This window comes from Anastrepha ludens, chromosome 5 (genome assembly GCF_028408465.1).
Source record: "Anastrepha ludens isolate Willacy chromosome 5, idAnaLude1.1, whole genome shotgun sequence".
NCBI lineage: Eukaryota > Metazoa > Arthropoda > Insecta > Diptera > Tephritidae > Anastrepha > Anastrepha ludens.
This window is the reverse complement of record NC_071501.1, coordinates 88,759,582-88,881,211: the sequence shown is the minus strand read 5'-3', so window position 1 is coordinate 88,881,211 and position 121,630 is coordinate 88,759,582. Positions and strand designations below refer to the sequence as shown.

Sequence of the window (121,630 nt, the reverse complement as noted above, 5' to 3'; positions counted from 1 at the left end):
GTCCTCTCTCGACGAACAAAACTAACACTCTACAAGACTCTCATCATGCCCGTCCTAACGTATGGCGCAAAAGCTTGGACGATGACAATACCCGATGAGGCGTGCCTTGGAGTGTTTGAGAGAAAGATTCTGCGAAGATTTTTAGACCTTCGCGCGTTGGCGACGGTGAGGATCGCAGGCGATAGAACGATGAGCTGTATGAGCCTTACAGCGGCATAGACATAGCACAGCGTATAAAGTTCCAGCGGCTTCGTTGGTTGGGTTATGTCGTCCGAATAGATACGAACGCTCCGACTCTGAGGTTACTCGATGCGGTACCAGTTGGTGATAACAGAGGAAGAGAAATCCACTCACTTCTTTTATGTAACTCAGCACCATTCGGTCTATCGTAATGAAGAGATTCAAGCCACTTACTGCAACCTTGAATTCGTCTAAAATTCTTAAGAGACTTTTACCACACCAGCCACTTCGAGTTCCTGTTATTAGCCTTTGTAAAATCAAACAACTTTTTTGTGTATGAGAAATATTTTTTTTGTTTATATTTTTTGCTTTTCAATTTTCATTAAAGGAATAATATCATTTTTCAATAGTATACAATTTAGGTTAATGCTATGACTATTCGCAAGTATTAAATAATTTCGATATTTGCTTTCTTACCAGACGTAGTTGCTACGAATGAAAATAATACGAAGTTTTAGAGAAAAACTTAACAACAAGTGAACAACAATTAAAACATATAAATATTTATATCTAAGTTTAGTGTTCGGTATACATCTGTTTGCATGTATAGACAACTTACAATTTCAGAAAATTGTTAGAAAAAACTTAACAAATTCATTGCAAGACGCAGACGCCCTCGTAAAGCTTAAATTATTTTTACGCGTGTTTTGTATTTTTAATTATTTGTTCAGCATTTAAATTACAATAATTTAGATATTTTTTCTTTTTTTGTTAATTTTTTACATTATTTACCTTTTTTATTTTCTAAGCGCCGATTTCAATTTTTTGGTAGATCAATTTGCTAATTTATTATTGAAACGTTTTTATTTTTTTTTTTTTTGTTATTAAAATTTAATCTTTTTTCTTACCTATGCAGTTAGAAACTCCTTTTGAACTATTTACAATTCAAATTGGACTTGATATTAAAATGTTGAAAAATAGTTGAAGAGAAATTTTACTAAAATCAAAGCATTAAAGGGAATAAATGAGATGAAAGTGGCATGAAAAAATGAATTCCAAAATTTGTGAATTATGTTGCATGGAGATGTATTAAATTTATATTATGATAAAATATAATAAAAAAAATATATATCTAAAATTTAAAAATTAAACTAAATAAAAAAAAAATTATTAGAACATTTAGTTATGCTAAAATATGAAAATTAATTAATTGATAATTGGCGCGTACACTTCTGTTAGGTGTTTGGCCGAGCTCCTCCTCCTATTTGTGGTGTGCGTCTTGATGTTGATCCACAAATGGAGGGACCTACAGTTTCAAGCCGATTCCGAACGGCAGATATTTTTATGAGGAGCTTTTTCATGGCAGAAATACACTCGGAGGTTTGCCATTGCCTGGAAACTTGAATTAAAATTACTGAAAAGTACTTAAATTAAAATTTTAAAACTCATTTAAATATAAAAGGATTTAATTAAAACTTTAATTATGCTAAAATACAAAAATATCAGGTATATACCTATGAAATGGTATATACCTGATATAAAATTGAAGCGCTGCTCGGAAAGTGCGTGGCCCATCGATGCAAACAAATGATAAAGACTTTCTTTTGAACCGGGAGAGCAGCATTTCACAAGTGGTTTTTCGGTTCTCTTAATGCCTTTCAGTCAGTTCATGCGGCATCCATCTTCCGACCTTTAAAATCATACCCATGTCTTTCAAACGTTTGGAAATGGTTTTTTGGGTCACTCTCAACTGTTCTGCCATCATTTCTTGCGTTTGACCATCATCTTCATCCAACAGTGCTTGCAATTCGGTGTAATCAAACTTTATCCTCCTTTATTGTTAACAGATGAGAGACGAAAAAATAAGGCATTTGGGAAGGTTTAAAAATACTCCTAGTGATATCTATGGACTAATAGCTGAAAGTCTCATTTCATAGATATATGCCTGGTATTAATAATAATTATATTAAAATTACTTTAAAAAAAAATTAATTAAAATTTTTAAATTTATTTATATTTAAAAACAGGTTAAATAAAACAGTAAATTATGCTACAATACGACAGTTTTAACTATAGTTACTAAAAAACGAACTAAAATTAAAATAAAATTTAAAAATTCAGTCAAACATAAAACCGATTCACTAATATATGAAGGGGGTAATTCTGGTCTAGAAATTTGAAAAAATCGATTTTTTTTTGCATTTTTTCAAAGTTTAGACCTTCCCAAATATGCCCTTCACCGAATTTTTCAAAATTCAAATTATTTTCGGAGATACAGCGGATTTTGTGACGTGACGTCTAAGCCGGCCGAGTGGAGCGAATCGCCGAATGTTACCGGACGACTTGAGGACTCGTTCTTTCTAGAAAATCTTTTGTATCCCACACAACCTTTATTTATTCTATACATTTATATATATACTTTATGCTTCTGTAATATAGGTATAATTGGAAATATATCGCCGATTAATCCAGAGTGAGTAGTAAATATTATGATCTAAGTTATTCTATTGGAATTGTTGCTCAAACTACAAACGCGATTTTCTCAAAACTACTTTTTTGAGATGGTCGTCATGATATCTCAAATTCTACTTGACCGATCGCTTTGAAGTTTGATAAGAATTTCTTACTATACATCTGTCTATCGCGCCTGCGCGCGGATTTTGAAAAATTTAAGTTTAAGGTATTTTTAAAAAATTTGAAAAGGTAAAATAAAGGTGTAAAAAATTTTTTTTTTTTCAAGTTGACGCCATTTTTTGAATTTTTTTTCTTTGATTTGGCGTAATCCGATAGCGACATCCTAACTAATGAAGAATTTTTTTTAATTTGTTTGTTTTAGATCACTACAAGGGTTGGAATCAAGTCAACCATGGCGCACCGTTTTTTATGTAGCCCCCACTCTGCTGGCCTGTAATTCCACAATTTTTTTATTTATTGATTTTTTTTTTATATTTTTCCAATATTAATAAAAACCATAAAAAATGGATAGTAGAAATGTTTTTCATTTTTTTTTATCTTAGTTTTAAAAATACCTAAAATTAAGGCGTCTAGACCAGAATAAAAATAAATAATTGGCGCGTACACTTCTGTTAGGTGTTTGGCCGAGCTCCTCCTCCTATTTGTGGTGTGCGTCTTGATGTTGTTCCACAAATGGAGGGACCTACAGTTTCAAGCCGACTCCGAACGGCAGATATTTTTATGAGGAGCTTTTTCATGGCAGAAATACCCTCGGAGGTTTGTCATTGCCTGCCGAGGGGCGACCACTATTAGAAAAATGTTTTTATTAATTTTGCTTTCACCGAGATTCGAACCGACGTTCTCTCTGTGAATTCCGAATGGTAATCACGCACCAACCCATTCGGCTACGGCGGCCGCAAGTCCATCACTCCGTTAGACCAGAATACCGCCTTAAATTATGCTAAAATACGAAAAGTTTTATAGGAATAATATTCAAATTACTTGAAAAAAAAAAATTAAATTGAAATTCAAAAATTCAATCAAATATAAAAATATTTAGGATTGCGCGACAGCATTGTCAATTAACCAAGTCTCCAAAATATAATTTATAAATTAGTTTATAAAAAATATATTTAATAAAAATAAAAAAATAATATTAATGAAGTTTAATTAATAATATATATAAAATCATATTAAATTAAAAAAAATTCTTAATTGCGATAATAAAAAAAATTAGTAGAAATTATTTATTTATATAATAATTGGCGTGTACACCCTCTTTGGGTGTTTGGGCGAGCTCCTCCTGCTATTTGTAGTGTGCGTCTTGATGTTGTTCCACAAATGGAGGGACCTACAGTTTCAAGCCGACTCCGAACGCCAGATATTTTTATGAGGAGCTTTTTCATGGCAGAAATACACTCGGAGGTTTGCGACCACTATTAGAAAAATGTTTTTTTTTATTAATTTTGCTTTCACCGAGATTCGAACCGACGTTCTCTCTGTGAATTCCGAATGGTAATCACGCACCAACCCATTCGGCTACGGCGGCTGCGAAATATTAATTAAAATTAAAAAATATATTACAATAAATAAAAAAAAATTAAAATTAAAAACTGTAAATAAAAATTAAATTATTATAAAAAATAAACAAAAATATGAATAAAGATGAATTTAAAAAAAATATAAATCAAAATAAAAATTAATAAAAATTCGTTTTAAAAAATATCTATATAAAAATTACTAAAAAAAATAAAACTAAAGTAAAAAAAATATTTATGAATTAAAATTAAAAAATATATATATAAAGAAAATTAATAAAAGAACTGTAAATAAATAATATAAATAAAAATTAAATTAAAATTATTATTTTTAATTAATTTATAATTTATTTTATTACATAAATAATTAAATAAATTTTTACCAAATTTTTTAATTAATTAATTATGAATTAATTTATTCAATAAAGTTAAAATTTAATTAATTCATTTTTTTTTCTTTTTACAATCATTTAACTGCCACAAAGTATGCATAGAAAATTTTATAGATGTTCAACATTTTAGAATATTTCAATATCAATTAATTTTTTATGTTACTTATTATTATTATTTTTTTAATTTGCATAAAAAAGAAACTAAAAACTTTTTTCTTTTCCTTTGCGTGTTTAATTTTTATTTTTTTAATTTTTATATTTTTTTTTATTTCTATAAGTCGCTTCACTAATACATAGCTACAAGAAATAGTGTTTACAATTCGATTCGTTCCTATTTGATATATTTTCAACTGGAGCCAAACTGGTTCAGGAGGCTTGGATATGTACCGTAGTGGTAGTACGTAGGTTTGCTACTTTAGAACGCCGAAAAAGAACTTTGACTAAAATTTAAAAAATCGAAACTTTTCTAATAGAGCAATAAATTTGCTAAATTTTTACAATAGAGCGCGCATTGGCAAAGTACTATTTAGGGATGTGTCTTAGAGTAGCAACTAAAAACAAATGGGTACCCCCCCCATACATAGTTTTTAGGTACTAAATATTCAACAATTGGTTGATATGTCTGTCGGTTACGTCATTTAGAAAATTAATTTGTTTTTTTTTTTGTTTTTTACGTTTGAGTTTGCAGGAAATTGAAGTTGGTTTTTCAAATACTTAATTGTTGTGAGATGCCTGGTGGACTGATACGTACGTATGTATGCATGTCTGGTTCTTAGAAAAAAAGAATGGAAAAGGGATTGAAGTATTTTTTGGTATTTTTTGTTTGTTTTCACTGTATGCAAAATCATCACGCTGCATAAATTTGTATGCAATAATTTTGGTATTTTTTATTTTTATTTTTTTGTTTTTTGTTTTTGATTCGTTGAATATTTATGCTGGTTTGTCTTCAATTTTGCGTTGCACCGATTAAGTTTTCAAAACCATTTGTGAGACATGTTTGCCGGTAAAGCATTGAGTTGAGCTTGAAACGTTGAGTATTTATTTTTTTAATTTTCTTTAAGTAACTAATATTGCACGATTTTTATGATATTCACATTGATAAGAAGCGTCCTTTTGATTTTTTGGGTCATATGCGGGCATATTTTTAATTTTTTTTTTTGTTTTTGTTGGTATTAAGTATGCATGTAAGTGAGTATGTTGGTAGTAGTAAGTAAATAGTTGGTTAGAATTAGGCTATTAGATTTGCTATTTATGTATGTTTGTATGTATGTATAGGTATATTACAAATAACGAGTAGGCCGCTCGCAATAGAGCTAACATTTTCTCTCTCATCTCTTGCCGCCTATTCTGCGATTTTATTTCTCTTTTTAGCTATAATAGTAATTAAATTAGTTAGTCAATTAGTTAAAATGCAATTTGGTTTTCAATTCATATTTTCTTTCCTCTCTGCTTTGCATGCCATTCTTATTGCATATTTTATTTGTTATAAACTATTTCTTATTTTTGGATCTTCACTTGCCTTCCACTTCCTTCGCTTTCGACAAATTCCTTTTAGTGCATTACATCTGCTGACATGCCTTTTCTGTTATTTTATTTTTGCTTCTGTTTTTTTTTTTGTTTTTTTTTTTTTTGTTTTAATATCTTTATTTCTCTATTTATACAAATACTACATCTATAAAAAGTTCTTCATGCCACCAGCATCCAGTGGATTGCGTATGTTTGTTGTATCCTTGATATCTTTGCTGGTTATAGGTGGACCTTTTGATTCAAAAGTCGGTTTGCTCATCGCCAATGCTGGATTCAAGTCTAACATAGTGCGCGGACTCATCGCCACAATGCTGGCGCCAATAGGACCTAAAAGTAGTAGTAAGTAGTGGAAACACAGAGAGAGAGAGAGAGAACGGCAGATAGATAGATAGATGGAGAAATAGAGAGACATAGAAAGCGAGAAAGTGAGAGAAAGATAAAGAGACAGCAAATTTTAGTTAAAATAAATATTTTTAAACACTTTCGGTTTTTTCTAAACAAATTCATATATTAATTAAATAAACGAAACCGGTGCAGTCGATGCAAGAAAACTGTAGCTTGGCGGCTGCAAATTTGCAGAGGCAAAGCGGTGCCAGTAGAAAGTTTCACTAATTCTAATACAAATAGAGTTCACACACTAAGCTATGCTCAACTAGGTCGTTCTTCTGCTACTTTACTAGGTGTATGTAAGAAAATTGCTAAGTGACTACGCGTATTCAGTGCAAAAGCAGGCAGTCTGTTTTTTATATACATATTTACATATTTACATGGATATATTTACGATCAAACTTAGTAATTAAAAAGCAAGCATAAAATATGTGAGTAAAGCATGCATTAATATTTATATATACAGTGGTGTCTGTGAGCATCCGTTATAGTGAGGACCTCAGTACGAGTATAGAGAACACTGAAATTTCTACTCTCGATAGAGAACAATCGATAACCTCTAAAGAGTGCATTCAGTTTTAAAAGTAATGTCAGCTAAAAAAAACAACAACAAAAATACACAAAACTATAAGAAATGAAGCGGCGTATTCCCCTGAATTGTATTTTGGCTGTTGGTTGCTAGAAAAGCTGCTGTCATTTGACAACAACAAAAACACACAAAACAATAAGAAATGAAACCGCGTTTTCCCCTCAATTGCACTTTGGCTGCTGGTTGCTAGAAAAGCTGCTGTCATTTGACGTTAGTGTTAGCGTTTCTTTTCTTGCTTCTTTTCGATTGCACACCGCTTGGGGGTGAGTGTGTGCTACGAGAATTTTACGTGTACTTAAGAGTTTGTGAATGCTAATAAATTTGATAGCGTCGTCACACTATCGACTCCAAGCTTAACTGCAGCACTAACTTACATTATATTGGGACTCGCCAAGACTTAGCAAGCGGCGAATAGATGAAGCAACTGGTAAAAATGAACATACCTATGTATGTCAGCAACGCGGGAAGAGAGCTGCCGCAAATTGCATGTGCTGCTAAGGCAGTGCGTCCCAATGCGCTATAGCCATACTCGCTAGCGACGAATCTTACTTTGTTGTTGTTTTCGCATGCAAATTTTTCGTCAAGTTAATCGAGTAGAGAGATAGCGAGCGGGGAAATGACTAATAGAAGAGGCCTATTGTTGCTAAGTCGTTCGCAATGTTGGTCTTTATTGGTAGGAATTGCTCTTCGTCTTCTGTACTCTATACTCTCAAACTGTTTTACTCGTCCTTAGATCGGTTCAGGTTATGTATAGTACATATATATGTGATCTCTTAACTCCTTGTGGATCACAGGGCGTCAACAGTCCCAGATCGCCAGCGAGAACGGTCTTGCGCTACAACCCTCAGTTCACGCCATGATAAGCCAAGAGTTGCCATATCGGATGCGGTTGATCTTCGCTAGGCTGTCCGCGGTCTTCCAACTGAACATCATGCCCGTTGGAACGTTGGGTTGGGTTCCACCTTGCACCGTTTCAGATTAAAATACAAGGTATTCGTTTGGGTACTATTTCATGCAGTCTATATTACTATAATAATAATAGAGAGTGTTCAGCGAGCTTTCCTGCGGTTCGCTTTGCGCTCAACGAAATTTCTTGATCCCATTCCGTCCTATCGCACTCGTTGCTTATTTATAAATCTCATGTCCTTAGAGTCTAGGCGTGTTCTCGATGTGTTTGTTAATTTGGGGGGTTATTTTGACATATACAATTTAAAGGCCTTCCGAACTTCGCAGCGTCGGACTCGGAGTGAGCGGGTGCGAAAAGCGTCTATTTCGCAAGTTAGAAGCGGCCTCACGCTATTGAGTATCTGGTCATCTTACTCGTGGAGCTCACCAGATTTACTTCGGATTGTAACTTAAGAAGGTACTCCACGTATCTTCAGAAGGGATCGAGGGTCAATCGCGGATGATGACCGTAGTGGCAGGCCAACGACATAGAAAGCTGATGAGAACATCAATAAATTGGAAGAGAAGTTGATCAATAGCCGCAAATTAACCATCAGAGGGCTCACAGAGAACTTGAATATTGCTGGCGGATCCGTTCAGGACATTGTAGTTACTGATTTGAGATTTGCGTTTGCGCCGGGTAGATGCAAAGTTGGTCCAAAAGAACCTGAATTTGAAGCGAAAAGGGGACCGAGCTGGTATCGCCAAATACATGATTTCCAAGACTTAATTCGACCCCACATTCGTCGTTCCTTCGTCTGTGAACAACTGCTCCAGCAGTAAAAAAGGCAAAAAAGGAAGGGTTTTCTTCATCGCATCGTGAAGGGTGATGAAAAATGGATTCATTAGAGCAATCCAAAGAAAAAGAAAGCCATGGGGTTATGCTTCTACGGCGTCGCCTCGGCCGAATATTCACGCTGCGAAGGTTATGCTATATATTTGGTGGGATCAAGTTGGTGTTACATATTTATTATGAACTGTTAAAACCAAGCGAAACCATCACTTGAAATCGGTATCGACTTCAATTGATGCGATTGAGCTGAGCACTGCGGAGAAGCATGAAAAAGGTATTCTACAGCATGACAACGCTCGGCCTCACGTTCCCAAACCCGTTAAAACCTACCTGGAAACACTAAAATGGGAAATCTTACCCCACCCGCCATATTCTCCAGATATTGCGCCGTCCGATTATCACCCGCTTCCGATCGATGGCAGATGGTCTAGCTGACCAGCAGTTCCATTCATATGAAGACATCAAAAAATGGCTTGATCCGTGGATAGTCTCAAAGGATGAACAGTTTTACCGCCATGGTATACGAGATCTACCAGAAAGATGGGAAGAAGTAGTACTCAGCGATGAGCAATACTTTCAATGATTCACTTGTGGCCATTTTTTCAGAATAAAATTGCATTTTCATAAAAAAAAAACAGCGAGAACTTAATTGCGCACCGATATATCCTGAAATTCCATATTTTACTTCAAACACTTTTGGAAATCAATTAAAAATTGTACACATAAAACACATACATACATATACTTATAGGTAGCACCAACTACTCGTACATTTAAAACATGCAAAATAGACATTTCAATATTATTAAGTAGAAAAAATAAATGAAAAGCATTTCAAAGCGAATTTATGGCTCTCAATGAGAATATGCAGATACACAAAAGTAACCATACAGAAATTCCCTGATTCATTAGAGGCAATAATATTTACATTTACTAAAAAGGAATCATACAAAGTGTAAATATTTATTGATAAAAGGCGGGTTCAAGTGGAATAACTAAAATCATTAAGTTGGCACACCTATACTAACATATTTCTAGGTATTTCTAAGGGGCAGTGCTAGTTGGGGGCAGCTAAGAATGTCTGGTAAATACTGGTGTATATTTACATATACGAATATTTGCACTAAGTATTTCGTAAAGTTTTTGTTAAAATGTTATTGAGGAAAAGTATAATTTTGTACACAAAAATAATTTAAAAGAATATTAAGCAAAGTGAACACACCCGCCCATAATCCGCAGGTATGCATTTTTTGCTACTTTTTCGAGATTTCTATGTAGTTTTTTGGATTTTTCATATTTTTGCGCATATTTTGGTGTTTGTTTCTCAGTTGGTACATTTACAATATAACGGTTTAAATTAAAATCATGGTAGTGTTTTGTAGTGCATTGCTTTTTTGCTTTCTGTTTGTTTGTTTGATTTGTATTTGAGAATTGAGGTTACGTTATCGGGTATTACAACAACATGTACAAATAGTTAGTCGAAACTGAAGGCCATATCTGAAAGACATAAGATAAATTGGAAAAGTATAAAAAGTAGTAGGTTTTTTTGTTTTTTTTTATTGCTCTATTATGAATTTATTTATAATTTAATGGACAACTTAGGGCTTCATAGAAATACAGAATTTTTAGGGGTACATTTGTACAGTGTGGTCCAAATACAAGTGTTTTTTTTAATAAATATTTTTTTTTTTTTTTTAACTGAAAAAAATTAATTATTTTACAAGAGAAGAACATTGAGAAATAGTACAATCTTACAAAAAGAGTCTGTTACTGAAAAGAAGATTTGGCCGAAATCAAACACACACGGCGCCTGCTCTGCCCTTGCGAGGGGCCCTCTTAGAAAAAAATTCAAAATTTGTGCGTTGTGACACCATAAAGAGGCAGGGGATGGGAGAAAGGACGGAGAAGAGACAGAGCCAGATAGGTGGAAGAAAAGGAAGAAGGGTTTCAGATTAGAGGTTGACAACCAACAGTAGAGAAACAGAAGGAAAAGAACCAAACAGGTGGAAAAAGGAAGAAGGAGCTTTGGATTAGAGGTTAATAAATGTTTTTTTTTTACACTGTGGAGAAACAGAAGTAAAAGAACCGAACAGGTGGAAAAAGGAAGAAGGAGCTTTGGATTAGAGGTTAATAAATGTTTTTTTTTGACACTGCGGAGATACAGAAGGAAAAGAACCGAACAAGTGGAAAAAGGAACAAGGGGCTTTCGAATCAGAGGATGACGAGCAACAGTAGTTATTTACGTTCGTATCAACTGCTTCAAGCTATTGATGAATTTCACCAGATGTGTGATATTTAAACCCTCAATACCCGCAGGTGCTGCGAAAAAGTAAGAGCTCAGATGTCTAAATCTTCACCCGACGAGAGCATAGCAGTTGAGAAGAAGCTGCTGAGATGATGCCACCTTATCCTCCAGACAGCCTCTGCGGAAAGGACTTGAAAAAATCGCAAGTCTCACACCTAACGGACAATGTCCTGTAAGGAGACGTAACAAATTCGAGAGCTGCGGTTTTATTAGCCTTAGAAGTTGCCTCGAACACCTCCAATCTACCCGTGGCCAAAAGGATCTCACGACATTGCGCGTTTGCGCACTAGCCCAGCGCTCTCTAAGTTGGCGCGAGACCCATCTTTCTAGTAGCACACCTCAAGCTCTCAAGGGAACCCCAATCCTCTCATTTTGCGTTGAAACCGTCTGCAGTGTGCCCTGCCTAGCCAGATCATCAGCCTAGCAGTTTCCCTCTATGACGCAGTGACGGGGGACCGAAACGAGTTTAATATCGAAGTACTCGGATGCAATCGAGAGGGAAGTCAGGCATTCACCGACTAATTTCGAACGCGCAAACAACGAACTCCAGGCCCTAATTGCCGCTTGGCTATCGGAGTAGATATTTACATCCTTTAGAGTAATTACAAAAGCAAGCAACCAATCCACTGCTTCTTTAACTGCGGCTACTCCCGCTTAGAAAACACTAAAGTGGTCCGGAAGTCAAACTTGAGCTTGAAGGGGAGCCCCCACCGAATACTCCCCCACCAACTCTTCCATGTTTCGTGACCGACTTGCTGGAGGAAAACACTCTCAATCTCGGATCGACGAGGATGCGGCTGCTATGACAAAAAGTAGGGATAGGATAGTGACTCAATATCGACCTCTAAAACTAGACCAAGACGAATCTATACAAGTGGATATCGCTAGAGCAGCAGGTTGGTTTTTTTTGGTTTTTTTGCCTTACGATTTGATATTTTGATCAGAGACCGCCAACGCGATCATCGACATCCCCCTGACTGTTGTTAAAGAGGAATTGCACAACTTATTTCTGAGGAAAGCACAGAGCTCCATTTCTTCATGTGTTATTTCGAACATCCTTTGGCCCCAGTACAATATACGGAGGACTTACAAAGTGCTAGGGACTCCACGCCATTCATTTTCCAAACACGTAGCTGTGTTTACCGGTCACTGGACGCAGAAAAGCTAGGTTTACCATTTAATCTCCACTGCAGAAGCTGTGGGGATCTTTCAGAGAAGAAGACTGTTGAGCACTTTTTCTGTAAATGTCAGGATTAAGATGATTAAGGTCACTGGGAGATCCTTTCTTTGACAGCCTGGAGCAGTGCATCAACCTAAATCCCACCAATCTTCTCCATTACATCAGCAGCTCTGGCTTGCTGCATATATCTTTTATCCTTTTGAGGGTCTCAGAATCGAATCAAAACGGCGCTTTAGTGCTACTTGATGAGTGCCAGAGTGGCATTTCGACCATTTTACCTATCTAGCTTGATAGTGGTAGTGCCGCCATAGTAAACAAATTCAAAAGGTGGAGCTAATAGCAGACCGTCAAACGGTTCTCAGCGAATTTGAAAGAATCAGCTGATGGGCTGACGTAACCGAGGCCGTGGCAGCGGTTTGTTTACGAAGAAACTCAGATTGTGTTGGTTTTATACGAAAAAACTCGGTTATATACGACAAAACTCAACATAGGCATCGCTCATACGCTCTACAATCCGAGTGAAATGAGCGGAATAAATTCTGCTGCAGATTCCCCGGTGACGTGGTAGCCGAAGTTAATCGCTCAATTGCGATTTACATCATAGCTAAACGCCAAATCTGGTAATTTATCATCCTTGTACTGCACAGTCTTGTATGGATTCACCTTATCCTCGGTTGTTTGTTTTTGGTTTTGTTATTCATTTTCATTCACAATAGAGTGCAGTTTCCCTAAGTGTTCCCATGGTTATCTACGCAAGCAGGCAGGTCATGTGATGGTTGATTATATGCTTCATGGGCAATAGAGTTCAGAGCCAGAACAGGAACTATTCAGGATTTCTCAACTGAGCCAGCACCACCGACTTAATGGTGGTTATAAATGGCATCAAATGCTAATTTTCGTTCATTTTATTTATTTTCTCTAAAAAACTTGTATTTGGACCACATTTGTATGAGGAATGATGTGAGCTTATATGTATAGTTGGGCAACGGTAACATATTAGCATAACTGAGAGCGGCTTACAAATTATAAAAAAAATTCAATACTCTCTTTATTACTCTCTTTTTCGAATTCTATTCGAGGCGAAACCTCCTTGGAACTCCGCATGAAGTGCGCATTCTTTCTGCTATGACTAATATAAAACTCTCTCTTTCCTCTCTTCATAACTAACAAATGCCTACCTCTTGCCTGGCTTACGAGTCAAGGAGACCTCGTTGAACTGTCTGAAGATATTATACAATATATGTATGTATGTAGATAGACATTTATGTAAATGCAAGGCTTCCATTCAACTTAATTTAGAAGAAGAAAAATATAGACACACAGCTAGACGTCAGTTTTTTTAGCAAAAGACAAATTATGACAAAAATACATTACAAGAAAAAGACAAACGACGACATAAAACTAAGTAGCGCTGTTTCTCAAGATACGCTCGTCAAAGCGAATCTCAAGTTCCATACTAGACAACGCAACTTACACATCAAATTCACAAAGTGACGATGATAAGCCTGCCTACAAATATACAAGGCTTCACACCCCAAACACGGCGATACGCTTCAGCCATGAATCAGTTTTGCGAACTTTCCATTAGTATTCCTATTTTTTTTTTTTTGTGGCAAGTTTGGATGGATCATTTTACTATTAACGTTATTGTTGTTGTTGCCTGATGAGAGTTCGCTCATTGATTTTATTGGTTAGTACAAATACGCTGCTCTTCCAGTCGAGTCCAGGTCTAATGACGGATGTAAATTATATACATATTTTGATTTCCCCATTAATTTGGTGTGATGTGGTGTTTTGGTTTTTTTTTTTTTTTTTTTTGCTCTTTGTTTGTATCGGTGCCGCATTGAAGAAAGCATTTATGAAGCAAAGTAATCACTTGACAAATAAAAAATTAAGTTTGTATGTAAAATTTTTGTGCTAAGCGGGTTCGATGAGTTTGATGTCTTTATTTACAGTGAGATGAGTAAGTGAAATGTTTTGGAAGAATTGCTTGAATAGTTTTCTTGTTGTCTCTAGGGCTCGAGATTACTGGACTGCTCAATTCAAAGCCTTGCTTCAAGCATTTCCGTAATTTTTCTTGTTGTTCTCGCCGCGTGCACCGTAGTGGGTGTACTCTTCATACATTCTTTATTCTCTATTTTCTCAACGATGTAGGCAACTGTATTTTTATTGTTAGACGGCGTGACGGTAGTCTTTATTGCTTTTGGTGGAGCAGCTGCGCTGAGAGAGCAACGCCGCTATTTATTTCAAAGCAGCCTACCCATTTTTCCATCCTTTGGCTTTCCAATCATTGTGGCGTAATCATCTATATTTACAAAAAATTTCAGATATGATAATACTAGATAAAGTATGAGGAATAGTTATTAGGGATGTAACAGTAAATTAAATATTTTTATATTTTATGTGGACTAGCAAAGTATTATCAATTAAAAAAAATATATTTATATTTGCTCATCAATCCTAATATCATGAACGCTTGATGAGACATATAAACCGTAGTAAGTTATTTATTTACATTAAAGCAGAGCTGGGGCCATTTCATAGGCTCTCATGCTAAGGTTTTCTCTTTCGCATTCACACGTGCACAACAAAAACTGTGCTGCATTCTCACATACTCGTATATTACCGTACTCTATGAAACAGTGATGTCGACGCTTATTGGCTTGTGATCTTCTCTCAATCGACGGACGGACGCAAACAAAATCTTTGAAGAATTAGAACGAGGTGGTGCAAAATTAATCATCCCATCGAAGGATTTATAATTCTTGCAAATGGCGTTGGAAGTCAATAGAAATTGCCACTTGTGAAGTATGTAGACAGCTGCAGTATACAAACAGAGAAGCAATGAAACGCGTATAGGCGAAAACAAAGATTTTCCCCACTAAAAATAATTTTTTTTAGTAAAAAAGTTATTGAAACAAACAAAACATTAGATGATTAATTTTGCGCCACCTTGTAGATATGAACACGAACTAAATATTGAAGGATTAATATATAATCAGAAAATTAATATATGTATGTGCTTTAATAAGGAATAAGAATTTCATTATCTTAAAATTTAATTTTTTAATACATACTGGTAACTGTAATTCCGAGCTTTTACTTATATTCACCAACTTAAAAGTCAATTTTCTTTTAATTCAAAAGAATAATACATTGCAATCTGACTTTTTGATTTGATTATAATAATAGTGTTAACAAAAAGTATAAATAAGAAATATCAGTAAATTTAACTACAGTAGCGCACAATAAGATCCGGACACTCCACAAAATCCACTAAATTCAAAATCCAAAAAAAAAAACAAATTCGACGAAATTAATTTTGAAAATGGATATAGGTACCTGTATAAACAAACAGCTACGACCAGAGAAATAGCGCACTTATGGCGTCCTCGTATGTTATTTCTTAAAAGATTAACTGATATTCGTACGTATTTTTGTGTGAATCCCATATTATGCTGTGATCATTAGAGAGTAGTGGCAAGGCCTCTTAAGCACCCGCGAGCGATAACGCTGGACATAAATGCGGGATATAGCCTGAATATATCAAACAGACTTATGCGAAGACGTCTTAATGAAAATAAATTATATCGACCTATCCGCAGAAAAAGCAAGCAGATGCTTTCCATTTCAATTCAACCGGGCTATTCGGGTCATGTTCTTCGATTTCGATGTAACTCAAACATGTTGCTCTCTGGTCAAAATAATGAGACACGTATTTTTTTGTTCGCCCGAAAAAAATTTTTTTCAAGATTTATCGGCAATTTTGTTTTTCGGCTCAAAATCGATTTTTTTTTTAATTATATAAGAAATTTTTTTTTTAAATGTTCATAACTTAATCAAAAATGAACCGATTTTAATGATTCTGGGTTCAAAATGATCGTTATTACTTGCACAAGCGACTTCATGTAGAAACAATTGCAGAAAAGTAGTTGAAAATTTTTTATTTTGCAAAAAACAAAAAAAATTTAAATTTTTTCGAAATTCAATATTTCAAAAAGTGTATTTTTAATTTTTTTTTACTTTTTCCAAATCAAGAGGACGCCTCAAACTTTAATTGAGCTGAATGCCTAGTAGCTAAAATGAGTTGTTTTTGAGTAATGAATTTTTGAGTAAAAAACCTGTTGCGCACTTTTTGTTTTTTGCAAAATAAAAAATGTTTAACTACTTTTTTGCAATTGTTTCTATATACATATTCAATTTTTATTAAAAAAAATTTTTTTTTTTGCTTTTGCTAAAACTGAAATAAAAGAATATATTTCTGCACAGCTAACTGTTTTACCAAGTCATCCAGTAAAAATAAGCATATTTACATCACTTTGTGGAAAGGAAATCCAATATTTTCTTGGTAAATGGCTGTAATGATCGGTATTTCGTAAAGTATCGATCAAACAATTTAAGATTTATGCTCGTTTTCAAAGTGGCATTTCACACTAAGCACATTCGTTTGCCGTTATTTGTTACTTCCATTCAGTTGTGAATTACAGGGTGCTGACAATGGAAGTCAAAAAAGAGAAAATTCGGTATATTTAAAGTTTTTCCTTGATAAAGGCAGAAATGCAAGCCAGGCCGCTGAAATTGTGAATGGTTTTTATAGTGCCGATACTTTAATAGCTGATTACGTGCAATTTTGGTTTCGTCGATTCCGTTCAGGCATTTTTGATGTTAAAGATGCACATCGCAGAGGTAGGCCCGTCCGCGAAAATCTCAATAAAATCACAGAAATAATCAAAGTTGACCAGCATGTTAGTAGTCGTAGCATCGTCCAGGAGCTAAAGATCGACCATCAAACAGTTTTACACCATTTGCGCAAAAATTTGTCGCAAAAATAATGGAATTCTTTTTCCCCAAACTAATATGTTATTGTGGAGAGGTGCGGTATTTCTCTGCCCATAGCTGTATGTTTTAGCTGTATTAATATAAAATTGTAATATATGTAGAAAACGAATTTTTGAAGTTGAATAGCCTTCAACTGCATTATTTTTAAAGCAATATTCCATTTTAAGTCCAAATTAGTTCAAGAAAAATTCTTCCTCTTCTTGATTGGCGCGATAGGCGCTTACGCAATTTTGGCCGAGGAAAAATCATAACCTTATTAAATCTGGCTTTAGCACTAATTTCCAAAAGGGACTGATTGTCGTGTCATAATATTAATATTTAAGCTATTTTATGGTTCAGCATTTTCCCACGTTTTTCCGCCAATCAATCGCAGACGCAAATAATAACAAAAAATAATGCAAAAAAGTTTTTTTCTTCATTCAACTGTAATTGACCGCTGCACAAGTGTCGGGATTCAATATCCGCTACTACGCAATAAAAAGTGAATTCTTCAATATTTATAATATCTACCTTTTACATTATTTACATAAAATAAAATCTCTGCTTCCTACACAAATCCGTGAACAACACTGTTTCCATTAGACGCGTGAGCGAGTTATTCTCTTGTTGCTCTCAACGTTTAGCAAAATTTTATTTATGTGAGTGAGTTCAGGCCAGCGCTGCTTTAAAGTGAGTAATGCCCCGTTCGTTTTGGAAAGTTTTTTTATAGTCCTACTTCTTCCTTTGCCATCATTTCATGTACAAAAATAAATAAGTTCAATTTCTCTCAATTTCAGCCATACAAAATTGTGTTCATGCCACTCTCCATTGACAGAAACGGTATTAGCACCTTCATTTTGGAATAGCGCGTACGATTACTATGACTACAAAATGAAAAAAGTGCACGAAATCTTGCAGCCAGAGAAAATAAAATTTAGGGAATTGTAAAACTTATAAATGCAGGCCGAAAGTTCATGGAGAAATCATATCACGCTTAATGAAATTTTATTTTAAATTTATTCTTAGTAAATTAAAATTCACAGTTATACTAAAGGGTGATTTTTTAAGAGCTATAGGAAAGTTTTTCAAAAAACACACATTAAACTCAGAAAAATGTATGGAATTTGTATTTAAATCATAATACAATCCATATAATTTAACGTTCATGCAAATGTTGACCGCTACTGCGCTTCAAATGGTCCATCCGCTTAGTCCAATTTTGGCATACTCTTTCCAATGTTTCGGCCGGTATCTCACTATAAATGCTTTAATGTTGTCTTCCGATGCGTTAATTGAAGCAGGTTTGTCTGAATAGACATGACCTTTAACATAGCCCCACAAAAAATAATCTAAAGGCGTTATATCGCATGATCTGGGTGGCCAATTGGCAGGTCCCGATCGTGAAATAAAATGTTCACCGAACTCGCCTCTCAATAAGTCCATTGTTACTCGTGCTGTGTAGTCATACAAGTCAAGCTCTTGCATTTTGGGCAAAAAAAGTTGGATATCATTTCACAGTAGCGCTCACCATTCACAGTTACGTTAAGATTCGCAGCATCTTTGAAAAAGTACGGTCCAATGATACCTCCAGCCCATAAACCGCACCAAACTGTGACCTTTCCTGGATATATTGGTAGCTCTTGCCATTCTTCTGGCTGATCTTCACTCCAAAATCGACAATTCTGCTTATTTACGTACCCATTGATCCAAAAATGAGACTCGTCGCTGATCATAATTTTTCGACTTTAAACTTTCTTAACAGAACACGCATTTTTGCGTCAATCATTTGCAAGCGTTGTTCGTTTGTAAGACGATTCATGGTTAAATTATAGACCAAACTGAAGATGTTTGACAGTGAAACAAAACACGAAATGTGCGTCAGCTGTTTAAACCAACTGTTCAAAAAGATAATAGCTAAAAAATCACCCTTTAGTATGTGGTTTGTTGGCCAAATCTGGCAAACTTTGATAAAAAGTAGACGTTGCCATACCAAATTTCAAAAATTCCCATTTTTCGAAATTTGGGCAAAAAACTCCGTCTTTTTTTATTTAACATTTTTTTAGGTATTAGATGTTGTTTGACGCGCATGTTCTTTAAAATTTTGGCAGAGTAAAAACATTCGCAATTTCACCATCGAGGTTGAAAATTCGCCATAAATTAACTGTAGTACTGGCCACAGCAAATAGGCAAACATTACACTTCCCTTACTAGTCATTGAGTACTAATATCTATGGGAAGCGGGTTTCAAATTCTGTGATGAGTTACATATTTAATTTTTCAAGAGAATACCATTTCGGAGGCACAACAGACACTCAACAAATTCTGTAAACATAAAAACTTTCAACAGATGTGGTATTTCACAAGCTAATTTTAGAATCCCTCTGACGCGTGAATATATTACCAGCTACTTATGCTTAAATAATAACAAAAAAAATATTTAAAAAATTCAAAAATTCATCCCCTGCTTTTTCAACACATTTACTTTCACCCGCCCAATGAACTCACCTACTACAACATAAACATTTCTTAGCCTAACTCGCTTACACACATACCGAGATATGTTCATATATGTATTCCCTTATAAATTTATAAATTTTCAATGCTGCTTAAATTGTAAACACGAGTACATTAAAGTACGACATTAAAGCGACAACATTCAATAAACCACATTTCACGTGTTGTTACACTCATGAGTAGCAGGTACACCTTTAACACAACATCTATACTCACGCACACTTATATGTATGTATGTAGCACATAGAACATTTTTAGTTAATATTTTAACACAACAATGGTGGGCGCCTACGATTATTTAAATTTATCTACACTGCAGATTTTATTATTAAATGTCGACTCGACTTGCCCTGGGGTAACTCGAGAGTATGCGCAGGGAAGCGCACAAGAGCATGTATGGATAATATTAGTATGCATGAATGTATTGTACATAAATGTTTTTGCAGCAGTGTGTGAGAGTATTTTCTAAAGTTATGCACACGCGTGCAGCAGGTAATATGACATTTGGGAGAGGGTTGCTTGTGAATTGAGTACAATAAGTTCAAGATGATGATCGTTGCCTGCTTCAAGGCGCTTGCATGACTAGCCAGGTTAGGGAGATAGTGTTGATAGCAGTGCGTATGGCGGGAATACATGAGTAACGACTTAATAAGTACTTTAGAGTTGCGGTATAAATTTTTGATTTTAATTTTTTTTCGGAGAATAAGCTGCAGTTGGATGAATGGAAAGTGGGTGGTGGTATAGCGCCTACTGTGATGCCTATAGCTTAGCATTAACTATTTATATTTAATGTTAATGTAGGAGACTACGAGCACTTTTACTTTTGTTTTTAAAGGTAAATAAATTAATTCGCTGTTGGTGACTGGCAAACTGTTTAGAAACGTCGCTGCTGTGGTGCTGTTTGAAGCCAGCTTACGCCTACTTGAATTTTCTTAAATCTACGTACTAGGTGTTATTTGTTTTTGTTCTTAATTATAGGTTATATTTGCATGTATATTTAAGTTTTTTTAATATTGTTAAGAAAGCGCTGCGCATAAAATTGCTTAACTGCAGATTTTTTTTGTAATAAATACATAGCGCAAAGAAATAAGGAATGCATAAACTTTGCCGACTTTCAAGCGTGCAAACAACGTTAACTGACCTGATTTCGGACTGACCAAATCCTTTGTTTTATTGTTCATACGCCGCGGACCGGTGCCGCCAGATCCCATGGGCCCGGAATGCGGACCAGAGCCGGGTGTACCGCAACCGCTGACGCCGCCCGGTTGACCTGCAAATTTGAAAGCTTAAATACACAAATTCTCATCAATGCAATTGGCAAAAAAACTTAAGTGAAACAGAAAAAAATATATATAAATGCAATAGAAAAAGTAAGTGAGATTAAGTAAAACTAAATTAATTAAAATTAAAAACAAAAATAAGAAATTCAATTAAATCAAATAAGCAGAAAAATAAGAATGTAAAATAAAATGCAATGAGATAATAAAATAGCACACAAAAAAAATATAACTAAATAAATGAAAATTAAATTAAATTAAAAAATTAATTTTAAAAATTAGGTGTAAAATAAAATAAGAAATTAAATTAAACAAACATTTTATGAAAAATATAATGAAAGAAAAAACAAGATTGTAAAATAAAATAGCATTAAAATAAATTTCATTTCATTTTAATTGAATGTTAAAAAGTAAGTACAAGAAAATTAATTAAGTTTAAAAAAAAATTAAATTAAATTAAACAATTAGAAATAATAAAAAAATTAAAATAAAATACACGAAAATTAAATTAAGTTAAATTAGAAAATTAAATAAGTTAAGTAAAGTTAAACCAGAGTAGAATTCAAGATATTATACATAAACATTTTAAAAAATTAATTAAAATTAAGAAAAACGAATATGAAATAAAAAGCCATAAATGAAATGTATTAAAATTATACTTCACTAAATTAAATTAAATTAGGTAAGGTTAAGTCAAATTGAATTAAAACAAAATTAATTAATTTTAATTAAGTTTAAAAAAATTAAATTAAAAAACCGAATTAAAAAAATAATGAATTAAAATTAAATAATATAAAAAATAAAATAACAGAAAATTAAATTAAATTACGTAAAGTTAAGTCAAATTGAAAGTAAAAAATTAAGTATAAAATATTGAAATTTAAATTAAATTACTTAAAAATAAAAAAAAAATGAAATAAAGAAATATTAAAATAAATTAAATAAATAAAAATAGTATAAAATAAAATAAACCAAAATAAAAAATAGCAAGAAATAAAATAAAATGAAATAGAGAAAAATAATATTAATAAAAATTAACCAAATAAAATAAGGCAAAACAAAAACAAATTAAGTAAGTGAGACAAAATTAATTTAAAAAATTTAAAAAATAATACCAAATAAATTAAAATAACTTAAATTAAATTAATTTAATAAAATAAATCAAAATAATAAAAAATTAATAAAATAAAATTTGAGGGAAATTAAATTAAATGAAGTAAGTAAAACAAAACATTAAATTAAATTAAATTAATGAAAACTATAATAAAAAAAAGTTAAAAAAAATATATGGAAAAAATTATATAAAATTAACCCTCCGTTGGACATCTTTTTTAAGACCTTTGGTTGTGCACTCGGGTCTGGCCTTTTCTTCGTCCTTTTTAAAAGCTTATATCCACAAATCTATTGAAAATAATATTTTAGAAAGCTGCCTGGAACCTCAAATCGTAGAAATGATAATAGAAATATGTTAAATTCACGTCCAAAGTCGAAAAAGCCAGTCTGGCCGACCTCGGGTGCCCAACAGTAAAGCTCATAAAATATAAATAAAATATTTCCGATAAAATAAATTATATTTTTATCATTAGCTTAAAATAAGCAAAAAATAAATAAATAAAATTATTAATTTAATTGAAATAAAATTAAATTTAGTCAAGTTAAACTTCAAAAGGTTTAATATTTAATAAAAAAAGTGTGAAATAAAAAATTAATATATTATTATTTATTTTAAATTAATAAAGTTACGTTAATTAAAAAAAAATTGAAAACAAACCAAATATAACAAAAAAAAATAAATAAAAAAAATTTAAAAAAAAACATTAACAAAAAAATTGGATGAAAAGAAATATATAAAATTAAATTAAATAAGAGAAATAAAATTAAACAATTAATAAATTTTCAAATAAACATAAATAATATAGTTACATTAGTTTGAAACAAATAAAAAAATAAATAAAGTGAAATAAAATAAAATTTAATTTAATTAAATAGAATAAAAAATATATATAAAAATACATTTAAGTAAATTAAATCATTAAAATTAAAAATATAAATAATAAAATAAATCTAAATAATTATATTACTAAAATTAAAAATAAATGAATTAATAAGATTAAATTAAATTAAATTAGATTAAATAAAACGAAATAAAATAAAGTAAAACGAATTCTTATTTTTTTTTTGTAATGAAATGAAATAATTTAAATTCAAATTTCAATTTACCTGGCAGCCTTGGTGGACGGGGCTGTTCAACAGGAAGCACTCTTCTCCGTTTCTTCGGCAGTTTGGCTCGTGCTTGCGTATGCGAGTAGTACATGGCAAAGTTGCTCACAATGACGGGTACGGGCAGTGCGATCGTTAGCACACCGGCGAGCGCACACAATGCGCCCACAAACATGCCAATATAGGTCTTCGGCACCATATCACCATAACCGACGGTGGTCATAGTGACCAGTGCCCACCACAGACCCAACGGGATACTATTAAAATCATTATGCGGATTCGGTTGTATGCGTTCCGCATAGTAAACTAGGCTTGCGAAAATCACAATGCCCAATACGAGGAAAAACACCAGCAGCGTGAGCTCTTTTGCCGATGCACGAAACGTTTGTATTAGAATTTTAAGGCCGGACGAATGACGCGTCAATTTAAATAGACGCATAATACGTATTATTGAAAAGAATTCTAAAATATCGGCGTTCTCTAGATGAGAGGCGAACCGTTGAAGCACAAGATCGATATAAAAACTAAGCGTTGCTATATAATCTATGATGTTAACAGATGACTTTATGAATTCACATTTATTTGGCGAGGATATGAATCTAACCTATAATGGGAAGAAGTGTTTGGGTGAGGAGTGGTAAATACATACATAAATAAATATGTATAGTGGAGTAGAAATACACATACATAGATAGATTTAGAATTATACAAATATTTATATATGCATGTATGTATGTATGTGTGTATGTACGTTTAATATCGTATGCTGCTTTAATCTGCAAAAGGTATCGGAAGTTTTATATGTAGGGGAGCAGTTAGAATTAAAAAATTCTGTTTTATTTTTGTGCAAATTAAAGCACCACATTTTTATTTATTGTGTAATATTGCACCAAATTTTTTTTTATTTCTCCACTGGCTCATTGGCCTGAGAAACGTTGGTCTGAGGAAATTTTATATAATATATTATTTCTTTTTATATTAGGCTTAGAAAGGAATTATACTATAGTTTCCAAGCAACTCTTGCCGTGGTTTGCTTCTAATCAGCACTTTTTGTATTGAAGGGTACCAACACAAGGTTTTTGGGGGTCGAGCGTGCAGGTTGTAGCTCATAAAAAATTTTTTTTTCTGAAAAATTGTTTTTGAAAATTTTGAAAAATTTTTTTTAGATCAAATATCAAGTTGTAGCTCATTAAAAAAAAGGTTTTGAAAAAAAAAATTAAAACGTTTTCGAAATTTTTCGAAATTAAAAAAATTAAAAAATTTTGGAAATTTTTGTTTAGATCAAATATGAAGTTGTAGCTCATTAAAAAAAAAATGTTGGAAAAAAATTTTGAAAAAATTTCGAAAATTAAAATTTTTTGAAGTTTTTTTTGAAAATTTGGAAATTTTTTTACAATAGATCAAATATGAAATTGTGACTCATAAAAAAATGGAAAAATTTTTGAAAAAAATTAAAAAAGTTTCGAAAAATTGTTTAGATCAAATATCAGGGCAAGAATATTGCAACTGTTGACAAAATGAAAACAAGAAAAAAAAAAGCAAAAAAGAAAAAAATCGCAAATATTAAAAAAATAAATAAATAAATTATATATACACATATGGTCATTAAAATAGGTATGATGTATCGATTTCCTTGTGCCGCTCGGAAAAATTTAAAGCTATTATTGAAATTTCGCTGGCGTTTGGAAATTACAAATGGCGTTGAATTCGTTGTGAATTTATGGTAAAGGACCCATTATATTAAGTTGCGTTATTGGTTGGACGGATTCGGTTATTTTCATAAAGTGTAATTTTGTGTGGCCATAAAAATAGGTGCTTTGCGGATAACTCTTGCTTTTTAACTAATTAAGTAAAACATATTGAATGTAAAGTGAGTAGCAAATTAGAAAATTAATTTAATAATAAATATGAATTTCTTTCAAAACTGGGTCATGCGCAGTAGATATTGTACAGTTGAGGAGCGGAGGCTTGTTGTAAATCTTCGAAAAAAAAATCATCAATATTTATTGCTGAGTAACTTCGATGGTCAGAAAATATTGTTATAAATGCTCTTAAGCTCAAAAATCCACAGCACGACGTGTTGGCAAGAAAAAAACGACTTGCACTACTGATAGTTTAATTGTGACTCTTACCAAGAAGTATCCCTTTACGTCACCAAAGGCCACTGCAGCTGAAATCAGCAACGTAATCAGAAATCGGAGAGAATTGTACGTTCTCGATTCGCTTCTTCCTATGAAATGAGACTTTTTTTCAATTTCAAACGTTTATAAACCAAAAAATTGTTACAAATTTAATCTTCCAAATAATAGCCATCGCTAGCGACACATTTTTTCCATCTCTCAGGCAATTTGTGGATGCCGCGCCAAAAAATTTGGCCGTCTTTGGGCGCAAACCAATCATCGAGCCATTTTTTGGCTTCTTCGTGAGAATTGAAGCGCTGCTCGGAAAGTGCGTGGCCCATCGATGCAAACAAATGATAATCGGCCAGGCGCCAAGTCTGATGAGTAAGCCGCATGCACCAGCGGTTCCCAATCGTACGTCTCCACCAATTCCCGGGTCGCTCTTGTTCGATGTGGCGGTGCATTGTCATCAAGAACAATTTCTTTGTGATGCCGATCGGCATATTCTGGGCGTTTTCGGTGTATAGCGGTATTCAAATCGGCCAATTGTCGTTGGTAGCGTGCACCGTCAACTGTTTCACCTGGTTTTAATAGCTCGTACCAAATCATACCACGCTGATCCCAGGAAATACCATTGCCTTGCGGCCGAAGCGATTTGGTTTGGCCGTTGTTTTTGGCTTGTGGCCGGGCGAACCCTACGATCATTTACGCTTGGGATTGGAGAAATACACCCATTTTTCATCACCCGTAACGATTCGATGCAAAAAAGATTTCTTTTTGAACCGGGAGAGCAGCATTTCACAAGTGGTTTTTCGATGTCCGCAAATCGTAGTATGAAGGCACGAAATTCGACATTTTTAAGAGCGACAAAAATGCATTGTTCTATGAAACGTAACAAACAATGAACTGAATATTGTTAACAGATGACAGACGAAAAAAACAAGACGTCTGGGAAGGTTTAAAAATACTCCTAGCGACATCTATGGTCTAATAGCTGAAAGTCTCATTTCATATAAATCTACCAGGCAGAATAGCTCGTAAAGTTCCTCTGCTGAAAATTTAAGAAAGGGAAAAAGTTTTACTCAAGAGCACAAGTCATGGTGTGGAACAGAGGGAGGGAAAAAATGGTACAACATACTTTGAAGCGATGAGGAAATAAAAAAATTTATTTAGAAATGATGCCGGGCGAAATGTCAGGCCTCTTAAAGGACAAAAGTTCTCACGGCGGCTCACAAATAAGGGAAAGCACCAGTCAAGCCGGTGGCGCCATTACAATGATTTGGAGGTGCTTCTCTTAGTATGAACACCAATAAAATGAACAAATTTACTTACAAGGATATCCTTCAAGATGTGTTGTTCTCATTTGTTGAGGAGGATATGCCACCTCGGTGTCTTTTTACGCAAGATAATAACCCAAAATCCCCCTCAATGTTAGTGCGTGAATGCTTTTTTATAAAATAACGTTAAAGTTACGAATTGGCAATTGAATATCTGTTATTATTAATTTAAAAAACTTGCATTTTCCGTATGAACGGGGGTACCTATTTTAAGGCCATTTTTGTATATAAATGTACTACTGTCCTCACACTGAAAGGCTACGCCAAGCAAAGTTCTTACTGGCAGAGTGCAATCATATGCTCATAGGCATTCTGACTGTTTATAAGAGACTGAGATGTCATCGGCACAGACTCGGGATATGATCTATGTAATGAGTCTTATCACGAATGAGACTTTGTGACCTACCGCCAGAATCACCAGCCTTTCGAGTAATCAGCCATTTACCTCTCGAATTAAATGTCATATCGAGGTATCTCGATGTGGAACGGCCAGAAGAGAATCATATACGCTCAACCCAGGCCAGTACTATCATAGTTTTATTGAAAGAATTAGGATAAGATTAGGAACTAGAAATAGGTTAGTAAGGTAGGTATAAGAAACTGGATAAGGTTACAGAGGTTACACAGGTTAAGAAAGTGTTTACATTCTATGTTCGCAAACAAAAATTGTTTGTGGTTTTTTATGCTCTCCTTAGGGATTGCTTATGATTGTTTATGCTCCCTTTCACACTTTCGTCAACTATTAAGTGCTGCTCTGCAAGTGCATACTCCATATCCCACTGGAGTCCACGTAGACTATTGCTATTATTACCAACGCAATAATTTTAGGTATACAGGGTTGCCCATATTCGACGAACCCATGTGACATTCGATGACTCTTTGGGCCCATTCCAATCGACGAGGCAACAATATTTGGGTCAATTGAATCTTATATGGGAATAAATGCACATCAATGCTGATACTTTGTTGTAAAGTGGTCCGAGCAATGCCTAACTGCTGAGAACGGCGATTTTGGAATTCCTTGGCGACGTCTCAACACTGGCCCCTACAAGAGCAATATTCTCATCCGATCGCCTTAGTCGGTTTTGATTTGGCCCCTATGGATTAGAAAGAGCATCACCAGTCGAAAACCTTTCGTACAAACGTTTAATGGTGTTCTTAGAAGGCGCACTTTTCACATTATTTAATTTTTTATACGCACGTTGAGTTTTCACAATTGACTTCTTTTGTTGAATGAATGTCGCGTGGCATGTACTGTTCTATGGTAAAAATCTGCTTGGACTGACTCTTCCAACGCGGCATGTCATTAAGCGATCTAACGTCTCTGTCAAAAGATACAGGGTTGCCAGATGGGTCCGTCGAATATTAACAACTCTGTATTTGGTTGAATTTGAATATTGAATTTGAAAAGGTCGAGCCAAGGAGCACCAGGAGATTTGGTAGCTCCTAAAGCACTCAGGCTGAAGAGCCCATTGTATTTAAAGCTCTGGAAAGGGGGTAGATAGTCAAGGAGGGAAGGAGAAAAGTATCAGAGAAAGGGATAGGAAAGAATGGAGACAGAAATATGTATTTGGTTAACTTTAGTGTTACCTTAACTCCTACCTAATAGTTCACAAAGTACATTTTTGAAGAAGTGTAACCGATCTCTGCTTCAAATCAATCCCTTCCGATTCATTCTTACATACATACATACATACATACATGTATGTAGATTTTATATATAAAAGTGTATGTGTGTTTTACAGTGAGTACAACTACTAAACTGAGGTTATTTCAGCGATAAATAGAAATAGGTATTCGTATGGTTCGTGTACCTAAATTTACTACCTACACCTATAACTGCTTATACCTAAATTTCTCTAACATCGATATGTATAGCTTCATAAATTACATACATACAAACTGTATCCATTACGCTCTCCTTGAACTCACCAGTATTTCGAACGTGAACCAGGCATTGCAAACACATTCGATATAAAAGAAAGCTATATGCGCATTCGTTTGGGGCTTATCGATGTACCAGGCCATATTACCGTTGGCGGTATTCACGGATGTATTAACGAGGTATGGCACACGCATGTCGGGATGTGTTTTTAGGCAGAATGATAATATGGACACACAAATGAAGAACACCGAAACGACGCCGATCGTCTGTAAAATCAAAACCGAGAAGAGAGAAAATTAATATATTTTACATTAGAAGGTTTAGAGTCAATGGTCTTGCCTTGGCCGCATTCGAACTGTATGGCTCATCGAAAAGCGACCAGATGCGCGGTTTCATTTCCTGCCACCACGACAATGTGCCCTTGTAGTAGTCCTCCTCGAAGCCGAATTTGCGCGCTAATTCCTCTTCGGACGGTTTTTCTGTATCTAAGTCCAGACGATCTAATACCGCCAATGTCTCTTGTGTGTCTCTGTGCTGCAATATAAAAGAGATAAAGCATTAGTTGTGTTTTGCTTGTTTTTGTTTTTTTTTTTTTGTTTGCCCGCACATAGAAATAAAGTAGTTAGTAGTAATGAAGTTGGCGCCGTAGCCGAATGGGTTGGTGCGTGACTATCATTCGGAATTCACAGAGAGAACGTTGGTTCGAATCTCGGTGAAACACCAAAATTAAGAAAAACATTTTTCTAATAGCGGTCGCCCCTCGGCAGGCAATGGCAAACCTCCGAGTGTATTTCTGCCATGAAAAAGCTCCTCATAAAAATATCTGCCGTTCGGAGTCGTCTTGAAACTGTAGGTCCCTCCATTTGTGGAACAACATCAAGACGCACACCACTAATAGGAAGAGGAGCTCGGCCAAACACCCTAAAAGGGTATATAATGAAGTTCATCCACTAAGTGGAAAGAAAACTTGGACTTGGCAGCGAGCTACAGTGAGAAAGCGAACTCGATTACGAGCGCTGCAGCGTATTCAGGTAGATTGTTCCATCTGCAGTAGCCCGCGCAAGTGGAGAAAGCTGTTCACTGCCACTCCCACCTGCCCATTTACAAAAAGCGACTTCGTTTAAATATCCACTGAGTAGCAACCAAACCACCGAACAAGCATCTTGCGACAATTCGAATTAAAGCGAACCAACATCTTGCTCATTTGTGCCCAAGACCTGATAAAAAAAGCTTCGTCTATATTAACATCGAATATATCAATATATGCTATGTAGGTTAGGTTAGGTTGAGTTAGTAGAACCTTTTCCAAAGCGAATGGTTCTGGTGGTGAACGTGGACAAAACGAAGTACCTGCTATCATCAAACAAACAGTGGACACACTCGCGTATCGGCACCCACTTCACTGTTGCCAGTTATGACGTCGAGGTTATAAGAGACTTCGTTTATTTAGGAACCAGCATTAACACACCCATACCAATGTCAGCCTCGAAATCTAACGGAGAATCTCTCTTGCCAACAAATGCTACTTTGGACTAAGGAGGCAATTGACTAGTAAAGTTCTCTCACGACGAACAAAACTAACACTGCTTAAGGCGCTCATCATGCCCGTCCTAACGTATGGCACAGAAGCGTGGACGATGACAATATCCGATGAGGCATCCCTTGGAGCGTTTGAGCGAAAGATTGTGCGGAAATTTTTGGTCCTTTGCGCGTTGGTGACGTCGCGTAAAGCAGGCAGTGGAACAATAAGCTTTATAAGCTTTACGACGACATAGAAATAGCGCAGCGAATATATCGTCCGAATGGAAACAAACGGTTCAACTCTGAAAGTACGCGATGCGGTACCAACTGGTGACAGCAGAGGAAGAGGAAGACCTCCTCTGCATGGGAAAGGTTATGCGGAGAAGGACTTGCCTTCACTTAGTGTTCCCAACTGGCGCCGATTAGCACGAGAAAGAAATCACTGGCGCATAAGCGATTATCGGGATAATCAAAAAGAAAAAGAAGAAGGTTCAGGGAAAGCGGTTGCGCACTGTGGGACATACGCAGGCTCATAGCCACACGTGATGCCGCGGGGGAACTTGTGCTCATCCCTCCTAAAACCAGTGCAAACTTTTCAAATATTTTAGAAGATCCCTAAGTTCTGCAGAACTGACATCCTCCAATTCATTAAAAAATTGTCTACCTAAACTAGTAAATCTACTTCTGGATAGAGCAAGAAAATGGCACAGGAGGTACGAGATCGTCTCTTTATCCTCCTCATCTACAGCAGTCATGTGTTTGCACACCCATCCTCTGGGCGTGTCTACCTACCAGATAGGTAACTGAAATCAGTGTGCTAAGACTGCGCTCATTTTGGCTTAGCAGAGATTCTGTGCGTTTATCGGGCAAATCTGCAGTTGGTTTCACTGCGCCTTCTTTCATTCGCTGCTCTTACAATATTCACAAACTTAATCAGCTTATAAGTCTGTGAGGGTATGTCTTGTCATTGCCTATGTGCTCATCAGTCAACTTGGCGCCAAATCTCGCTAATTCATCCGCTCTACAGTTACCCTCAATGTCGCAATGGCCAGAAACCCATGTTATCTTTTGAGTGACATGACTCAACCATCTTCTTAAAAGATGTGCGGTATTTCATAGGTATCTTGGAGGTTGTCGACTGCTTTGTGCAGGATTTTACCGCCACCTGGCTATCAGTGAAAATGTACATATCATCTCCCGGATCATTGTTCTGCCTGAAAGACTAAACAGTGAGCCGGAAACTGAAGGCGATTCCCAGATGTTTGGAAAGCACAACTCCGCCCAACCTGTCCTGTAACTCGAAGGTTACCAAATCGCAAGGATGATAGATTACTAACATCTACTTATAGATATTCAATTTTGAATAAGAGAATTACAAAGTCGAGCTACATTCACCAAGAACTATCTTTTTGACGTCCGTGTTTTGTATCTAGCAGCGAGAAATTTAGAATAAGGCGAAACACCCAGGTACTTTCGAGTAAGAGGGATCTGATCTGAAGAAGCTTATCCAGCGGCAAGGAGTAGATTGCGTCAGCAAGATGGCAAGCGTGGTATCTTGTCTTGATCCCAAACAGATAACGAGTAATATTATTAAACAGAAGACGATAAAGAATAGATCCTTGCGGAACTTCCCTCTGTAATTCTAAAACAAACGATGCCAGTGGTCCACTGCAGACAACTTGTGACCTATTTTCTAAAAACGAGGAAATCAACTGTATAGAAGTAGAGGAAAGCACAGAAATGTGTCGAGTTTTGACAGTAAGAATTTGTGGTTAACTGAATCGAATGCCTTTGAGTGGTCAACTGGAGTAAAGAAAGTGGCTTTTCCTCCTCAATCACGACTCACGAATACCTTCGATAACGGCAACAAGAGCAATTATAAAACTATACAATTATGTCCTTTTAGAAAACCGGATTGCCGTTTGTGTGAAAGGGAGTTCTTATTGCCTAAGCATGACTAATTCGATTCCCTTCGAAAGATGAACTCCTTTAAAAAAAATTAAATTCATGAGAAAGCGAAAAACTGAATATGCATACAAAATCTATAGTTCGAAGCGCATATGAAATTCTTCCTGAATAACAAGAAAAAGTTATTTTTTGCCCCACGGTTTAATTCACTCGCTACCCACCTGTGTGTATGTCATCCAACAACACGGCTCTACTTGATTCGAATCCAAGCCCCAAAACTCGAGCTCCTCCTCAAACAGTGGCCCACAAACGTCTGTTGGATAGTGCAGCTTGCCGGTTCTGCAAAAATTATAAACAACTCAGTTAATATAATTTTTTTTTTGTTCAATCTACCCACTTCACTGTACTCACCTATAATAGTTTAGTACTTGAGCAAAGACCCCCGGATGTCGATCGAAGAAATACTCATTCAATATGGGGTCATAGTTGGCTAGCGCCTCGGTGAGGCGTGATAATCTTGTGGCGGGTATTTTCTTCAATGTAGCCTTATACGTTTCGTGCCGAATGCCACCCACATTCAGCACGACCCGATTTTCCGAATCCATATTTATCAGATTCATAGCTGCATGCGAGTAGTGCATATTTTTAGGTATGAATTTCATTTGGGAGCTTTGATAGGTGCGTGTCTGATGGTGCCTCATAAAAACCAAATATTTTCTATGTGTTTTTGTAGGTAGAATGAGAGAGAGTGAGTATGTCGGTGACAACAACAGGTACCTAATGTGCGTGCTTGCTTGCTTGTATGTGATTATGTATGAAGTCGTTGTTGATATGTCTTTCAGTGTACTATTTATGTGTGTGTTGGGTAATGTACGAGTATGTAGGTAGGCAGGTGGGTAGGTGAGAATTGCGGATGTTTCAATTTGAAAGCAATTTTGTTGGTTCTTGCAAACCTTTCAATGGTTATTGTTGTGCTCTCCCGTCGCGTTATGCAGTTTCAATGTGCCATCTGCGTGTGATAACAAAATATGTCTGATGCATTTGTAGGATACCGGAATCAGTTCAGCTTGTTGGCATCGCCATTGAATGTTGCCACTAGCGTTTAACATATCATCTGTGAAAAAGAAAGAAAAGTGTTGAGGATTGGAAAAATAAATAATAATTACTTAGATAAATATAGAAAAATTTCTCCATATGGTTATGATTATGCATATATGGTACAGTAAAACCTCTCTTGGGCGAACAGTCAGCCTCAGTCAACTTGTGTGCGCCCAAAAGAGGTCTCCGCTTAGGGAGGGGGTAATTTGTTCCGACACTACTGGCTTGCTATAGAAAAAAATGTCTGCCGTAGGAAAGTGTCCGCCCATTAGAGGTTTTCGTTAAAGGAGGTAACACTGTAAATACTCTTATGAATTTTTTATATTTAATTTCGTTTTGAAAAATTTTAAAATGTGTTACAAAATTGGGAGAGAAACTGGAATTTCTTAAAATCCACGTAAATGCACATACAAAATTATTTATCGGCTTCGTTAGGTCTCATTTGGAATGTAATATTTGGAGACAGGCACATAGGCAAACATGTTTACAGATGGCTTTTGCGAGGAGCTCCTCATCAAGCTCAAATTTAAGCTTCCGGACCACTGTATTGTTTTCCAAGCGGAAGTAGCCGCAATCAAGAATGCAGTGGATTAGTTGCTTACTTCTGTAATTACGGTAAAGAACGTAAATATTTACTCTGACAGCCAAGCGACAATTAGGGATTTAGGCTCGTTGTTTCTGCGTTCGAAATTAGTCGGGGAATGCCTGATCTCTCCCTCGACTGCATCCCCGAATACTTCGATATTAGGCTCATTTGGGTTCCCGGTCACAGCGTCATAGAGGGAAACTACTGCACTGATGAGCTGGCTAGTCAGGGCACACTGCAGACGGTTTCATCGCAATATGAGAGGATTGGGGTTCCCTTCAGAACCTGTGGTCTACTTCTGGAAAGATAGGCCTCACGTCAACTCAGCGGGCGCTGGGCTTGTGCGCAAATGTGCAAAGTCGCGAAATCCTTCTGGCCACGGGTAGATTGGAAGCATTCGAGGCAACTTCTAAGGCTAACGAAGCCGCCGCCACCGACTTTGTTAGGTATCCTTACAGGACATAGGCCGTAAGGTGTCCATGCGGTGAGACTTGGGATTGTTTCAAGTCCGTTCTGCAGAAGCTGCCTGGAGGACGAGGTGGAATCATCTCAGCACCCTGCTGCCCTGCTCTCGTCGAGTAAAGATTTAGACATCTGAAGTCTCATTTTTTGTTACACCTGCAGACATTGCGGTTTGAATATCACACACCTGGTGAAATCCATCAGGCGGCTAATAAGAAAGTAAATAGCCACTGTTGGTCATCATCCTATGATTCCAAAACCCTTCTTCCTCTTTCCCACCTAACTGGTTTCTTTCCTTCTCTTTTCCCCTCGTAAAGTATTGCAACGGACGAATTCTTAATACTTGTCCAAGTGGGCACCTCGCAAGGGCTCCCTCCGAATATCCTCACTCAGGAGTTTCCGTCATCCCGGCTTAATACACAAGGTGGCGCAGAATAAAATCATCCATTTTTGTTTTAAATAACTTTTCTACTGCAACAAATATAATTTTAATCGATGGAAATGTTTGCCTTGACCTTTAGAGGTTGCAGACCCTTTGTATACCTCAGCTGTCTAATTCACAAGTGTCAAATATGATTGACGTATGACGCCATTTGCAAAAATTATAAATCTTCCGATGAAATGTTTAATTTTGGGCCACAGTCGATTAGCATTTGCCCGTTACCGGATCTTGCCCACCCTGGCATTGAAGCCGCCAAGCAAGATTTTTATATCGTGACGTGGGCAGCGCTCATAGGAATGTTCCAGGCGCTCATAGAAGTAATCTTTGGTCGCATCGTCTTTCTCTTCCATCGGGGCATGGGCGCAAATGAGCGAGATGTTGAAAAATCTCGCGTTGGTGCGGATTATTGCGAGACGCTCGTCCACCGGAGTGAACGAAAGTACTTGGGGACGTCTCTCCCACTATAAATCGAACACCAAATCTGCGTTCCTTTACATGGCAGCTGTAGTAGACGTCGCAAGGCCCAATCTTCTTCTTGCCTTGCTACGTCTATCGCATCTCTTGAATGGTAATGAAATGACAGTCAGCCTTTGTTATCATGAGGACATTAACGAGACGGCACTTTCCCGCATTAAGGGACCAGACATTCCAGGTGCATGCCCTCAAATCATAACCCTTAATTCGTTCGCAGGGATCGTCATCGAAGTAGGCAGTTCCGAGGCTTTGTTTTAATTTTCATTGGTGGAGGATTTTTACGTAGCGGATCGCAAGCTCAGCGCACAACTGATATTTGGAAGCTACTTAGAGGATACTTGGGCGAAGCCTAGAAGTTGTGCGGTACTTGTACCATATGCAGAAGAATCCTCCTGGCCACTCCCAAGTGAATGGTGATCAGTGACTTCCCACATGGACTTCTACACATGGAACCATCCTCTCTCAAAGTACGTCTATGACATCGTAAAAGGTGACGAATCTTGGATATATTTATACTACGGTGGGCAAAAAGTAAGGTGAATTTTGTTGTAAAATGAAAAATCTTTATTTATCCTTGTAAATCAATTTCATCCCCTTCAAAATAATCCCCTCTCGATGAAATACACTTATGCCAACGATTTTTCCAATCCCCGAAACATGCCAAATAGTCCATTTCCGGTATAGCCATCAGCACCTTCTACGATTCAGCTTTTATCTCCTCAATCGACTCGAAACGCGTTCCCCGGAGTGGTCTCTGAAGTTTTGGGAATAGCCAGAAGTCCCACGGAGCCTAATCAGGCGAATACGGTGGTTGCGGAACGATATGCGTGGAATTTTTGGCGAAATGGTCACAAAGAACGAGTGCAGGGTGAGACGGTGCATTATCGTGATGCAAAAACCAAGAGTTGTTGGCCCATAATTCTGGTCTTTTTAGACGAATTGCTTCACGTAAACGACGAATAACGCTCAAATAATATTCCTTGTTAACAGTTTGGCCAGGTGGAAGGAATTCATAGTGCACCACACTACGAAAATCGAAAAAAACTGTCATCATGTCCTTTATTTTTGAACAACTTTGACGTGATCTTTTCGGTCTGGCCTCGCCTTTAGCACGATATTCGCTTCATTGGTCGGTTGCTTCATGGTCGTAAGCATAAATCCAAGTCTCATCTCCCGTAATGATGCATTTGAGATTGTCCTGATAGTCTGAAAGCATTGTTTCACACACATCAACGCGACGACTTTTTTCCAAGAAATTGAGAGTTTTTGGTACCAAACGAGACTTGACTTTTCGTAGGCCCAAATGGTCTTTCAAAATGGTTTTCACAGATCCTTCTGATATTCCGATCATATCAGTAAGGTCTTTAACAGTCAACCGACGATTTTTGAGCACTAACTCCTTCACTTTATTGACGTGTTGGTCATCTGTTGATGTCGATGGTCGTCCGGAGCGATCCAAGTCATCAACACGTTCTCGACCCTCTTTGAAGTCTTTGTACCACTTATAAACATTTTTCTGCGACATGGTCGAATCACCAAATGCCTTCTGCAACATGCTAAATGTTTCCGCAGCCGAAATTTCATTACGCAAACAAAATTTGATGGCACTTCTCTGCTCAATCAAATCAGATATTGTACAAATCGAAAAATGCACTCTTGGTCGTTTGGTAAACACAGGCGTAAATATATTACTGATAATGACATTCATATGAAAGTTGGCCCAGATGTTATTAACAGTGCTGCCAACTCATGAAAAAAATAACTAGAGCGAAATTTTAATCCCGCGAAATAAATTCACCTTACTTTTTGCCCACAGTAGTATGTATGCACCCATTCTACTAGCTAAGGTACCAATGATCCATGTATAAGTGACGTTATAACACCTATGAGGACGCTGATAGTTGGTCTATTGAGTTCAAGCAGATATTTTGTTCTTTTAAGATCCAGTTTTGGCCAGATCGCTTTGGAGACGCCACAGTTAGTAGTCAGAGACCACCTTCTATTAGTTTCCGTGGTTACACTCAAGTCAATCGCAGTGTACAGTTCGTTTAGAAGAATGCTAAGGTCCTGTACCACTCGGTGAAGATCCAGCAGAGCCTTTCCTTGCACATTCATCCGCTCTTTTATTTCCCTCCACTTCAGAGTGGCCGGGAACCCAAAAAGTGTATTGTTGTGTTCTTGGATAAACGAGAACGACCTTCTGACTAGAGAAGAAAAATTACCTTTCACCAAGGACCATGCGAGCTCTCCCGCATCGGGAGAGAGTTTTTGTGCACTGAAAAATCGAATTAATGGGTAATCCGCCTGACAGCCCCCATTTGGCACCTAATGATTTATTTTTGTTGCCGAGCATAAAAAATAAAGTGCAAACTCGACGTTTTTTCACCGCCTGCAGACGCTGATGAAGCCTTTAAACAGCTCGTTTTGGAGTTATCCCCTTCTGAGTGGCAAAAAGGCTTTGCAAATAGATTCAAGCGAATGCCGAAGTATATTGTCGTCTTAGGAGAATATTTTGCAAAAACAATGAAACCATTTTAATTATTATTTTACTGTGTGTTCACTATTGGACGCAAAGTAGAAAAGGCAGCCCTCATACTGACAGAGGCAGAGTTACATTCTTTATTCTTTGCAGGTGTCTATGCTCATTAACATAGCTCTGGAAGCTTTAAACCTACATTTGAACATCTAATTGCGCTCTAATTGTCAGAGTCTCCTCATTTCATAGAGCCACAGCCATAAAATTGACGCACTTCGCTGTGCTGACTCATACGCATATTCATGAGCCACTCGATTTGAAAATCACTAATCACTTTATTCGCTGAAATCAAATCTCTTGTCCAAATATTTAGCAAATCATTTACTGCATATGTGAATAAACACAGCTTAATAACAACTCACTACCATAATTAATTCATTAAACACCCACGCCGCCAGTCAAAACGTCAATATGCGGCGGCACATACATACACACTTTGCCCTTATTTCCAATAACAACTGCAAACAAACATGAAAATAATACTCAGAGCATTGTGAAAATAATTTCAACTCCTTACCCTCCTACCCTCTTACCCTTTTACCCTCCTACCCTACTGAAAATCTATTTATTGTTTCATTATGAGCCATAAATTTGTGAATTTTAGTATTTGATTTTTCATTTCAGATTTTTTCAGATTTCTTTATTTTGATTGGATTGGTTTTTGTTTTTTTTTTTGGTAACTGAAATTTCCCCGAATTTTCTACATAATAACTTGATTTTAATTTTAAATTGTTCTGTAATTATTTTTTGTATATTTTGGATATAGAAATATGCGCACCTAAAACAAACTACAATTTTCATTGCATTATTACTTTTATCATGCTAATGTTTCCTAAGTTAATATTTAATTTAAGTGAAATAATTGATTAAAAAAGATGGACTCGATATAAATATTCTGAGTTTTTTGGTTGGTGATAAAAATGTTGCTAGTTTTGTATATTTTGCGTTTTCGGAATGAGCCATGAGCCTGAATGTATCCAGTAGTGGGCAAGCTGAACTTTAGAATATAAAGTAAAGTAGAATATTTACAAGTTGGCGCAAAATTAAACACCCTATCGGAAGATTAACAATTTTTGCAAATGGGGTCGTACATCAATCATATTTGACACTTGTGAATGAGGCTGCTGCAGTATACAAAATGTACGAGGGGTGCCTTTTATTTGGCAGGATTTGGCAACCCTGATCTTGCAATCTGGCAACTGACAGCTGTATCGCAAAGTCTGACATTTTTTGGATTTTACGTACTCAGAACGTTTTGAAATACCAGTGCTATTTGTGTTGTTTACAGTAACTTAAAAGATTCATCTCGGTCCAAAAATGGAATTAAATTGTGTACATTTTCGTGCGATTATTGTTTACAACTTTCGACGTGGATTAACTCAGCAGCATTGCATGGATGAACTTCATTCATTTTTTGGGGATGAAGCTCCATCAAGGACCAGTGTTTATCGATGGTATGGTGAATTCAATCGTGGTCGTAGTTCACTCCAAGACGAATTTCGTGAAGGTCGTCCAAAATCAGTTGTTGTTCCGAAAACCATTGATGCTGTGCGCGAACTGATATTGAAAGATCGTCATGCGACCTATCGTGAGATTGAGACAATCTTAAGCATTAGTGGGACCAGCATACATTCAATATTGCATAAACATTTGACTGTCAAAAAAATTTGTTCGCGTTGAATCCCACACAATTTGTCAATCGCTTAAAAAAAGGCTCGTGTCGATTGGTCGAATGAAATGCTCAAAAAATACGATCGCGGGGCTTCGAAACACGTCTATGACATCGTGACAGGTGATGAATCATGGATTTACGCGTATGAGCCCGAAAGTAAACAGCAGTCGATTGTATGGGTGTTTCAAGATGAGCAAAATCCAACCGTACCACTAGTTTGCCAGTTGTCTTCCAAGAAATTAGGAAAACCAATCGCCAAAGACGGATCACTCTTCACCAGGACAATGCGAGCTCTCACACATCGGCTCACACAACTGCGTTTTTGAGCACCCAAAACATCGAATTAATGGGTCATCCGCCATATAGTCCTGGCTTGGCACCGAATGGCTTCTTTTTATTCCCGTACGTAAAAAACAAACTGAGAGGTCAACGTTTTTCGACACCTGAAGAAGCGGTTGCGGCATTCAGAATGCATGTTTTGGAGGTACCTCATTCAGGGTGGCAAAAGTGCTTCGACAATTGGTTCAAACGCATGCAAAAGTGTATAGATCTTCATGGAGAATATTTTGAAAAACAATAAAGTGATTTTCGATGATTAAAATTTGTTTTTGTTCTCTAATCCCGCAATATAAAAGGCACCCCTCGTATTCAGTCTCTAAAGATCAAAACAAAGACTTCCACCCTCAAAATTCATAATTAAAAAAAAAATTTTTTTTTTAATTTTTTTTTTCAATTTTTTTTTTCAATTTTTTTTTTTTTATTTTTTTTAAATTTTAATTTAGTAAAAAAGTTATTCAAAAACAACGCGTCACCTCACAATGGCTTATGCAGGAGCTGTGGAGATCAAGAAGAAATTGAATGTCCTCCACTGTGGATGTCCTCCTTCAAAGAAGCAGTGCCAAATATCTTGGCGATTATTTTTTTGAAGACCTGGGAAATTTGCAAAATGTCTCACTGGAGGGATTAGTTACCTTCTTAAAAAGATCTCAGTGGCTTAAGCAACTTTGTTAGGGGATGGAAATCAAATGCAGGTATCTCAATGGACCTTAGGGCCGCCGAGTGTCTTGTCTTCGATAAGCAACCTAACTTACCTAACCTAACTACGTCTAACTAAACGAAAAGATAGAGTTCCATAGTACAGAAAATTCTTTCTTTGAAGCTGAGAAATCTAGCAAGTCAGATTTGGATATCACATCTAAAACATGAAGTGCGAAGAATTCTAAGAGGTGTGAGAAAATTAATACTTTGAAGCAGAAAAGGAGATTCATCACTTCTCCGAAATAAGTTGTGCGATTCGCCTTTAACAATAGTCGGGGGATGCCGATGACCGGGTAGGAGGTATCTGAGACCAATTCAGTCGACCCCTTCCTGGCAAGCTCATCACCTAGCTTTTCTGCATGTGTGCCGATTGTCCAATGACCAGTTGATACAGCTACGAATTTGGAAATTTCGTGGCATGGAGTCCCCAGCACTTTCTAAGTCCTGCATCTATTGTACCTGGATCGAAAAAGTACACGAAGAAATGGGGCTCCATCTCTTCTGCGCTTTCCTGAGAAATAAGTTGTGCAATTCCCCTTTAATAACAGTCCGAGTAATGCCGATGGCCAGGTAGGAGATGTCTGAGACCACTTGAGTCAACCCCTTCTGATCAAACTTACCAGCAATTTCATTTCTCTCTAAGTTCCTGTGTCCTGAAACCCAGATCAGAGAAAAGTTTTCTACACAGCCAAGAAATTTGTTCTCCCCTTACTAATTTAGATCTGCACGTCGTCATGGCATCGTCAGAGCTTAATCGCGGCTTGACTATCGGGAAAAATGTTAATATCTCCTTCACTCCCAAGTTCCTTAAGCATTTTGCATGCCTGCAGGATCGGAAAGTCTTCTGCCCACAAAAACACTCGCAGTATTCGGCAATTTTCAGGAAATAGCTTAAAGAAAACCACTGCTCGGACTCCCGATTCTATCTTGGAATCTTCAGTGAAGACAGAGATAACAGCTTCGGTGCAGATTTGCCGTCGTCCCAATCCCGCCTCTTTGAAAGATTGCCGTGGCACACGAACTTCAAACTCCAGTTTGTGGATAGAGAGATCTGTTCGAAGTTCGGAGAAATACAGTATGAACTGCTCAAAAATGGTACCATATCCCTTGAGAGATTGGCGCAAGACGGTGTTGCAGACTAATATAATTTATAACTGGCACGCATTCATGAGCAATCTTTGATATTAGCATAACTGCATCCACTGATTGGATGACAGCCTGGCTATGCGAGAAGATATTTATCGTAGTATTTGTTACGGCGTGTGCGTTAAGGTACACAGGTACCTCATTTATGGCTAAGACTTCTACTTGGTAGACGTTGCAGTTATCCAGAAGTCGGACAGATAACTGTAGTCCTAATTATTTTGGAATGTTTGAGAGAAAGAGTTTTGGCGAGTATCGCAGACGATGGAACGATGAGCTGATGAGCTTTAAGATGACATAGACATAGTGCAGCGAATAAAGATGCAGCGGCTGCGTTGGCCCCTTGAGAAATTGTCTACAGAGGCCAACCTCCCTTACCCTGATTGCTCTTTGAGATACCTAACTTCTGATGAAAGTGTTGTTTAATTTGGGAAGTCTAAAGTGTGGGGTTCCGTTTTGTAAGAGTTGACTCTGAGGCCGCAACTGGCAGCCCAGTTGAAGTCTAAAGATTTCAATAACAAACGGGTTGTGTAAGATGGAATAGGATCAGAAAACTTTAATGATCTTAGCATAAATTTCAGAGACTCCTTTTGCGCACATTCAACCCTGTCAATTAAAAATTTGTGACATGGCCTCCAAATAAACGCGGCACATTCCGAAGTAGAGCGCACGAATATAGCAATTTCGGAGTATAAAAATTACACCTACATATCGAAGTCTAATTTTTCATATATAGCGGCTGCTAGACGCTTTGCAGAGATGTCGCGATTTCTAAAAGAGCTGCGCACGGGACTGCGGGGCATAGAAATTTATACACACAGTTCCGAATAATTGAACACAAAAAGCGGTCATAAATAATAGTTAAGGTAAATTAGCAGCGTAATTAGAATATTAAAAATTAATTAGAGTAAAAGCCTCAAAGAGAAGAGAGAGTGCGAAGTGAATGCCATTGGAAGCGAGGAATCCATACAGGAGGGGCTGGGTAAACAAGTAAATATATAATTTGCGGCCCAGAATTATGCAAGAACATAAAGGGTTTTCCTATAAGAGGTGTTATTTTGATATTCAAAGAAAAATGCTATTTTTTAATATAAATGAGCGGATGTTTATTTCATTATAAAGAGGAGAATAACATCAGGCAAATGACCACCACGATCACGCTTACAGGACAATATCCTTTTCAGGGAATTTTCCATAACCGAGCTGCAAAGTGGCTGCCCTATGCCCTCGATAGCCTCACGAATTCCATCTTCGAGGTCTTGAATCGACCCTGGGCTGTTGGCGTGGACCTTTTCTTTCAAGTGGCTGCAAAAAAAAAAGTCACAGGGAGTTAAATCACAAGATCTCGGTGGCCAATTATGATCACCTGTACGGCTTTTCCCGTAAAAGATCAATGGTTTCGTTGCTTGTGTGACACGTAGCGCCGTCTGGTTGAAAATAAACGTTGTCCAGTTGAATACCATCCAGTTCCGGTCATAAAAAATCGTTAACCATCTCTCGATAGCGCAATCCATTCACCTGTAACACCTGTTATTGGAAAACCCTATATTTCATTAGATTCAGTCGTCCATAGCCGCGGACTAATGACCAACTAAACAATATATTTTGATGATAAAATTTCTGCTGTGCTTGGTGAGGAAGCAGAATTTTTCCCCCTCTTTGCAGATTTCCTTTCAGGATATCTACTCACATGCAACTGTGGGCGAGCATGTGCTCGTATGTGCCTCCCAGCAGCATTATTGTGGTCAACACACAGTTTGTTTATTTTGTTTATAAATTGGAATTTTCGTTTTCTGACTGTTTAGGTAAACAAAATGCGAGTGATGCACCCAGCGGCGTGCACAAGTATAAACTTCTACATGCGGACATACACGAATGGGCACTCAATATACATGAACGCGCGCGTGTGTGTATGTGAGCGCTTGTGTTCACCTTCTAAATAAAGCGTTGAATTTTTATTTTAGTTTTTTCATCCCTTTCCCACTACTCTTCCTCCCGTTCTCTGCTCTTCCACGTTTTTATGTGGCCCATCATCATTTCCCATTAATCCCGTCCAGTGTATTTAGTTTGTTTTACTTTTCAAATTTTTTGTTTATTTGTTATTCCGACAGTTTTGTTTGGATTTTCTATTACGTGTTTTGTGCATTCAATTTCTATGTAATAATTTTCCTGGTCGGGCTTAGAGTGATTCCCAAAATACAATTTCGCGTAATTCACTTAGTCAATCGTGTGTGGACGTGGTTTTCTTGGGCAACCATAATTTTCGCTGATTTACTTCTATATAAATATACTCCTGCAAGTGTGTGAGTGTATGTGCAATAAAATTGTACAGTTGCGGACACACAGCATTCCACGTAAAAAGGAGGTAGTGCCCGTGGTGCTTAAAGTGTACGCACTTTCGGTATCAACCGACATTTGGATCTTAGTAAGCTTCCAGCTCTCTACTGTCATGTCCCACCGACTGTCGCAGATCCTCCTGTAGGACTGTAGATCCTTCCATATAAACTGTAGACAGCTTGTTGGACTGATGACGGCCCACTTTCTATGGGCGAAACACATGGGAAAGGGCAGACATCTCAGGCAGGGTAGACATCTGCCCAGCATGCGGAGAGGAGGATGAGACGGCAGACCATTTTCTGTGCATCTGCCCGGGCTTCGCTCGAATCAGGCTTGAGGTCTTTGGCACTGCTGTGTTAAGAAGCGACCACATCAGTGGTTTCTTGGTACCACAAGATCTACTTAGATTTCTTCGGAGGTCGAGTAGATTTAAAGATTAAAATTAAAAAGGGAACCCAAATGCTAAGTGCTGTACTTGCTAGTTTGTCCCGACAAAAAAAAGCTTCCACGCCTACCTAAAACTTTTAACAATTAATAACTTTGCTACAACCTGCGGCATGTCGCAGAATTCAAGTATGTATTTCATGCAACTTCGTGTCATGTTTTGTACACCAACTATAATCAAACTCCCCTACAAAACGTTTTCCTAGAACAGCTTGGAGTGAACTCTGAGGACGCCTTTTAGGGACGCCTCTGAGGACGTAATCTAATCTATAACAATTATAATAGCGCTACTATACCCCTTCGGTCAGGTGGCCATCAGCTTTTTAGAATATCTTCGTCGCCTAAAGATTTCTCTCGTGCAAGCCCTTTAAAATTACAGCGTCCAAACTTTTGCGGAGAACGTCACTGAAAATGAACCGTCCAACAATGCAACTAATCGCCACACCACAAAGATTTGTAATACTTTAATGCATTGAATATTCAAACAACATTTTCAAACATGGATCTCATTTATGGTTCACTGATGGGTCCAAATTGTAAAATGGTAGAGCAGTGGCAGGAATCAATGGGCCTAAATTAAAAAAATTGATTCCGATGGGACTCTACCCAACAATATGCCACGCAGAAATACATGCCATTGAAATATGTCTTCGCAGGAAAATGAGAGGTACTCACATCTACATACTTTGAGATAGCCAAGCGGCTCTAAAAGCCCTTCTATCAACAACTATCACCACTAAATTGGCAAATGATTGCCTAAACCTTTTCAACACATTAAGGAATCTCAACATAGTAATTCTAGGCTAGATTCCGGGACACATGAAGGACATGAGGGGAATAAAATGGCTGCTCAGCTCGCAAAACGAGGAGCAAATATCCAACTTGCTGGTCCTGAGTCTTTCTGTGGACTCACAAAAAGCAACATTAATGAATTTCTTAAGAAATGGGAGGAAAGGAACTTTGCTGCACACTGGCTAAACTGTGCCGGTCAGCGTCAAGCCAAACAATTTCTAAAACCCAGCAAAGGAATATCTGAAAAGCTACTCTCACTAAGCAGAGTAGATCTGCGTCTTTTAACAGGATACCTTACAAGTGCTGCAGTAAGCATATATTTAAATAATATTGAGATATCATTTAAATAATATTGGTCTATCTGAGACCAATGTTTGCCGCTTTTGCGAAATGGACATAGAAAGCCCAGAGCATGTGCTTTGTGAATGTTCTGCATTAGGCAGACAAAGACTTCATCACCTTGGTGGTACCGTAGTATCTCCATGAAATCTTTGGATCAACAAACCCAAAATTGTGCTAAAATTTTTAAAAAGCCTAAAACTGAAGAGTTACAAAAATAGGCCTTGCAAAATAGATCAACTCTGGTCGCAGTGAGTTTTTTATTCCTTTTTCACTCCTCTTGGGAGCGTAGGCCCTCGACAAGATTCAGTCTTGCGTTGGTTTCCTTAATCTACCAGTCCTAAATAGTGGGAACGTCCACCTGTCGTTACTTAGGAATAATGTCTTCTTACTGCTGAGAGAGCCATCTATGTTTCACATTTTTCTGACAGAGGGGTCGCGTAGATGGTTGAGGAATTCGCTAAATTTGGTGTATCTTCACTATTACCGCGGCTGTCCGCTTCCTCTTGCTGGCGCCAATGATGCAATGAATGACTGTGTGTTTTTCTTAGGCTTTCTTGTTTTAGCAGCAACAATGCAAATAATGCGCTGACTATTGTGCAGGAGTAAGACTGGATAGGATAAGTTTTTGGGGATGAGAAATGAGATTTTTTTTTGTGAGTCATGGCCTTCTAATAACAATAATATTAAATTCAGACAACTCACTTGCTCAATCTTCCCACTTTGCGCTACGAGCATTCAAAAGATGCCTCTCATACAATAATGTGTTCAGTAGCCCATGCCCTGTTAGTAAGAAGCTCAGATTCAATCAACATCTTAAGTCCGAATTTCTTTTAACAAACCTAACTTATCGGATGGACTTGGAAGCCATCCAATTAACCAGACTATTATCCTAGTAATCTTGTCACCTAACAAAGACCATTTCCCTCAAAAGCTAATTGCATTCTAAATATCCCCTCTCCCCGTCGTTGTTGGATAGCCACCCTTCCCAGACGGAATGTCATGCAGCATCTCAAACATTCAATTTTTCACAAAGGGTTTTGGGGTATAGAAGACAAGTAATTTAGACAATAGGCTAAAGTGAAATTTAGAGTAGTAGATGCGAGCTATCCTGGAACAAGCGCCACCAGCGGTAAGTGGGAGGCAGCGCAAACGTTCGCAGGTAAGATCATGACGCGACTTCGCCATATAGATTGGGAACGCAAAGCGATTCAGCAACAGTTGCAACAACAGAGAAGGCAGACAGTCTCTGACGAACCGATGGCAACAAGCACAGAAGTTTAAGTGAAACACTCAATACAGAGTGAGTAGCGAGTTAAGAAAACACTACTGCAACTTTTCCAATGTCTTCTTTACTTTGGAACCACCTATAAACACAGTGGGAGTAATTGGCATTATCTACGGTGTATAGCCTTCATATGCCTGCAGGAGAGGAACCGGGACGCAGGTACCTGTTGTGTCTTCTGACATAAACGCGGCTCTACCCAGAAGTTATACTTTTGTGGTCCCAGGGTAGAATTAGCCGAGGTGGATAATTGTTATAGTATTAGTGGTATGACGGCACCACTGAAATGTTTCTGACATTTTGATTTCAACCTTCTTCTAAAATAAAGAAATAAAAAAAGGAGTAGATGCACGCGGAATGCTGCTGGAGTGACAATTCTTGGCAGGATATAAATCCGGCTCATTCCGGTAATGTAGAATCGACTGCCATGGGAACGCTGGAAATATCGAGACTGGTCGCATAAGACGGTGGCAGAATAAGAGAACAGTTCATCAAAGGCCTTAGAATGCTAGTGCAACAAGTTCTTGCTCTTCGAAAAGCCAGTTTCGGCAAAGGAAACGAGCAAAATAAATAAACCGGGGCAGGTCCATATCAACAAAATAAAATCAAATATGATACAAAATTCATACCGAAATACGACTACAAATCACCTGCAATTATATTAGAGAAAATTGTTTTTTGAGCTGAGTTAAAACTCAATTATTTTTGGTTTGAATGGAACGTCGTACGCACGAAGAGTATTTCTGAGGTGGTGTTAAAAATAGAATAGTGATAGCGGCATGGTCTGGATCACTCTTGCAATTACGGTGCTTGGCAGATGATGTGCTCTTACTAAGTTCTGATGGACGGTTCTCAGTGACTCAAATTCTCACTTGAGGATCAATACAACTACGCGCCCTTCCATCACTTGCACATTACAGTTCGCACTCGTACAGTCTTAATACGAATTAGCTGATTAAAAATTGTATGCAGCTTTTTTTCTTACTCTCTGCGATTTCTGTCCCATAGAAAACATTAGATTCAGAATACTGGGTGGCTCTAAGGCTCATTGCGATACCTGCATTTGGTTTCCATCCCCTAACTAAGTAGCTTAAGTCACTTAGATCTTTTTAAATCCCTCCAGTGAGGCATTTTGCAAATTTCCCAGGTCTTAAAAAAAATAATCGCCAAGATATTTGGCACGGCTTCTTTGAAGTGCAGAACATTCACATTCAGGAGGTGTTGTACCGACTCAATTACTGCTTCATTTCCACAACTCTTGCACAACTTTTTTTTTTTATTGGCGCGTACACCCTTCTTTTGCGTGTCCTCCTCCTATTTGTGGTGTGCGTCTTGATGTTGTTCCACAAATGGAGGGACTTACAGTTTCAAGCCGACTCCGAACGGCAGATATTTTTTTATGAGGGGCTTTTCCATGGCAGAAATACACTCGGAGGCTTACCATTGCCTGCCGAGGGGCGACCGCTATTAGAAAACACTTTTTCTTATTTTTAGATCTTTCACCGAGATTCGAACCAACGTTCTCTCTCTGAGTTTCGAATGGTAGTCACGCAACAACCCATTCGTCCACGGCGGTCACCACAATCACAACTGCAGCAAAGTCATTTCAGTAGTGAGGCATAGGGTCGCATGTGAATGTCGCTGGTAGATCAGTCTAATTCTTGCAGAGCACACACATTTTGTTGTTTTTGTAAGTTTCAAGTGCAATAACATATTTTCGCAATATTTTCCAAAGTATCGTATAATTTTTTACTAATGGCGCTCCTTAAAATGCGGCTTCCATTGGTTTTGAGCCAGAGAGAGCAGGTGTGAGAGTGAAAGTACGTATACGCCATGGCGTCATACTTGGGTTCTTATGTATGAGTAGTATGGAGTTTGGTACTATTCAATTATTATCTTATAAGTATTCTAACATGCACCAGCATCCCATGGCCCGATAATATATAACAAGTCGAAGTTGTTGTTGTATCTTTTTAATTAACGTAACGAAAATCTGCACTTGTGGAACAACATCAAGACGCACGCCACAAATAGGGGGAAGAGCTGAGGCAAACATCCAAGAAGGATGTAAGCGCCAATCATATATAATGAAAATCTGCATGGAGTACATTCCGGCTCGACCAAACACAGTTTATAAACTAACGCGGAACTAAGTTGTGTAAAGTTTACTTATTGTATATTGGGTTGGGGAAAAAGTAATGTCGTATTTTGTCAATTGAGCGCGACGTTTAAACATATCTTGCGTTGTACTTATTGCATCGGGTCACACTAAACGGCAATTTGAAGACGACAATCTGTACTACAAGTGTTTCTTTGACAGTGTTGTGATCGTACGTTTCAGTCTAAGTTATAACGCGTCAAAGATGGAGTCCACCAAACAAGAAATTCATCATATTTTACGTTTTTACTACCTTAGAGATAAAAATGCAACGAAGGCGGCGGCAAAAATTTGTGAAGTTTATGGGCCTGATACTGTAACGATTCGGACAGCACAGCGTTGGTTCGATAGATTTCATTACGGTGTAGTAGATGTCGAAGATGCACCCCGTACTGGTGGGCCAATCGTCGTAGAGACTGATAAAATCGTTGAAATTATCCAAAGAGACCGGCATGTGAGCATTCGCTCGATTAGTCAGGAACTAGGGGTAGACCACAAAACCGTTTGGAACCATTTGCAGAAGATTGGATTCCAAAAAAAGCTGGATGTTTGAGTGCCACACGTGTTGACGCAAACAAATCTCTTGGACCGAATCAACGCTTGCGATTCTCTGCTAAAACGGAACGAACTTGACCCATTTTTGAAGCGGATGGTTACTGGTGATGAAAAGTGGATCACGTACGACAACGCCAAGCGAAAAAGATCGTGGTCGAGAAGCGGCGAGCCGGCCCAAACCATCGCCAAGCCCGGATTGAACGCCAGGAAGGTTTTGCTGTGTGTTTGGTGTGATTGGAAGGGAATTATCCACTATGAGCTGCTCAACTATGGCCAGACCCTTAACTCGGTCCTCTACTGTGAGCAACTTGACCGTTTGAAGCAGGCGATTAACCAGAAGCGGCCAGAATTGGTCAATAGGAATGGTGTTGTGTTCCACCTGAACAACGCTCGTCCTCACACATCTTTGATGACTCGCCAGAAGCTACGAGAGCTCGGATGGGATGTCCTATCGCACCCACCATATAGTCTGGGCCTGGCACCAAGTGACTATCATCTCTTCCGGTCCATGCAAAACGCCCTTGGTGATACCAAGTTGGGCTCAAAAGAGGCTTCCGAAAACTGGTTGTCTGAGTTTTTTGAAAATAAGGAGGGGGGTTTTATAAAGGGGGGATAATGAAGTTGCCTTCTAAATGGCAACAAGTTTGCGAACAAAACGAGGCATATTTGACTTGAATCGGATAATTCTAAGTACGTTAAATAAAAATGTTTGCCAAATTTCGATCACAAATACGACATTTCTTTTTCCCTAACCCAATAGATTGCCACTAAAAGTTTCGAGGCATACACAAAATATTTACTCCATATGCATGCATTTACTTGTCTCAATGAATTTCTATGTGATAAGTATATTCTGCAGTATGAGATCAACTTTACGCATAACCCAAAATACTTCTGGAGCTTAATAAAGTCGAAAAAATCTGTATCTGGTATTGCAGCATCTGGAGTTTTGCTCAATGAGAAAAGAACAAACTTGGCTTTGGAAACTGTCAATCTCTTTGTCTCTAACTTTGTGTGTCTTGTTGCATGATTTTTGTGGTGTGCGTCTTGATGTTGTTCCACAATTGGAGGGACCTACAGTTTCAAGCCGACTCCGAACGGCAAATATTTTTATGAGGAGCTTTCTCATGGCAGAAATACTCTCGGAGGTTTGCCATTGCCTTCCTAGTGGCGACCAGTATTTCTTAATAATAGTGTTCCACCAAGATTCGAACCGACGTTCTCTCTGTGAATTTCAAATGGTAGTGTCCAACCCATTCAGCTACGGCGGCCTGTTTGCCTTTGACACTAATGGCTGCCCAAACCCAAACCAAACAGAACTTCCACCGAAATTACGAGCCATTCCCTCCTCCTTTTTCTTCCGTTTGCCAATACATTTCGAAACCATCTGGTCTGTCCAGAATGAATTTTATTTTCATCGAAGAAGATTACACTTTCCCATACATCTTCCTAAAATTGATGGTTTTCTGCAAATGTCAATCTGGGCTGTTTGTGTCCTGTGATTAACTTAGGTTTAGATACTCATTTCATATACTTTAGACAAGAATCTGCTTGCAAAAGTTGTTGCACACGAAGTAGTAACTGGCAAATTAAGGGTGGCTTTAGTTTCAGCTGGGCTATTTGATATATTTCTAGCTAAATATTTGATTTCCCGAATATCTCTAGCGCTAAGTTTTGGTTTTCTAGTAGCATCCTTGGCTTAGAAGTAATGTAAAACCCCAGTTTTGCTTATTTTTAGTTTGAAAACATATCTCGCATTTTAAGGTCTTTCTCGCTCTATGCTAAAATATGTCAGACAAAGCTTTTTCATGCGCCATAATTTTTGTTTCTAAACCAAAACTACACATAAATATGAAAACAAGATAAAGTGATCAAAAGCAGTTATAATATAAGGTGCGCAACTAAGTTCTCGCTGTTTTTTTATGAAAATACAACTTTATTCTGAAAAAATGGTTACAAGTGAATTATTGAAACTATTGCCCTCCGCTGGTTACTACTTTTCCCATCTTTCTGGTAGATCTCGTATACCGTCGCGGTTAAACTGTTAATCTTTTGAGGCTATCCACGGATCAAGCCATTTTTTGATGTCTTCATATAAATGGAACTGCTGGTCAGCTAGGCCATCTGCCATCGATCGGAAGCGGGTGATAATCGGACGGCGCAATATCTGGAGAATATGGCGGGTTGGGTGGGATTTCTCATTTCAGTGTTTCCAGGTAGGTTTTAACGGGTTTGGCAACGTGAGACCGAGTGTTGTCATGCTGTAGAATCACTTTTTCATGCCTCCCCGCAGTGCTCTGCTCAATCGCATCAATTGAAGTCGATACCGATATCAAGTGATGGTTTCGCTTGGTTTTAACAGGTCGTAATAAATAACACCAACTTGGTCCCACCAAATACATAGCATAACCTTTGCAGCGTGAATATTCGGCCGAGGCGACGACGTAGAAGCATGACCGGGCAGTCCCCATGACTATCTTTTCTTTGGATTGCTGTATTGAGTCCATTTTTTATCCCCCATCACGATGCGATGAAGAAAACCCTTCCTTTTTGCCTTTTTTGCCGCTGGAGCAGTTGTTCACAGGCGAAAAAACGACGTTCAACATCCCTTGGTTTTAACTCATAAGGAACCCAAATCGCCAAAGCACGCAATTGCTTGGAAATGGATTGGCGGGTAACTCCTAATACTGAAGTAAGCTCTTCTTGCGTTTGACATGGATCCTCATTGAGCAATGCCTCCAATTTAGCGTCTTTAAAGGTTTTTGGCCTTCCTTCACGCGGACGGTCGTCAGCATTAAAATCACCGTCTTTGAAGCGACGGAACCAATCTTGGCACGTTGTTTGACTTAAAGCAGCATATCCATAAACCCTTTGTAGCTCTCAATGCGCCTGAGTCGCCGTTTTTTTCGAATGAAAGAGGAAAATCAACACTTCCTTCCCGCAAATGACTATTATTCGGCACTAAATCAGACATTTTCACAATACCAAAAGTATATGATACCAAAACAAAATCACTAATGTGTCGAAGCGGTTTGTTTATCACATGTCTAAGCTTGGTTTATGACGTTTAGGTTATGTTAGAATCGACTAGCACACACTGCTGGCGGCATCTATTGGCAAACAGCCGCGGACTTAGTTGCGTACCTAATATAATTTTTTGAATATTTTATTGCTTAGAGATTTTCTCAAACGGGTTATTTTAAGAAATTTGAAATTTCTTATTTATATTTTTCATTTTATATTCTTCTGAATTGTAATCGTAGTCTATTAGGATGTAAAACCACATTAACTTGAACTAAATAAATAATCACTGAGCTTCTCAAAAAAACGCAATAAAAAGTTAGCCTTCTAAAACTAAAATATGCAGCTTAAAGCTTTCATTATAAATCCTTATAAAATTATTTAAAAAAAATGTAGGCATATTTTTCACATGTCGCACAGATCGCATTCCATTAGAGAATTTTAAATTTCTGTTATTAACAAATACAGAACTGTAATTTATACAAAGCCATGCAGGCATATAAATGTGGATATTCGTATGTATGCACGCCAATTGTTATATTACTTACAACGCACGCAAATACAAATAAACAAATATCAACAAAAGTAACAATTTTTGTCACGTAAATATTTAACAGTCTTTGTTAAGCGCTTGGCCGAGCTACGCCTGCTCCTGATGTTGCATTTTTCATGTCAGCGACCGATTCGTAGGCTTGCTTTTGCGTGCCAGAGAGTGGCTGCTATTAGAAAAAAAAATTGCTTCTCTTGTGTTTCATGCCCAGAGTCTGGATCGAACTCTAGACCTAGTGCAGAGAGCTAGTCACGCGCAAGCTCACTCGGCGAGAGCGTTCATGAAATAACGAAAACAAATAAAACAAAAAAAATTATTACGTACCAAAAAAATAACAATTATATGTGTGTGTAGGTATGTATGCCCACCAAAAGTGTAACGGCGGGTGGCCTCTGCGTATGAGCAACATCGGCATGGCCTTACTCTTGTTGGAGCTAAAAGCTCTAAATCAAGTATAATGTGCCCCTTTTTTCAAGTATAATCAACGCCACAAGCACTTTAACATTCGGCGACCCCCTTTTCCCGCATATTATTGCAAAACTTTCGTTTGCCTCACGCTTCCACACTTCCATCCAGCATTGGCACGCCTGGCCGTCAATTTGCTCTATGTGCTGCCTAGACGGGCATTTTGGGTTCAGTACGTGCAAGTGGAATTCATGTTTGGCCATGCAAATTCGCACAGCCATCAATTTTTCCTATTGATTTTCGTTTTTATTTCAATTTAATAATTAAACACTTCACACATCATTGCCGAAAATTTCCAAAATAACAACAACGGCGTAACGCTTTGAAATGGAAAAGATTCTCAAAATTTTATGGCATTCATTTATATGGTGTGCACAGTTGGTGCAGACACTTATATTCATGCAAGCAAATGACTTTTGTTTGTATATTCATAAAAATATGTTACTTTATTTGGCTGTTGATGGGTTTTGAATTTTGTAAAATGCGAGAATCGCTTGTCGATTGAGTTGTCAATTAAAGCCGATAGTTGAACGCAGCAGGCAGACAGCAAAATGCTGTGCGTATTTGTATACAAAAGTATTGACATAAAAGCATTCGCATCTATGTGTAAATATTAATACAGACTGATGAAAAATATGATTCGAGTTCGTATGCTAAATTATAGTTTTGTTTATAGATTTCTTTGAAGTTTTTTGCGAACTTCTTCGTTAATAAATTTATGCAGTCGCATCTCTTTTATCTACGTATTTTTTTGCATGAGTGAGCTACTTTGGCTGGAGAGGAAAGCACATAATTTCGCCAAAGTCCGCATCAGATGTGTTTTAGAGAAAAGCTAAATGGGTTTCCGTAGTCTCAAGTCTTATAAGAAAATTATATTCCAACTAATTCCAGCTCTGACTAAATTCACTTCGTCAGGTGATTTCCCAAAAGGTCTCTATGGCAGAAAATTATCTTAGGGTGTTCTATTGCTTTTGAGGGCACAAAACCCCATCAGGCCGCAGTGCAAACCTCCAACAAATCTAAATCTGAATAAGGTAAATGGCTGCTCATGTAAGAGCCCATTTGGACAAAGAATCAAATTCGTCTGTTGTGATGCCATACAGAAGAAAACAGAGTGAGAAGAACCAAATAGGTTGAAAAATAAAGAGGAAGCTTTGGTTTAGAGGTGGACCAAGGTAGACTAAGTGGTTGCCTATTACAATTGCCTTAACCTCTTCAAACAAATGATAAATTTCAACAGATGTACAATTCTGCTATATCCGCAAGTGCAGCAAAAAAATGAGAGTCCAGATGCCTGAATTTTAGCCCGACGAGAGCGGGACAGCTGAAGAGAAGTTACTGAGATGCTTACATCTCATCCACAACTGAGGAGAAAGTGCTAAGATGATTCCACCTCATCCTCCAGACAGCTTCTGCAGAAAGGATTGCTTGAAGTAATCCCACATTTCACCGCCTGGGTACCTAACGGACAATGCCCGGTAAGCATTAGATTATATTAGATTACTTTGAGGTTTGCACTCTGACCTGATGGGTTTTTGAGCCTCCTACTCATCACAGTACCTCATCCATACCCAGTCCCCTTTTTAAACCCAAGATAGAATAGGGTTGAATTGAGCGTATGCGCTTTTCTTCTGGCTGCAGTTGGTCGACTTTTCTCAACCTTCTCCACGCTATAACGCTGCATTCCAGGAGAAGGTGCATTGGAGTCTCCTGGGATTGGTCGCAGAAACGACAATATCAACGGACCATGTTCTCATCATGTGCAGATTACTACGGAGTCTGCAGTTGCTTGTGATAATGCCCGTAAGCCCTCTCAGTTGGGGAGTTTTTGGGATTGTAAGTTTTTAAACCTCTTTTGGTTGTACCTGCCTAGTAAGAATTTCGCCTGGGGTAGCCCCATAGTTTGGTTCTGGCTGCCCTCCCTTAGCTTAACTCTTCACTCCTATGATCCTCCTAGATGGTGTGTTGTTCCATAGCGAGGCTGCAGCCTCTTTCTCCAATTAGTTCGCTATTGCGTTCCCAGTTAAACCCGCATGTCCTGGGACCTAAATTGGCCGGATGCGATTGTGCGTTCCTAGTAGATTCAGTTTCTCGAAACACTCAAAACCCAGTGAGGACTTGATCTCACAGGATGACAAAGCCTTGAGTGCCAGCTGATTGACGCTCAGAATGGCAATTCGTTCATTCCGTAAATTTCTGTCTAAGTTTATCTCTGCACATAGACGAATGGCATATATCTCTGCTTGGAAGACCTTGAAAAATTATCTATCGGCACAGAACGCTTGGTTACTTACGCTAAGGATACTCTCCAAATTCGAGAGCATCAACTGTGCTAGCTCTAAAAGTTCCTTCGGGTGCGCTACTAGTTACCAGAAGGATCTCTCGACTTTGGACGCTGCCACTATCTCATTAATTAGGCTATCTTACTTTCATTTGTGCTAGAGTCTTATTATTTTTTATTCAAATTTTTCGAAGTGAAAACGATACACTACTAACAGAGCTTAGATTAAACATTAGAGCCACTCCCCACCAAAGAGCCAGTAACGATTCGTTCTCGGTCTGGTAAAATGTATATTCTCACTCAATCAATCAGTTTTATACTAGAGTAATAGCGTTCACACCAGAAGCCTTGCCATTCCGAGTTCGATCTCGCTCACATCAAAATTTGAGTTTTGTCGTAAACAAAACGTTATCATGACCCCGGTGACGTCAGATTGACCACACCTTCTGAACTCCTTTTCACTTAGACTTCTATACCCAATTAGCGGAGCCAAAAAGAAAGAAGATACGGAAATATCTGGACAACTAGAGATGAAAGCCGCGCATGGGTACGTACTCGTTTAATACGCTACAGAAACTGGGGGAACAACCTAGCGGTTTTTAAGTTTTACGCTTTAGCCGTTCCAATCAAAATTCAAAAACAAAGAGTATGTCCTCAACCCTTTTGCAGCAGAGGCCAAGATTTGTTAAGTAGGACGATAAATTTTCTCATTTTTCTTTAGTGCTCGGCTTAAACGTATTAACTGCGTTCGTTACCGGTCCACTCTGACGGTTTCACTTAGTTTTAATTAACCTTGCTGCCGTGACTCTTCCTTTTTGCTGCACTGGAAGCATTCATCTCACTCGTGACACGTGCCTTCACTTATTACAGTCTCACTATAAGTACTTAAGACCACTTGGTGAGCCTTAGCCGCAGTTATCTTCGATTGGAAGAAGAGAATTAGTACCTCCTACAAAGACGAGAATTCGAAGCAAATACTGACATCTCTGACCAAGAATACATTCAGAGATAGCAAAGCTTGCTTCCAAAGATTTTAGAACTCTAATAGCAACCTGAAAAAATAGTAATTTTGACTATTACGGGTACTTTTTGAATAGAAGCTATATATCGGGTCCTTCTTAAGAACTTTAAAACGAGCTTGCTGAGGCAGGCACCTGCTTCACAGCACATATATTGCTCACTCTCAGTTTTGAAAACGGAAATAAACGAAGAACTAACTCTGCAAGCGCAGTCTATATGGGAAGCCTCGACCTTTCACTGGATTGCCAAAATATTACTACGAACTTGCAACAGGAAAATTACAAACTTTATTTTATCACTTCCAAGGAAGGAATGTAAAATATTGGAGTACTGACGGGACATTATCTCACATCATATTACTTCTTTTCCTTATTCTTATTCTTCTTCTTCTTCTTAGCATCACAGTCCTCGGTACACCATTGCTCCATTCTCAACCTTGCGCCATCTGTCTCTATCTAAGGCTACCTCCTGCCACCGCCGCACGTTTAGCTTTTTAAGGCCAACTTCCACGTCTTCGAGTCCTCTTCTTCTGGAGTGTCCCCTTCTTTGGCTTCCAATAGGGTGTAATTCAACTGCCTTTCAGGCTGTTCTCCCCTTGGGCACTCTAAGTACGTGTTGAAGCCATCTTATTCTCAGACATTTTACAAGCCTTATTACACACTCCATACCTCACGCAGCTAAAATAGGATTAGTCCAGAACGCGGTATGTAACTTTTAAAGAAGAAAACGTTACTTTAGAACACCTCCTTTGCCACTGTCACTGCCACTAAGCAGACCTCGTTACAACTGCCGGGGATCGGTATGGTTTTCATCTCTGAAGGCGACAAAGATCTGCTCACAAAAGTTTAAACTGTTTATTAAAACTCGTCAAGACATGCACCACGAATTATGTTTAACACGACTCCAACAACACTACGCGCACTATGGACCCTTGTCGGGTCTCTGAGCTCTACTCAGATCTCCCAGATATTCCTATCCTAACCTTGCCTCGGGCGACCGCCGTAGCCGAATGGCTTGGTGCGTGACTATCATTCGAAAGACGTAGGTGCGAATCTCCGGGAAACACCAAAATGAAGAGAAAGGTTTTTCTATTAGATGTTGCCCCTGTGGCAGGCACTTATAAACCTCCGAGTGTATTTCTGTCATGAAAAAGCTCCTCATAATACAGGCATTTACCGTTCGGAGTAAACTTAAAACTGTTGGTCCCTCCATTTGTGGTAAAATATCAAGACGCACGCCATAAATAGGAAGAAAAGTTCAGCCAAGCACCCAAAAAGAGTCACTCTCAGGTGTCAAACCAGAGTTATCGATATCGATAGTTCTCAAGCAGCTAAAAAAACACCCGTTACATGCATATGCACATAAGGGTTTTCCAATAACAGGAGTTATTTTGAATAGCTCGCTTTTTAGGTAGATGTCACTTTTGCAGCTGTCATTTTTTGATATTTGACAAGTAGAAACTACGCCATTTATAAAAATGGAACGATAAAAATGGTGAAAATTTGGCAGAGACGGTTCGTAAAACTCGAAAACTCGAACATTTTTGGGTCATCGTGAAGCACCTTGCTGAACCGCAATACAGACATTGGTGAAAAAATTCGAGCTGTTGGGTCAAGTGAGAGATGTGAAGAATAAAACCCGTGCACGTCGCTCAAGAACAGCCGTACATATTGCTGTTGTAGCCGAAAGGGTTGAAGAAAACCCAGTTTTGTCCATTCCTCGTCATTCTTTGGTAGTAGACATTACACAAACGTCATTACAATGTATTTTGCATAAAGATTTGGGTCTTAAGTCTTATAAAGTCCAGTTAATACAAAAACTCAAGCCGGCCGATCATCAACAACGTCGTGTCTTTGCTGATTGGGTCGTTGGAATGCATGAAAATGATCCGTAATTCCATCAAAAATCATCTTGAGTGATTAGACCCATTTCCACCTCGGTGGCTTCGTCAACAAGCAAAATTGTCGGATCTGGGACTCAGAAAATCCAAGAGTTATTACTGAAAATCCTCTCTATCCTCAACGTGTGACTGTTTGGTGCGGTTTATGGTTCGGCGGAGTCATTGGATCGTACTTTTTCGAAAATGAAGCTGGGGCAACAGTTACGGTAAATGGATTGCGCTATCGAAAGATGATTAAAGATTTTTATGGCCGGATGGATGGATGGTATTGATCTGGACAACGTTTATTTTCAACAAGACGGCGCTACGTGCCGCACAAGCAACGAAACCATTCCATTTTACAGGAATAACACCTCTTATTGGGAAACCCTTTAGCACGTCCCTCCATTTGTAGAACAACACGCGACACAAATAGGAAGAGGAGCTTGGCCAATTAATCAAAAATTGTCACTCTTGGCTGTCAAATCAGCGTTATCGATTTGGATAGTTCTCATGCAGCTAAAAAAACACCCGTTACATGCATATGTACATACATACAATTGACTACATGCACGTTTTCATGCCATTTTTTATTGTTGTGCTGGGCCGCAACACATCAAACACTTACGGCTTCAAAGGAATACCCAAAAAACAATTTGGCAAATTTCACTTCACAATTTTGGCATTCATTACAATCGGAACATTTATTTTTTAAACATATTACTCAGTACTAATATATATAAACTAAATAGATTATTAACGTTAATTGGCAAATATTTTCATTGCCATTTGGTGCATTTGTTTGTGTGTATGTATGAATTTTTGTTCTCAAATTTTAACACTTCAATTTTATGGTGCGAACATTATTCTATAATTGATGAGGTGAGTTTTTTTCATCTTCACTTTTTTTGCGATTGTTTTTGTTTTTCTGCTCTGCGAAGCTGTTTAATGAAAATGTTGTACCTGCTTTTTGCTTGTTTGCACTTTGTTCGCTTTAAATGAATTTTCGTGTACGAAAAAATCACACCTTGTTTTTGTACTTTAGAAACTGAAGGATTTTTTTCTGTTGTTGTTTTTTATTTATTTTTTTTTTTCTTATGCTAACGCAAGCGTGTAAATTTGCATGTACATTCATACGTATGTGTGAATGTATGCATGTAAGTATGTACAATATGTTGATGCGCGCTTGTAGTTGTTGTTGTGCACAACTTCACTACTCTGTTTGTCGAATGGGGTGTCACTTCGCATGCCTGTTGGCAAGTTGCATCGATTTTTCGCCCATTGGTCCTTTCTTTTTTGCCTTTCTATTGTTGTTATTGTTTTTTTCCTTTCCTTTCCTTTCTTTTATTTTGGTTGTTCAAGGCGAAGCGGCGTGTATTTTTAAAACTTCACTCTACATCGCAATTATGTGGGAATAAACAAGCGAGGGAGCAAAAAACCACTGCATAGTTAATACATGTATGTGTGTGTGTGTGCATGCATTTAGTCGTAGCGAACAATCATTAGTTTTGCCAGCAACATATCTGGAACGCTTAAAAGCATACATGTTCGTATGCAGACACACACACATATACATACACATTTTAAGTACTGCCAAAGGCACATGTCAGACAGGCAGACTGCCTGTTGGGCTGTTGGGGTGTTCGGCTCGCAGGCAAGCAGCCAATGGAGGAGTTGTGAGACAACTAAACGGCAAACCGTCCAACCGACCGCCCGTTCGACTGTCTCACTTACTGACTAACTGCCGCATGTAAGCAACCTGTCAACCCGTCTTGCCGAGTTGGCGTGAGTGGGGAGCGATGCAGGTGCCACCACATGCCGCACGCCCATTACTCCGGCTTATGTGATGTTTTTCAACAACTAGGCAACTTGGGGGCACACACACACATACATACACATATGTATGTAATAATGAAGCAGACAGCATACAGGTATGCATGCTCAAACATATACTATAAGCATGTGTGTGTGTGTGTGTGTGGGTATAGCTATTTGTATCCTTTGCTAGCAGGGGCTGTCGCACGCCTTTTTAATTGTGTCAAACTTTACCTTCACTACGGCCCATTTTATGATACACATATGTACATACATGGCGACACACACACAAGCGCGCAAGTGTACCTGTATATTATATGTACGTATGTAGATATTTAGATGTGTTTGTGTGCGTGTGTGTGTAGGCGTATATCAGTTTACAGTTTTCAATTCACAATTTTCAGTTTCTATTTTTTCATTTTGCCCTTTAATTTTTATTATACACTCAACTTCGAGTGCGAAACCAATAAAAGCGCCACAACAACAGCAACAACAATAATTAAGGCAAAACCAACAACAACAACAACAACAAAAAGTATGTGAAGCACGCCAGCATACACACTGAAATTGTCGCTTTTACGTTAGGCATTTAACATTTCGGTTGCATGAACCTGCAACACACACACACACATGCACATATAATGAAAAAAATAAAAACACGCACACATACATTGCCAATGCTGCGATATTTTTTTATGCTGCCTCCAATTAATTGAAATTGACTGTTTCGACACACAAATACACGCCTACAGATACTTCAACATGTCCGCACAACAACACGCAGACAGACACACGCTACTTATTCCTCTATGGCTGGCACACAGGTATTCCTCCAAACGTACAACAGTTGCTCTCTATCAAAATGCGTTGACCAGAAGTCGTTCCCTATTTTGACCAACACCAAATGTCTCCGATTTTTGCCTCACCTATGTGGCACCCCTAAAGTTTCGAATTCCTGGCTGGCTCTGCCGTTGCTGCTGCTGCTGTTACTGCTGCTGCCCCAATTTCCCTCGCCGACACTCCGTCCGCTTGCATTAAGCACTTTGCACAATTTTTGTCACACTTTTACTATATTTTTCACTTTTTTCACTACGTTTTTCTTACCTCACTACAAATTATTTTCGTTACTTTTTTAGTGCTCCGGCGCTCAGCTTTTTCACTTTTTTCACTTGTTTGTACGCTGTTGCTGCTTCTTCTTCTTCTTGCACAACCTTTTCCTTTACTGCCTTGCTGCTTCCCCACTGCTGCTCACATACACACACTCATTCAGCTACATGACACACTATTTAGTTATTAGTAGTTGCTGCCACAATGCGTTTTCCTTTCGGTTTTATTATTTCTTTTTTTTTTGTTGTAATTTTTTTCTTTTTTTTGGTTTTATTAATTTTTGTTGAGCGTTTCGCTGCCGTTATTGCTTTCCGTTTACACGTTTCACCAGTCCGAAATTCTTTTGCTAACTGACGAAACCGTTAAACTCTCTGCCAAAACAACACCTTTCTGGCAGTTCGTCTTCTTCTTGTTCTTCTGCCACTTGCCCAGCGCAGCAGCCATCGCTGTCGTGTTGACGGATATAAACAATTACGTTCTGGCGCGATGTTTACTTTAACGGCATCGTCATCGCCATTACGTTGTTGGCGACCTCTGTGTGTGTGCGCGCGAGTTTGTGCTTTTCCAACTGCAGATGTCGCAAGAAGTTTTTGCTTGAAACAGCGGAGTTTGGGCACAGTGGCGTAGTAAACCAATTCTACAATTTCAACTTTTGGGTACTGGTTAAAAAAATATAGAAAAAAGTTAATAAATAATCAGCGCTTACACTTCTGTTAGGTGTTTGGCCGGGCTCCTCCTCCTATTTGTGGCGTGCGCCTAGAAGTTGTTTCATACATTGAGAGGCTGCAGGCAGTTTTATGCCGGCTCCGAAAGACTGATGGTTTTTATGAGAATCTTTTTCATAACAGAAATGGGCTCGGAGGTTTACCATTGTCTACCGACGGGCGAATGCTATTTTTTATAAAAATGATAGTATTTTGCTGTTTCATGCATGGAGACTCGAACCTACGCTCTTCCAAAGGGTAGTCATGCACAAACCCATTCGACTACGGCGGCGTTTTAACAAGGAGCAAATAAAGACGGATTTGTTGCAGCTGACTTGTTCCTTTATCGGAGGCATTACCCCATTGGTTTCGTAAAACTGACAATCGTGAAACACAGCAGCCGCTCTTTATTCATACCAACTCACAAAATCTATAAAATTTCTGCTAAATTCATGCAGCAGGTATACGTAGTCGAATTCGACACTCTTGTCCTGTAGACTCCCACCATGAGGATGTTTGTGCTGCTGCAACAATCGGCCGGGCAATCACCTTAAGTGTCTCCAGCAACGTTTCTTTGCCTTTACTTCAAGTGCTACTAAGTAACGTTTTGGGCTTTAAAGGTGATCGCGTTTGTATATATTGTTGTTGTTGCTGTAGCAGCATAAACATTCCCCATACTTACTATACATACGGGGAGTGCTGCTGAAGTGACAGTCCTACCTCTTAGTAGTCTCCGCAGCGAAGCCAATACACTTAAAGCTACAGTAGAACCTGGCGAAGTCTTCAACAATAATCTCCTTCAAAGCTGGCAATTCACCACGCATCTTGGATATGTCTTTTGACCCAAGATTATGAGGCAAGTTCATGCTGTTGTAACACCGATCACCATATATACAAACGCGTTTCCACGACAGTCGGTTCTACGTTACTCACTTCAGCAGCATTCCCCGTATGTAAGTATGGGGGATGTTTACGCTGCTACAACAACAACAACAATATATACAAACGCGATCACCTCTAACGCCCAAAACGTTATCTAGTAGTACTTGAAGTAAAGACCAAGAAACGTTGCTGGAGACACTTAAGGTGATTGCCCGGCCGATTGTTGCAGCAGCACAAACATTCCTCATACATATACGGGGACGGTAACGTAGAACCGACCTCCCGGCTGGTTATGAATTATGCAGCGTCCACTTGGTCACCAGTCACAGCGACTAGTAGCAGTTTCGGCTATTTTCTTGTATCGAAAACTGAGTCACGTAAGAAGCCACCCACTCCAAATGTCTGACGATATCTAGATATGCTCTAAATAATCACTGGACTCGACGGAGTGCAGACAGACTAGACATTCATAGAGAATCTATGAGCACCTCCACGACCTCTCGCCCCTGAATGTTGTTATCGGAGTTCAACCACCATCCATAGCAGACGGATAACTTCCGCTGCCTTTGTGAGACACGCGTTACTTTGGCATAATTGCGTTCTGGAAACTCTAATAGGTTATACTTCTACATATCCAGAGTTGTTCAACATATGCCGGAGAAGCGATGATACACTGTGTCTTCTACTTCACATACCCACTTAAACTAACTCATCCGACACTTCTCGCCCTTTGGTCTCAAAACAGACAGCTTCCTGGGTCTATCGTTGGATGAGAGTAACGACGACGACTAACGGTTTCACCGCTCTGAATAAGGATTTGTAAAGTGCTACAACAATAAACAGCTTACAAATACAGACAGCTATCAACAACTCTCAATAATCCAGTATGTTAGGCTCAGGTGGGATCTCAATGCATATGCCGAAAAAGCTGAAACCACCGGGAATCGAGTACATAAAGTTAAACTTACTAGCCCTAACCATCCTTTGTTTCAAACCAGAGAAGAAGGTGGACTAAGGAAAGTCCTATGAACCCATCTCCTACGTATACCCAGTAGCAAAAGTCATAGAGACGATACTCAGTTTAAATAAGCATCTTTGCATAGCCAGCCGCCACACATATTGAACCCGCTTACCACGCAGATAAGCAAGGTTTAGAAGCAAAACTTCTAGTCGCGGTATAAATATTGAAAATTTTGGGCACTAGCAACTGTGTGGTTCTCTCGGAAGATATCCTCAAATTGTTCCTTCACACCAGACTAAGCAATAGATCATCAACCATCTGTGTCGTCGCCAATCGTAGGTCGAATTTCGAGTCCTAAGGGTGTAGCAAAATACCAGGGAGTTCCCCAACACAGTTCGATCTTTATATAGCGACTCTCAGAGAAACTTAAACCTAATGGTAAAATCTATTTGTGGACCTCGCTGAACTCGTCGCTGGTTTAGCTGATCCAAAGGTCGCGATATCTCTTACAATGATTTCTGGAGTAGCTATAGGCATAAAAATCAACTCTAGACGGCAGATGAAAATGTGTAATAATTCCCCGGGGGAACTTAAGTAAAACTCGTTTAGATCTGCCCAACCTCAGCCTCTGCCGTATAAAAAATTGTAACAAGAGGCTGACCCTCTATAAATGTAGCGGCATAAATATTCCCATACATAGACGGTGAATGCTGCTAAAGTGATAGTCCCTGGGCGGATATAAACCCCCGTTCGTTCCGGTTACGAAGAACCGACTGTCGTGAGCCATATGGATCTTAGCTACTGTCTAGTGTCTAGTTTCTATTCTTTAAATCCTTTCAAAATCTACCTGATTTACAAATAACTTATGAGCTACGAAGAAATTGCTAGAAGTGAAGGAGCTCAGTTTTACGTCTTCCAACGAAAATTTTCAAAGCGAAGGAAGGATAAACGTACAGAGAGTATTTCATCGTATCATCCTTTTCAAGATATGGACGCCAATGCCGCTGTTCTCTATAGTATTTTCTCCTCGGGGAAAGCATATACCTGGCTAGAGCACCGGAGACTAAGGACACCATGACCAACAACCACGTAAATGCCAGTAATGTCAGGACTTAATGTTTGAGTGTTAGTTTGTGCCGAAAAAAAAATTACAGTACTTTTTAGTGAAATATTTGCCCACTTTTTAACGATGACTTCGATAGTTAAAGCAAGGAGGGATACTTTGCGAGCTAAGAAAAGGCTGGGCGAAGTTCTTCCTCACTAAATGTTCATCCAAAATAAAATAAGTTTTCTATACTTGTCAATACAGTTAAGCTGTGATGTGCGTTCCCGAGCCAGTTTTCAAGATGTTTGATCACTGGGCAGGTCCTTAAGAAACAGTTTAGCGCTTCACCCGCATGTTGCAGAGCTATTTTAACTTTGTGTGCCTTTTCAAGCTTTTAATATTAAAGACATGAGCTGGCGCAACAGAGGAGGTAACCACTAGTCATCAACCTCCGTGCATGAAACAGCAAAATGATAGAAACAGATTTTTCTAATAGCGGTCTCCCTCGGCAGGCAAATGGCAAACCTCTGAGCGTGTTTCTGCCATAAAAAAGTTCCTCATAAAAACCATTTGGCGTTCGGAGACGCCTTAAAACTATAGGTCACTCCATTTGTGGCACAACATCAAGACGCACGCCACAAATAGGAGGAGGAGCTCAGCCAAGCACTTAATTTTCTTTTTTTTTCGTTTTTATTTCTTTTTTTTCTTTTCTTTTTAATTTCTTTTTTTTTGTTTTTTCTTTTTTTTTTTTGTTTTTGTTCTTGTTTTTCTTTTTTATATCTTTTTTTTCTTTATAATTTTTTTTGTATTTATTTATTTTTTTTTTTTTCTTTTTTTTTATTTCATTATTTTTAACATAAAATGCTGTGGCTCACCTTTACTGGCTTTTATGAATTTTTACTGTACTACTCGTACAAACCTCTCATCAAGAATAATAGTCACGACATAAATGGTGAGTACTTCCTGATAATCCATTAGCTTTATTTTTATGTATATTTTAATGCTTTTCGTCGAAGTTTCTAAACAAGCGTCTTCTTACGCTTGATAAAGTTTTGTGCAGTTTTTTGTATTCATAGATTCTCTGATTTCTTTTCTATTAATTTTTATAATTTTTTTCAGTTTAAATTTTTGCTTTATTATAATATTTTTATTTGCATACGCACTCAATTCGTAGCCTATAACGCTTACATAACGCTCGGAACGGCTATTGAAAGAATGCGCAGCCTGGTCGAAATTAACGTAAAGATCGACAACAAAACACACTTTTAATGCATTTTGTGGTATGTAACTGGTCTTTTAATATCCAATTTTTTTTCTAATTAATTATTAAAATATATTTACTAATTTAAACATACATTCGCTAGTATATTGTAGTTTTCAGGAAAAGACTATTACAATTATGCATTACTTAGGTAATATTTGTATAGAAAAAAGAGTTTGTTAGATAACTGAGGTGTCATATGTGTGGTTGCATTTTTTCTCTTTATGAATGAAATGGATTAGCAATCAATTCAGACGTAACTTAAATTTAATTTCAATATCGAATGTCGCATGGTCCTTAAATGAATGCTGCTTTTACTGTTTCACCGGTATATTGTCATGCCAGAATTTGCCCCGCTCCAGCGCTTGCAGTTTGAGAATTTCATTTTGGCTCTCCCTGGCTTGCAGTAAAAATACGCTTTGCTGTAGAAATAGAAAAGTATTTCGTTTAGATAGTTAAAAGAGTAGCTTAAATATGAAATATCTACCTTGACTTCCTTGCTAGTCAACACATCCATTTTGTCATAAATGATAGCATGCGAGCCCAAGTCCTTAAGGAACTTGATTGTGTCCTTACAGTTATTGTCATCACCCCAACAAAATACAACTAAGCCGTGGCTTTTAGCCAAATTAATCTGTTAGGGGAAAGATATCAATATTATTTGCATTTATTACAACAAAAATTATCACCAATTGCATTACCTGGGTAGGATCGCGCAACAAGTCCTCGGTGTGTGCCACTATGCCCAACAATTCCATGGAAAGTGAATTGTAAACAGCCATTTCGATGGTATTACCGCGCGGATCGAAATATTTTTGGTATTTGGTGCTTTCGCCGATTGTCAAGAACATAACCGGATATCGATTCTGCTTGAAACGCAACATTGTGCAAATGTCCGGATCAAAACATGAGAAGACAATACGTCGCTGACCAGCCTTACGGAATACCACATTCAAAATGCAATCCACATAAAGATTACGATCGATTGTATGTTCGAATTCCTCCTCCATCGAACCATCTTTGAGACGCTGAGACCACTTTACCTCTATGTTAAAGCCCACATGTGAATCGATGACGTCCAAAACATCGGCTAGACATGGAAACGGTTGGTGTTCCAATAGGTCGTCGTTATCAAAACAACGCTCCTCGCGCGTACGGCCCTCAGCGGTATGATAAACCTAAAGCGCATAAGAAAACAAATAATTTTTTTTTTGTATAAAAATTCCATTTCCGTTATCCTCTTCCATTTACCTTCAAATTATTCAGCTGATCCAGAGTTAGCTCGCGCATTGGCAACTCCAGAAAATCATTTGGCTTGCAACTACCTTTGGCTTTAAGCGAAACGTAGATCATGAAGTCATGGTATACCACCGGCACCAGGTCCTTGCTCAACTGTACATCGAACTCCACCATATCTGCGCCATGTTCCACAGCATTCTTCAACGAAGTTATTGTGTTTTCACGTATCACAGAATCTTTTGTTTTGAAGCTTGTGCCCGAACCGCGATGCCCCACATCCAAACCAGTCCATTTGGGGTTCCAATAACGCGTATACGTAACCGCCATATCCAGCTTGATGCATTTACTTGGCTTTATAAGCAAATAGCCAATCTGCATCATGCCCATGGGGCGATGGCGTGTAGCACAAGTGATGGGAATCTCCAGATTACCATCCGAACGTTTCAGCAAATTAGGTAAAACGTAATGATAACCCAAATGGTATGGCGGTTCATCCAACGCTGCTTTCGAGCTGTACGAGTACAAATCGATCAGATAGGCAGTGCTATCGAAGTCACCAATTGTCAAGTGAAAAATCACCACGTCATCGGGCCCACAGGCGGAACCGAATTGCGGTTGAAATTTGATTTGCGATTCTTCTGCATTCAATATGGCCACTTCATTGAAAGCAAATGCAGTGCTAAGGTCAGTGCCGTTCTCACGCGTGTCGTGCGTATCGTGCGTGTCATTTGAGAGTGAATCTTCCAGCGGCGAAAGTGCACCACTACCACTGGGCATTGTTAAATTCATTGGCGTCACCTTGACGTATATTAAACGTCTCTTCATGCGTTGCTTCCAAGTGAAAGGAGCATTGAAAAATTTCAGCTGCACAATTGTCTCCGATGTAACCCAGCCCCGATCCACTTTTTCAGCGCCGCCCACGTAACCATAGACCTCATCACACTCCCTGGTCTTGCGGCACACTCCAGGCACGATATGGCGTGGCTGTCGATGTGTCTCCCAATGACGCACAATCGTTTTCTCTGCTGTTGGATCGACTGCCACCACTAAGTAACGATATTCAGTGGTTGTGTCGCGTGGAATGCTCACATAGGTATACCAAGCGTTGGTGTCTAAAAATGCAGAATAACGTGGTTAAAGTCCCGCCCACCGGCGCGGGTACGTTGCCCACTCACCATCTTCCTTGATCATGATTTTACACTCGCTAAACTGCCAATTGCCCAGCTGATCAGTGTTGCCCACAATTGCCAGACGCTCGTTGCGCCCCATGTCACGATTCATCATCACATAAAATTTCCAGTTGACGTGAATCGGTGTTGCAGGCGCAAACACTTCCATGGATGTTGTCGATGAGGAGGGCGCCGCCATGGCATTGCAATCCTCCGCCTCGTCGGCGAAAAACCAGCGTTGCATTTTGTAGACTTCTGCTTCCACAAATGCTTCCGAACAAGTTGGAAATTTAGTTCCAACAAATACGCGCAGAAAATTAAAAATAAGTTATGCCAAAAATAGAATAGCTGTAAAGTGACACAAAGAAAATTAAAAACATGAATACTGAGTCAAAGAAAAAGTAAAAAAAGGGGGATATTTAGTATTTTACCGCGTTGATTGTGGGCGCTTTGCGAAATGGGTAGGGTTTTGTAACTCTTATTTTCGTAAAAAATGGCGTGCATTTACCAAACTTTTCTAAAATGGAGTCCTTTAAAATATAAATTTAAGTGTGAGCCCCCTTTACCGCGCATATGTATGTATGCCAGGATGCTTGAATACAAAGTTGCATTTTCCGAATTAGCTGTGTCGTCAGAGACCATGAATAAACGAACAAAATGAAGGGGAATTACTTGTTTGCGAAGAGGAGAGCTGCAATTAGTGGTGTCGTGGCCAAAACGCCATAGCTGCAACATTACAGCATTTGTCGATAAGTCATGTCGAAATCATAAACAGCTGAAATTGAAGTAGAATTAATGACGACAATTGCTGTTAACAAACAAAAACGACAATTGCACGACAGTCGGTTTTGCGTAACCGGAATGACCCAGATTTATATCGGGCCAAGGACTGTCACTTCAGCAGCATTCCCCGCATATGCATTGGGAGTGTTTATGCTCCTACACAACAACAACAGCAACAATAACAACGGTATTTGCCCTAATATGTTTGATCTGAACACCTGATTACAATGGTTATGGTTATGGCTAAGCTACGGCACCACTAATCGCAGCAGAAGTGTAGGCGAAACCAATGGAAACAATCAAACTCAAGATATTATACGCACACACACAGTTTCTTGGCACGGCGTCTTCCGCATAAAAACTGCATATGGAGGCATTATATTAATTTGTGCTTTCACAATTTAATACGCTGCACTTCGTTTTCATTAGTTTGTTTAGTTGAAACCTCACAAATCACAATACTACCAAGCCTTTAACTGCATTTTCACAAACATGTAACTTCTCCTCCTTTTGTTTGTTTTTTTTTTTTTTTAAGGGACCCAAAGTCAGGCTTGTCATATTTGCAAAAAATAACATGACTGTTCTGGGAAGACGTCACTTTCATTACTCAATTCGCCTTGGTATGTACGTACATATGTGAACGGAAATGCAACGAGACGGCCCCCCATTAGAAAGCTTATCGGTCGTGTACTGACGCTACCATTGCAATCACAAAACTCTTTGTTGAACAAATTGTATGCGAACACTGTCTTTGTTTGTTAATACTAGCAGCGCGACATTACTCAAATTTGCGACTTGCTGAGATAGAATAATAAATTTTACAAATTCTGGCACTCGAGCTGTAAAGTAGATATTTTTATAAAAAGAAATTAAATTAAATTACAAAAAAATAGTCAAAACTTTGCAACATGCCGCGCTGCATTATTGTTAACACAAGTGTATGTAAATAAAACAAATCAACAGAATGCCAGACGGTCGTAGTATGAATTTTTTTTTTTTTTTTTTTTTTTGCAATCAGCTGTTGCGAAACACGTTTTATTTTCACGCATCAGCAAAGCAATCAACCAAGGTCCTTGTTGTTTTATTGTATTTTTTTTCTTTTGTTACAATCAATTAATATTGCACCACAGTACCAACTGTCACTCCTTACTGCACCCAATACAGCAACAATAAATATCCCACTGGTCTTCACTCACCTGGCTAGGAAAATATAATAAACGTTGTAATTTAAACGAATTGTTTCAAACTCCTGTTATGTTGTTGTTATGTTGAATTTTATCGCCGCAAGCAATAACACTTCCCAGCTTTATAATATATATTTCCAAATGATGACAATGGTGTAAAAGACTTACAGAATGTGGAGTACGAGTTAATAGATATTTCTAGTGTAGGTTGAAATTACAGCACTCCGTTAGGACCGTTTAGCCGAGGTAGGACGTTATATACAATAACTTTGGTTGTCAGTTGGACGCATGGTTGTCCAGTTATTTCAATTGAGTTTAAATAAGAGAGAGAAAGCGTGAATTAGGATACGTAGGGGAGAAGTTAGTTGAAATCTTTGCTCTATGCTGGAGTTAAGGCGCACGAAGTAGAGTAGCTGGAGATGTTAAGAAGCGCTCTGTGGAATTGTGCGATATCTCCACCAAGCATAGAATTTGCTAAGATGTAGCGTAATTAGGATCCATTGCGATGGATTCCGATCAGACGTTATACGACTTCTTGCACCGTAGATTTGGTAAACAAAGGTTGTGGTAGGTAGCAGTCCTACCCGTTGCCTGCCACTTGTAATCCGAACACTTCAATATATGGTTGTATAAACAAAAAATAAACTCCACAAATCCGTCTGTTTTATTTAAAGTTTTTATTACAAATAATTAAAACCGATTGCTCAACTAACTTTTCAGTAACATCACAATGAAACAAAATGGAAGCAAGAAAATCCAAGAAATTTGCAATCAGCGGGGTCAATCAATGACCGATAAATCAACTAAACGCAGAGTTGCATTGGACGCATACTCTTGCCGGTATTGCATGAAAGGCACTATATCATGAAAAAGGTACAACATTTTCCAAGTGTGTAACCCTTCAAGTATTCTCTTTTTCAACCAAGACACTATTAAACATAGAACTTGTTATAACTTCTCTTACTTGTTTAATGGAATGCAATTTAGCATTTTCATATGTTAAGGGCTAATATATACAAGTCTGTCTATTTTGCTCGCGCATTGTAAATAATATCCCACATTAATTTGAATACAATCGTCCTATTTCAATTGCACTCGGCCGCGAATACCCGTATAATTTAATGGAAAGGAAGTGAAAAGTAAAAATGATAGTAACGACACTCACAATTTTCTTAAAAAAATGTTCGTTCGAACAAGTTTGAGATATCTGTTTCATTTGCTCCTGAAATTATAAAATATCTAACGATTCCATTAACTGCTTAAACATCGTTCCTTTGTTTCTGATATCTAATAGTTAATGCAATTGGAAAGGGTAACAAAGCCGTAATATTCCTGTTAGCTGGTAGATGTGTCTTGGGTAATTTACCCTGATTATTCAACACGATAGTTCTCGGCTCTAAACAAAAACCAAAGTGAAAACGCAATGTTATGTTTGATTTAACATCGTCGAAACAACACTGCTTTTACGTGAATTGGAAGCACTTCCAGCCAATGAAAACATTGTGCTGTATTGCTGGGGCTTATCGAGTGATTTCAACTATCGATAGTAAGTTGCGAAAACCTTTACTTATCGAATTAATTTTTTTTAGTTATACATTCGTTTATCTATTTATTTAAATTTATTAAGCAAAATAACGTCCACATTAGCATTAATTAACAATAAATCCACAAAATTAATCTACCCGTTATCATATAGCAGATTACCTGCAAAATTGACAATCAGCTGTCAGTACTGTTGTGAAAGGTTTGTTATTAACGATATGAAAAAAGACAGCGAGAAGGAACAGCTAAATTATTGTAGAATTGGCTTTTTATAATAAAAAGTTGGAGGAAATCTGAAAACGGCGTTTACTGAGTTTCAAAAAATTATGGCAGCAATACGCATTCGAAATTCGATATTACATTTTATAATAAGTAATAAGAGGGCACACGTTTTTGGACACACGCTTTTTTTCTGTTATATGAATGCATAGTTAATAATACCTAACAAACATTTGTCTATAAACCTGTTTTCTTTGCCGGCATCCATTTTATTTAGTTGTTACTTTGACGTTTTCCTTTACACTCGTAAAAATAATTATCTATTACACAGAAAACAGAGGATTGCATGTCAAAATTTTGGTTATTATCTAGGATTATTTTATAATCTTAGAATTTGGGAGAGAAATTTTGTATGTTAAATCTCGCTTTTTAATTACGGATTGGGAGTTAAGCATGAAAAAGTAGATCATCTACTTATATGTGAACGTATTATAAGAAACGATGAAAACAGTCAATTTCAATTAATGTAATGGGTACTCGTCGCCAGCTTGAAGATTAGTCTTCGCCCATGTGCGGTAATTTTGCTTTTTAATGTAGCCATTGCCATAGCCAACGATGAGCTGTATGAGTTTTACGACGATATAAAAATAGCGCAGCTATTAAAGATCCAGCGGCTACGTTGGCTGGGTCATGTCGTCCGAATGAACACAAACGCTCCGGCTTTGAAAGTATTCGATGCTGTACCAGCTAGTGGTAGCAGAGGAAGAGGAAGGCCTCCTCTGCGTTGGAAAGATTAGGTGGAGAAGGACTTGGCTTCACTTGGTGTGTCCAATTGGCGCCGGTTAGCACGAGAAAGAAATGACTGCTTTGTTAAACTAGGCCAAAATCGCGTAAGCGGTTATCGCGCCAATTAAGAAGAAGAATGTAGCCATTTATCTCGAAATAAGCTTCATTTCTAAACACAATTCGTCGATAAAAATGTTCAGATTTAATTTTTGAATCTAACCAGAATCGACCCAGACATACCAAACATATGTCCGGTATATGAAGGCATCCCGCACGACACTAACCACCTTTTCACATGCCCTCTAAAACCGACTCATCTAGCATCCCTCTCCCTCTGGGCCCAACCCGTCGAAACAGCATGTTTCCTGGGCCTACCTTTAGATGAGCTAGACGAAGACGAGCGGTGATATGCCTTACACTGGCGGGGCTGCTACAACAACAATAGCAAGAACCGATGATTCAATGAATGAATAACACTGCCCTGCATCGGTTTTGCGAATAAGATGGGACCTAGTGATCCCGAAGGGAATTTTCGCGCTAAGCAAGAATCCGAGTTCAAAAATTTTCCATCACCTCAGGTTTTCGAGAAAAAGGGGGTTGAAACCCCTAAAAATAGCGTATTTGGCCATTTTTCAAAAATTGTGGAGCAGAACCCTGACGTGCTACGATCTTCGTTATTGTCAGTAATTGAAGATTGAACTTTGCTCTTTGAAATAAGCCCAAACCCAAATTGTTCGCATGCACCCTTAGAGTAGGGGGTGTACTTATGACTACGGGGGTAGAGAAAAAAATGAACATAGGAACTTATCTAGACCCAAGATAAGATATAATGAAAAGTGCAGTGTTCCTAAGGTATTTAGTGTCGCTGATTACAAATCTGAAGTCAAACATTCCATTTAAAAATAAATAAAAAAAATCAAATTCAAATTCTCAAATCTAATACATCGTCTGACACACGACCGCGCACCTGATAAACCTACCCCCGTAGACATAAGTACACCCCCTACTCTAAGCGTGCATGCGAACAATTTGGGTTTGGGCTTATTTGAAAGAGCAAATTTCAACCTTCAATTACTGACAATAATTAAGATCGTAGCACGTCAGGGTTCTGCTCTACAATTTTTGAAAAATGGCCAAATACGTTATTTTTAGGGGTTTCAACCCGCTTTTTCTCGAAAACCTGACGTGATGGAAAATTTTTGAACTCGGATTCGTGCTCAGCGCGAAAATTCCCTTCGGGAACACTAGGTCACATCTTATTCGCATCAGAAAAATTGAAATTTGCAGGGCAGTGTAATTGAATCATGACTAGAACCAATGCAGTTTGCTATGCTCAACTGTCAAGCCATACTTATCAATATCGATAGTTCTCATGCACTTCGATATTTATTCGATACTCCCTGTAATAACTTTGGCGCCAACTTTGACAACTTTCTTATTTACAATTTATTATTTTGCACTAATTAAGAGGAAATTTTGCAATTTACCATAATTTAAAATCGCGCAATCCACTAGTTAGTTAATTTGCGGATTTGCGGCTTTCCGATCTTGTGTGAATGATAAATTTGTAAAATGCCAATTTAGGCTTTAGATTTAAACCTAATAATTAAAAATAACAAAAACATTAACCATAAATCAACAAAAGCTACGAAATGGATCAATACCCGGACGAGGAAGAAGAATTCGAGCTTCGGTATCAGGAGGAGCTAGAAATGTTGGATGAGTTACCCCCTGAAAGAGAAGGTTAGTATCATTACACCAAAAAGAAAATAAACAAATATTTCGCCTGTAATTGCAGCACTTTTTGCACCATCCACCTCAAATAACTCGAGCAAAATTATTAATTCTGTCAATAGAATCGATACCATAGATTCACCACAATTGTCACAAATCTCCACCGGCATGGGGACCAGCAGCGTAAGTGGTGTAGTTAACCGGCGTCTATTTGGTACACCCAAAGGGCCACATGAGCGCATTTCGTCAACGCCACTTGCTAAAGATAAACAGCGTGAGACGCTGGCGCCTATAGAAGAAGTAGTGAATTTGACGCCATTGCCAGAGTGTGAGCCATTGGAAGAATATAACGAACTTGCCGTCGAATATCAAGGCGTAGGTTTGCGCAACAAACGACGCCTAGAACGTGACCTCTTTGGCGATATAGATGACTTATATCAAAATGAAACCTACGAAGATCCAATTGCAAAAAAGGCACGCACCGAGGAAGAGCGTGATCTTGAACTGATTGCAAAGATATTGGAAACGCGCCGGCGCTTGCAGGAATGCAATAAAGCAGTGCGACAAGACGATTTGTCACGATTGAGAGCGTTACACGACTTCAAAATGCGCAACTTGTCATACACCGTGCCACAGTGGCCATTCCAGGTTATTCAACGCGGGGAACATGACCGTATTTTCGTGCGCTTTCATTCGGAGGAGTATGAGACGCGTGCATTAGAGGATGTGCGTGCTCTACCGCAATACGATGGTCTGCTGGGGGAGAACAAACAACGTATATGGGCCGAGGCAAATGAAATTGTAAGTAGACTTGGTCGGGGAAATACCTAAAAGTGTAGAGTTTATTAATCCACATTTTTGTTTATGCAGGTGCTAAAGCGCACAACCACTCCCTCGCAACAACAACTGCAAGAGGCGCAGCCACAAGCAGCCAGCGCAGGCGCGAGCTCATCAGCATCAAGCGAAGGGCAGTCAAATCAGGATGAAAAGCTGTGGGTGGAAAAGTACAAACCGCGCAAATATATTGACCTGCTTTCAGATGAGGCAACAAATCGTAGTTTACTGTATTGGCTTAAAATGTGGGACAAAGTAGTATTTGGCAGGTTGGTTTGCTTAAAATTGGTTACAGCGCGCCAAAATAATTTTGTCTGCTTCTAACGGCTGCCGCTTCAACCTAACCCGACTTTTTCGTGATTAACCCTCATTTCCATTTACAGGGAATTCAAAAAGAAAGATGAGCATAATGCGAATAGCAGCGGCGGCAGCAATTTGAATACTTTCAATAAACGCACAGGAAAATTCGAGACGAACGGTGGTTGGCGTAAGAAAAAATTCCAACAATTATTGGATACGAATTTGGATGAGCATGGACGCCCAATGCAAAAAGTCGCCTTACTTTGTGGCCCGCCTGGTCTGGGTAAAACCACGCTTGCGCACACCATTGCGCGCCACGCTGGATACGAGGTGCGGGAAATAAATGCATCCGACGATCGTAGTCCAGAAGCCTTCAAGCAAGCGCTGGAGAATGGCACCCAAATGTCATCGGTATTAAACGAAAACCGACGACCAAATTGTATTGTACTTGGTGGGTGATCTAAAATTTTTTCCAATCTTCTAAATTAGTTTTATAATTTGGTTAAAATATAAATTTCAGATGAAATCGATGGTGCACCGCGCCAGTCGATCGAATTTCTCGTTAAATTCGTAAGCGACAATTTAGTGAACAAAGCCAAAGCTAAAGGCAAAACAAAACCAGAGCGCAACATTCTCAAACGACCAATCATTTGTATATGCAATGATATTTATGAGCCAGCGCTGCGACCGCTACGCCAAATTGCATTTGTTGTAACATTTCCACCAATCGAGACTACACGGCTAACCGAACGGTGGGTTACTTAACAACCAAAACAAAAAAAAAAAGAAAAGTTGATAAATTTTATACTTTCCATAGGCTGCTGCAAATAGCGCAAAGGGAGCGTATGAAAACTGATTTTAGTGCATTGTATGCCATGTCGGAAAAATCGGGAAACGATGTACGCTGCTGTATATCAACGTTACAGTTCTTCAAGTAAGCGCAAAAATCTATACTTTATGTGTGTGCGCAAACATCATTCATAAATATTTTTTCCAGTGCACAGAAAAAGGCACTGGCACTACAGGATGTGCTGAATGCCAATTTGGGTCAAAAAGACCGTCAGCAAGGCTTGTTCGATGTCTGGGGCGCAGTGTTTAGGGTGAATTTCAAGTATTTTATGATTTGCTATTTGCATTAACTCTATCCTCTACTCCAACGCTTAGATACAACGCCCACGCAAGCAGCTGGGGAAATCCGAACAGAACGACAATGCAGAGGATATTCAAATCACAATGACAGACATGTCGACTAGCACGCGCGTGCGCAATGTGCTTGAAGTGGTGCATGGTGGTGGAGATTATGAGCGGTAATAGTGTTTCTTGGGATTCATCATGCGGCTGTATTGAAACCCAAATTTCCCTCATTTCATATTTCAGGCTCACGCAGGGTGTTTTTGAAAATTATTTACACCAGAAAATGCCCGATCCCAATTTGACTGCAGTCGTCGAGGCAACAAAGTGGTTTAGTTTCACCGATGCAGTGCAACATCAAATCAATCATTTGCAGAATTATACCGTTTATCCTTATTTACAGTTTGGTTTTGTCGTATGGCATTTGCTGTTTGCCACGCTCGCTTGGCCGAAAATAAACTTTCCAACAAAAGGTTTTGAGGTAAGGGGCATGCATTTTTTTTTTGAAATACATAATTTGTATTACTTTATGAAGGATATATTATTTTGAGTATGTCCCTGTAATGGATACAATAGATGTAGAAACTGTAATCAAGAAGAATCTAATGAAACAGTCTTGCACTATCTGTATGAGTGCCCAAGTCTAGGTGCTTTACTACATAGAATGATAGGGGGATTTTCCATGGTCGACTTGAAAGAAACTGCAGAAAGGAAAATAGACAACATAAGCAGATTCGTAGTCAAATCAAGATGGTTCCACTAATAAAAAGTAGTGGTTCTATAACTGGTGTATCAAAATGGGATATTTTGTGCTGATTGAGTCTGGGCTATGTCACTCAGACAACACCTCCACCATCAGGTGTTTGTGTTTTATCACAGTTGTTGTTGTAGCAGCATAAACATTCCCCATACATATACGGGGAATGCTGCTGAAGTGTCAGTCTTTGGTCGGATATAAATCCTGGTCGTTCCGGTTACGTAGAATCGACTGTCGTGGGAATATGTTTTTCGGTGTCTCTACTTCTGCTTTCGGCGTTGTTGTCGTTGTTGTAGCAGTAATACAAGCCCCGTCAGTGTAGGGTGTATCACCGGTCGTCTTCGACTGGTTTATCTAAAGGTAGTCCCAGGAAACATGCTGTTTCGAGAGGATGGGTCCAGAGGGAGAGAGGTGTTAGTTGAGTAGGTTTTAAGGGGCATGTGAAAAGGTGGGTAGTGTAGTGAGGGGTGCCTTCACATGCCGGACATTTGTTAGGTATGTCGGGATCAATTCTGGATAAGTAGGAGTTTAACCTGCTACAATATTCAGAACTTAACTATGCCAGTGTTACGCGGGTTTCACGGGGAAGCTGGAGCTCTTCATCTGCTGTAGGTGGTGGTTGGACTCCGATTACGGCATTCGGTGGACGTTTGCGTAAGAAGATGGTAACGGTCTCCCGGTTAATGCCGTTTAATGTCTGTCTAAACACTGTCGGGTCCAGTAGATGTCGGTTAGTTTTGTCCCGGATCTCGTCGGCGTAGTTTAATAGGTGTCTCCTGACGTGCCTGGGAGGCGGCTCTGGCTCAAGCAGGTGTTTGCAAGGGTGGAATCTGCAGTAGCACTCTAACAGGAACTGCTTGCTGATCAGTTTGTTGTGCTCCATTACAGGGAGCATCTGTGCCTCATTGTGAAGGTATTGAAGGGGGGGCATCAGGAGGCAATCCGCCGCTGTCCGAATGGCAGTGTTTTGGTATGTCTGAAGCTTTATCCACTGCGTGTCACTGCGACCAGACAGGCGCAGCATAGTTTAGAACCAGCCGGCCAATTGCTTTAAATGTCGATAGCAACAATTCTTTGTCTTTGCCCCAAGTGCTGCCGGCAAGCGATTTGAGGGCTTTAGTGGCAATTGCGGTTGTGTGCGCAGAGAAGGAAAGCAAACTGTCGAAGGCTACACCCACAATTTTGGAATTGTTTTCAATCGGAATTGGTGTGCCATCGACTTTTACCTTGCGAGGCAGTTTAACCTCCTTTGTCCAGCTGATAAAAAGGGTCGCTGTGGACCTAGTGGGGGAAAGTTGGAGATTTCTCGAAGTGAGCAAGCGAGAAAAGTCGGTGAGGTAGATGTTCACTTTGGAGCACAGGCCATCGTTATTGTTGCCCGACGCCATTATCATGCAGTCGTCAGCGTATGAGAGCAGGGAGTCTCTCTCTGGTGGCTGGGGGGATTTCGAGTTAAAGAATTTGAACAGCAAGGGTGAAAGGACACCACCCTGCGGAACACCTTGCTTGATCTTCCTCTGTTTTATGTTTGGTATTGAAAAATCACTGACGAGTGACGACCGCTGCTTTCGGCGATGTTGTTGTTGTTGTTGTTGTTGTAATAGCATAAACATTCCCCATACTTACATACAGTGAATGCTGCTGGAGTGACAGTCCTTGGCCGGATATAAATCCTGGTCGTTTCGGTAACGTAGAACCGACTGTCGTGGAAACGCTGCTTTCGGCGTCTCTACTTCTGCTTTCGGCGTCTCTCTTTCTGAAAATATGTCTCTCGTTCTTTTCACAAGTGCCAGCACACCCATGTAATTTGTGCTGCATCCGATCATTGGTCCAGTCTTGGTTGCTGATTTCGTAAAATTCAACGACATTTGTTTTCCATGTACTCAGCCTTTATTCATCTCGGCGATGTCCATCTCAATTGCATCCCTCGACACATACAAACACTTGCCAATCTACTTAAAATCATTGAAAACCTGCCGAGCGCTATGAATTATGCAAACTTCATTACGCTTTACTGAGTTTTATACAAAATTGCTATATTCAAGCAGGTCATAAGAGCCTTCTAACACAACAACTACAACAAACACCGACTGTTTTTGTTTTTTGTTTTGTTTTTGTCCTCTGCTGTTAAAACGCCTGCCAATGCAGCCATGAATAATCATGCAATCAGGAAATAAGTAATTTTTATTATACACTCTAAATGTAATCACGATATTAATAACGGTTTTGAGTGAGTGAGTATCTTTTGTGCTGAATGGCCGTAGCCTGGAGGCGAAATAGCCCAACAAACGCTGCATATCTTTTCAACTCAAAGGAATGCATACAGAGAATGATGGAAAAAACTTGTGAAAATGTAATGAATAAGTGCAACATCAAGCATTTAACCTTTTATCTACCCACCAGTGCCTGGGCCGTTGTTTACCTACTTATCTGTACTTGAACAATTCGCTTTAGAAATGCAAAGTGTTTGAAGCTTACGAGTTAATTTCATATTCATGCAGTCAGTGGAAGCATACAAAGGTAAAAGTGTGTGTGTATGTACATATGTGTGTATGCATGTATGTATGTATGGTGTATATATGTATGTATGCACGTATTCAAACGCTCGGCGATCTAAACAGCGCCTAGAAGCTTTTCCATCATTAAAACTGCCCAACCAGGTGGCATTTATAGGCAATAGCCTTCCACTCGTCTACTTCGTTGTGCTTCATGCCACATAAGCAAATAAAAAATGTATTTGGCAATTAACAAAATTGCGCTCGCTACGCCACCACAACGGTAATATGCGAGTATGTACATATGTATGTATATGTGCGAGTGAAACACTATTTTTGAACCTACTTTAAATTGCACTTTGCAGGCGCTATTAATTTTTCTCTTTTATGCCATTTATTTTCTTTATTCTCCACTTACTTACATCCTAACTTTCATATTCAAGCTTTATGTGTTTTTTTGCTTTTGTTGTTGTAATTTTTGTTATTTCTCTTTATTTGCAGTTCCGACAGAAAAGCACCACACAAAGCAACATATTTCAAGCTTTTCGCAAGGGTATCTCGACGGGTATGAATGGTCTCGGGCAGGGTCACGCCATTCTAATGGACACTGTACCATTGCTGAAGCGCATACTATCGCCACAATTTCGCTCGGTGGCTGTACAATTGCTGTCTCAAAGGTGAGTCGGAAGTGAAGTACGCAAGCTTATAATTTTAGATGTAAATGGCGCAGAAGGCGCTGGCATATGTTGGGAATTTTTCCGAGGTAGTGCCAAGTAGTACCGAATTTTTTTCTGAAAAACATTTGCCTCCTAATTTATTGTCTATTTGTTTGCAGAGAACGCGGTGATCTCTATCATACCGTTACTGTTATGGCCGATCTTGGATTGACGTATACGCAAGTGAAATCAGCGGAGGGCTCCTATGTGTTTCAGATGGAACCCGATCTGGACGCTTTGGCGCAATTCCCTGGTAGGTATTACAACAAATCGGTGCTTTTTTATGAAAAAGTTGTGCTATCTAATATATTAGTATGTATATACAGTGCGTTTCATACCCATAGCATAAGGGAATTTTTTGTTTCCCATTTAATTTTAATTTTTAATATAGTTCTTCTTCTCTTAAAAACATCTTTTAAATTGAAGTTTCAGACTATGTGTAAATTTAAAAAAAAAAATATAAAAATTAAAAAAAAAAATTAAACAAAAAATTATATTATATAAAAATTAAAAACAAAAAACTAAAAAAATAAACAAAATATGAAAAATATAAAATTTTTTATATCATATTAAAGCAAATAAAATTAAAATAAAAAAAATATATATACAAATTAAAAGTAAAAAAACTAAAAAAATGTATAAAATTTTGTATATTATATTAAAAAGCCAAAAAATAAAAATTAAAACAAAAAAAATTATAAAAAAACTATATATAATATGTATGTATATAAAAATGAATAAAAATATAAAAATTAAAAAAAAAGAAATAATTAAAAAAATATAAGATTTTTTATATTATAAAAAAGAAAAAAAAATTAAAAAAAAAAAAATTAATATAAAAACAAAAAAAGTAAAAAAAAATATTAAATTTTTAAAGGATTTAGAAAAATTATGTATTATAATATATTTAAAAAAAATAATAATTAAAGAAATAGAAAAATTTAAAAATATAAAAATTAAAATAAAAAAAATATAAAATATATTAAAAAAAAACAGAAATAAAAAAATATAAAATGTAAAACAAAAAAAAATTTAATAAAAACAAACTAAAAAAATATAATATTTTGCATATTATATTAAAAAAAACTAAAAAAAAAATAGAAAAAAGTATAAAAAAAATAAAAAAAAGATATAAAATTGTTTATATTATATTTAAAAAACAAAAAATTGTAACATTTTTCTTTTAATTTTTATTAAAATTTAAAAATTTTTAATCAGAAGTTTTGGAAAAATTTCGAGTATTCAGTATTCAATGCAGAATAAAACACCCAACACTATCAGCTAAAAAATATATCAGAAATCAACGCTTCAATCAATTTCTTAACCATTTCAAACTTGCACTTTATTATACCTACCGAAATTTAGTCGGCTATAGCTCTGCCGCAAGTTTTCCTAAAATTATGATTAAAAAATTTAAAATTTTGAATAAAATTTGTTCAATTTTTTTTATTTACACGAAGTTTGAAGCCTGTATTTATATGAGTGTTGTAGGAAAAAAAAGTATTAAAAATAAATGAGAAAAAAATAAATTATCAAAACTTGTTGTTAAAGCAGTTCATCAAGCCCTGTCAGTAAAGAGCATTCACCGGTCGTCATCGTCTATCACGTCTAACGGTAGGTCCAGGAAACATGCTGGTTTCGACGGGTTGGGTCCAGAGCAAGAGGGATTTTAATGAAAAACAGCATCGAAAATATTCTCATTCTAAAATATAAAAACTCATAATTATTTTTTAAAGACTTATTACTTCCTGCTGCGAGATAACGAAAAGAAAACATGTAAAAATTAGATTCTTTATATTTTTATTTGAAAAATTACATAATTTCAAGGCCCACCTCTACAGGTAATATCCGTCACAGGGTTGATTCGTGAATGCTTAATTCCTGAAAACGTCGAGGTACCGGTCAATTTTTTGGTCTGCCAGTCCTTTTTTTATCCTCGATAGAACCAGTTTCTTGAAATTATTTTACCTACCTTTGAATTGTCGACTCATTCGGCCTATTATTTCCATCAAAACAATCACGAATTTTGCGATATGTTGTTCTTAAAAATCGACCATTTTCGACCAATAAGTTTCAATAATTTCAACGCCTTGTTCTGTCGTGTAAAATTGTACATCTGTTTACTTGACAAACGTCAAAGTGACAAAAAAGTCGGAATCGTCTAGAAGTTATTCTAAGAAGCTAATGCCGTCTCTAAATACTGTAGTCTAACGAAATCTCCTTTATTTGTTATATATATTAGTCTTAGTTATTATTAGTTTTGTGCTCTATTAATATTTCGTTCCTCTTTTGCAGGTTATCCTGGTATTTCATTGAACTACTTCAGTCGGCAGTTGGTGGCACGTGAAGTGGAATTAGAACGCATAAGACGCTCAACGCCACGTTTAGGCACTGAAACGAGTAGCAAGCCACGCTCTGCCAACGCTGCTGCTCCTGCTGCTGCTGGGAAAGACGTTGTGAAAAAATTACCTAATCATTTGCAACGTCTAAAGGCCAAGCAAATCGATACTAAAAATGCAAATGCGAAGAAAGATGTAAGTATTCAGTAAGAGAGGATGTGGATGGAGCGGAGTAGAGGAGTAGTTGTAGTCAATCACATTATGTTCTCATACATACTAAGCCATCATCTCGCTTATGCATCTGACTCTAACCGTTATTTTTAACTATCTACTTTATATGCGCAGCAGCAAAATTCATAGCACAAACGAAGGGTTGTTCATTAAGCCGAACGCTGCTTAGCATTTGCATGCCAAATACTCGGTTTCTTGTCAGAAGAGCAGCGTTGAAATGCATTTTGTATGCAATATGCGAATTTGTAAACGAAGGATTCTTCCTTCGATTACTGGGAAATGTAGGTAAAGCTATTTAAAATTGAATAGAAGATGGTTTAAGTGCAATTAAAACAGAGTAGCGAAATTAGGCGTTGAATGGGAGGCGAAGTAGAATGTAAACATTCGATATGGAAACATCGAAAATGGAATAATTTTTAATACAAAATAAAATAAATAGGAATTTGAATTAAGGGCGGTGGCTGACATGGTTTTTGTTATTGTAGTAGTCTTAACATTCCCCATACATGAACGGGAAATGCTGCTGGAGTGACAGTCCTTAGCCGGATATAAAACCGATAGTATAGAACCGACTGCCGTGGGAAAGTGGCTGAGATGGTCAGCGACGGCTGTTGCTGGAAATTAATAATAAATAAACAACACCCCTACAAATAATTTTCAATTTGTTATTATCGTCTAGAATTTTTATGGATTGGAAATTTATGTTTTTAATTATAGACCTATTTCTAAGTTACTGTGTGTACAATCCCTGAGAACAAATTCGCAGAAAAAAGTTCCGTTATTTCTGCTTTTGTTCGAAGGATTGTATACTCAGTTTCGTGGCAAATTTCGCTTGTTAACAAGTGGGGAGCTAAGGAAAACCGCATTGCAATGATTGCATTACTGAAGTGTGGTAAAAGTGCAAGTGAAATTTAAGAATTGCTGAAAAAATTAATATTTCGAGGATTTTTGTTTACCGCACGATCAACCATTTTTCTCAAACGTCTGCGGTCGTCCTCGCGTGATTCGAACCAGTACAGCCATAAAAGCCGTTCGAGAAATCCCCCTAGAAAGCAGAAAATCATGTCCAGGGAAATGAATGTATCGACCAGATCCATGTCAAGAATAATTAGAGACGATTTCCACATGAAAACCTTCCGCCGTCATGAAATTAGACTCGACAGATGCAAGCAGTTTCTTCGGTGGCACGCAGTCAACGGCTATGAAAATATTCTTTTCACAGATGAGAAAAATTTCAATGTTGAAGAAGTTTTTAATAAGCAAAACAACAAAATCTACGCTTGAATTTCTATACCATAAACGCAATAAATATTGTTCCAAGATTCTAACCTCCGTAATGGTTTGATGGGGAGTGCCTTGTAAAGGCATTAAATCTCTTCATTTCTGCGAAAAAGGTGTTAAGATCGGGGCAAAAGTGTGCCTGGAGGATGTCTTAGAAGGCGTGGTGAAGCAGTTGAGCAGTACTTTTTTCAATGGAGAGCGTTGGATCTTTCAGCAAGACTCCGCTTCAGTCCATAAGGAAAAACCACCCAGCAGTGGCTAAAAAAACCAACTTTCCTGTGTTCATAGCCGCAGAAGAGCAGAAGATTGGCCGTCTGGAAGTCCAGATCTGAATCAAGCAGCGACGTCAATATCCCTGCGTGCTACAACAGCTGAATGTCTTGATCCTTTTAAGGCTTGTGTGGAGCAAATAGTGACCATTTCGAATGAAAATAAATTTTTTTTTTTTTAATATTTACTTTTGCTGTTTTTACTTTTAAAACCGATTCTTACCCGATGGGTGTCAGGTTGATTGCGTTTACCTATATGGGTTTCTCTAAAGCATTTCAGAATGTGTCATATTATTTCCTCATTTTTAAGTTATCTTGTGTTTCTAAATTCGATTAAGTCGTCGAAATTATGTAAAGGAAGTTGCGTTGGAACAATTTAAGGCATTTCTTCTGAACATTTCTTTGCCTCTTCTGGCTTTCCCTAAGGGAGTTTACTAGGACCGCTATTTTTATAATTTTTTTTTTTTTTTTTTTGTATTTTATAAATGACAAAAGTAGCTGCTTTCGTTTCGCCAAATTTTCGATCTATGCTGTTGATTTCAAAGTATTTTCTAAAATTTCGAAACCAGATGACGCACTTAAGCTTCAAAATGACTTTGACTGCCCTGGAAATATGGTGTGTTAGTTCTCGGCTTTCTTTAAACATCAAAAGAAGGTTAGAAAGAATTAATTTCAATAAAGCACAGCGTAATCTTCGTAGCTCTTTACCTTCCTATGGTGCCAAATGTGAAATGGAGTATTCGCGCAATGCTACTCTTTTTCGAACCTTAAGTGAATTTAATTCAATTTCGGGTTTTATCCAACTAGATTTTTCATCTCCGAAAAGGGTATTTTTAATTACTTTATGTTCTACTTTTTTAAGTATTTAAATCTTGGTAGATATTTAGAAATAAATAAAATAATTAAAAAGAAATATGTGAATATTCTCAAGTGAGGCTAAATTAACAGCTTCCCAGACTCGCGATCCGTAATTATTCTTATCTGAGACCAACAATTCGCCATTTCAGTCGAAGAAATAGTGCATTTTGTAGTTCTAACGGCCAGGTACTGCCATTGCAGTAGTACTTCTGGAATGCTTATGTTGAATGTCTAATGCTGGTATAACAAGGCAACAACAAAAAAAAACAACAATAATGGTTAAGGAGCTCGAATTGTGTAAAAAAGTTTCACTTCTTCTGTTGCATCGGAAATCCCATATTTGTCGGGCAGATATCCCACCAGAAACAACTTTATAAAGGGTGATCAAATTAGAGGTATCGGATTTTAAATTGAAATAATTGAAATAAAAAACGAAAATTCAAGTTGATTGGGCAATCTTTTTTATTTTTGTGTAGAACCATTCAAAACATTTTTGTTTTTTTAGGTAATCCCTTTCAAATGTTGGCCACAACTGCGTCGTAATTCGGCTATCCGTAACCACTAATTTCGGATGACTCGCTGGAGGACTTCGGTCGGTATCTCGTGAATAACTTTAGTAATATTGGCTTCCAATGCCTCAATCGAAGTTGGTTTATCCACAAAGCATTTAGACTTTATATACCGGCCACAAATAAAAGCCTAAAGGTGTGTGTATCACACGATCTTGGTGGCCAATCTACTGCTCCGAGACGAGAGCTAAATTGTTCACCGAAACGAGGACGCAGTAAATCTATTGCTTCACGGGCTGTATGGCAAGTAGCACCGTCTGCCGTCTTGTTGGAAGCAAATGTTGAGGAGATGACGTGCTTTAATTTCCGGTATCAAAAAGTCAAAGTTTATCAATGCGCGAATGCGTTCGGCTTTCACTGTTACATTGGCGGCAGTCTCGTTTTTGAAGAAATATGGGCCGATGATTCCTCCAGCTCATAGGCGCCGCACCAAACGGTTGTTTTCAATGGATGTGATGACTGTTCTTGAATGGTTTCAGGCTGCTCTCCAGCCCAAATACGGCAATTTTGCTTATTGACGCAGCCATTAAACCAAAAATGGGCCTCTTCGCTGAGCCCTCATGGTTGGCCTGAGCGCGCGATGAACAATTTTCACATCGTCGATTTTCGTAATACAATTTTACGATTTGTAAAAGTTGTTGAGGCGTAAGTCTTTCCGTGATGAAATGTCAATGAATACTGAAAAAATGATGTATTTAATTTGACAATAGTCACGCGTAATCTGTCAAAAAACCTCTATTGGAAAAAGGACCTCCAAACTGATCACCCTTTAGTAAGCATCACCTAACACCTCTCACTCTTTAGGCCAACCTGCTCGAAACACCACGTTTATTGGGCCTACCATTAGTTGACTCTGCTGCCATTTTCCAATTTTAACGAACTGCGCTTTCTTTGGTTAAGTTGCTAAAACAACAAAAGCAACAATTTCTAGTACTTCGATGTGCATTTCTCCAGTCAGTCATCCCTTAGTTTCGACACTGCTTTCTACTCTCCGCAGTTCCACGTGCAATTTTTTTTTGCCAGCCTCTACAAACTCCATTTCGCTCCTAAGAAAATGTCTGCTGCTCCACCAAAATTTGTATTCACGTATAAATTCCATAAGGGGATTGCATACAAATGATGCGCCCTAATAAGTGTAAACAGCCAAACAAACAAATATTTATTGTCGTAGCATTGTGCTGTGGTGGCATGCCACAATACCAACAAACATCAAGCACGAACGGAGCTCTTTTGCCACTTTCAACCAAATGGCTTTTGCTACTTCCCCGTAAGTGTTTCTGTGTGTGTGCATGTGCACGCTCACCTTAAGCTTAATAAAAAATTATAGCTTTTTGATCAGTGAATGGCTTGCAATTCGTAACTGTTGAGCGGGGGATTTGCAATTTTTTCGAAATCATTTTATTTTGTGCTCAGAAAATTGTCTTTGCTGCAATGCAATTTGCGCGCTGCCGAGTTGGACAATCAAACAAAGTGAAATTGCAAATGTGTTGTTGGTTTCTTAAAATTGCTTGCATGTAAACATACATGCAGATGCACATATACATATATACATACGAGTATACATATACAATATAATCCGCATACAGTTTGTAATTTTATTTATTGTGCATTTACAGGTCATTTCGAAGGATTTCTTTGGGCGCATACAGCACAAGACAGTCGGCGGAGGTCGAGAAGATTGTGAGTTTGAATATTTGTTTAGGAATAGTATTATTAAGTACAGTGAAACCTCAATATAATAAACCTTGTTTCAGCGAAAGCTCGTTCTTGCAAAATGCAAAATGCGAAAGCAAAATGCCTTAAAAGCCTTTACTTTATCTTGCCATAAATTCTGTGACAAATTTTACAATCCATACGGCAAAAACAAATTCGCAGAAAAAAGTTTCGTTATTTTTACTTTTATTCGTATGCATTGTCTACTTATAAAGAAGTGGTCGTCTTTGCGTGATTCGAATCAGTGCAGCCATAAAAGCCGTTAGAGAAGGAGTTCGCAGAAATCCCCTTAGAAAGCAGAAAATCATTTCCAAGGCAATGAAAGTATCGACCAGATCCACGTCAAGAATAATTAGAGATAATCTCAAAATGAATGCCTTCCTGGTTATCTTTTGACAACGCGCTTGAAGAAAATTTGACTCGACAAATGAAAGCAGCTGCGTCGCTGGCATGCGGTCAACGGCCATGAAAATATTATTTTCACAGATGAGAAAATGTTCACTGTTAAAGAAGTTTTTAATAAGTTAAACGACAAAATCTATGCTAAAACTTCTAAAGAAGCAAAAAATGTTGTTCGAAGCTTTTAGCGTGGCCACCATCCAGCCTCCTCAGAAATGGTTTGATGGGGAGTGCCTTGTAAAGGCATTAAATCTCTTCATTTCTGCGAAAAAGGTGTTAAGATCGGGGCAAAAGTGTACCAGGAGTATGTCTTAGAAGGTGCGGTGAAGCAGTTGAGCAGTACTCTCTTCAGCGGAGAGCGTTAGATCTTCCGGCGCATAAGGTAAAAACTACTCAGCTAAAAAAACCAACTTTCCTGTGTTCATAGCCGCAGAAGATTGACTGGACTACAGTTTGTGGTAAAAATTGGAAAACATCGCATGTCGAAGACCCCGACAACCCCCGAGTAAGAAATTTTGAATCAATTACTTAATTTTTTGAGTTTTGGCCAGCTTTTTGGGAATCGGCCGCACTGTGCGGCGCTACGTGCCACACAAGCAACGAAACCATTGATCTTTTATGGGAAAAGTTTCCGGACCGTGTTATCTCTCGAAGAGGTGATCACAATTGGCCACCGAGATCTTGTGATTTAACACCTTGTGACTTTTTTCTTTGGGGCCACATGAAAGAGAAGGTCTACACTAACAGCCCAGAGTCGATTAAAGACCTCAAAGATGGAATTCGTGATGCTATCGAGGACTTAGGGTAGCCACTTTACAATTCGGTTATGAAAAATTTCATGAAAAGGATATTGTCCTGTAAGCGTGATCGTGGTGGTCATTTGCCTGCTGTTATTTTCCACTATTAACGGCATACCTTCCTCTTTATAATGAAATAAACATCGGCTACATTAAAAAATAGCATTTTTCTTGGAATATTAAATTAACATCTCTTATTGGAAAACCCTTATTTAAACATTAAACATCTCAAAATGGTGTCTTCAAAGTCGGTGACCAACATTACTCGAAAACGGCTAAACCGATTAATCTCAAATTTTAACACGAGTTTCTTAAATATATTTTTTTGTAATTAATCGAAGATTTTTTCTCACCGATAAATATATATTTTTTATGAACAATTTAAGGCCGACATTTTGGTCAAAAATCGATTTTTTCTTTTTGAGAAACCGTGTTTTTCTCGAAACTATTTTTTCCGAGTTGGCGTTGGTAATTTCTCAAAAAGTACTGAACCGGTTGATTAGAATTTTTAATATGTCATTGAGTAGACTTGTGGCTCTCGCAGAATTATAATTTTATAATCAATTTTCCTATTTGTTTAAGAGCGAAAACGTGAAAAAAATCCTTTTTTTTTTGTTTTTCCAATAAACAGATAAAATATTTAGAAATTTTGTTTTTATAAATCTGCTACCCACCATAGCGACATATCTCCTGATGAATTACGACCGAATTTGTTTTTTCAGACGTACCTGAGCAGCCCAATCAGTTACGCCAGTGGCATGTGTTACGTCAGGGGAAGCAATTTTTTTATTATTGTCATTGAAAAAAATATTTAATTTTTTTTTTGTAAATAAAGAATTGATTTAGTGAACAAAAGCGATTGAATGATACCGATTGTTTTTCTTCAATTTTCACGTATCTAGACTAGAAAGGTGCCTTAACATTACTTTAACGAAATCTGTTTGATTTTTTAATTTCAGAGGATCCAGTTCAGAGATATAGTGGTCACCGCAAAACGTGTTTTACTAATACTAAGTCTTAAAACACAGTTAAAAGATAACATAAAAGGAGTACAAATTTTTAGATCAATACATTTAAAAGTTTTCTCAGAAAAAAATCGTTTTTTTTGGCCTTCTAACTGTATATAACCCCTTAAAAAAATTATTATAATTAATTTCATATCTATATGTAACTCAGTTAACTTGTAACAGAACTTATGGCAGGACTAAGTGCGATATTATTTTATGTTTTCTAAAAGCGCTTGTTCTACTATAAATATATTTTTTAAATTTGTTCCTTCTTTCAGGTAAAACGGATGCTATTGTTAAAAGTCCAATCTGGTATCGCTACAAGGAGGGTTTCAACAATGCCGTGCGCAAGGATATTCAAATGAATGAACTGCTTTAAAAAGGACAATTCCGTTGCCCCATTGACATATAAGTGATAAATAACAACTTTAATATAAATCGCCTAGTACCAAGTAAAAAATTGTTTATAGTTTGTTTTTTCTAATAAATGCAACACACATCTATTTTTACCTCTGCCGAATCATTAATTTAATTTAAGTAAAATATAGGATTTAAACTGTATGGTGTAAGGGATAAGCTCAGGATTTGCTCAAAATTAAAATACAAATTCTTTTAATTTAAATGTTTTCTCATTTTAAAGTTTATGTTCTGAAATTACATTTGGTTGTGTTAAATTATATGAAATTTAATAAAATTCAATTTTTTTTGGTTAGAATTTTCTTCATTTTCCACAGAATGTCTCTTATTATTATTATTGTTGTTGGAATGGTAGTCCCCAGAAGAGGAGGAGGGGTTGTTTAGTCAGTGGCCATACCACTCGTCGACGCAGTAGGCGACGGTCGCTGTAAGTGCGAAGACATTTTGAACCCTACCTCACCTACCAAAAACAAAAAAAAACATAGCCGCAGCATTACAGATTTTGTCGATTAGTCATGCCGTAACCATAAACAGCTGATATTGAAGTAGAATTAATGCCAACATTTGCATTATTTGCATCATAAAAACACTGATAATTTTTCACCAAGTCAATTACTTTTTCGTCGTTTATTTCTAACTAGCAACCCGCCCAGCTTCGCACGGGTATAAAATATATACCCTATGTCACTCACTGAAAAAATGATTAAAGTCGATCCAGTAGTTTTGGCTTATTCATTATTGCCCGTGGCCCGCACGCGTTAAATTTGGAGTAAAACAATTCTCCTTTCTTTATAGCATGAAGATTTCCTGCTATCTTTGGGATATCTAAATTCATACCCTACATTTTTGCATATTAACTTTTTGCATTTTTACATATGTATTTATTTTATTTTTACAACAATTACTATATTACAGAATGTCTTTATATACAACGTTCATAGCCTTCTTGTCATTAGACAATACAAACATGTTTTCTCTAGAGGTTACTCTTGAAAGAGCGACATACAGTTGGCCATGTGAAAAACAGTCAACACTCAAATCTAAGCCTGCAACGTTGAAGGTTTGACCCTGAGATTTATTAATGGTCATTGCAAAAGATGTCTTTACCGGAAATTGTAAGCGTTAAATTGGAATGGTAGATCCGATGGTATCAGAGGGATTCGGGGAATCAATACATCTTCTCCGGTACCACATTCTGTGAGTATTGTGCACTCTATTATGAAAGTTTTCAGTGATTTTACCAGCAAACGCGTGCCATTGCAAAGTTTAGGTGGACTTAGGTTTCTTAATAAAATAACAGGACAACCTATTTTCAGCTCCATTTTGTGAGGAGGGAGTCCAGACGGTTTCAAAGAATTTAGAAATTCTGTAGGAAATTGAACAGCTTCTTCCAAATCGAGAACAGTATCGACCGAGTAGTATATTTTCGTCGGCGCATCAATCTTTGAAATAATCAAGTTATTTACTTTATCTACTTGTTCGTTAGTTGGTGACAGAATAGCTCTTTCTTTAAACCAAGATATTGTTTTATAACTTATGTTATCAATGTCAGGATAGACATTGTTGACTAACTCTTAGATGTTGTCGATCAAAACACAAAGGTTTTCTAGGTTAATCCTTGCCTCACTTTGAGTTAATTCTCCATTGCCAACTTTTAGCAGCATCTCTGGAAATAGCCTGTTCTCACGTGAAGATGACGAAATCCTCATATTAGTTTTAAGCTCTAATTTATTGACATACGACTAAAGGTGGGATCTTTTTAGCGAAGCATTTATTTCGTCAGCACGTGTTCCTCGAGTCACAACTGGTAGGATTTGACGGAAATCTCCTGAGAACAGAATTGTACATCCACCCATAGGTGCATTTTTGTTGCGCAAATGTGCGCAGTGCTTCCACAGACGTCTTGTTTGACATGGTAGCTTCGTCCCAGACTATTAATGAGCAGTCACGCATCAATTTTCCTGTATTGCTCTGTCTAGAAACACTACAGACGCTGTTATCATCATCGGTGGCGATTTTCAGCGGGTGCTTCATTGTAGAGTGTGTGGTTCGGCCTCTTTCCAAAAGACTCTTTCCAAACGAGTAGCGGCAATGCCGGATGACGCAACAGCCAACTCAATTTTTCCGGTAGATCTCAATTACTAATTACTGTTGTAATATCTTGAAAAATATGAATCAATAAAAACTATTCAAAAACTGTATTTTAATTATGTGCGATTTACTAATATAGAACCTGAAAATAGCGTTTTATTTCGCTGTAAAATTGTATGTACATAATATATAATTACATGGAATTCAGTACATACATAGATACATATGTACATATGTCCGAAATGAAATAATGCGAGCGATTCGTAAATACATACATACATACGTCACCATACGATGTAATTCAACATTAATGAGGTGTGGTGAGATTATCGCTTAACGCCTGTTGCTTCATTCGGTTGACAGCGAACACACACACAAACAGCTTTTTTGGAAAAAGAGCTGCTTTTGTTTAAACAATTTTGGTTAAATAACAAATAAATCAATTTTTTTTTTTGATGCAGAACGAAAGTAAATATTGCAAAGTTAAACTTCAAGAAAGTTTCATTTTAATTGGTTGATTCGTTTATGATTTATGGCCGTGAAAACAAAAAAATTATATTTTTTTGCCACATTTTGACCGATTGCCACGCCCCCTTTATATATTTCTTCACATTATATAGATATAAACCTTCCTCTTCAATCAATCTGTCTTTAAAAAAAAACCGCTACAAAATCCGTTGCGTAGTTTTAAAGATTTAAGCGTATAAGGGGACATAGGGACAGAAAAAGCGACTTTGTTTTATAATATGTAGTGATATTCAAATTTTTATCGCAAATATCAAAACAAGTTAAAGTATTTCACAGCTGCTTACGTTTAACGGGGGAAAACTAAAATTCTACGGCTATGGTTATGACGTAATGGTTCGGCACCTATAATCGCTTACAGTGATGCCCATTTGTTTGGTCAGAACAGTTGATTGTTTTGGGCACGGTTATGGCTATGGTACGCACCACTAATTGCAGCTTAAATCCGTGTCCGTAACGTAGAAACGCCAGTCGTGGGAACCTTGGTAACCAGGGGCGCACAGAAGTGCCCAGCAAGTACCCTACGCCAACAGAGCGGAAGTTAATACATATTAGTTACTTAGCTGCTGCCTGTAAAATTATTGAGCCTGAGGCTAGGCGCCAGATGGTGGGATGCTTAAAGTGGCGACATCAGTGATTGGTGATTTTTGCAACACATAAAATTGCAATAAAATAAAAAAAACATCTGGACCCGGTGGCTCCGGTTTTTTTCTGTCCTCAAAGTTTCCAATAAGCGCCAGGCGCACAGAAATAACCAGCAAGCAGCCGCCACCACCTGAACGGAAGTTTAAAATACCAGTTGCTAGCAGAGCCGTTTCATATGTTGCCTATGTTTAGGCGCCGGATGTGAAATTGGAATAATGCCGTGCACAATACCTCAAATTCCGCGCACATTGAAAAAACCGCTGTTCTCATTATCAATCTTTGAAAAAAGACTTGCATAGGCGAATTCAGAGCGGAATTAGGCAAACGTACAATAATATTCAAGATTGAATCTTCCCTTTGGGCGAATAGTCGGTACATCGGTGCTGGTGTACTGCTGATAATCGACAACTGCAACGAACTCTTAAGCATCCAGTTAAGGTTCATTTCTGGGGCTGCGTCTGCGAAAAAGTATTTGGCCGTTTAACTGCATTTACGGCAGTTTTGATTAATAAAATTTGCAAAAAAACATTACCTGCGAAGATGTTTGGAAGAACTACCCAACCTTGGATTTTACAAGCAGACAACAAAATTATTGAAGCAGAAGGTGTATAGAGTGGAAACAACAAAATGGTATTGAAATGTTGAATTGGCCTTCACAGTCGCCACAGTCCAACCCTATGGGAAATGTTTGGGCAATCATCACAAATTCCTAGAGTTCCCGTGTGGAGCATAGAGCCACAACGAATTTCTTCCGTTCGCGTCTGTGTTAAAGAGAAGTGGTGAGAGAACACACAACAAGGATGTGTTCTCTCACCAATATTTTGATTTTGTCATCCAGAAGTTTCTTATGCATTAACCGACAGCATGGGTCCGTGTAAAGTGCCTCCACGATGTGAATTGATTTCGATGGGCTCCCTTTACACTCGAGGGCGTTACGAACAGCGCCGTGATATCAAGTATCGAACGCTTTTTGAAAGTCTATGAAGACGAAATAGAGCGGGGTTCTCCACTCAACTGACTGTTCAACGATAACTCGGAGACTCTTGATGTGGTCGATGCATGAACGGTTTGCTCTGAAGCCAGCCTGTTCCTGTCTGAGTTCTGGTTACAGCACCACTGAAAGTATTTTATGACTTGTGCGATTATTTTGTTAATCATACTGAGCAAGTTAATGCCCCTCTAGATTGTCAGATTGTCTTTCTTAGGGATTTTCACAATCACGCCTTCCTTTAGTTCATCAGGCAAGTCGCATGTTTGGGCAATAGTTAAGCAAAAACTTAAAGGAAAACAAATATGGATGCTCAAACAGTTGTCAAGTCAAATTCAATATAGCTCGAAGATGTGAAGCCACACAATTCAAACCCCTACAATGCAGTTTGTTACAGTCGATTTGGTCAAATCGCAGGGTCTGGCACTCGAAGTGTAACCAATTAAAAAGGCCATAAATTTAGTTTGGAAAATTACTTTTATTCCATTCAAAGTAAAAAATGTGTGAAAATAATACAAAGTTAAGAATCAATTTACTTTGAATATGACCACCTTTTGTCTTGAGTATGGTCTTGAGACGTTGCAAAAACGAATCGCAAGCTGCCCGAATGTGGCTTGCAAGTATTTTGGCGCACTCGCGGGCAATGGCTTTTTTCAACGCCTCGAGACTGGTGAATCTTTTAGCTCGGAACCAGCTCTCCAAAATGACCCAAAGAGAATAATCCATCGGATTCGCGACTGCTGATTTTGAGAGCTTTTGTGTGGACGTAATGAAGCTCGGAGCGTTGTTTTTTAGCCTTTCGTGGTACACTCGAGCTTTGTGAGACGGTGCCGAGTCCTGTTGAAACGTCCATGGTCGCCCACCGAAATGTTTGTCTGCTCACGGCTTCAAAGCAACCTTCAGCATACTTTCCCGATAATATTTCGCATTTACCTTGAGGGTCTCGAACAACTGTCTGGCTTAGATGTCAACAACCTAATAAGGTTCTTAAACCGCACAGGCTGGATATAGTCATGCCGTAAATAACTGGTAAACAAGTTGGTAACGAGGATGAGACAACAAAATGGTTCGGAAGCGCTAGTTGGATTCTGGATGAATCACCCCTCAAACTAACTAACCAACCAACCTTGGCGTCAGGCTCGATGAAAACGATTGGAGAGCGCTCATCTGCGGCTACAGCGGCCCAAACCATTACCTGTGGCAGGTGCTGCCTCCTAGTGGCCAAGCGATGACTCAAATTCTCGTATGAACGGTCGGTCAAATGAACCCTACCGGTTTGGGAGTCTACGAATTGCTCTATTTGAAAAATTTTCTCGCCAGAAAACACAATGTTCGGAAATTGACCGCTTTCGGTCAAACGAAGCAACTCCGTCGCGCTCTCACTTGTTGCTGCTTTAGTGTTAGATCATGCGTCTTTTGGATCTTGTTAGGCTTGACTTTGAGACTTGATTTGATTTTCAGTATACGGCGAATGCTACAGTTAGATATTTTTAGTTCTTTCGCCATTTGATTGGCACTTCGTCGGGGATTTCGCTCAAGTTTGAAACATTTCACGTGATCACCACCTCCAAGACGTTTCGCGATGCTACCAGTATCATTGTAACGAGAAATGGTGCGATAAACAAAAACTTTAATTACTTTAAGGTGCTCGAGCTCACGAACAATCGCTGGCGCGAGCGGTCTGAAGTTGGTTACACTTCGAGTGCCGCACCCTGTAGTTTCTATGTTATGGCGGTCACGTTTCCCTGTCTAATGGATATAGTCGCAAAACTATAAATCATCGATCAAAATGGCATCTATTGAAAACATAAAGAACGTTTTGCCGTTATAGAAATTTGTTACTGGGGATGAAGTAAAATTTTGTAAGTCAATCCGACATTTAATCACTTACATAGATCGCAAACTATTGGCCTGACGCTCATTGATGATTTCTAACTCCGACGTACATACATCTAGAATATATTCTTATCACTAAAGTAGGCTAAAGTCCGACCCTGACTTGATTTGACTAATTTCCGCCAAAAAAATATGGCTTAGAAAACTCGAAATTAATACCTTGTTATTATTATTATTTTTTATTCTTTATTAGAATTTCAAGTTTATGTTTTATAAAGTTTTTTACATACATACATACATATGCAAATTAATGTGTATATGTATATATCAGATAGGTATTGTACATATGGAATATTGTAGTTCAAAATATTCGATTACTATATTTTGCAATTATTGATTACGCTCGTCCATACTGAGCTCTTCACAGTTCACTTCGGATGTTTTTCAATTCAACATAATTGCTGATAAGCCAGATGAACTGAAATGCTCCACAGCCTGCTGTTCAATACTTCAGTAACGTCCAATACATACATACACACATTCGTAGCCGTGTACATAGTTATGTAGCCTAGCCTTGCATATAATCATTATGTTCTCCGCTCATTGTTATCAGCGTTAAGTGAATTGAGTTGTTGCTGCCCGACGTGACATCTGTGGCACTGTAGAGCACTACGAGGGTTACTATTTATAATTTTAGATATTGAAACGCTAGAGATTCTGCATCGAGTTTGAAGATCGCAGAGAAAGGTTCATGACGATTGGCGTAGAAATAAGGTGAAGGTCGTAAAATATAAATAAATTTGGAAACAAACTCGAATTTAAAAAAATGCTGTAATTTGTTATTGTAAAAGGCTAAAAATGTGGCTAGCGTATTACAAGATCAGGGTATAGTATCCAGAAGTAGTTCAGAAGTGTTTCGAGTAATAAAAAAAATGGCAACATGCCTAAAACAAATGATTCATTAAACTCCAAATAATTTAGTAAGAATTTGAAAGTGTTACAAAAATTAGTTTAATGACCTTATCCCTTTTACTCTTTTAGAATTTTACCCATTCTCTTCAGAAACTTTAAAGTTCATAAAGGGTGGCTAAATTTCAAGGGCCGATATTGAATGTAAACCACACCATCAAGTTTTTTTCTGCATTTTATTTGACATTTTTAAATTTCAGACTAATTAAATTTGAACCATGGAAAGATACACAATTGAGCAATGCGTTAAAGTTATTCAGGCTTATTATGAAAACGGGTGTTCAAATCAAAATGCGTATTGAAGAAAATCATCTTCAGTGATGAGGAACATTTTCACATCAGTGGATTCGTCAATAAGCAGAATTGCCGCATTTGGGCGAATGATAATCCAAGAGTGATTGCCGAAAAACCAATGCACACACAAAGAGTGACTGTTTGGTGTGGTTTATGGGCCGGCGGCATCATTGGGCCGTATTTTTCCCAAAATGAGGCCGGTCAAGCAGTTACTGTGAATAGTGTTCGCTAACGAACTTTTTATGGAAGAATTGGAAGATATGGATGTGGACGGTATGTGGTTTCAACTGGACGGTGTCACTTGTCACACAGCTAACGAAACAATGGCTCTTTTGCGCGAAAAATTTGATGGCCGAATAATCTCACGTTGCGGCGATGTCAATTGGCCGCCAAGATTATGTGATTTGACACCGTTGGACTTCTTTCTTTGGGGTTATTTGAAAGAAAAGGTATACGTCGATAAGCCAGCAACAATTCAAGAGCTAAAGGATGAGATAATTCGGCACATTAACGGCATAGAACCTCAATTATGCCTCAACTTCATCGAAAATTTGCACCATCGGATGGAGGTGTGGCGCCGAGGCCGTGGCGGCCATTTGACCAATATTTTGTTCCATACGTAATTGAGTCATACCAGTATTATCATAATAAAGAGAAATGACAATAATATCCCACAAAAATTGTACTTTATTTAAAATCAACACCGGCCCTTGAAACTTAACCACCCTTTATTATTGAACGTATGGGCTTGAAAAATAATTCTATCACCTTCAAATCTGGATCCCAGATTTGGTATACTGCTTGGTGGGTCAGTGGTAGTCAATGGGTCTAAATTAAAAAAATCAATTCCAATGGGTTTTTAGCCATTTACTTTTTTTACTTCTAGGCAGAAAAAACATGCCATTGAGATATGTGTGAGGAAAAACGAGTGGAACCCACATTTACCCACTTTCAAATAGTCAGTCGGTTTTGAAAGTCTTTCTAGCAACTATAATCACCTCAAAACATGTTAGGGAACTTCAACACAGTATTATTAGGTTAAGTTCCTGCGCACGAGGGACATTTATGGAAATTAAATAGCCGACCTTCTAGCTAAAAAGGGGCAAACATACCTCTAGTTGGCCCTGAGCCTGTATGTGGAGTTACAAAGGGCCATATTAACGAACTTTTCACGGGGTAGGAGGAGATAAAATTCGCTGAACACTGGCGAAATTCTATCGGTCAGCGACAAGCGAAATAACTCCTAACGGCGGACAGAAGAATTTCCTAGCTTATCGGAGTAGACTTAAGGCTTTTAACTGGTTACTTGACAGGCCATTGTAGGCTGAGATACCACTTAAATAAAATTGGTCTCTCTGAAACCATCATTTGCGGAGTCTGTGAAATGGTCACCGAAAATTCAGAACACATCCTTTGTAAATGTCCTGTACTAGGCAGAAACGACTGCACCACTTTGGGGGTATTGCCGGGCATTCATATAAATTATTTATTTATTTCTTTATATAAATAGTACATAGTAAGACTAAGGTATTTTAATACTTCAACAATATTATAAACAACTAGAATATTTTTAACATACAAGTTTCTTAATCTAAATTTTATACCATTTCATTTACGAATCAATCCAATAATTTAACTTAACTACGAGTATAATAACAAGAAGAAAAGAACCAATAGGAAAAGAAAAGAAGGATTTAGAAAAGAAAGAACAAAAGTAGTAATTAGAGAATGTAGAGAGTAATTTAATGCCCTAATTTAATGCAATCAAACACTTTTAAAGTAATTATAGACTTGTGCCCTGAAGTTAAATCTGTTAAGTCCAGCCTTCACAGTGTCGGGTAATGAGTTCCACACTTTAACAGCGTTAATGAAAAATAAACTAGATGATGGTAGGTAATTAAATTTTGGAACGATGAATTTGTTGCATCTGCGAGACTGGTATCAACTTCTCTGTCAGATAGGGAGGAGACTTGAATAATATAAGTTTGCACAAAAATATGCAATTCCTAGCAGACAAATAACTATTAAGGCAACAGCCCAGTAACCTTGATCGCCATGCAGAGATATGGTCATATCTGCCAATCCCATATACATAACGCGTGGCGTTATTAAATGCCACATTAGGTTTATGGCAAGATGTGGAGTCGAGTTTGCTGTATACCACATCAGAGTACGTAATGAGAGGCATAATTAGCTGGAGAACTAATTTGCCCCTCGTTTTCTCTGGCGTGAATGTTGCAGAGACTCTCAGCTTACGCAATGTAGCATAAATGTTCCCCACAACCCTATTTATACTATGGTCAGCACAGGTAAGTTATGTGTTGAGAATAAACCCCAAACTTTTTACCTTATCCATAAAGGTAAGGGAACTTGTACCTATCCACAATTTTGGGATATTGCCAACATGCACAACACTATTACATATAGGTAAGACATATGACTTTGACGCGTTCAGACATAAAGAGTTTTCATTAGCCCATACAGAAATAGCAGACAAATCACTGTTTATTTTGAAACATAAATCTTCAACGAGACCAATACGACTGGACAAGTACAATTGTATATCATCAGCATACGCATGGACATTCACATACTGACAAACGTTAAAAACATCATTGACAAAAAGACTGCATAAAAGCGGACCAAGGATAGACCCTTGCGGAACACCAGTGTGTACGTATCTAGACTGGCATGTTGATTTACTGGTCTTGAAATAGTGTTTAAGCTTCAAACATAACAATTTGTGATTCACTGAGTCAAATGCTTTAGAAAAGTCAAGTAAGCAAAGTAGAATCAAGTCTAGTCTCTGTTGTCAAAACTAATTCTAATTATGGAGCAGTGAACCCCAGAAATTCGTAAAATTTTGAAAAGGCCTTCAAATATAGGGTACCTCAGAATATTAAAAAAAAGCACTCTTTTGCAACTCTGTTGCAGATACTCAGTTGATACTTAACCTTAATATTGAGGATATTTTGGACGATTTGAATTTGATTGAAGTGAGATTTTCATAACGAATTTTGATGAAAGAAATTTTGGAAATCAGTGACAGTGGTTTATTAATATAAAAAATCAAGGAGTGGTTTATGACCAACATTTTAAATAAGAGGAAAATTTCAAAGTAATTCAGTTTATTCTGACGATATTCAGATGCTGAAACATTCAACGCATTAACCATAATGACTCAGATCCATGATGAAGAAAGTTTATGTGCGGCAAATATAAGAGCCGATTCTCAGACGCAATTTGTCTCTTGTAGCACAAATTCCTGCGTTTGCTGAATATATTTAGCCTCGATTTAGTTCAACAATGAATTGATTAAGATCCACAGCGTATTGAGGAGTGTTTCGAAAAGTGTTGATTTTTTTCACATATCACCCACACAATCTCAGTTTTTTCGTAAACAAACTGCTATAATGACCCCTGTTACGACAGCCAATCATTCGCTGAGAGAGAGAGTCGGTTAATGGCCTGATATTGGCCACGCTTTCTGAGTTTTTTTCAGCACGCCATAAACCCATGGTGAAAACATTTTTAGAAGTGCGCTATTTAGTAGCGGCTCTCAGCGAATTTGAATTAATCAGCTGATGGCTTGACGTCACTAGGAATTCGACTTCGGCTGCCCTCACAATTTTCTTTTTCATCATAGTTAAGGCGGCTGTCTTGAACTACTTCTAAACTCAGTTCCTCTTGGGCTACGGATACCTCCGGAGATACCTATACCGCATGTGCCAGGTAACCGATTCCAAGTGCATATACTGGGAAGCGCTGAGCGATGACGCTGAACACACATTTTTTAGTTGTGACAGATGGCTCGCGGAAAAAAATGCTCTGAGGGAGCAGATTGGCGACATCGCGCCGAGCAACATAATCAGTAAAATGCTCGAACGCGAGGACTGCTGGAACGTGGTAAAGAAATGCATCGAGAACGCACTACGGAAAAAAAAGATCGACCTCGACACAGTGCAACAAAGTGAAGCCGAGACACAAGAAGACGAGCCTATAGCATGAAAGCTGGCTACAAATATGGTGGACCCAGACGTGGGTGAATAGGATTGGTCCTTTATGGATGCCGTTCTGGGCCCTACCGAAGTAATACGGGAAGGGTGTCTCCCCAGAAGGAGAGTAGCTATCGTTTTAGTGGCCACACCCCACGACGCAATAGACGACGGTCGCTGTAAGTGCGAAAGCATTTTGAACCCTACCTCACCCACCAAAAAACAAAAACAAAAAAAAAAGGCGTATGCCGTAGAGGAATGGGTTGCTGTGTGCCCACCATTCGGAGTACGTAGGTCCGAATATCCGTGAAACACCAAAATGAAGACAACATTTTTTCTAATAGAGGTCGCCTCTCGGAAGGCGATGGCAAACCCCCGAGAGTAAATCTGCCCATCACTTTCAAACTTATACTCAACTTTCAGTAACCAAAGTTGTTGTCTACACTCTAGGGTTAGCTTGTATTTGTTGTTTAATGGAGCGACCTTTATTGAAAACAGATATTTTTTTTGCTCTGTAATCGCGCAATATAAAACCCGACCCTCGTATAACTATGCGCTTATAGTTGTTGTTTTATTACTATTATTTTTTCTTTTACTTGTTGTTGTTATAATTTGTTGTCATTAATATATTATAGTGTGTTGTCATCGCTGAGAGGATGACGTTGTCCGCACGGAGCGAATTGTTGAGTTGTGATCTCGTCCGTATGGCCGCAGTTAAGTCAATTGCGGTGATAGTGGCGCAGCCGCTGCCGTCTCCACTGCCGCCGTCACTCTTTTGTGACTTCCAGCAGGAGCTGTGTTGCTGCGCCGTTGTGTTGTGTCGTGTTGTTGAGTGCGACAAGTGCTGAGTCGAGGCGGGTGTTAAGTGTTGTTTTGATCGTTGCAATGGAACTGCGTAGCTGTGCTTTGTTTTGCATTTTGCTCTTTGTTGTTGGATTCAATGTGATCGCTGTGACGGCTAGACCGCGCGGACGGCCAAGTAAGTAGAGAAATAAATTTGAATTGTATGAAATGTAGCGGAACGTGTAGGGAAAAGTAAAGCAAAAACGTGGGTGTGGCGGCTTAAGTGTAGGGTAGAAAAAAAGTGAAGAAATCATCTCGACTAGTTGCGCTCAATCAGGGCTGCTTATTTCAGATAACAGAATTGCAATGTGTGTGTTTTTTTGTAGAAATCATTTAAAATATGGTTTTTGAGTGATTATTCAAACTCGCCAACGTCCATTCACCTGCCGTCTTGCTGCCCACCAATACTGCCATTCATTGGCTCTGCTATCGATAATTTCATATTGTTTTGCCGGTATTTTTATTAATTTTTTTTTTTTATTGTGGAAGAGTGTTTAATTGCTTAACTAAATCGAGGTGATAACGTGGAGACGATGATGTCATGCTTTTTCTGTCAAAATTTATTGCATCTTTTCTTTCTTTCTGCTTCCTCCACACAGACATTTGCCTGCAGCCACCGCCAAGGTCAGAAGGTGTTTGCACTATCGAAATCGAAGGTTTCTACTTTGATCCGCGCACCAATGATTGCCAAATGTATGTGTTGGGTGGCTGTCGCACAGTACCGGGACAAAGCTTTGGCTCACGACAAGATTGCTTGGACACTTGCGTGCATTTGACGCGGCGTATACAGGACTTGCGTATCAACGAATGAGCAATGATGGGGTTGGAAAAATGATTTACACGATATGAGACGCATACAACAAAAAATGTATTAACAGGAAACTGCATGAAGAGTATCTCAATAAAATAAAATAAAATAAATCAAAATATAAATACAAAATTGAGCTCTGAAATTTCAATGTCCCTTTAATATTTTCCCAGTTTGCGATAAAATGTGTGCCGTAGGCTATTTTTTTAATGCCATAAAAATCATTCAATATTTTCTAATAATTTTTGTTTTGTAAGTAAAGTAAATTTTTCCTTCAGGATTAACACAAGGTGAAGTCCAAAGTAAACAAGACTGCGCTGAAATAGGAACGACAGGAGCTTTGTTCTGATAACTTCGAGTTTATTTATTCAAAATGGTCCCCTCTGGCCTCGATACACTTTTTTGCACGATCTAAAAGCTTTTCAAAAGAGTATTTCAGGTCATTGACCGGAATGTACTTCAGGAAGTTGGTACAGGCCTTTTGGATGGCCTCTACGAACGCAAAGCGTGTTCATGGCCAAATGCAATTTTCCGAATAGGAAGAAATCACAGGGAGCCATATAGGGCGGAAACGATTAGTGATTGATGGTTAAAATGCGATTTCTAAGCAAAAAATTAGTCACAAGAGTGGATCAATGAGATAGTGCATTATCATGCAATAAGCGCCAGCTTCCTCCTTCGCGGTATTCAGGGCGAATTCGACGAATGCGATGCAACAAACGCTTCAAAACGCCAAGATAGAAAATTGCATTGGCAGTTTGGTCCATTGGTACGAAATCCTTGTGGACAATTCCCTTGGAATTGTAAAAACAAATGAGCATCGACTTGATTTTTGACTTCTTCAAACGCGATTTTTTAGGTGGTGTCTCTTCTGCGGCCTTCCATTCGGCACTTTGATGCTTTGTTTCAGATTCCTGTTGCAAACTCTACGTTTCATCACCAGTTACAATGTTGTAAAGGAAGTTCTCATCTTTTCTCGCCTATTTAATGAGGTCTTTCGAATGTTGAATTCTGAGCAATTTTTGGCCTTCAATTAACTTGTCTGGAATGAAACGTACGAAAGGTCTACGTACGTCCAAATAATCAGTTAAAATGCGATACATCGATGGTTTGGAGATATTCAACACTGATTTCTTGAATTTCAACGATGTTTTCGGTTCATTTTTGATAAATTTACGAACGATTTCGATGGAGTTTTCGTTGGTTATTGATTTTGGACGGCTCGTATGTTCATTGTCATTTATGTCCTCACAACCATCTCTGAAACGTGTAAACCACTCATGAACTGTGGCACGATATAGACACTCATCGCCATGAACAAAATTTGATATTAGCTCTTTGCCCGAAACTCATTTTTGTACCGATGACACAGACATACTGACACTTTAGACGCAATAACTTCGCTTCCACTGAACCGAATGTCACCAAGCTTTCACTGGATGTCAGAGGGATGTAACTTTCAACGCACTAACTCATCAAAAAGATGGCGGCTTCAAAAACACGCCAGTTTTGTTTATTTTGGACTTCACCTTGTAGATACATAAAGGGTGTACAAATTTTTCTATAAGGGTGTTTTTGATAGAGCAACCCGACGCCATTCAAACACAGTCATTACGTCCAGAGAAAACAACCCTTTGGTGCGGCCTATGGGCTGGAGGAATCATAGGACAATATTTCTTCTAAGGCGAAGCTGGCTCCAATGTAGCAGTGAATGGCGAACGCTGTCGCACATTGATAAACTTTGACTTTTTGAAGCCGGAAATTGAAGCCTGTGATCTTCACAACATTTGGTTCGAATAAGACGGCCCTAGTTGCCATACAGCCCGTGAAGCAATAGATTTACTGCGTCGTCGTTTCGGTGAGCAATTTATCTCTCGCCTTGCCCCAGTGGATTGGCCACCAATATCGTTTGATATCACAGCTTTGGACTTTTATTCGATTGAGACATTGAAAGCCAACATTACTAAAGTTATTCACGAGATACCGACCGAAGTCCTCCAGCGAGTCATCCAAAATTGGTGTTTACGGATGGTCGAATTACGACGCAGTTGTGGCTAACATTTGATAGTTATTATCTTAAAAAAATAAATATCACGACTGGTTCTACAAAAAAATAATAAGGATTTCCCAATTCATTTGAATTTTCGTTGTTTTATTTCAATTTAAAATCCGATACCTCCAAATTGATCACCTTTTATTAGTTCAGCACTCCGCGTTACTATGGAAAAAGTATGAAATTTGGATACAAATTACTTCAGTCATATTTGTTGGTAGGTTTTCTACTGCCAAGCTGATTTTTTCCGTGCGCAAACTTACAAGTTGCACAAGTGATTGGAATCCCGTAGAAAAACGGATAGTGGCGAAGAAAGATCACTTCATTCATAAAGTGGAATATCTTCAAAATATATTGGAAAAGTGAGTGATTTCACAGCAAATAATAAGAAATCGACTGTAAAAATTTTTCAAATGGAATCGGAGACTCCTTAGATAAATACGTATCGTTAAACTCTGAAAATGAACCCGACAAACACTGTTTTTGCATCTTCACGGATGGCTTCAGGACCGAGCACGGTTCCGGCTCTGGGGTCTACGCCGAACAAAACTGCACTTTGCTCTTGGAATGCATGCATCTGTGTTTCAAGCGGAGGTGTATGCTGTTCAAGAAGCGTTGAACTTTGTTGTGGAAAACAGATGGAGAGGCAGGTTTATCATATATGTGTCTGCAGCGACAGCCAAGCTGCGTTCATGGCCATAGACAGCCCCCAACCATTTCAAGGGTAGTCGAGTACTGTAAATAGAGCTTGAACTATGACGGGAGATATAATATCCTTATGCTAACATGGGTCCCGGGACATGTGGGTATCGCGGGTAACGAGATCTCTGACTCTGCCACTCGCTTCGGCAGCCATCAAAGCCAGGGTTAGCAAACGGGTTACTCTAACCCACAAGCGAGCTTGGCAGTCTGAGAGGCTGCAGATGGACAAAACTGATGTTACCTGTCATGACCGACCGACTGTCGCAGTTCCTCCAGTCACTAAGCAGAGGGGACTGTAGGCGGCTGGTTGGACTGATGACGGGCCACTTTCTATGGGCAAAGCACATGGAAAAGGTGGTATTTGGCACTGATGTGTTAAGAAGAAAATATTAAAAAGGGAGTCCGAATGCAGTACAATGGTCTTAATTGAGTCTGAGTGCTGTACTTGCTAGTCTGTCCCAACAAAAAAAAAAAAACAAGTTCAATCATTGAGTAACTAATACCCGATCATGTTTGTAAGTCCATTTGCCAAAAATTAAGTGATTGTGACTTTATCTTATTATTATACTTACTAATAATCCAAGATTTGCGCTACGTAAATTGTCAGAAGACTCATTGATTAATAGCCGTGAGTGAGTTTCTGAAAAAGAGCAAATTACTTCGTTGCGCCATTCGTCGTATTCATTTGGTACCTGCCTCTATTCTCTTTGCAGCTGAAATTCGTGATGAAAAGAAGCTTCATGCGAATTACAGTCATGAAATAAGTCACTTTGATTCTAAGCGAAATTATTAAAAATATAGCAAAAAAGATAGCCCGTTTCATAGCTTGGAAAATCGTGCAAAGTTGGAAGTCCAAGCAAAAGATGAATATTAAAAGTGAATTAATAAGAAATATTCATAAAAAATATTTAATTTATTTTTCTGTGTTTATTATAATTAATTGCAATTGATAAAAATTAGAATTAATGAAGCATTGGCTGCCAGGGTTATCGGCTGTCACAAAATATGCACTGGTTGTTCCCAGCCGATTCCCGTTTGTTGTTGGAATGGAGGGTGCAGGTTCTTTGCACTTACTTGACTGGAAGGTCTTTGCACTCAGCATTTTAAGGTTTTGATATTTTATGTTTTAAGCCAAGAGCCAAAATTGCACCTTGAAACTACAGTTTGTATGTTACGCATATATGCAGTTGGCTAAGATGGTCGCATATATAGTCAATACGTTTACAAACAACTTTAAAATTTCGTGACTAATTTATTCGTAACAATTGATTGAATGTATGTGCCTCATAATACATTAGTAATAAAAGGTGTTCGGCGGCAGAATTAAGTTTCAAATTTAAAGTTTCTCCCTAACCGCTGAGGGTATGAGCGAGCTTGAATTAATTTGTGTCCAGCTGTTCGTCGTAGATTTTGCAACGACGTTGCAATATTCGACGTTTACGATTTGATTGATTCATATTTGCGAATTATCGAAATCAATTCGACTTCTTGACTATGCCAGCGAGTCCCAGGCAGAACTATTAGCAATCAGAAAACAATACAAATCACTTAAGTACTAAAAAGAAATTGGTGTAAGAGTAGCTAACTTTTCCGACAGTCAAGCAGCTATCAAGGCCTTAGATTCCAATTCCATTTCATCCAAACTAGTTTTACAGTACAGAGAAGAGCTAGAATTGCTTAGTCATTGACTTCGAAATTAATCTGATGTGGGTTCCCAGTCATAGGAATATAGAGAGTAATGAGAAAGCAAACGAGCTAGCAGAGGCGGTGGCAGTTGCTACCCCATTCAATATAATAAAATCGTCAATTGCTTCTTCTTCTTCTTAATTGGCGCGATAACCACTTACGCGATTTTGGTCGAGTTTAACAAAACGTGCCAGTCGTTTCTTTCTCGTGCTAACCGGCGCCAGTTGGGCACACCAAGTGAAGCCAAGTCCTTCTCCAACTGAGCTTTCCAACGCAGATGAGGCCTTACTCCCCCTCTGCTATCACCAGCTGGTACCTCATCGAATACTTTCAGAGCCGGAGCGTTTGTATCCATCAGAACGATATAACCGAGCCAACGTAGCCGCTGTATTTTTAATCGCTGCGCTATGTCTACTCGTATGTCGCCGTAAAGCTCATACAGCTCATCGTTCCATCGCCTGCGATATTCGCCGTTTCCAACGTGCAAAGGTCCAAAATTCTTACGCAGAATCTTTCTCTCAAATACTCCAAGCGTCGCTTCATCCGATGTTGTCATCGTCCATTGCTTCACACTCCTATATTTTAGCCGAAAGAAGGTGGAATCAATTAACTAAAAGCAAAACAACAAGAAAAACGTGGCCGTCGTACAACATCCAGAGGACGGGCTACCTCTTAGGATACTCACGCCCAAGTATCTCACATATAATTGCAACCATTGCCGTTCACTGGAAGGAATCTCATCTGCAGCAGCTGTCAGGCAGAGGAGGTGAAATAAAGTCTTTTCTGCTATTTATGCGAATGTCCATGTCTAACTAGAGCAACACTTCACTCTTTCGGTAAACCTTTCTTACATAAAAGTAATGAAATTTCAGACAGAGATAAAAAGTGGATCTCACGAAATGGATCTGACTAAAAAAGAAAATTATACGAGAGCAGTGGTAGAAAAATGGCGTAGGTCGCTAATTAGGATTATTTCATTAGAAATGATCAACCACTTCAACAACAACAACAATAACAACATTGGTGAGAAGGTTTTTGCACCAAATTCTGTGGTAAGCAGTCCACCGAAAATATTGAAGGTGTCGCTATAAGTTTGTAATTTTTTTTTTTGTGATAGACTAGCAGGTACAGCGCTCAGACACAATTAAATCTATTGTACTGCCCTCGGATTGGCTCTATAATTTTCTTTAAATCACTCGATCTCCGAAGAAATTTGAATAGATCTTGTGGTGCCAAGGAGCCAACGTGGTCGCTTTTTAGCACATCAGTGCCAAAGACCTCAAGTCTGATTCGAGCGAAGGCGGGGCAGACGTACAGAAAGTGGTCCGCCGACTCATCCTCCTCTCCACATGCTGGGCAGAGTGCACTATCTGAGATGCCCACCTTTTCCTTGTGCTTTGTTCATAGAAAGTGGCCCGTCATCAGTCCAACCAGCCGCCTACAGTCCCCTCTGCTTAGTGACAGGAGGAACTGCGACAGTCGGTCGGACATGACAAGTAACACCAGTTTTGTCCATCTGCAGACTCTCTCAGCCTGCCAGTTTGTATGCTAATACGTACCAGTGCATGCGCAGGCGAGCTGCAGCGCATGCTGAACGATATAATGAAAGAACATCCTTTCCTCAGTACACACACATGGTTTATTCCCGAACGAATTGATGAACCGTTTTGGTGACAAATCCTCCAATCCACTCACCTCGCCTGATCTTACCCTTTTGGATTGATTTATGTGGGAATACCACACAAGTAAAGTACAGTAAAACCTCTCTTGAGTCAACACGCAGCGTCTGCCAGCTTTTGTTCGTCCAAGAGAAGAGGATAACTTCTTCCAATACATAAGATCTGGTATACAAAAAAAAATGTCCGCTCAAGGGAGTTGTTCGGCCTAATAGAGGTGTATATGAAAAAAAACCCAGCGACCATCTCAGCGGCAGAAGAAAATATCGTTCAGGAGTTTAATGTCATTCCGCCATTACTTCTCCAGCGAGTGGCACGGAGTACGAAGGCCAAGAGTGTAACAGACGCAATGATCAATATTTAGAGGGAATAATTTTTAAGAAATAAAATTCGCACTTGCCTTTTTTATAAAAGATATTGAAATAAACTTTTATCCTTCGAAATTTTCTTTTAATTTAGCTTTGAATTCCAGATACTCCCACTGGACAGCCTCCATTTATAGGCAACTGGAGTCGATTTTATTTGGCTGGAAATTGAATTTTGTCGCGCATTGAAATTGAATAATCGCATATACATTCATACTTACTGTAAAAAATATGATTACAGATCAACTCATTAACTTCAGTGTCATATTGTTTTTTCTAACACACGTGTCAGAGACCAAAATTTATCAATAGGCTGATTGCGGCATGCTGAGCCCATTAATATTAGCGATTTCCAAAAATATTATATTTTGCGAAAAAGACTATAAAACCTATGCAAAACACTTTACTTTGAAAACAAAAAAATTAAAAAAAAAAATAATTAACCCATAAAACCATTTATTTCGTCATCAGTTTTATTTGGATCAGTTTATATTATCGCTGAGTGCTCCAGAAATCGGATTCTATTGGCTTCAACAAATTTTTCTCGCATTTTCCTTATTTATTGAATCTTTCTTGTATAAGAAACTTACAATAAGTTATCAAATCTTATGTGCCAGAGTATTATGTTTCCTTGCCAGTGCTAAGAAACTAATTATTTGTTCAATGAGATATATACATGTGTACATATGTGATTAAATAAATTAAAAATGAATAAATGGATGAAGCTAGAAAGGCCTAGTTCCCAGTGTTCCTTAAAGCGTCCGTTGTCCCTCACGACGATTGTGTGCGATTGATGAGGCCGTACAAAAAGTCGGCATGGCCGGGATTCCGTTGCCTTCGTGAACGGACCCTCGTGCGAGATGAGATAATTAAGATAGTGCAGACTTGAAGATGTCTTTTTTTCTCAATTGTGTGTTACCTTCATTTAGAACTAGATTTCGAGCTAGTTTATTGGGATATAAAAGATGTTTAAAGTATTTATTAATCAATAATATATTTTCCCTCATTATTTACAATGCCTTCCCAACGTTTAGGCAAATTTTTAATTTCCTGCTCAAAAAATTGTTTGTCCTTGGAGCCAAAATACGCTTCGACATCCCTTTTTATAGCTTCTTTTGAGAAGTAGTTCTTGTTACTCATATGGGATTGAAGTCCACGCAAAAGAAGATAATCACAAGGTGCAATATCCGGAGAGTATGGTGGATGCGGCATTAGCTCCCATCCGAGCTCGTTCAGCTTGCCTAATGTTCAGGTTTGATAGCTGATGGGAATAATAATCAGCAGTTATCTTCTGGTTTGGTTCTAGAAGTTCATAATAAACAATACCGGTCATATCCCACCAAATAGACAGGAGAATTTTATTGGAGTGAAGGCCATCTCTAGGAGTCGGTTCTGGTGTTTCATCTTTATCTAACCATTGGCGTTTGCGAACAGGATTATTGTAAAGGACCCATTTTTCATCACCAGTAACGATACGGTTCAAACAACTTTAATTTTCAAACCGTTGCAGCAGCTGAGAACACACATTCACGGAACCCGTTTTCCCAGTTTTGAAACCTTTCCCAACTGAACCAGGTGCCTGTGAACTGTTCAATGCGATGAATTTGACCTCTGAGCTATCATATCGACTGTCAAATTTGGCTCAGCTTCCACGAGTTCGAGCAAGGCGTCGGAGTTAAAGACTTCAGGACGACCAGCGTGCGGGGCATCCTCCACGTCGCAGTTACCACTTCGGAATTTCGAAAACCACTTTTGCGCAGTCCTTACACTCACGGTATCCTCTCCGTGAACAGTGATTATTTCTGCAGCAGCCGTTGTTGCATTTTTAACACTTTTATAAAAAAAATACCAAATTTGCCTCTTATACGCGTTCGAAGACTCCATTTTATTTTTTAACAACACGTGCTTCTATCTGCAATTAAAATCACTTGTTGAATGCACAATATATCAAAGAAAATATAAACAGTTCCATTATATTCCGCGAATAAATTTTTATATGCAAAAATCGTACAAAAGTGAAATTATGGGTAAAATACGCACGAAGTTATGGACTGACCTGATATTTCATCGGCTACACGAGGTATGCAAATGTTTCAGTGAATGTTAGCATTCTTTATATACCATGGAGATCCCGTAATTATCCGCAAGACTTTAGATTGCACTCTCTGAAGTTTTTCGATATTTGAAGACGCAGCAGTTCCCCACATTTTCCATATGTCCTTATTGGTTTGAGCATGGTTTTCTACGGTAGCACTTTGTACTCTAGAGGTAATGCTGATTTCGAATTAAGCATCCAATATAGATTTTTCATTTTAAGCTTGATATTAGTCACTTTATTTTCAATATGATTCCGCCATGTGAGTATTCTATCTACGTGAGTCCCAAGATATTTTTTTTTCATTTTGTTGTGGTATATGCTGACCATTAATTGTAACTGCAGGGCAAGTTTCTTTCTTTAGAGTAAAAGTACTATAATATGCACGCATTTGGTTTCATTAACCTTTATTCTCCAATTTTTGAGCCATGTTTCTATTGCATCTAAATGCCTTTGTAAAGGGTTTTTCAATAAGGGCGGGTAGATGTTGAAATGGAATAAAATGGCGTTTGCTGTGTGGCACGTAGCGCCGTCCTGCTGGAACCACATGTCGTCTAGATCCATATGGTTCAATATGGGCCATAAGAAATTGGAAGGGCCACCACGTCTACCGAAAAATGGGCGCAATGCGCGCAACGTTTGCGTTAATGAACACTCATTTTGATAATAAAGTTTTATCATTTGAACGTGCTGTTCAATCGTGTAACTTGCCATGATGATTTGGCATTAACAACTGAATAATAAACAAAAGATTTGACAGATGTCACCAAAACAAAATGGCTGACACAGGGCGCCAAAATCGACCCGCGCCAATTGAAAAACCCTTTAGTATAGACGTTGCCACTCAAGAAATAATGAACAATACAATAATTATACTATAAGGTGGCGCAAAATTAATCACCCCACCGGCAGATTTATAATTTTTGCAAATGGCATCATACTTCCATCGTATTTGACACTTGTAAACTATGATACTATACAAACAGCCAAGCAATGGTCTAAAGAAGAATGGTCTAAATAAAGATTTCCATCATTCGAAATATTTTTCATTTTAAATATTTTTTAAGTACATTAAGTACCTTGGCAGATTTCAGTACATTTGTTTGCTCTAGTTTTCAATGTAAGGGTTTAATTAGGGCCCGTTAATCGAAATGAGGGAAGTATTTTCTGTGAAAAAAGTGCCACACCGCAAACGGGAGGAGGAGCTCGGCGAAACACCCAAAAAGGGTGTCAGCGCCAATTATTTATAATATTTATTGTATTTATTTTTATTTATTTAAGTGCGCGAGCAATGGATTCATTTCTCGCAAATATAGTCTTAAAGTTCTCTCCATAAAAAGGATAAACATTGCGAAGACTTATTTGTGGAACATTTGTGGAAGCTTATCCGCTCAAGTAGAACCGGACAGTCGACGTTTCCATTGCGGGGTTAGGGGTAGTCAGAGGCCCGAGAAAATGATGATTTTCGATAATTTTTGTTTTTACTCGTCAATTGCTTTACTTTATAAAAATAAAACCATAGCATTAATACATTGTGTTTCGACTTGACTTTAGCAAAATTTCAAAAAAAAAAAACGATTAATAAATGTAAAAGTTATCGCTGTTTGTATGGAGCCCGTTTCTCCAGAAGTCCCTTGCGATGATCATCACAAGTTCTTTGGAGATTCATCTAAAATCAATCGGACAAGAGAAATTAGTTTTATTAATAGATAATCTTGTGCCTGAGCGAAGCTTTTTTTTTCAAAATTAACTATATGGGGGCCTCAGGAAAGATTGAAATATTTTTCAGATTTCAAATCGAAATTTTGAAAAAAAAAATTCTTCGATTAGGCACGAGTTCTTTATGTTTTTCAAAAGCAGTATACATTTTATTGAAATCTACCAAGCGCTTTTGAAGTTACAGTGATCACCGGTTCAAAAAACATAGTTTTGAGAAAAACGCATTTAAAGTCTTTGTTTTTGTTTGTTTTTGCCCGAGCGCTCTTTGTTAATTGTTGAATAACTCGAAAGGTATTTGTGGGACTCACCTCAAATTTTCACAAAATATTTTCAAGATATTATACTTAAAAAAAATTTAAAAAAATCTAATTTTTGGAAAATTCTGACTACCCTTAACTCCTTAAAAAGAAGGAGTTTAAACTAAATAAAGTCATATCATAAAATACCTCGCAGAGCATACGCGTACACACATTTTTATTCACGAAATATTTCTTATTAAGGAAACAGGCTGCGATGACGCCCACCTCTAAAATGGAATGAATTTTAATTTTCAACAATTCGTCCATTCTTAGTATGAGTATTTCAATTTTGTGCAATTTTTCAAATACTCGTCATTTTAAAATTATTATCAAAGTGTGCGTCGAGCATATAAAGCTCGTTTTATATTACAATTAATAATCCTACACTCTCTACACAATAGATTTGTAAACCCTATGTACATACGTACATACGTACATACATGTAATATAATATTTGTTCGTGTTGTTTGTCATTTTAAATGCTGGCCACTATCATCAACTCGCCATTTCAGCGTTGAAACTTAGTTCGTTACGGGTGTTTGGCTTCGATTTCAGTGACCAACGCTCCAAAGCTCCAGCGTTCCAACGATCAACCGCTTCACACGTGAATGTTTACGCACAACCCGAGCTGAAGTATGGACTTCACGTGATTACGACACAGCGCCTTCATACCTCTTTCAAGTATTGTAAGTGTTGTGTGTATGTGTTAGTCTCGCGTACTGATAAGCTCCTACCACTGCATGGGGGTAGCAGCAGAGCTTCTAAATTTGAAATTATAGTAAACGAGTTCTCGTACTCGCCACAATTTTTTTTTTTTTATTATGAATAAATTTTATTTGCAATCTATCAGTTGACAATCAGCAAATTTTTTAAAAATAAGGATTATGACAGGATTGATTGCGCTCCATTGAGACCAATCAATATATTGTAAAACAGTTGTATTCGCTACAAATCAATTATGTTTCCTCAAATCTGTTTGGGAGATCCAAAATATGAATTTTTTTAAGGAGTTTGACATCCGTGCTATTGTGTAGAAGATTTCTTGCTAGTAAGTTTTCAAGGTACGACAGTCTGTTTAGGTATCTTCGAGAGGCTTTGGTGATTTCATTTCTAACATAAGGTACATTTAAGTCTTTGTGAATTTCGAAGTTAGTTATATACCAAGGAGCACTAACAATGTTTCGTAAAGTCATAGCCTGGTATCTTTGCAGGACTTCAATGTTTGAGTTACTCGCTGTTCCCCAAAGCTGCATATGTCCATACTGGCTTTAAGATAGCTTTGTAGAGCAGTACTTTATTTTCGAGACTAAGTTGTGATCGCGAGCCTAAGAGCCAGTATATTTTTTTCGTTTTAAGCTTGAGTTGTTTCTGTTTCTCTTTAATGTGGGTTTTCCAAGTCATTCTTCGGTCCAAATTTACTCCGAGGTATTTGACAGTTTCACTTTCAGGTATGGTAGAGCCATTCAAAAATACGGGAGGACAATTCCCGGTTCTCAAAGTAAACGTTATCTGAACAGACTTCTGAGTGTTAACCTCCATCTTCCAATTCATTAGCCATTTTTCAACCATATTCAGTTGTTGTTGTAGGTGAAGTGATGCGTCATTATGATTACAGTTTGTGGCAATAAAAGCTGTATCATCAGCATATGTTGCAGCATCTATGTTACTGTTAAACGGTAGGTCAGCGGTAAATATTGTGTATAAAACGGGACCTAATACGCTCCTTTGAGGAACTCCAGCATTAATTGAGTACAACTCTGAAGACCCATCTTTTTCATGGACATAGAACGTACGACCACTAAGATATGACTTTATAATTAAATAGTAAGGAGCTGGAAGCCAATTTTTTATTTTATAGAGTAACCCTGAGTGCCAAACTTTATCGAATGCTTGCTTGATATCTAAAAATACTGCAGTGCAATACTGTTTATATTCAAAAGCATTCTTGATAATTTGAACAATTCGGTGGCATTGCTCAGGAGTCCCATGCCCCCTCCTAAACCCAAACTGATGTTCAGGTATTATATCGCAGTCCTCTAAAACAGGTAACATTCTTCTTAAAAGTATCTTTTCAAATACCTTAGAGAAGGTCACCAGCAAGCTAATTGGATATGATAGACGGACAGTACTCTGGTTTGTTAGGTTTCGGTATCATGACTACCTCGGCGCATTTCCATTGACTCGGGTAGTGGTTGAGTCTAAGCATCGCATTATATATATAGGTAAGAAGTCTAATACATTTTGGAGGCAGGTTCCTTATGGTAAGTCCATCAATTTTGTCAAAACCTGGAGATTTTTTAAGCTTTATTAAAAAGTTATGCACCTGAGTAGTATTTTCGTTATTGGGAATCAAGTTCAGTTGAAAAACTGATTGCAAATGTTGAGCAAATGCTTCAGCTTTTTCTTTATTTTCTCGGTACCGGTGGCCGTTACTATCTTCTATGACAGTTGTTCCTCTAGTGGGCCTCTTTAGGTATTTGGTTGCCTTCCACGCAAGGGCCGCTTGAGTTAAAAATTGTGAATTTGAGAAAGATATTTTTATATTAGAGTATGCGCCTTCGTTTCGCCACTTCTCTGCTCGCTTGACGAGAAATTTTCATGTGCAAAAAAGGCACCTTATATAGTAACACATATATAGTAATTTATTCTGTTTTTAGCTTTGTTACTTGCAGTCTTCTACGAGTATTATTCCTTTTTTACTTGGTTAGTCTTATCTTAGTTGGCTGACGTTTTGTGTTGAATTCGCAAAAAATACGTCCGTGGTCAACTTTTTAAAGAGAGATTCCTACGCGCTATCGAGAGGAATACACGTACCAAGAGGCATCAACAAAAGTTTTCAATGTTCTTCTTTTCGCTTTTTTTGGTCCATGCTGTACTTATATATAAAATATTATAATATAAAAATGTTTTTCTTGAAGTCACGATTTTAGACCTACCCGACTTTATTATTATTTTCGCCTAAATATTTTACATTCTTTTTTTTCTGTTTATAGTAGACTACACAGAAGACAGTCAGTCCGATTATGAATAGAAACTTTCCGATAGACTTTTCTTTATACTCTTCCCTCCTATCATGAATAAAAATTCAGAGGAGATTTTTTCGTGATGGCACTTTCAAACGAATGAATTTCTCTAGCAAAGAAAAATATAAGAATTTAAACTTTTTTATGGAAAACAATGCAACAAAATCCGTTTAGGTCAAAGTCTACCAACGATAGTCAATTAGATTTGGGAATTGCAATGGAATTTTACTTATATATTTATAAAGGCAGCATGGAGAAGGCTAGCAGGAGGTTAAACAGGCAAAAATATTTATTTTTTGTTTTGAATTTTTTTATTTTTTATCATTTAGTATTAATTATATTAAATAATAAAAATAATAAATTTATTGTAGTTAGACAACTTTTTTGTTAATTTTGTACAAAAAGTATTTGGGGTTCTAGAAAATTGGGTTACCACTTTGCAGCAGATTCTATAGGGTGATCTGTATTATGTACTCTGTTTCTAGTGAGACCAAAGCAGTTTCTATAAGATAGCGCAAAATTTATCATCCAATATTGTTTTTTTGAAAAATTTGTTTTACTATTACGTGTTGGACATTCGGTCATAACACTCGGTCTGGGTCCAAAAAATCCTGTTGACTATTGCTTGGATTAATCATATTTTAAGGGGTTAGGGGTAGTCAGAATTTTCCAAAAATGGGATATTTTTTTTGCATTTTATAAAGTATAATATCTTGAAAATATTGTGTGAAAATTTGAGGTGAATCCCACAAATACTTTTCGAGTTATTTAATAATTAACAAAGGGCGCTCGGACGCCCTAGACATACATAACAAGGGCTCACAGCCAACGTTTGTAACGGCTAGAAGGCAGGAGGTGATTGATCTAACCCTATCAAACTCAAAACTTGGGTGGTCAATCAAGAACTGAGAGTTCTTGCCGAAGATTCGTGCTCGGACCACAGGTCCATTGAGTTTCAGTGTGGCGAGGAGGCACAAATGCCATTGCCCTCTAGAAACCCAAGAAAAACCGACTGGCAGAAGTTTAGGGAGGCGTTGCGGGACCTTGACGTTGCGCCACCAAGACTTCGAAAAGAACAGGCCATTGAGGCGGCTGTTGAGAAACTCAACGCTGCCCTAACCGAATGTTTTGAGTCAGCCTGTCCAATTCGACCTCTCCCTAGCCGGACTCCCGTTCCTTGGTGGAATCGAGAGCTCCAGATGCTGAGGCGTGAGTCGAGAAAACTTCTAAACCGGGCCCTCAAGACTAACCTTGCAGAGGACTGGGAGCGATACCGTGATGTTCAGAAGAACTACAAGAGGCTTATTCGGGAATCGAAAAGAGCCTCATTTAGGGAATTCTGCAGCGGCATTGAATCTCTGAGTGACACGGCGAAATTGGTTAGGATCCTGAAAAGGGACCCAACTGCAAAGCTGGGGTCACTTAGGAAATCTGATGGCTCCTTCACGGAGCGGAAAAGTGAGACACTCAGCTTTGCTGATGGAATCTCACTTTCCTGGTAATCAGATAAGCATCAGCCGGCAACAGACCTTATTGATAGAGGCAGTAGTCAGAGCTGTTACACCTTCTCGGCATGACTGGTTCGTTGCCAGATCTGTGGTGAATGAGGCCGCCATTCGATTTGCCATCAAATCTTTTGGCGGCTACAAGTCGCCCGGACCAGATGGCATATATCCTGCCATGCTGAAGGAGGGTGCAGAGTTCGTGACAGCAGCCCTGAAGAAAATCTTCCCGGCATGCCTGGCACTGGCTTACATACCACGCTCTTAGAGGACGGAGAGAGTCGCTTTCATCCCAAAGGTTGGAAAAGACGACTACACCAGCCCCAAAAGCTTTAGACCCATCAGCATGACCTCTTTCACGCTGAAAAGTCTCGAACGACTGGTGGAACTGCGCATACGTCAGAAGTCGCTGAAGGCTCACCCTCTGTCTCTATTTCAGCATGCCTATCAGAGTGGAAAATCCTGCGAGTCGGCACTGCAAAACCTTGTTGCTAGGGTAGAGCTGGCCATCGACAGGAGGGACTACGCTATGGGCATCTTTTTAGACATAGAGGGGGCGTTTGATAATGCCACTTTTGATAGTATGTGTAACTCTGCCAGTAGGCACGGCGTAGACCGGGTGCTAGTAAATTGGATTCGTTCGATGCTGGCCCAAAGAATCGTTTCGGTGCGAGCAGAGGAAGATCTGCTGGTGTCATCTGGGGTTAATAGAGGCTGCCCCCAAGGCGGTGTGCTGTCTCCATTGCTCTGGTGCATGGTAATCGATCCTCTACTCACCACCTTAAACGAGTCGGGAGTCTACGCACAAGCATATGCGGACGATGTTGCTTGTTTGGTAACATGCAGGAAAGTGCAGAAAACTCTGGATCGGATTGACACTTGGTGCTGTGCGAACGGGCTATCGGCAAATCCTGCCAAGACTGGTATTGTCCTCTTTACCAGAAGGAGGAAGCTTGATGGACTCGCTCTGCCAAAGCTAAAAGGAGTCACAATCCAGCTATCCAAGGAAATTAAATATCTTGGAGTAATCCTCGATAGTAAAAAAAGTACGGCAAGCCAAACTTGAATCCTATAGAAATTTCTGCAGTAACGTCGAAGAAATGAGGGAAACAGCGAGACTTTGTAAGGTCCTTCATTTAGACCGCTCAGTAAGGCTGGATTCCATTCGAAAACCTGATGGTTCATACACCATTTCCAAATCGGAAACGTTTAATGCTCTACTCGAAACCCATTTTCCGGGTAGTAGAACTCTCTCTGAAGCTGAGAGTGGCATGAACAATGACGGTGGCAACGGTGGAACCTCTAGGTACAGCTGGTATATTGCTATTCGGATAGTGACAAGGGAATCGATAAGGTTTTCCTTATCTTCCTTTGACAACTTTAAGTCCCCTGGACCTGACGGAATATATCCAGTAATGCTTAAAAAAGGAGGAGACAGGCTGATTGAGGCCCTGAAAAGGATCTTCACAGCCTGTCTTGCATTTGGTTATATACCATCCCAATGGCGACGCGTAAGAGTAGTATTTATTCCAAAACCAGGAAAAGATGACTATTCCCTAGCAAAAAGTTTCAGACCAATCAGTTTGACATCGTTCATGTTGAAAAGTCTGGAACGAGTGGTGGAGAAACATATTCGAGTGGGGGTATTGCCGAGAAGTCCACTTAGTAAAAATCAACACGCTTACCAGAGTGGAAAATCATGTGAATCAGCCTTACACGATCTTGTTAGCAAGATTGAAGCTGGGCTGGAAGCTGACGAATACACAATGGGCGTGTTCGTGGACATTGAGGGGGCTTTTGATAATGCCACTTTCGGCTCGATATGTTCTTCTGCCGAACGACACGGAGTTAATCAAGCCATTATAAAATGGATATACTCCATGCTCTCTGAGAGGCTGTTAACCGCTGGTGGGAGCGACGACGAGCAAATCACAGTCAGGGCCAAGCAAGGATGTCCCCAAGGGGGTGTTCTTTCTCCGCTGCTGTGGTGCTTCGTCGTAGACTCCCTATTAGCGGAGATGCAGGAACTCGGCTTTCACGTCCAAGCATATGCGGACGACGTCTGTGCGCTAACATCGGATAAATCCTTAAGGAGGCTTTGCACGAAAGTGCAGAGTATCCTTGACAAAATCGATGATTGGTGCATGAGACAAGGTCTTTCCGTTAATCCGAACAAAACAACCATAGTCTTGTTTACGAGAAAACGGAAATTGGATGGACTCAGTCTTCCAACATTGAAAGGTGTGACACTTGGTCTTTCCAACGAAGTTAAATATCTAGGAGTAATCTTGGATAAGAAGCTGACCTGGGAGACACACGTTTCACTGAAGGTGAATCGTGCATTGAAGATTTTTCAGCAATGCCGTAGAGCCTTTGGCAAAACTTGGGGTCTGAAACCTGCTGTGGTCCTATGGATATACACGGCACTTATCAGACCAATCATCACTTACGCTTCTGTGGTCTGGTGGCGACGGAGCATGGTTAAGTCCACAATCCGGGAACTAT

General features: G+C 38.3%; 4 protein-coding genes across 9 annotated transcripts; 2 read left to right on the top strand and 2 right to left on the bottom strand.

Moving 5' to 3' along the window:
• Positions 1-4,540: 4,540 nt before the first annotated feature.
• On the bottom strand, positions 4,541-61,786 carry LOC128863436 (potassium voltage-gated channel protein Shaw). 5 transcript variants are annotated; one of them, XM_054102595.1, is made up of 9 exons: positions 61,209-61,786; positions 32,844-33,004; positions 32,302-32,512; positions 32,112-32,229; positions 28,801-28,995; positions 28,509-28,727; positions 23,120-23,723; positions 20,764-20,892; positions 4,541-6,418 (listed from the first exon to the last, which is right to left on the bottom strand). In XM_054102595.1, exons 3-9 carry the CDS (start codon positions 32,508-32,510, stop codon positions 6,237-6,239), a joined length of 1,656 nt encoding a protein of 551 aa, XP_053958570.1. In that variant the 5' UTR covers positions 32,511-32,512; positions 32,844-33,004; positions 61,209-61,786; the 3' UTR covers positions 4,541-6,236. The 5 variants fall into 5 exon arrangements, 4 of the variants coding, with proteins under 4 accessions (XP_053958570.1, XP_053958568.1, XP_053958567.1 ...); XM_054102593.1 differs by having other exon boundaries at positions 32,302-33,004; positions 61,209-61,323; positions 61,387-61,786; XR_008454603.1 differs by adding an exon at positions 10,028-10,302 and having other exon boundaries at positions 6,337-6,418; positions 32,302-33,004.
• Positions 61,787-66,317: 4,531 nt separating this feature from the next.
• On the bottom strand, positions 66,318-71,420 carry LOC128863212 (glycerophosphocholine phosphodiesterase GPCPD1). 2 transcript variants are annotated; one of them, XM_054102251.1, is made up of 6 exons: positions 70,630-71,420; positions 68,657-68,998; positions 67,494-68,593; positions 66,944-67,420; positions 66,730-66,876; positions 66,318-66,664 (listed from the first exon to the last, which is right to left on the bottom strand). In XM_054102251.1, the coding sequence occupies exons 2-6, from the start codon at positions 68,892-68,894 to the stop codon at positions 66,557-66,559; spliced, it is 2,070 nt and encodes a 689-aa protein (XP_053958226.1). In that variant the 5' UTR covers positions 68,895-68,998; positions 70,630-71,420; the 3' UTR covers positions 66,318-66,556. The 2 variants fall into 2 exon arrangements, with proteins under 2 accessions (XP_053958226.1, XP_053958227.1); XM_054102252.1 differs by having other exon boundaries at positions 71,331-71,393.
• Positions 71,421-74,569: 3,149 nt separating this feature from the next.
• Positions 74,570-91,103, top strand: LOC128863709 (chromosome transmission fidelity protein 18 homolog). The gene is made up of 14 exons (XM_054102994.1): positions 74,570-74,907; positions 74,963-75,699; positions 75,769-76,001; positions 76,116-76,483; positions 76,553-76,784; positions 76,850-76,966; positions 77,030-77,132; positions 77,197-77,339; positions 77,410-77,644; positions 80,917-81,092; positions 81,251-81,384; positions 83,427-83,665; positions 88,295-88,358; positions 90,873-91,103. The coding sequence occupies exons 1-14, from the start codon at positions 74,817-74,819 to the stop codon at positions 90,971-90,973; spliced, it is 2,973 nt and encodes a 990-aa protein (XP_053958969.1). The 5' UTR covers positions 74,570-74,816; the 3' UTR covers positions 90,974-91,103.
• An 11,916-nt stretch (positions 91,104-103,019) lies between these two features.
• Positions 103,020-104,150, top strand: LOC128863315 (kunitz-type serine protease inhibitor PPTI). The gene is made up of 2 exons (XM_054102427.1): positions 103,020-103,333; positions 103,797-104,150. Exons 1-2 carry the CDS (start codon positions 103,240-103,242, stop codon positions 104,006-104,008), a joined length of 306 nt encoding a protein of 101 aa, XP_053958402.1. The 5' UTR covers positions 103,020-103,239; the 3' UTR covers positions 104,009-104,150.
• Positions 104,151-121,630: the final 17,480 nt, after the last annotated feature.

What these genes read in the sequence shown, in the direction of transcription:
- LOC128863709 (XM_054102994.1), top strand. Translation starts at nt 74,817, where the DNA reads ATGGATCAATACCCGGACGAGGAAGAAGAATTCGAGCTTCGGTATCAG. An exon ending in TTCCAACAAAAGGTTTTGAG is followed by an intron (nt 77,645 to 80,916) that starts GTAAGGGGCATG and finishes CTTTATTTGCAG; the next exon opens with TTCCGACAGAAAAGCACCAC. An exon ending in CGGCGGAGGTCGAGAAGATT is followed by an intron (nt 88,359 to 90,872) that starts GTGAGTTTGAAT and finishes TCCTTCTTTCAG; the next exon opens with GTAAAACGGATGCTATTGTT.
- LOC128863315 (XM_054102427.1), top strand. Translation starts at nt 103,240, where the DNA reads ATGGAACTGCGTAGCTGTGCTTTGTTTTGCATTTTGCTCTTTGTTGTT. An exon ending in TAGACCGCGCGGACGGCCAA is followed by an intron (nt 103,334 to 103,796) that starts GTAAGTAGAGAA and finishes TCCTCCACACAG; the next exon opens with ACATTTGCCTGCAGCCACCG.
- LOC128863436 (XM_054102592.1), bottom strand. Translation starts at nt 32,591, where the DNA reads ATGAGGCACCATCAGACACGCACCTATCAAAGCTCCCAAATGAAATTC. An exon ending in CAAGTACTAAACTATTATAG is followed by an intron (nt 32,230 to 32,301) that starts GTGAGTACAGTG and finishes TAATTTTTGCAG; the next exon opens with AACCGGCAAGCTGCACTATC. An exon ending in CCGTCCACCAAGGCTGCCAG is followed by an intron (nt 20,893 to 23,119) that starts GTAAATTGAAAT and finishes TCAAATTTGCAG; the next exon opens with GTCAACCGGGCGGCGTCAGC.
- LOC128863212 (XM_054102251.1), bottom strand. Translation starts at nt 68,894, where the DNA reads ATGCAACGCTGGTTTTTCGCCGACGAGGCGGAGGATTGCAATGCCATG. An exon ending in AATCATGATCAAGGAAGATG is followed by an intron (nt 68,594 to 68,656) that starts GTGAGTGGGCAA and finishes CTGCATTTTTAG; the next exon opens with ACACCAACGCTTGGTATACC. An exon ending in TGTTGCGCGATCCTACCCAG is followed by an intron (nt 66,877 to 66,943) that starts GTAATGCAATTG and finishes TTCCCCTAACAG; the next exon opens with ATTAATTTGGCTAAAAGCCA.